General features: G+C 49.8%; 4 protein-coding genes and 1 non-coding gene across 7 annotated transcripts; 3 read left to right on the top strand and 2 right to left on the bottom strand.

Annotated features, from left to right (window-relative positions):
• Positions 1 to 65,891: 65,891 nt before the first annotated feature.
• On the bottom strand, positions 65,892 to 72,768 carry Ubxn10 (UBX domain protein 10). The gene is made up of 2 exons (XM_060379210.1): positions 72,655 to 72,768; positions 65,892 to 68,721 (listed from the first exon to the last, which is right to left on the bottom strand). The coding sequence occupies exon 2, from the start codon at positions 68,704 to 68,706 to the stop codon at positions 67,858 to 67,860; it is 849 nt and encodes a 282-aa protein (XP_060235193.1). The 5' UTR covers positions 68,707 to 68,721; positions 72,655 to 72,768; the 3' UTR covers positions 65,892 to 67,857.
• A 6,423-nt stretch (positions 72,769 to 79,191) lies between these two features.
• Positions 79,192 to 88,213, top strand: Pla2g2c (phospholipase A2 group IIC). Its single transcript, XM_021630741.2, has 3 exons — positions 79,192 to 79,330; positions 80,795 to 80,898; positions 87,275 to 88,213. Exons 1-3 carry the CDS (start codon positions 79,227 to 79,229, stop codon positions 87,436 to 87,438), a joined length of 372 nt encoding a protein of 123 aa, XP_021486416.2. The 5' UTR covers positions 79,192 to 79,226; the 3' UTR covers positions 87,439 to 88,213.
• A 6,484-nt stretch (positions 88,214 to 94,697) lies between these two features.
• Positions 94,698 to 101,423, bottom strand: Pla2g2f (phospholipase A2 group IIF). Its single transcript, XM_021630742.2, has 5 exons — positions 101,185 to 101,423; positions 100,529 to 100,581; positions 98,337 to 98,481; positions 97,403 to 97,512; positions 94,698 to 96,558 (listed from the first exon to the last, which is right to left on the bottom strand). The coding sequence occupies exons 1-5, from the start codon at positions 101,295 to 101,297 to the stop codon at positions 96,347 to 96,349; spliced, it is 633 nt and encodes a 210-aa protein (XP_021486417.1). The 5' UTR covers positions 101,298 to 101,423; the 3' UTR covers positions 94,698 to 96,346.
• Positions 101,424 to 112,736: 11,313 nt separating this feature from the next.
• On the top strand, positions 112,737 to 112,805 carry Trnaa-agc (transfer RNA alanine (anticodon AGC)). The gene has a single exon. It is a non-coding gene; the product is annotated as a tRNA-Ala (tRNA).
• A 3,717-nt stretch (positions 112,806 to 116,522) lies between these two features.
• Pla2g2d (phospholipase A2 group IID) lies at positions 116,523 to 128,064 on the top strand. Of its 3 annotated transcripts, XM_060379208.1 has the most exons (5): positions 116,523 to 116,641; positions 117,076 to 117,322; positions 125,063 to 125,207; positions 125,799 to 125,905; positions 126,590 to 128,064. In XM_060379208.1, the coding sequence occupies exons 3-5, from the start codon at positions 125,065 to 125,067 to the stop codon at positions 126,733 to 126,735; spliced, it is 396 nt and encodes a 131-aa protein (XP_060235191.1). In that variant the 5' UTR covers positions 116,523 to 116,641; positions 117,076 to 117,322; positions 125,063 to 125,064; the 3' UTR covers positions 126,736 to 128,064. The 3 variants fall into 3 exon arrangements, with proteins under 3 accessions (XP_060235191.1, XP_060235192.1, XP_021486418.1); XM_060379209.1 differs by lacking the exon at positions 116,523 to 116,641 and having other exon boundaries at positions 117,034 to 117,322; XM_021630743.2 differs by lacking the exons at positions 116,523 to 116,641; positions 117,076 to 117,322 and adding an exon at positions 122,065 to 122,180.
• Positions 128,065 to 130,045: the final 1,981 nt, after the last annotated feature.

The raw sequence follows: 130,045 nt of genomic DNA, 5'->3' as shown, positions 1-130,045 counted from the left end.
ACAGAGTCACAGGACCAGTTTAGAGTCAGGGCAAGATGGAGATGCGATTGACCTTGACCTTGCAGACCCTACCACGATGCACACCCCCAGGCTAAAGGAGCTTCTGAGGGAAAATGTAGTGAGCTCGAGAAATACAAATTTTCAGGCCCTTATGAAGTATTTGTAATGTGGGTATGGTGGTGCATGCCTGCAGCCTGAGCACTCAGGAGGCTGAGGTGAAACAAACATGAGCTCAGGGCCATCCTGAACTACATAGCACAGCCCTGTGGTATGCTGTTATTGGATCACCTCTGATGAACTGGGCACAGTTTTTGATTCCCTGAAGTGTACTGTGCCTGCCTGCTACATTGTCTTTGCTTGGTATGGTGACTGTCTTAATCCTCCATCTTTCTGTGCCTTGCCCATCACTCTCCAGACTTTCAGCCTCATGAAGGTGTGGGCTCTGTCCATTTTACATTTCTGGCTGCAGAGGCTGGCCAGGGCTTCATAAGCAACACGTATCAGATAGCTGATGCCCTTGAATGGACAGTAGAGACTTTCTGGGTTTATGGAACTAATGAATTCTTACCTATTTACTGAAAAGAATTCTCTAAGGATGCCTCTTAGGTAATGCTTCTTGGAAGTGCCCTGTGTGATTAAGTGGCTCTACATTCAGGGCTTGAAAAGTCACCGAGCGGAAGCTCTGAGATCTGGAGTCAGTCTCTGGGCCTCTTGGGGTCTTGACTCCTAAACAAGGCCTGGAAGTGGCCCTCAACATCTGTGTCCTGCTCCTTGTGGCATGGGCCATACGGATCATGGGGGCAGGCCCAGCCTCTGCTTGGGAAAGGAGTACTACATAGAAGCCTTGGGGGGCCAATGCCTGGGTTCAGAGGAAAATTGTAGAGCGCCTGCCCTGGGCACAGGCCAGGTCTCCATTGTGTTGAGAAGAGCCTCGAACCAACAGGCATGTATTATGGTCATTGTTTCAGGTGTATGTGTATGTGTGCATGTGTGTATGGGAGCACATGTGCATGTGTGCATGTGGGGGTCAGAGGTGAGCATAGGGTGTCTTTCTCAGTCCCTTTCCACTCTGTTAAGGCAGAGTCTCTTGACGAACATGGAGTTCTCTGATTCTGCTGCTGTAACTAACAGCTAGCCCAGGGATCCCGTCTCTGCCCTCTGAGTACTGAGACTGTAGAGGGCTGCCATACCTGCCGTCGCTGAGGATCTGAACTCTGATGGCAGGAATTTGTCCACCAAGCCACCTCTCTAGCTCCTACTTAATAATAATAATAATAACAATAGCAATAATAATAATGCAAAGCTACGCCTGGTGAGTCCATAAGCAAGCACTGATGATTCGCTCTCCAGACTCCCTTAAATCCATGCCCTTACACCCTTCCTGTCCTTGGCACATTGAGCCTGGTGCTTCCCGTCTTCCCTGGGCCCCGGCGCAGACTCCTTGCTGTTCTTCCCTTGAGCTTCCCACACTGAGCACTTCTCGCTCAGCAGCTGAGAAACATTCTAACAACATAAATTTAATCACTCCCCTGCTCTGTTAAAAACACTGGGGATTAAATGACGCCGAATAAAAGCCCTCCCCACGTTCCTGAAGGGCTTAACAGCCTCCCTCTCCAGCCTCCTCTCCTCCTTCTCCTTTCTTCTCCTCTCCTCCCTCCCTCTCCTTCTCTCTTTCTGACCTGGGGCCCAGCTACTTCCTCCTTGGTCCTTCAGGTCCAACGTATGAGGTCTCTCCCTGACCCTGTCTCCCCTTCTTGGAATGCTCTGCACCTCGCTTTTTGTGTGGGTGGCTCCTTAAGGCTTTAGCATAAACAGCCCTTCCTCGGGGACAGGGCTATGTCTCCACGGTTAAGAGCACTTGTTGCTACTGCTGACAACCTGAGTTTGGTTCCTAGCCCCCATACCGGGAGGCTCACAACTACTCCAGTGCCAGGGGAATCAAATACCCCTTTCTGGCCTCTGCAGGCACGGCATACATCTGGTACAATACAAATAAGCAAGTACACACACGTGTGTGCGCACACACACAGTGTTTGTATATGTGTGCATGTGTGTGTGTGTGTGTGTGTGTGTGTGTGTGTATGTCTATCACCTCCTCAGAAGGCCTGTCCTAGATCCCAGCCCTGGCATATCACAGAAGGGTAGCCAGTAGGTGCCACGTGGACAGATTCTTTTCCTCCACACTGCCCTAGCATGGCATCACATCACAGAAGGGTGAAAGACATGACTTGAACACCCTAAGCCTTCATCTTGGGGATCCCAGAGCTATAGTACCCTAACGTAGGGTCAAGCCTAGTTTGACACAAAAGCTGTATGTATCCCTGTGTAGGGAACCCACTGCTGTGCTGCTGTCCACATAACACAGGCTTGTTTGAAAGTGTTTCGGCTAACCCCCACCTACCCACCATGTGCTTCCAGAAATAAAGGGATGCTGTAGGCATCAAAAGCCCCTACCACCCACCTGTAGGGAGTCCAGGTCTCCGGAGCATGGGCATCAAGTTAACGATCTGTAAGTGGCTGATCAGCCTCACCATGACCCCTTGCTCTCAGTGGTAATCAAGTTGTTCCTACTTAGTAAACACATCTGCGTTCCTTCCACTCTTGCATCTGGAAGGAGATATAGGCTCAGCCTACACTTCTGACAGGGCCTACAGAAAGCCCTAGAATTTTCTTCTGGGGAATAGGCCATGAGCAGCAGCATATGCACGGTGATCTGGAAGCAGGGCCGTCACTGGCTGTTGGGGGCTGTGTCTGGCCTGTGCTGAGTCATCTTACTCACAATGCTTAGGGGCACGGGGTATCTGTTCATCTGGGTGCTGTCCTGGCACATTGTTTGGTCAAGGTCCCTAATAAGTGTTGAGGTCTTGGGGGAACCATGTAGGCCAGCTAAGATAGTTATTTAGGCAAAGGTGATCAAGCTGGAAGTACTTCTGCCTGAAGCTGTGACTTTCAGGCCAAGGGTGACTCACAGCGATCCTTGGTGGTGGGCGGGCGAGCAGCTTCAATAGCGCCTTCCTGGTTGATTTGGGGAGAATGTCTGACTCCACAGCCTTGCAGCCCAGGAAGTTATCCAAGCTCTCTGGCCCTTCTTATCCTGCCCTGGAAAGCGGTTGTGAAGAAGAGACAACTCCTGCCTCCACCCCTTGCAGAGTTGATGTGGAAACCCCACCTGTGCCAAGACCTAAGAGGCGGAATTGGGTAGAGTCCTTCTAGGGCATGTGAGCCACGCTTGTCAGTACCCAGAACGGCAAGGTTTGACAGCAGCCTTTTAAAGTCACTGGGCATGACGCTCTGGGGACGTTGCTGGCTCAATGGGAGACTTCACAGAGCATGTCACAGTCCATTTTCACAGCGTCCTGCTCACACCAGCAGCATCCAGGCCATGAAGACAGCCGCAGGCTCATGCTCTCTGTGCCCCAGGATGCTCACCGAAGTAACAGATCTGGGCCTCACAGTGGCCTGCCCGGCAAGAGTCTCGCTTTAGCCTTCTCTGTGTAAATGAGGACCCTGGACAGAGGCAGGTGGAAGGACATACCGGCCTGTCTCCATGACCAAACCTGCTGATGTCTGTCTCCCTGGTTTTTATCTTTGTGGAGGAGGGGAGCCTTTCTTGACCTATTCTAGTTCCACAGTGAGGAACCTCAGGGCCCTGAGCGATGTCTCTGTGAACAGGTGGATGGGTCCTCTGATGTCGGTGGCTCCCCTGGGCTCTGGCGGCAATCAGTGGTAATGTTTTCTCAGCAATTTAAAGGTGCATTTGCTCCCTCAAAGACTCATCATTCTAAACTCAGACCCTGGGCCAATTTCCAGAGAGCAGGGAAACCTGATTGGCTATCCCTGGGAGCCATTCTGGGCCTCCGAGGAACTGGCTGTTGCCATGGTGTCTGCCTTAGCTCCTCTGAGCCTGGACCCAGCCGGTATGGGCCAGATAAGCATCAGGTCATGCCTGGCTGCTGTTGACGTTGCCAGGGGATGCCAGCCCCCAAGAGGCTCTGGGGCTGTCAGTGGCGGGTGGGGGTGGGTAGGGACAAGGGTCTATAGTGACATTTCTGTTCTCAAGGCTGACCTCTGGTCCTGAAAGAGTCCCTGCCTGCCTCTTCCACAGTGTTGGAACAGCTGGCTTCGGCACATAACCCCCCATGGCCCCATCCATTCACTTGCCTGGTGCCTAGTGCCATAGTGACGTGGCTACGAAGGGAGAACAGGAAACACTGCAGGGCTCAGCATCATGGAGCTTCCACTTTGGTGGAACAGGGAACTGCTGACTAATGCCAGGCGAGCTACACAGGTGAGCTTCACGGTGCTTGCTAGCCACAGAAGTTGCCCTAACTGAGAAACCTATTAGAGCTGATAGCCCATGTGAGCTGATAGCTGATAGAGGAGGAGGAGGAGGAGCAGCTCCCAGCAGAGAGGAAAGTATATGCAAAGCTGTGCAAAGGCCCTGTGGTGAGTGACACATGGATGGGCAGTGTGGCTGGAGCAGAGAGAGCAAGAAACGGCCTGGACCATGCTGAGGAATCTGGCTTTAATATCAAGGGCCATCAGAAAGCTTTAAAATAGGAAGATGTGGTCTGATCTCTTTACATTCATCATGTGGCAGCCAGTTGAAGAGTTGGAGGGGTAGAAGGTGGGAGTTGGTGGAAGCAACCCTCAACAAACACTTGAAACCTGTCTTTTGAATCCACCCCTCTGTCCCCCCCCCCACTGTCCCTGCTTCCCCCAGGCCTCTGCATCTCGTTCACACAGCTCTGACTGGCCCCTAACCGGGCTTATGGTGTCTGTTCTTGCTTATCATCTACCGTGCCTGCGGCTGGCAGAGTTCCAGCTGAAAGCCTGGCTTTGATCAAGACCCATGGGGTACAGGCTGTGACTACCTTCTTACAGCGCAATGTGCAGACTGAATAGGTACAGTCTCCTCTCCATCCCCCAGCTTCCGGAGCACAGCATGACTTAGTTCCCAAGGGCTGCTTTTTGTCTGTGCCTCATCCTACAAGATTCAGGCGAGAGGAGAGTTCTGCCAAGCCCTCACTGAGGTCTCTCCTGTACTTTTGTCCAAATCAGGATTCACTTCCTGTTTCCTCTTTAGGGCAAAGGTCAAGTGACCTGGAGCATCTACCCAGACAAGGGTCTTGATTTAATTCTGGTTCGATAGTTAATACTGATTGTCAACTCACCAGGATCTTGAATTGCCTAGAAGACAAGCCTCCAGGTATGTCTGTGAGGGCATCGCCTAGATTTGGCTAATTAGATGAGCTAACCTACCGTAAGTGTGGAAACCTCACCCCACGGGCTAGACAAAGCGAGCCAAGCACGGACATCATCTCTCTCTGCTTCCTGAGTGCAGATGCAACAAGACCTGTTGTCTTAAGCTCCTGCCGACGTTCCTTCCCCGCCATGATGGACTGTGCACCCTCAAACTGTGATCCAGAGTAAACCCTTCCTTTTTCCGAGGTTATTGTTGTCAGGTATTTTGTAACAGTAAAAGAAGTAACTAGTCCACCTGGTGTATTGATTAATCAAGGTTCTCTGGGGGTCGGGGAGGGGGCAGAACCGATAGGATGAACATATATGGGGATTTCTTGAATCGATTTACACCATACAGCCGGAACAGTCCAACCATGGCTGCCTCACACCTGAGAACCTGACGGTTGCTCAGTCCGTGAAGCTGGACATCTCAACATTCCAATACAGTGCCAAAGACCCGGAATGCTGCTGGTCTTCAGTCCATGCTGGAAGCTGGGGGAGGCCGGTTCTGAAATCAGTGAAGGGATCAGCAGTGGCAGCAACAGAGTAGATGAGCTTCCCAGCCAGAGTGAAGGCCCAGAGAGCAAAGGGAGCTTTCCTTCTCCCGTGTCCACCGGTCTGGGTGGGGCCTGAAGGTGCTGTCCGAATTCACAGTGGATCTGCCCACACCAGTTAAGGCAATCACGATTCCCCACCTGATGTAGGCAACCCCTCATTGAGACTGTTTCCAGATGACTCAGGGTTGACAGTTAAAGCTACCATAACTACTGACAAAAAGCATCATACACGGAGCACAATGTCATTTCTATTATATAGATGAGGAAACCGAGGCTCGAGTTGACTCAGCAGGTAGCTGAGCTGGAGTCTCTACCATGATTTTCAGATACATGGTCACTTTGTCTTCCTGAGATGGTTGGATGCGGGTGCCATTTGGTCTCCTGGGTTCGTGAAGGGAGTGTATCAGGAAGCTACTGGAACGGATGGGCTAGAGAGCAGCAATGGGAGACCTCCAAGTACAGCTTACAGAGTCCAAGGCTTGGGATAAGGATTCCACTGGCCTTTTGTACCTGGGGTCCCAGCCTGGCCACCAATACCTCTGTCTCCTAGATAATCGGGGACACTGGTAGCATGTCTGTCTCATCCAGCTGCCACTTGTAAATTTGCAGCTGCAAGAATTGCGTGCGGGGGCTCGCTCATGATGGCAATGCCCCCCCAAAAGCTGCACTTCAGAGCCCCCACCCCTGGAGGCAAGGGTAGAGGCTTATCTTCTCTGTAGGAACTATGCCCTATGGTTAACTATGCCCTACAGTAGATTCTTAATAGATGTTGGCAGAAAGAGAAGGGGAGGGAGAAGAAAGGGGTTAGGAGTACAGAAGGCCGGAAGACAGAAGACAATAATAAAACTGGGCAGAAAAGAACAGCCTTGGTCACTGTTCATGCGACTTGAGGGCAAAGGGGGACATCCACAGGAAACCAGCCAAGGGACCGGAGGTCCCTCGTCTGTCTGTGTGCGATACATGGATTCCACCAATGTAATTTTTGCCTTTTTCTTGTTTTTAAGTTTGTTTACTGTGGGCTAATCTGTCCTGGAGATGAGTTCTGCTGGGTCAGAGAAGGTGGTCCCGGCTGCCCCTATAGGTACAGCCCCAGGTTGCTCAAGCTGGAGGCCCCAGCTGCTGGGTAGCCCATGCCTTTGTACACGGCTCTTTTCCACCCTCTCTGACTCCCTTTGCCCTTTGCTGATGGCAGAGACTCTGTCTGGCGGTCAGGCATCGCTGGGTGTTGCCATAGTGATGGCTATGATGTCATACAGGAGTAAATCAAATTTCAGAGCTCAAGAGTTGGGAAATGTCAAGAGCTGATGCAGGACTTGCCTGGTGCCAGCCTCCCCCTTCCGCTTTGCTTCTTCACCCAGATGAAGCTCATTCATTCACACTCATTCCAATGATTTCTTTTTGGAGCACCTACTATGTGCTACACACTAAGCTAGGTAAACATGGGTGATCCCAAGTGGCTGTGTAAAGTTTTTAGTCTTATACAAGAGACAGGGACACACAATTACATGACTACCATGACCGCCACAGTGATCTAGGCTCTGACAGAAACTACTAGAAAACTACAGAAAACTGCTAGCTTGATAGGGCCGCCGCCTCAAAGTGTCATAGACTGGAGGGCATTAACAACAAATGTGTGCAGGGCTGCCTTCTCTCCGATTGGCTTATAGATGGCCTCCTCCTCATGTCTTCATATGGCGTTCCCCGTGTTCTCTCTCCCTCCGCTTTCTGTGAGTTCCCCTTCTCTCCCTCATCTCTCTCTCTCTCTCTCTCTCTCTCTCTCTCTCTCTCTCTCTCTCTCTCTTTCTGATATCCATCTCTCTGTGTGCTCTTTCTGTGTGATTTTTCCCTCTCCTCTCTCTGTGCTCCCTCTCCCCCATCCCATGTGTGTGCTCTGTGTGCGTTCTTTTTCTGTCATCCCTCCTCTGTCCCCGCTTCTGTGTGTATGTGTGTGCCCTAACCACCTTTTCTTACATTCACCAGTCTTCCTGGATTTGAACTCTCCCTAATGACCTTATTTAATCTGACTGCTTTACGACTCTCCCCTCCAAACACAGTTTCATTCTGAGGAGGATTTGTGGGCATCATGGTCTAACCCACAATAGGGAAGATGAGCCACGGTTGTGGGTGAGAAAGGATCCGGGCAGCCTCCTGAAGGAATGATAGAGTTCCGAAGGATTAGATTTTTCCAGTGAGGAAGGATAAGGGTAGAGACAGAGTTTGCAGGAGGGACTGGGTGGATGGAGGCAGACATGAATGCAGAGAAACAAGTTCAAGGGCCAGAGCAGAGGAAGCCTCCTGGTAAACTCAGGTCAGTACAAGGGGACTGGTAAGGGGACTGGTACTTCGCAGAAGGAAGCCCTCTGCCCAGTAGGCCTCTGCCCAAGGCACCCCAGGTATTGGAGGTGGCATTTTTTACCTTCGGTTCTCCCCACTTCCTGACCCTTGCTATAGCTTCCTTTATAAGGGAGTATGTGCTTTCCAGACTCGCTTTAATGCTGCAGGGTCAACAGAAGTGACACAAGAAGAAGCTTCAGAAGCAGTGCAGGCTGGGAGAGCACTCTGTGGTTAGTGTAGCTGGGTATGCAAGAGGATTAGAGGGAGAAAGCTCTGTGATTAGTTTTTCTGGGTACGCAAGAGGATTAGAGTTCAAATCCCCAGCACCCAGAAAAATGCTGGGTGGGCGGACATGGTGGTTTGCCCATCATTTCAACCTCAAAAGGTAGAGACAGGATCTCTGAGCAAGTTGGCCAGTGAGAACAGCAGACTTAGTGAGCTCTGAGCTTGACTAAGAGACACTAGCTTAAAGAACAAGATGAAAGAGCCACTCAGGAAGGTCCCCAAGATCAAGTGTGTGCATGCGCACACCTGCAAACACAAACTCACTGAAACACACACACACACACACACACACACACACACACACACACAAGAAAAAATAGACAGGGAGAACAAAGGCATTTACATAGTTTAGTTGACACTTAAGAAGATCAGAACTCTCCCTGAAGTTTAAAGTTCTCGCCCAGACTGATCACAAACCCATCAGCAAGAAAAACACTTACTTATTGTGGCAACTCCCCTGGACCGAGAAGAAGCTTTGCTCGTCATATAGCATCATAATAGTCACAGCGGAGTCTTTACTAGTAAGAGAGCATGGCATGAGAAGGGAAGAAAGTCAATTCATCAACCAAGAGATTTATCCATCAAACGAGGGATTCCATCAAATTAAGATGTACGTGTCCATTTTGTATGTGTCCATTAGGGATCTGTCAAAGAGAGAGAGAGGGTAGTCCTGGTTGTTCAAACAGCATATATGTATCTCTCCCATAGTTTGGGGCTGGATGTCCAAGGTCAAGGAGCTAGTGGAGTTAGTTTTATGAGTTGCACCTTCTGTGTCCTGTCTTGGCCTCTCCCCTTGTGTACACTCTCACAACATTCCTTCCTCTTCTTGTGAGGACAGTCCTAGGGGATTGAGACCTGAACTACTGTATGGTTCTACCGTCTTCCCATATTGTTCCACTAGGGGATAGCACTGCAACATAGGAGTTTTGGGAACACAGTCTGTAGCCGGTGGCACCTCCTGGGTGGCGGGCACTGAATGTCAGAGCAAACACGGAGAGGGTTTTTTTTTGTTTTGTTTTGTTTTTTTGTTTTAAACAGAGAAAAAGAAAGTCTCACAGCACCATCCATGACCTTCATCAGTTGAGGCACGTGGGAGGGGGGACTGATTCCATCCCTTGGTGGTTGAGGGGTACGGAGGATGGGGGCACTGGGTACCCATCTTTGGAAGCAAACACCACAGGAGCTCCAAGGAGTAGGAACAGCACCTTCCAAACCCTCCCAGCCCTCTGCACCACCAGGGGATGGAGCAGCTGTTTGGGGACAGAACCACTTACAGACCAAGCCATCCTTGGGAAGCTTCCTCTCTCCTGGACTCCTGTCACCGAGAAACACACATGCTGGAGGCTTCCTCATCATCTGGATCTTAAAGGAAACCAGCATTGTTCCGATCGAGAAAAGGAAGGACCTTGCTGCCCTTCTAGTCTTCTGAGGTTGGCAACTTGAGGATCTGTGTTCTGTCTCCCAGTTCTTTTCCCTTCTTGTGATGACAACACAGTCCGGGTGTGCCTTATCTGACCCTCGTTCTGCCCCTGTGCTGGGGGCAGTTGTTGGTAGAGCTTGTCCATCAGGGGATCCTGGCTATCATCTGGGCAATGGATGGCATAGTCACAGGCTGGGAGAGACTGAGGGAGTGTTATTCATCCCAGGCCTGGATGCTTCCTGTCTGTTCTCCTTCCTGGATCCCAGATTCTTGTTCTTCCTATAGTCTGGCTCATTTCACTTTTTCCTTTGACCTGAAAGCTTCCCCGTATCCTCCCTAAGAGTTCTCTGCCTTTTGTTCATTCCTTATGTCACAAGTTCCCATTTTTTTATGATTAGCATATACCCACTGCATAAAATGGTAGGTTCCACCATGACATAACCATACAGGTATGTCACATACATTGGTCATACCCAACCCGCCCCCCCCCCTCCAGCATCCTCTCTTGTCCCCTAGGTCTTTCTGTTCATCCTCTTCCTCTCTCCAAATCATCTCACTTCTGCTTCCGTGCCCAGAGTCCACACAGGAAAGAAAGCATGTGACATTTGCCTGTCTGAGTCTGGCTTATTTTGTTTAACATGACAACCACCAGTCCTGAATACTTTCCAAAGACGACGCGATCTCATCCTTTCTTATGGATGACTCAGGCCCCTTTGTGTATATATTCAGGAACTGTAGAGCTGGATCAGGTGACAGTCCTATTTTTACTGTCTTTCATTTTCATACTGATTTCCATAGTGGCTGGATACTCTGACATCAGTGTATCAGGATTCCTCCCCCTGACCCTGGCGCCTTCACCAGCATCTGCTGTCTGTTTCCTTGATGCTAGCCTAGCCCTTCCAACTGGTTTGAGGTGGAATCTCACTATGGTTTTGATTTGCATTTCCCCAATGGATAAGGATGTGAACTTTGCATGTAGGTACTGGCCCCAAGTCTCTATTTTTGTTTAAATGACCCAGTGTGGATTCTGTTCTGTGCAACTGATGGTCTCTGACACTGTCCTAGCTGCAGGAATCTGATGCAGCATCTCATCTGGAGGCACGAAGAGGCTGTGACTTGGGAAAGCCTCTCTCCTCAGTGTCCTTTCCAGGAAGCAGGCAGCTTCGACCGTGATTTAGTGGGTAATGTGCCATGTGAGTGTGAAGACCTGAGTTGGATTCCTAGAACCTACACAAAAGGCCAAGTGTGGTGGTGTCTGCAGTTTCGGGGCCGGGCATAGGAGATGGCAGGGCAGATGGACAACTGGAGCTCACTGGCTCCAAGTCCCAGTGAGAGAGCCTGTTTCAACAAAACAGGGTGATGGCTCCTGAGAAAGGACACTGGAGGCTGATCCTGGTTTCTACATGTTTGCATGTACATATACGCGCACGCACACACACACACACACACACACTCCTTGAAGACACACATACATGCTCCTTGAAGACACATGGCAGGTACCATGTTGGTTTCTCCCCAGTATGTCTTGACTGTAGGGACAGGAGACAGATTGTCTAGTCATGTAGTCATCTCCTGGTTTCAATGCTACAGGGAGGAAGTTCCAAGACCGTGTATGATTATTTCACATGTGCAAGGAAACAGGACTGCCTGGCAGAGGGAAGACTCCATTCTTGCTCCTTTTTTTTTCTTTTTTTTTTCTTCACAAGATATCATTGTGTTTCCCAGGCTGGCCTCAAACTCTCCATCCTTCTGCCTTGGCCTCACAGACCTGTGCCATCACACATGGTTTGGGTAGTCCTTCTTGTGGTGACCATGGCATGATGCTCAGGTGGGGGGTCACCTAGGGTGAGCTACCTGGAATCTGCTTCTTTATTTGCCAAACTGAGAGTAATGCAGTCCTCCACTTGAAAGTTGCAGGATCCATTTCTTAACTAGTCTGAGGCAGAGTTTTCTGGAATTTGATGCACATATCACTGCCAGAATAAATAAATCTGATCGGAACGGTTGTGTTTATGTCTGTGGATGGCACCCCGAGTCACCGTGCACCACAGCTGTAAATTTCTGGCTATCATTCTTTTCAGATAAGGCCGCATTTTAATAGTCACCAGAGAGAAAAGGATCAGGCAAATAATGGGACAGATGCCAAAGAGCTGTGAGAAGATACTGGATGAAGCCTGGGCAAGGTCTGAAGAAGGTGGGCATGGGGAAGGGGGCACAGCTGGTGAGGTGGGGAGGGGACTGAAGGAGTTGAGCATGGGGGAGGGAGCATTGCTGGTGAGGGAGACAGAGTGTAAGGAGAGCAAGGCCTGGTGGGTCTGAGTTGGAATGTCCCTGGAATATTATGTCCCAGGCCACAGCAAGTGTGTGCCATGATCTCCCACACACCAGAGCCTTCTGGCAGGACTCCTGCCCATCCTCTGGGGCCACAAGGGCGGTGCTTGCTATGCCTCAAAAAGAGGCAGTCTTGTCTCCACCCCTGGGAACAGGTAGAGCTGTGTCTAAAGGGACAAGAGAGAGCAACTCCATCTGTTACATCCGTCCCCGGGACTTGGAAGCATTGATGTGGCAAGAAATCTGGGTTTGAGATCAAGCAGGGCTGGTTTTTACCCTGGTTCTGCCATCTACTGGTCCCAAGGCTCTAAATAAGTCCAATCATCCCTCGGTTGCTTCATCCATAAAGCAGGGCCGTACAAAATTTTGAAAAAAAAAGTATTCTTTACCTAACTCACAAAGACGGGGAATGTCAGCTAGAGGAGGGGTGGGCTGCAGGCCTAAAATGGTACCCACGACTCCTCTGGACCCACAGCTCTGCTTATTTGACTACGGGAGAGCAGAAGGAGCAGCCCCCCAACTGCCATTCTTCCCTGTGAATGTACAACCCCACCCAGATTGTTCTGGAAGCTCTCTGGGATCCATGTCTGTGGAATTCCCTTTTTGGGGCCCATCTTGTCCTGTTTTGAGCAAAAGGAGGTACAGGGTCAGTCTTAGGGGTCTTTTATCTCTGCCTTTTCCCTACCTGGTTCTGCTAAGAGCAGAGACATCCATGTTGGAATCCCAGCTGTCACTAGCTAGCCTGGTGGACCACACAAACACTTTGATCCCCGTATTTTTTACCTACTAAAAAATACTGGCTCCTTTGAGCCAGGGATGGCAGCCTGCCTGGGCTGCATACACAACGGTCTCAAACCAAAACACCCACACCCCAGCAAAGAACATGAAAATGAAACAAAATAAAACAAACAAGCAACCTCTCAAAAAATAAACTCCACAAATGATGGCTTCTTCTTTGACTTTTCAGTCCTATAATTGAAGATAGATTCCCCCCCTCACATAATAAATCCTAATTACGGATTCTCTTCCTTCTATTCCTCCCAGTTCCTCCCCACCCCATCCCCTTTCTGTCTCTCATTAGAAAACAAACAGGCTTCTAAGGGATAATAATAAAATAAGTTAAAACAAAAACTGACACATCAGAATTAGACAAAACAAACAAACAGAAGGAAAGAGCTCAAAAGAAGGCACAAGAAATACAGACCCACTCATTGCACACGTAGGAAGCCCCTTTTGAAACCCCTACACTGTGAGCCACAACATATATGCAAAGGACCTGTAGGGTGAAAGAGAGAAAAATACATTATATAAAGAATAGAAAAGAATCCTTAAAGGGGAGGGGTAGGATTTTGATAGAAAAGGAAGAGTACTCCAGGTTAAGGGACCCATAAGCAAGAACACAGAGGAAGAAAGGACTTGGGTACTTCTCCAGATACTATTGCAAGGTGATGCAAACACCAGTACCTAATACCAGTATCTCAGAGTGTAGCTTTGCTTAGGTCATCTGTCCTTGAAGATGTAATCAGTAAAACTGAGGTCCTACTGGGGTTTACGGGCCCCTAGACCAGCATGATAAGTGTCCTTATGGAAAGGTGGCAAGAGGTGCCCAAAGCGGGAAATGGTCTGTCTGTCACTCATGCTGCATTGTGGCTGCCCTGGCAAGCCCAGGCAGAGACTCTGGGGCAGGATGATCAAGGTTGAAGGCCCGGTGGGGCTAGATAGCAAAAGCCCATCTCAAAGGGAAATCAAAGGGAAAAAGAAAGAAAGAAGAAAAGGGAAAATGTGACCGGGCTAAGAGGCTTCCCAGTTGCTTAGAACAACACCCACACGAGGCTACAGCATGAGCTGAGTACGTCTAAGCACCCGTGCTGGCACCCAGAGCTTCCCTAGCCAACTGAGAAGGCTGTGGGAGGGAAAGTAGGCCATGAACCCCAAGGTGCCAATTCCTGCTGTGCAGGACTGTGCCAGGCACCCTGGTTTAATTTCAGACACTCCGCACTCCCAGGAGAAAGTACCCATGGATTCATTTCAGAGGAAGAAACTGAGGGTCAGAGAGCTCAGTGTACTTGGCCAAGGCCCCCAGCTAACACGGCAGACACCGGACCCCAGTGATCTAACTTCTGTCCCTTCTGCCTAGGGAGTATGTGCTGTGATGGGACAAGTGACCCAGGGCTGGGCCCTGAGTCTAGCATGGGAACAAGCCCAAGATGAGGAGGCTGGAGAACAAATCTGCCCACAGAATTCTTACCACTTGAGATAACAGCCCCCTTATTGTTCAAGATACTTTTAGATGGACCTTCTGTTGTTTGTAAGTGAGAGCAACTTAGTCCAATTGCAGCTTAAAATGAGCCAGGCCCTTGGGCGTGGGATCCAGCTCTCGGGTCTGTGACAGAAGCATGGACAATTAACCTGCCACCCAGGTACATTTTGGTCAACCGAGAAACAAGCCCAAGAGGAAGGCAGATGGAGCCCTGAACTGAGACAGACCTGCCAGAGGACAGGGTGGCTCTGTGTGCAGGGAAGTGGGTTGCCTTATGTTGGACTAGAATAGGCAGACCCGCCCACCATGTGTGGGCAGCGTTGGGCCATGGCAGGGACTGGAGGAGCCAAACAGAACTCAGTTCCCCGTGGGCAGCTCATTCCCAAGAGAGCCTGGAGATGAAGGGCTGCTGAAGCTCACTTCCTTCTCTCAGGCTTCCCTGTGATGGGAGATGGGTGTTCTGTACGGAGGACATAGAGAAGGTGCAGAGGCTTTGACAGCAGAGAGGTCAAAGTCACATGCAGGGATGGGGACAGGGGTTGGGGGGAAGGCTTGTCAGGAGCAGAGGGAAAAATGCTAGAAGAGTGGAAAGAAAACAAAGGGAAAATAAGAAGGAGGGAAAGAAAGAAAGAAAGAAAGAAAGAAGGAAGGAAGGAAGGAAGGAAGGAAGGAAGAAAGGAAGGAAGGAAAGGAAGGAAGGAAGAAAGAAAGAAGGGAAGAAAGAAAGAAAGAAAGAAAGAAAGAAAGAAAGAAAGAAAGAAGGGAAGGGAGGGGGAAAGGAGAAAGCCATTCTAGTTAGACAGTATGAACTCATTTCTGCTTAATAATGAGGAAAAGCTAGAGCCAGGCACCGGAGAGTCGGTGGCACGGCTGTCAGAAGGGTGAGCAGAGAGAGAAGAGGGAAGTGACGGCGAGGCCCATGCCCACCGCCAACTGCTTGTCCCATGGGAAGCTCTGTCCACCTTTGGGATCCCTCCTGCCACCTGCCACCAGTTACAGGGCTGGGTGAGGTGGATCTGGATGGTGAAGACAGTGTGGGAGGCACTTAAGAAGCCAAGTAGGGTTCACCGAGGGGACGGTGCATAATGAGAGGATGAGAGTGCTCCCCCAGAATTTCAGGCAGTTGGATCCTTACCCCGGGGAAATAGTGGAAGCACAGACCCTGCCCAGAGCCCCACCGAGGCAGAGGGATGTCTGTGGAATCAGAACCACTGTGAGCAATCGAGGTTAACTCCTATGAACCCCGGGCTCCTTGTGGGGAAGATGGAAGGGTCCTCTCAACACTGAGATATCAACACAGCTCTCCACACTGAGGTTCAGAGTTGAAAAGTCTGTGGGTCCTAGTTAGTGCCAATGTGTATCAAGGGCCTACCACCATTGTGTGGACCTCCTCAGGATATTGCCTCACTCTGGGCACTCCACGAGGTAAAGCCAGAGACCCTCCTATCTCTGCCTCCCATGTCACCTCTGCTGGGATTACAGGTGCCCGTCACCCCACACAGCTTTTTTATGTGAGCTCTGGAGTCCAGACTCAGGACTTTAGCAACTGACCCATCCCGCCACCCCCTCTGTCCCTGTGCTTCACGAGGCCATGTACACAGACCACCTGCGGTACTCTTGGGTGCACGTGGAGCACCCTTGGCTGGTGAACTCCATTCAGGTTCCCCGATGAGGAAAACTATGCGCTAAATCCAAGAAAAGGACAAACGGTATCTGGCTTTTATTACTGTGCTGTGGACTCCGAGGCCACCTCCTGCGGGACTTTATTTATGCCTCCCAGACCCTTTGAATGCCCATCTGCCTCCTAATTCCATCAGTCTGCCCAGGACTCATGCCCAGGAGCTGGTGGTCTGAGTTCCAGGAGCAACCTGGAACTGATTGATTGGCTGATATTTGTGGCTGAATGATTAGATGTTTTCAGAGCAGCTGCTGGCAGAGAGAATAGTCTAAGTGTAAAATATTATTATTAATTATCCCGATTGCTCATTTCGGCTGCAGGCGCTGCGTCTGCTCAGGAGGAAGAGATAAGGTATCCCTGCCAAAGTCAAAACAAGCCTGATTGGCGCTGATGGATTTTTGTCCTCTGGGAGAAGGTTGCGGAGAATTATCCTCTTCTTAATCACTTCCAGACTAGAATTTAAAGGAAAAGAAAACAGACTTAATACCTGGCTGTGCACAAGGCTGTGTGACCTCAGGTACATCATTTAACCTCTCTGTGCTTCAGAGTCTTCATCGCTTAAGTAAGTAACCCCTATGAGGTCCCTCTAACGGTTCCCTGGAAATTCCAGGTGGCACTGAGATACCTGTGTTCAGCCATCCTTTCTCCTACCAATGGAACATTCTTTCCGCCCCTTTCCCATTTTTCTTGAGTGTAGGATCTATGTGATGTGATGTGTGTGTGTGTGTGTGTGTGTGTGTGTGTCAGGCGCACTTGTGCACATGCGCATGTGGAGGCTGAAGCTGCTGGCTCACCCTCGATCCCTCTTCTCATTTATTCACTAAGGCAGGATCTCTCAATCAAAGCCAGAGCTCATCAACCTGCCCCAGTCTTGCTAGTCAGCTCGCTCTGGTGATCCCAAAACTTCCCTTCTGAGACTGGAATTATAGGGGAGCTGCAGTGCTACCCAGCATGTGTTCTCCTGCTTTAGAGGCAGACACTGTAACCACATAGACACCTCCCCAACCCTGGACTATATTTTCTTAAGATATATGTTTATTTTGTGTGTTTGCCTGAATGTATTTGTATCACATGCATGCAGTACCCACAGAGGCCAGAAGAGGGCGATGGCTCCCCATAACAGAACTACCACGTGGGTGCTGGGAACCAAAACCTGGGTCCTCTGCAGGTGTAGCCAGTGCTCTTAACCACCGAGCCACCTCTCCAGCCCCCAGAACAGTCTTAACTACCAGCGCATGCCTGCCTCCACGCCTCTGCAGAATGTGGCTTCAGTCTGCTCCTATCCCTTTTCTGTTGCTATGGATGATGGGACAAACCACGGACTGAGACAGAGTCCTTCTTCCTCCTCCCCAACTCCCATCTTCCCCTGCTTCTTTGAAAGGCCAGTAAGAGTGTGAACAAGGATGGCCCTAGCAAACAGCAGCTCCCACTGGCTAAAACTTGGCCTGGAACTTGGCAGCAGTTACTACTAGGCCTAGGTTATACATGGATGCAGTAAGCTTGGAGATGACCAATTACAGCAGGTGCATAAAATTTACATTTCTAGGCAGAGACCAGTGAGGGTGGGTGGGAATGAAGGACCAAGGTTGAAGACCCATAGCTTGGCCCTTTATCAGAAAAACCATCATTCTGCTAATAGGCCCCCAAATGAAATTCAACTTGAATTCATTTTGCAAAATGGCATTAAGTGGTGTGAAGATTTCCTGCTGGTCAGGAAGAATAGAAAGATGAGCAATATACAGCTTCTTTCCTATCATGGGGCACACTGCCCTGTGGAAGAGGTAGGTTCAAAAGAACCTTTACTGAACAACATGCACTTATCAGGAGGGCAGAGAGCACGGGCTGATGGAGGATGGTGGCCTACACATCCCAGAGAAGGTATTGTCTGGGTTCAGCATCACTTAAGTTGTTGGAGTTTCCATGTCAACAGAACAAGGAGAGGGCTTTCACAACCTGGACTCAAACACACTGTGAGCCTGGCTCTTGCGGTTATGTGACCCTGAATACTTTGCACCCATCCGTAACAAGCTCTATCTTCCTTCATCAGGATTGATCTTAAAGGATAACTAAGCATGTGCTGGATGAGCGGGGAGATGAACAGGGAGAGCCTGGTCCCCCCGTGTAGCTCTCAGCCTCAGTGCTTGGGTCTCGACACCCTGTGTGCCCAGCCACTCCAACATTTCCATAAGCCCCACCCCCCACTGCATCTCTGCACCCTCCTGCATGTTCCTCCCTTTTCCCTCTCTAAGATATGTCTCTCCAGGGGAAGTGACTCATCCTTGGCCAGCTGTTTAGAGGGCAAGAAAGGACATCATCTGAGCAGGCAGGAAGATGGATGTCAGTCTCAGCAGCCACAACCTGGCCCCATGGGACTCAGAAATAAGGGGAAGGGTGCAGCACTTTTTGAGTCCTGACCATATGTGAGAAGGCTCAATTCAGGGGACCCCCGCCAAGAGGGCCTGGGCGTCTGGAATCTGCAAGGATAGGTGATCTGCCCACACTTGCATGGCAACAAGTGACCTCAGGTCTGAGCTTTGCCCATTTGGTGATGGAGACCATGATCCTTGCGACAGGTCTTTGGGTGGCTTTCCTCATCCTGGTTCTCCCTTCTTCCTGACCCAGGGCCTGCCGTGTGGAGGTGGCACTCGTGGCTGTTTAAGATGAAAGGCTCCTGTCTTGAGTCTCCTTCCAGCTTTTTGCCCCGACCCTGAGCTGGCAGCCTTGGCTCTTGATCAGAGGGAGGTTAATTTGCAAGGACTTAGCACAGGACAAACAGGAACTTGTTCTTTAATGACAAACAGAAACCTTAACCCACACAGGGCAAACAGGATCTCATTCTTAACTGTCTTACCTGCAAACAGAACCCTTCCCCTGCAAGGCATATTGTTCCTGCTTTGTTCACATTAGCCATAAAACTTCTGGTGTCACTCTGATGTCCCCCGCCTTTCTACGTGAGACTTTGCCACAAAAATGTCCCCTTATCTACCTTGTTTGCTTATAAGTCATAAGACCTTATGCCAGGAAAGTTCCCACCCAAAACCAGGAAAGAAGAAATGCCATGAGGATGGAAGACTCTGGACAGGTCTGTTGGCTGGCCTCGGCCTGTCATCATTAGCTTTTCACCCAATCACATTCCTGGGTGTCCATGTTCCTTCACTAAACCCAAACATTTGAATAGACAGTTCATGCAGGCCTTTTGGTCTCTAGTCAGAATGCTCCCATGTTGTATAAAGCCACAGCCAAATAGATTGATTCTGTTTTCCTCTTGCTCTCCTGCTTTATCTTGTAGAGTGTTGCTATACCTATACAATGGGCAGGAAGGGTCCCTTTTCCCTGCCCTTACATTTGCCAGATCCTTAACAGAGAGGTCACAGAGACTCTGTCTGGGATTTTAATGCAAGTTCCCACCACTCTCTGGGTGGTGTGTATGAGTTTGATGGAGCTGCTCAAGTGAAATGCCCCAGACCTAGGGGTCTAATGACACAAATTTGGTTTCTCATCCTTGGGGAGGCTGGGAGTTCAAGGTCAAGGTGTCAGCAGAATTAGTCCTTCCCAGCAAGATGTAGAAGGATCCACTCCAGGCCTGCTTGTCTCCTTGGCTTAAAGATGGATGGCTTCTCCTTGTATCTGCACAGCTCCCATCACTACTGGTCATGTTCTAATTTCCTCTTCCCATGAGATTGAATGAGAGCCCACTCTAATAGCTTCATGTTAATTTAATTGCCTCAAATCAAAGCCACTATCTCCAAGTGCTAGCATCTTCTGAGGAACCGGGAGTTAGAACTTCAGTGTATGATGGGAGGGGGCGCCCAGTTCAGTCTTTCACAAGGCTGAGAAACAGGAAACAAGATTATTAGCCAGGAGGAAGACATGAGGAAGGACCCCAACGGTGCTCCAGAGGGATTGGACACAGCTTTCAAGGCTGTGTGATGGACCACAAACAAGCAAATTGTTGAGGAGTATTGCCCCAACAAGGGCTAGACAGCATGAGTAACTGGGCTGGAAGGGCTTTCCCTAACAGGGTGGGGTGGCCTCTCTGAAAAGGAGGCTTGAAAGCCAATAGCTGGGGATGGAGAGATGGCTCAGTTACTAAAAGCACATAATGAGGTTTGGACTTCAAGCCCTGCTCCTGTACCCACATAATGAACCAGGGGTGTTATGCAGATTTGCCCACACCTGTAATCCCAGCCCCGTGAGAGAATGTAGAGGCAGGAGGATTGCTGGGGTTTGCTATCTGACAGCCTAGCTAAAAAAAAAAAGAGAGAGAGAGAGAGAGAGAGAGAGCTCTGGGTTCAAGGGAGAGAGCCTGCTTCAAAGAATAAGGTGGAGAGCCATAGACACCAGGCGTTCTCCTCTGGCCTCTCACATATGCACAGCTGAGGGCACACAGGCACAAATATGTGTGCACACACCACACAGACATAACACGGCAGAGTTTGATTATTCCACTGAGGGTCACAGAGACATTCCTGGCAGAAAACGAATGGGTGAACACCTGGAAGAACTGAGGGCGATGATAAGAAGCAAACAAAGCTGACTTCATCCTGTTTCATCCCCATGAAGCCTGCATGATGTAGCAGGGTGTCTGTGTGTGGGAGACCATTGGTGATCCCACCCTGAGATCCACCCCCTTCCTCTGAATCACCACACCATCCCCACCTCTGCACCCGAACCCACCTATCCCACTCAGGCCAGCTTCAAGACCCAAAGGATTACTGCAGTAGAGCCAGGCTCATATCAAAGTATTAATCTGCATTTTAAATGTTGTCTCTGAGCCCGTGGGGGAAACTCAGTTCCATATGTTTGCAAGCATTCTGGGCCTGGCAGTGGTTGACTTTGAGTGCTTTCTAATGCAGGCTAAAGGTGATTCATAAGAAGGCGAGTACCTACGCAGCCGTGTGGAGGCGAAGCTGCCTTGGTAAATATTGACTTACACAGGCTCCCTTTGCCAGGGAAGGCAGCAGAGGCTGTTGGCTTGTACAGACCCCAGAGACCACCTTCTCCGATGAGCTCAGTCTCTTCCTGTCTTAAGATGTCTCTTCCCCCTTCTCCCCACTTTTCCAGAAATGTGCTGAGCTGACCACTCATATCTGTTTGCTATTGCTGCTGCAACAAATGTCTGCACACTTGTTCAACATGGATCTGCTGTTGGCTGTCGCTGAGCTATTAGTGGGGTTTTGTGGCAGCTGGCTGGAGTCTTTGTGAACAGCCTACCTCATTTTCATCCCTTGCTTCTGCTAGTTTGTATGTATGTGTACGCGTGTATGTATGTTAACGTATGTGTGATTAGAGGTCAGAGAATAGCCTGAGGGTCAGGCTTAGGTACCATCCTACTTTTTTGAGGTGGGGACAGGGTCTCTCACTGGCCTGGAGCTACTGAAGCAGACTAGGCTGGCTGACCAGCAAGCCCCAGGGAGTCACATGTCTCTGCCACTCAAACCACCATGATTTTTCTTGAGGTTTGGACTTCAAGCCTCAAGAAAAATCATGTAAAAAAAAAAGTCATGTAAAAAAAAAGGTTAAAAAAAGTTAGTTCTGGGGATTGAACTCAGGTCTCCATGTTTGCAGGGCAAGTGCCTTATTGTTGGAACCTTCTCCTGGTATGTTCCATTTCTAGATGCTTCCCACCCTCCTCAGGTATTGGCCCGCTCCTATCACTTTCAGAGCCACAGTGGCCCTCCAGGTCTTGCTCATGTTTTCCATACTACCTGGGATCCTCCTGCCTTACTCCTCCATTCACAAGTCCCTGTGATTTCATAAGGACATCCAAGGACCCCAGGGACACCTGATCCCCACCTCACTGCTCTAAGCTTAGTCACATCTATCCAGTCCTTATGCTGTGTGGATGGCCAGGCTCTAAGAATAATACCTGGCTATCTCTGGGGCCGTTGCAGAGTCTACCATGCCCTCTATGAGCTTCAGTTTCTCAGAGTCATACACTACCTAAGGCTCACCCACCTTATTCAGGGGTCGGAAACCTGATTCTCTGCCTTCTGTGCCAAAAGATCTCTCTCTGAGAGAGAAGATTAGAGACGTGTTGAGCAGCAGCACTGGCATTTTCTTGGAGCTTCCTAGCAGCCAGGGAAAGAAATGAAGCGTCTTGAGAAAGGAGGAAGGAAAGTGTAGCTGACACTGAATGAGCTCTGAGCTCTGTGCCAGCAATATCCTGAGCACTGTAAAGCTGTTGAGTCCACACTCTGTGAAAGAGCGGCTGCCATCCAAGTATTGCCGCAGCTGGCCTTTGAAAACCATGGTTTAATCGCTATTTCAGAGGAGTGAATACTTCAAGTAGGACTCTGTGCTATAATAGCAGGCCGAGAAGAAGAAACAAAGAAGGGAGCTACAAAGCATCAGGCAAGACTTTGTGAAAGGTGAGCATGAATGAGTGGGGCTCTTCATCTTTCTGGCTATGGAAGGTAGAGGGGTATGCCTGTGGGTGGGCATGGGCAGGAGGAGTGGAGCCCTGTGTTAGAGGAGGAAGAAGCAAGCATGAACAAACCCAGGCAGGAAGTGGCTTGGTGTTTTCTAGAAATTGAAAGTAATATAACAATATAATCTGCTTAGGTGGGTCAATGGTTGACCTTGAATGTCAACCTGATGGGATTTAGACTAGCCTAGGGGACACACCCTTGAATGTGTCTCATAGGATACCTTCAGAGAGAACTGTGAGGCCCTCAGCATGGGTAGCATCTTCCCAAGGGCAGTTCAGATGTAAAGAGGTCTGGGGAAGAGGCAGTGTGTGTCTGCCTGTCTTTCTCTCTTCCTGGGCCATTGCCTGCCTCTGCATCTTCCACGCCATTGGCCTCCAGCTTCTTTGGCTTTCCAGAGTGGATTCCATACCAGAGACTCTCCAGGAAACCCTAGACCTCCAGCACTGCCCTGTGAATACTGAGGCATGCAACTTCATAGCCCAAGAACCTACAGGGTTCTCAGCCTCTCCAGTGAGGAGGTGGCCATTGTTGGACTGCCTGGCGATGCCATGCAAGCCAGTCTAACACACCCTTTAACAACATACATATACTACACTGGTTCTGTTCCTCTGGAAGCACCCGGTGCAGATGGTGAGAGACAGCCCAGGAGAGGAGCTGGGCCTGCAGAGGGATGTGGAGATGCTCTCTCTGGGATGCTGAGGATTCTGGTGCTCATGCCTGGACTCTGAACAAGATCCTGAAACATGCAGGATGCCTGCCGAAGAACTTTAAAGGGAAGGTTTTCTTTTATCAAAAATAAATTTTCTCCCATGAAGAAGAAGTTCTGCAGATTCTGGCTGCTGAAGGCAAAGTTGACAAAGGAGAGTGTGTGGTTGGGAAACCAGTGATGTTGGGGCTCTGGTCCAGGGCACTCTGAACTCTGAATCTGGAAACTCAAAGGTCTCCCAATAACCTACAGAGGGGGTCTGAGTGCAATAGCAAGCTTGCTGTCTGAAGTTGAGAACAGGCTCTGCTTCAATAGGAGGGAGAAGAAAGCCAGACAGAAATGCATTTAATTCTCAACTCACTGCCCCTCCTCCAGGAATCTTGCCCTGCCTAACTCACTCAGAAGTCACTCGGCCCTCCCATGAATGCCTCCTACTAATGGCTATGCCACTCACATTCATTCAATCAGCAAGTGTTTATTGATAACCTGCTATGTGCTCAGTGCTGTTAGGCTGCTAAATAGAAAAGAGTGATCTTGACTTGCTGGTTATCCTGTGGGGCTTATTGTACAGTGGGAGAATAAAATGCAATACAAATGAGGTGATGTATTTTAAGTGGATTTAAGTGTGGTGAATCCCATGTGGAAGTTTGGGGTGGTTAGAGATGGTGCAACCCTAAACTTGCTGGTGGTAAATTACATCATCATCTCCAGTTCTGTTCCTTCTCTTGTTTTCTCAGTCTTGTCCCATGACTGTGAAGTTTTTTCTCTAACAACAAAGTACATTTCCACAGCCTCCGACTTTAGACTTGGCCTAGTTAAGGAACAACTCTAAATCTACATTTTAAGAGGTCTTGGTGTGTTTTTCTTGCCTTCTTGGGCCTCTGACATCACCTTCAGAATGCCCCTCAGTGGCTCTAATTAAAAGGAGCCTTGGGCCTAGGCTGGCTAAACTCTCAGTCCTTGAAGATGGTTGAGAGCATTTAGATGAGGTCAGCAGAATGACCTAACTGACCTCAACCCACATCAGCTGGCTTCTATCTCCCTTCACATCCATGTATAAAAACAAGCTGGGCACAGTTGTGCACATCTGTAATCTCAGTGCTCAGGGAAGCTGAGACGAGAGGATCCCTGGAGCTCTCTGACCAGCCCAGGCTAGCTGAATCAAGGAGTTCCAGGTTCAGTAAGAGATCTCATCTCAAAACATAAGGTGGAGAGCATAGAGATAGACACATCATGTCAACTGCCGACCTCCACCCATATGTATGTACATGTGCACATCCAGACACGCATGCTATGGTGTTCACTGCTGAGATGTCATGGGTCTCTGTTTTGCAGCATTCTTTGTTTACTCAGGCTGAACAGGAAATGGCAGGTTCCCTGGTGGGATAGCATGTTCATAAAGGTTAAGTCGAGCTGGTAAAGGAAGCCATGGGCAGCACTCCAAACTGACGGAACTTAAAGGTCAAAGGTCTCAAGGCAGGGAGGACGTGATTATTTGAGAATATGAACTAAACAAGGAGCTTCAGGGGTAACCATAGAGAGATTTGAGGATGGGAAGCCATGGGAGAGATCTGGCAAAGAGCTGGACCCCTTTACGCTTCCTTTATCTTATGTGGTGCTAAGCAGAACAAATACGCTGGGATGGGACACTGTGTGTGTGTTTTTATGTTTCTGTCTGTATCAGTTCCTACATGTTGCTGTGACAAAAAAAAATAACTCGACAAAAGCAACATAAAGTTTATCTTGCCTCACTGTTGGAGGGTACAGTCCATTGGGGTCGGGAAGGCATGGTGGAAAGGGCTTGTCTTGCTTCACTGTTGAAGGGTGTGTCCCATCATGGTGGAGAAGGCATGTCAGGAGTCTGAGGCGGCTGGTCAAATTGCATCTGCATGCTGTAGAGAGAGGCGGACACTGGAACTCAGCTTTCTTTCTCCCTTTTTATTCAGTCCAGAACCCAGACCCATGGAATGGTGCTGCCCACACTTGGGACGGCTTTTCCCTCCTCGGTTAACTTAATTTACAATCTCCATCCCAGGCATGCCCGGAGACCAACCCGTTCTAGATAATTTCTCACAGCCAGCCGGAGAGGCATGTCTGTGAGGTGAGTGTAGACCCTGTCAAGGTGACAATCCAGACTGACCTCATACCATTTATGTAGTAATCTCTGAGAAACGGCCAAAGGCTTTATCGACTTTATCTCCTCTCGTCTGGCTAAGATGACACCGTGTATCACCAAACATACCCATTAACTCCATGGGTGACGGGGGGCTCAGCCTGTGAGTGGTGCTGAAAGGACAGCTCCCTAAAACGCTTTGCGATTAAACTATGCAAGAGACACACTGGCATCGTTCATAAGATGGTTATTTGAGATGGGAACCCCTTTTCTTTCACCACATTACTCTAGCTTTTATGTTGAGACTGTTTATTCTTTGCTTTATGACTGCTTGAAGTTATATTTATACAGCTATTTGTTTTGGTGAAAGCAAACATCTCAGAAATCAAAGTAGGGGTTTATTTGTTCACTGGCTTTTTGTTTTTTTTTTTTTAAACAAAGTGAGGAAGTATAGGGAGAGTCTTCACCAGACAAATGTCGAGTAATAGCCATACCTCAGTTTTTCTTTTATGTTAAACAAAGACCTAACCCCTGATTTAGAAAAACGCCCTGTGGTCAGCAGAGAAGGAGAAATGGTAAAATATCCAGGTAGAGAGAAGCCTCTAAGAGAGGAGAGGGCAAATTTCCTAACAACCCCTTAAGAAGATCAAAAACACCGACTCGAGAATTGAATCGATATTGCCCTTTCCAGTAAGGTTTTTTACAGTGCAACCTTACATTTACATAATGTTTACATTATATGCCAAACATTGTTCTGGTATAAATGATTTACATCTAGGAATGCATTTAAGTCCCCTAAGTGATTCTTTCCCCTAACTAGCAGTTTCAAATTGTAATAAAAAGATCTGCTATGGAGGTTGCTCTTCGTAAGTTAGGGAGAATCCCTGCTCTGGCAAAAGTAACGCACCTAGAACGACCCTAGAGCTTGCCTGCGGAACGGAAGTGCAGGACTTAGGTTCCTACCCAGACCAGAATAGGCAGGACTCTTACGCAGGCGCAGTGCTGTAGTTAGGGCTGGGGTCCGCGCATGCGTAGAGTCGCCTGAGAGTTCTGTTGTCTTACGCTGTTCCTGGGCTTGCCTGGCTCGGTGCAGCTTAGCGGTCCTGACCTGAGAGGGGCGACAACTGAGCATAAAGAGGGTCTGCAGAGGGCAGAGTGACAAGAAGGGCGGGGCTGAGAGCAGGCCTAGAAATCCCTAATCCAAAGGGCCCTGGGACTCAGAGAACATGACAGGCACCCGACCTTTGAGAGAATCAGCCCGCTCACACACTTCTCAGTTAGGTAAACTGAGCCACCCTTCTTCCAGAGTCCTGGAGTGAGCTAGAGTTCCTTCTCTGAGCCAAGCTTTTTCATAGGTGAAATGAGATTACTGCTGGAACTTTGGTTGTCCCGTCAATTTATTGATTGCATTCTCAACAGGCCTGCATGGGTGCTTCTTGCTCCCAAGAATATGACAGTAAGCCCTTAGCATGCTTTTAAACATGTTATAAATGCGAGCTCTTAGGGAAGTGGAACTTCAGTTGTTTTTTATCGAAAAAGAGGTCAAGCTTTGCAGATTTCCAGCCTCGGGTCCCACCCATTCCCAAGGGCCAGATTTCTTGCAAATGGAAGAGTTGGAAATAGGACTGGCTCAGTGTGGACAGATGACCATGGTATTGCTCTCTGTATGCAGAGTGTCTTTAAGAGTCCTTCAGCGGGAGTGGAGTGAGCCTATAATTTGTAGCTGCTCTCTGCATTCTGGCAGGTTGAGGTTATATTTCAATTTACTAATTACTTTGGAAAATTGGAAATTGTTAATGTTGAAAATGGAACACTTGGCACCTGCTTCCCTCCCTGCACCTCCCAAGGGTGGGATGGAGCTTGGCATCCACATTGCTTCCTCTCTTCATTCACATTTGTTTGGTTTTTTGGGGGGGCAAATGTTACAGCATAATGTTTTCTTTTCTGGTAGCGTAAAACATATGGAATAATTAACATGGGTGAGACAATGTCCCAAGGCCCTGAGTCAAGAGAAATGACTGTGGGGTCCTTTGGTAGATGCTGTATCGTGGAGAGCCTGGAATCCTCTTCTCAAGGATCTTATAGCATTGAAAGAAGAATGTGGGGCAATGTGATACTTACTGGTAGAGTTAAATCAGGAGTAAATGAGGGTTTTGCAAATCATCTCCTTTATCCTATTAAAGCCAGTGGAATTTTATTGACGCGTAACCCATGCCTTGCCTTTTAGTGAATACCAAGACACATGCTTTGCCAGACCACTCAGCTGTCATGGGGAAGACCTTAAGAGCTTTGCCTCTTTCTGATGCAACATTCATTGCCACAGACGAGCCACATGAGACCCGTGTGACACTCAGGCTTTGGATTTGCTGCCCTGCCTCCCCACAGACGTACATTCTAAACTCTTAAATTCATTTTTATTTCAAGAACCAGCTAATTCTCCCTACTTCCTGACTACCTGGTCATTTTTATTGTCCATTGCTTTGTCACATTCACACTAGTTTTTTTTTTCCTTTACATTTAGATATGAGACACCCTAAATTTATCATGTCCGTGATAAGGCTGTGAGTTTTGAGGATGGCTGAATAGTGGTATGCATTAGCCGTTAAAGTTCAGATCTGTGAGGGTCACTGACTTGACTTTGATTTCTGATCTCAGTGCTTATTGCCTGCATGACTGAAATTTTGAGGATCTTAGTTTCTTTAGCTATCATATGTAAAGCTTTTCTTGGGAATTTTTTTTATTCATAATCATGAGCTAAGAATTTAATAAACAAGAATGTGAAGCAGCCTTCTGCTTCTCCCTTCAGACTTTTATAATTTCCCAGTCTTAAATAGTATTTGTGCTGGCATCTTCTGTATACTACTAGTTGAATGCCCTGGAACTTGCTCTGTAGACCAGGCTGGCCTTAAACTCACAGAAATCCATCTTTTTCTGCCTCTGAGTGCTGGGATAAAGGACTGTGTGACCACCACCCAGCATATTGTGTCTTTAAAGAAATGCACAAGGCATGCCTTCTCTTCCTGGGATGCAGAAGTTTCAACTTCCTTTCTGCCAACTTGATCCTAACAGCTCAGCCTCTTAAATTGGAATTCTTGAAGGTTGGTCCAGTTTATCATTCTGATTTATAGTCTCCTTGGTTAGACATTCACCCCCTGGCTTTAAATATTCTCTATGTGCCAGAGACTCCAAAATTTATATCTGAAGTCTAGACTTCCCAAACTTTAAGCCCATATATCTGCCACTGGATAAATGAATTTCCTCTACAATGTCTTTTCCACATCTGTAGTAAGCCTCCTCAAGCCTGCTCTACCACCTAGAATGCCTGTCTGCATGGAGTGTGTGAAATCAGAGACCCAAGACTCATTCTTGTCCCCTGTTTCTCATTCCCTGGATGAGCTGCTTACATCCGGAAAATCACTAGGTCATATGGTTGCAGCGACTCCTGGATCACATCCTCAAAGGCTGAGGTCTCAGGGAAATGAGGTCACTAGCTTTCCCAGATGCTCCAGTGACAATCCTGGAACCAAATCTGAGTGGATGGCATAGCTTGGCTTCCTTCATGCGCATGTCTTAGGACCTGTTTCCAGGAGGCCACAATAGGCCAAGTGATTAAGGCTGAGTTTAAAATCACCAGGCACCCTCCTAGCTAAGCATGGAGTCGGTCTCACTCAAACCACAGAGGATGGGGAAGTGGCTTTCCAAATGACAAGATTGTTGCTGGAATTATTGCAGAGGAGTTGGAGGCTGTGCCCCAGAGAAACAAATGCCTGTTGCAGTAAGATAGCCTGGCAGTGGATAGAATAGGTTGGAGCTGAGGGAGGCAACTGCTCGGGGCTGCCTGAGTCCTTCAATAGCTTGGAAGGATTTGGCTCCGCCACACAGTTCTTCGATACTATGAAAGCCTCTCTCAAAGTCCTCTGGCTATGCAGGGGTCTTGTCAACACAAGGAGATGTGTGAGAATCTAAGTCAACACTAGGGAGATGTGTGAGAATGGGAAGATGGGACCAAGATGGGTCAAAGTTCTGGGGTGCTCAGCTCTCATCTCATTGTCTATAAATTGGTCACATTTTGTTACCAAAGAGGAACCAACACAGCTTCATCTTAGCATCTCTCATCACAGAGTACTGGGGGACAGAGAGACTGCTAGCTAACCCAATCTAGGCTGGTGGTGATTTCATTGTTGTTTTGTTTTGTTTGTGCTAGAAAAACATGAGTTTTTAAAAAGACCCCATTCTGTTTTAGCTTTCTGGTTTATTTACTACACAAATCCTATCACAAGAACAGTGGAAGAGGAGGAGGAGGAGCAGAAGGAAGACAAGAACAGTAGAATGCTATAACTGTCTTATTAAAGAGACAGACAGTCCCTGGGAGATGTACAAATACTCTCTTCAATATTATCTTGTATCCTTTAAGTGTGTTCTTGTAAAAAAAAATCCTTCCTTCTGAAACAGCACAGACAGGTTCACTAACACAAGGGCTGCAATATAGCTTCACTGTGGAGCCCTCATTCTTAGAATCACGATCCAGGAGCTCTATAGATGGTGAGGGTAAGATAACAGAATCTATGTGAGATTTATTTCCTTTTTACTGTAGTCATTTTTTTTTTACTGTGGTGCGTGTGTGTGTGTGTGTGTGTGTGTGTGTGTGTGTGTGCACGTGCGTGCAGGTGCATGTTCTGTGCATGTGTGTGCAGGCCAGGGGGCAACCTCAGCTTCGGTGCTTCTCAGCAACCTTCCATCTTGTTTTTTGAGGCAGGTCTCTCACTGCAACCTGGGGCTCACCAATTTGGCTAGACTGGCTAGCCAGTGAGCCTTGGGTTGGCTGGTTAGTTGTTTTTTTGTCAGCTTAAGAGAAACTGGGTCATTTGGGATGAGAGAACTTCAACTGAGAAAGGGCCTCCTTCAGACTGGCTTGTAGTCGAGTCTGTAGGGCATTTTCTTTATTGATGATTGATGGTGGAGGGCCCAGTTCACTGTGGCTGGGGCCACTCCTGGGCAGGTGGTCCTGGGTTCTGTAAGAAAGCAGGCTGAGCAAGCCATGGCGAGCAAGCCAGTAAGCAGCACTCCCCCATGGCCTCTGCTTCAGCTTCTATCTCCAGATTCCTGCCTCAAGTTCCTGCCCTGACTTCCTTCATGATGGACTATGAGCTGTAAGCTGAAATAAACTCTTTCCTCCTCAAGCTGCTGTATAGAAAGCAAACTAGGACACTAGGGATCTGCCTGTCTCTGCTTTCCAGTACTGAGATTAGAAGAACGGGCCTCCATGCCTCACTTTTTAAAAACAAGGGTTTGGGGGGACTCAGTCTCAGTTCCTCATGCTTGCAAGGTGAGCACTTTTCTTACTGAGTTATCTCCTCAGCTCTGTTCTTCCACAAATGTAAAGTAAATGCAGCGTCTCAGCCATTCTCTTTCTAGCATAGAGTGCACAGTTCTCAGGGCCTGGCCCGGTCACTGAGCGTCTGAAAACCCCCATAGAAACTCAGAAGGCTTTTCAGCAAGGGTGACAAATTACTTTGTGGTGGCTTTGGCTGAGGGGGACTGGCTGGTGAGGGACCATTATCATCATGGTAAGATTACCATCTAATTGAGTGACCTACTTTGATCGGCCATTTCTTTTCTTCCTTTCTTTTTTTCACCTCCAGCGCTTTCAAGTCTTTTAAAGAATTCATGGCCCATCTATTAGTTTAATACGGTTGAGGCAGATGTTGAATGCTACCATCCTAAGACTGTAATTGAAAGAGCATTGCTTCCGTAGGTCCGTAGGGAAGACGAGTACACGGAGCCTCTGGCCATCAGCAGCATCTGACGATTACGTGGGTGGTAAATTGAATGAGCAGGATCCATCACCCGTAGGAGAGCGGCTTCTGTAAATAGGAAATTAATGTGGCCCCCGGTGAGTGGGATCTGAAATGATGGTGGTTCAACACTGTGGCCCTCCCACACAGGTATTTAAGGAGGAAGCCAGCCATTCTTAACCCCTTTTCAAAATGTGAGGCACTAGAAGATGACAGGTGGTGACCCCGAAGCGTTGTCTGCCCCCCTTGGCTCATTTGCATAACACACAGCCGCCAGGACAATCAGCGTTTATCAGCTCACGTCCTTGAAAACGAAAGGGGCTGGTTCATGAATGCTCATGCGCAGTTGTCTTTTTTTTCTGTTTCTCTGCCACAGAGCCTCCAGCTGGTGTAGTTCTTTCTCCGGCTCCCGTGAACACAGGGCCCTGCCTAGAACTGCAAGGGGAACCCCAGGGCTCCCCATCTGCCTCCTCCTCGGAGACCTGTTCACGCTACCCCTTGTCTCCCAAGCAAACCGCATTTTCTTCCTTAGAGAAGACAGAAAAGTCATCCAACACAGAAATTTTAACACCTTCCATTAATGATAGATAGATAGATAGATAGATAGATAGATAGATAGATAGATAGATAGATAGATAGATAGATAGATAGATAGATAGATAAAACTGTTTCACCTTATGGTGCTGTGCTGGTTAAATTTTTGTCAATTCAACACAAGCCAGGATCATCTGAGAAAAGGGAACTTCGTTAAAAAAAAAAAAATGCTTCCATCAGATTGTCCTGTAGGCAAGCCTCGTGGGGCGTTTCCTGATTAGCAATTGATGTGAGAGGCCCGGCTCACTATGGACAGTGCCACCCCTGGGCAGGTGATCATGGGTTGTATAAGAAAACAGGCTGAGCGAGCCATGAAAGGACAACCAGTAAGCAGCGCTGCTCAGTGACTTCACCTTCTGTTCCTGCTTCCACGTACCTGCCCTGAGCTCCCGCCCTGATTTTTCTCAGTGATGAACTACAAGTTGTGAGATGAAATCAACCCTTTCCTCCCCAGATTGCTTTTGATCGTGGCGTTTATCACAGCATCAGAAAGCACGTGAAGACAAATAATTGTCTGAACCATTCAAGCTCGTGACAGGTGGGACCAGAGGCAGGGAAACTGCAGCCCAGAGCCCTCCCCCACGCCCTCCTCAACCATCCCCTCTCTGGGTTTGTCACTGTTCTTCTGGGGTGAATGGCTCTAACTGTGTGGGAGGCATATCCTCCCTGCTCTGCCTTTTAGGGCCCCTGTCAACTCAGAGGTGAGTTTGACTCAGAAAGACCTGGCTTTGCATGCTGCTGCTGCGTTCCCTGGCTGTGTGAGGTAGCCATAGGATCAAGGCCACATGGGTGAAGGAGTCAGTGTTTGAACTGGAGTCTTCGGGGCCCCAAAAGCTCTGTGGTACCCACCCCAGGTGTGCACAGGCCTGGTGGCCAGAGAACTTAAACCTGAATGTGACTTTGTGGGAGCATATTAGGTTAAGGAAATGTGAGACCTGAGTAAGTTGGAACTGTCCCGGCTCACACGTGTGAGAGGTGAAGCCACAGGAACACACCTGTGTACGAATGTGTGCCTCTGAGAACGAGACTGTCCCTGGCTTTAGGGAGATAAAGTGTCCTCTGAGTTTTATTACCCGGCTCCGTAATGTTGAAGACTATCACCCCCATCCATAGGGGTGAGATGTGAGCCTGCCAGCTGACATGAAAGCCCTTCACGCTGAGCCTCGGCGTGTGGGTGCTTAATTCTGGTAGCTACGGCCATAGAGAGTTTGGATTTGGCCCTGTGAGATTTTTTTGTTTTTTAATCAAAGGTAATCAGCTAGACAAGGATCCCGCCCCTTCTGCTTTGTTAGCCAATCCTGTCAGATCCTGAAGTTGAGCGCCCACCAATGGGATGAGATGCAGTCACTACAAACAGCAGAGATAAAAGACCAAGGGCCTTTAGACTTCTCGTGCTTGCGAGGCTGACTCTAGTTGTGACGCACCCTCTTCACAACGGAGAGAAGACGCCCTTGCTTTAAATCCCAGCAGCTCAGTGAAGAGACTCCGCACCTCAGCGTCTCAATCTGAGACATACAATGGCGCCGAGCAATGCAACACTCATTAGATGGTGGTTCTCCTTGGACCCCTCCTCAGCTAGGCTGTGTCTGTTGCCTTAAACCTTGCTTCTTCAAGTGCCCCTGTCCCCAACACCAACATATCCTTCGGAGGGTATGAATGGGGACAAGGCTGGATTTGAGCTTGGTGGTGAGCATATAAGATTTTGGACGTATCGGGGCTGGTTTGTATTCCTACTGCTGAGGGTGTTGGTGGCTGATGGCTGCCAGCGAGTCCCTTCAATGCCCCTTCATCTCAGTGCGGTGTAACTTCAAGGCCATCCCACCTCCAGGCTGCTGGTAGGGTCGATTGAGGCATTCAGCGTGCCTGCATCGCAGCGCGGTCTCTCCCGTGCATTGGGTGGCTCCTCTCTCCTGCAGCTACAATCAAGGGCGTGCTGTTCACTGAAGTCCACACAAATCAGCCTCAGGGACTCCAACCTTGGAGGAAGTGCCATACCCCATATGTGCTCTGGCATCCCAGCCCTTGATGTAGGAGCATGATTCCTACTCACAGGAGATGGCAGAGAATGGCCCGGAAAGCCACGTGGCCTAGATCAGAATCCTGCGCTGTGTCATTTACAGTGATGTGGCCTTTCCGAGTGATCTTGGAATCCCAGGTTCCTTATTTGGAGTACAAGCATAATACTGTAGACTACGTTGACCGTGGTGACTTTCATCATGTCCTGGGGTAGACTCTGGTTGTAACAGGTAGTAATGCTTGTGGGTCAGGAGTAGCAGCTGCTGAACGCTTCTCCATTTCCAAATTTTCTGTGAAATCACACTCTCTCCATTTACCCACTTTTCTCAACACTTACTGCTTTTCTGGTTCCTCTTCCTTCTCCATCCCCTAAATTTAGACCTTCTCCAGACTGCACTTTTCTCTCTTCACTGCCCCCAACACCCTCTTCAGGTCCTCTACACTGCTAGCCAGCAGCCAATCTGTCCCCCACCCCACCCCCGGGGCAGTAGGCATCCCTGGATGTGTATGGGAGAAGTGATGCAGCTCCCGAGACAGGTGGGCCGACTTTGTCACTTTCATAAATACCCATAGCATTTCCCTTTTGGGCTGCTGCAAAAGCCAGCCTATCAAAGCGTTGAGAGTGTGTTAGCAATCTATTTTGCAACCCTTGCCCTTGAGTAGGGCACCTGCCAGCCACTGATCAGTGCTGTTGTCAAGGCTGATAATGCAGGGAAGCTAAGAGGAGGCAGAAAGGTGGCAACCACTGTCAGAGCCTCTGTGACAAGAAGCAGGGGAAGAGATTGTGAAAACATCCCAGGACAACGAGCAGAGAGTGTTATTGTGATCAGGGCTTTGTGCTGAGTCTGCTAAAGATCTTAAATGTCAGGTGTTGACATCTGCACTCTAAGACAGCCAGGAATGCATAGGATCTGTGGACATGATGGGAGGAAATTATTCCGCGCCTGTTTCTGTAACAGAATACCTGAAATAATCAATAAAGAAAGGTTTGTTTTGTCTCCTGGTTTCAGAGGTGTCAGCCTGTGGTCATGTGATCTCATTTCTTCGGGTCTGTTGTGGCACAATACATCACAATGAAACACTTGGCTTGAAGAGGCCTGTTCACCTATGGGAAGTTGGGAAGCAGAGCGAGGCTAGGCTGGGAGCTCCGAGATCCCTTTAACTGCTCTCCACGATCTGTGACCTAGCTTCCTTCCAGAAGGGCCCATCTATCAAAGGTTCCACCATTGCTACAAGCTAGGGCAAGGACCAAATCTTTTTTTTTTTTTTTTTTTTTTTTTAAGGCAGGGTCTCATGTACCCTGGTCAGCCTCCGATTCAATATGTAGAAGAAGAGGATGACCTTGAACTTCTGAACCTCTTGCCTTTACCACCTAAGTGCCTGTACAAGAGACAAACAGCCTGCCTGCTCAGCCACATCCCTAGCCTAGGACCAAGCTTTCAAAATAAAGATCTTTAGGTGGTGTTGAAGATCCAAACCGCAGATAAGAAATTCTAACGGGATCACAACCACAGCTAAATAGGGCTGAGTTGTGGTACTCTGTAGCACAGGAGGGTGGGCTCTCTATAATTAACAGTAATTTACTGCATTTCTCAAAATATCTAGAAGAGGAACTTTGACTGTTTACAATGCAAAAAAATGATGTATGTTTGAGATGAGAGATGTGCCAATTAGCCTGATTTGGTCATCACACATTGCATAATTGTATGGGGACACTACAGTGCACCTCATAAAGAGATATGAATATTATATATTCATTTCTAAAAATAATTCTACTGTGGTTTGGATTGAGTTGATATGCAAGGAAACCCATGGGGGGTAAAGGATTTGCTCTTCAGAGGTTAAAGTTAAACACTCAATTGAAGGAAAAAAGGGAAAGGGAGGGGGAAGGAAAAGATGCTTCAGGAAATAGAACTGAGAAGAGGGAGGGGAAGGGGTGAAAGGAGGCAGCAGAAAAGAGAGGAAAGGGGGAAAGAAAAGGGGAGGGGAGAGGAGAGGAGGGGAGAGGAGAGTGGAGGAGAAAGGAAAGAAAGGAAGGGAAGAAAAGAGACAAGGAGAAGGGAGGGGACAGAAAAGGAGGGGAGGGGAAGGAGAGGAGGAGAAAAGGGAAAGGAGAGGAGGGGAAAAGGGAAAGGAGAGGAGGGGAAAAGGGAAAGGAGAGGAGGGGGAAAGGGAAAGGAGAGGAGGGGAAAAGGGAAAGGAGAGGAGGGGAAAAGGGAAAGGAGAGGAGGAGAAAAGGGAAAGGAGAGGAGGGGACTGCTATCTGTTAGTCGTTGCTGATGTCCTAGCACTTGTCAAACGTTTCCTCTTTAGCAGTCACGAGACCTCCGCAAAGACAGACTTGACTACAGTTTTACAGAGAAGCGCACAGTCTTTCCTAGATCTTACTCAGGAGGGTCTGCCCCAGAGCTTGTGGTCTTCACTCCACCCCATCCTGCTGGAGGATCTAGGTGGTAGAGCGACAGGACACTCTAGTGCCATGAAAGATTTCAAATTATCTTTTGGGAATTAGGCATTTGCAGTCATGGTGCCCACGTGGGAGTAAGAGGACAACTTTGGGGGTCTGCTCTGTCCTTCAGCCATGTAGACTTCAGAAACACTGCCTGGAGGCTAGGGCCTTCCCCTCCACCCAGCCCTGATGTCTAAACTTTTAGGATAATCTGTAACCAACTTAACATTTCTACTCTCATATGGTGCAACTAACAAGGTGTGCCAAGTAGTCGTGTTGATTTATTTACAACACAAACTGATAAAAATATTATAATGAGTTCACATCCTACCCCGTCTAATTATTAACCCCAACACACAGAGAGAGAGAGAGAGTTCTCTTAGTTTGGATAACCTTATTTTTACAACTATATTTTCATACTGTCCATGGCCCAATCCATCACGGCAAATGGACCTCTCTGGTTTTCAGTTTACTTGGGGAGGCCTAGAAAATTCTGGAGGTGGGGTGAGGTTCTAATACTCTAATGCTAAGGTAAGGCCTTGGATTGGTTGGCCAATGGACTCCTTTCATCTCATGAGCATTAACATTCTGTCCTACATACAAAGCCACACCATGTGACTCCTTATTTGATACCCTGTTGCAGCTGTTGCAAAGACAGGAAAAGGAGAAAAAAAACCTTTAAATTATTGTATTTATTTAATTGTATATGTATATGAGTGTATTGTGTGTGCGTATACCATGGCAAATATATGTGGAGGCTGTTGCAACCTGCTTAAACTCTATGACCCCTCTGTTGAGACCCGCTTTAGTTCCTAGCATAACTGTGGCTCCTATGTTAACACCTGTCGTCACCTTTAGCATATCAGAAGCCATTTTGCTTCCAAGTCTCCATTTTGATCATAAGGCGAAATAGAGTTCAGGTTCTCAGGCCCTACACTCAGTAGTTCAATAACTGCTGCTTAGAATAAGACAACTGATGATAAGTGCATGTTCTGCTACAGTTAAGACCACAACTTCCTGCTATGTTCCTTTCTCATGGAACAATGGGGAACTAGAAAGTCCCCAAGCCTATATATCCTAGTCAGTCAGCTTAAAATGCTTTGTTCAGCTACCTAGATACAATACACTTGAAACAAAATCGATTATGTTTAGCTAGTCGAAAATGATGTAATGCTGGATGTCCCTCCCCTCACTTCCTACACCTGGTTACCTGGTTGTTACCTGGTTACGGTTTATTGTATAAAAAGTCTACTCAGAAACAGGTCAGCATCACAGTCTGATTCCCAAATTGAGGCTGTATCCCTGACGGGTTAGTTACCATTCAATAAACTTCCATCAATCTGAGTCTGGTGTTCGAGGTGGTCAGTGTGTGGCTGACTGTTCCTGAACCCATCACAGAGGCCAGAGGACAGCTTCTTGGGGGTCAGAGGAGTCAGTTCTCTTTTCCTTATGTGGATTCTAGAGATTGAACTCGTGTTGTCAAGCTTGGCAGCAAGTGCCTTTACCCAACCAGCCATCTCATCGAACCAGGAGAAAGTGCTTTGGAAGAAGTGTTTAGGCTTTCCTGTCCTCCCTGCTTGGCTATCAACAGTCTTAGCAACTGAAGCTACAGGCCTGAGGTCAGAACAGATGAAAGCCCCAAGGCTCTGTGAGGATCCCTGGTTGAGCCGCCACGCCCAGTGTGTCAGCTTGGGGTCATAAGGCTTCAGCTTGGAGGTTGATGTGACCAGTAGCTGAGGAAGCAGCAGCAGCAGCAGCATACCCCCAAAGCGAGTCAGGGGCTCTGGAAGCTGAGTGTGGGGTAGCATCAGCACCCCCTTCTCTCTGGTCTGCAAGGAATGCTGCCAGGCTTCAGTGAACCTTAGGTCTGAGAGAACTTTCCGGGATTCTTCTTGATTGCCTGGAATCCAAGGGTTTCATTAGGTCAAAGAATGCCATCCTAGAGTGCCTATGAGGCAGATGGAGCCCAGAGCATCCATTTGGCTTTCTCCCTTTATTCTCATATGCTAACTATGTTCCAATTACTTTTCTGGATTGTTCTTTGCACCCCCCTTGCCCAGGCTTTGTAAGTAAGGGGTCAAGACATTTTCTTCAGAGACAACCTGTTCGAAAGCCTTCTTCTCTGTGGAAACCCACTATCGAGAAAAAAGTCCGAATCCTGCCCACAGCTAAGAAACACGTTTAAATGTCTTGCAAGGGAACCTCAGACCTTTCCACCCCGCTGGCACCTTCACTTCCCGGTTCACACCCTTCTCAGGTTCTGATGGTAAAACACTTAATTAGGGTGTTAATTAGAACGCAATCAGGTTGCTAATGCAGCAGCTGACAGCCTAGATCAATTGAAAGAGAGAAAGAGCCTCGGTGGCCTTTTGTTTGTGCCTTGGATGGGAGATGACATTTCCTTTCTAATTGCTCTGAAACAGGCTTTGCTGAACAAATCAGAGGCTGTCACTCACACTCAGTTCCTGGTCACATTGCCTGTGCCGATCTGCAACAGAGGGATGCTTTCTCCCCTCTCTGTCCCTGCTATGCTTGGTGCTTGTTAAGGGGATTGCCCAAGCCGCTGATCCCAATTCAGGAGCATCAAGCAGGGCGTTAACAGCCTATAACTGCTGCCCGGGATGAATTATTTAACTGGCATATTTCCGTGTGTGTGTGTGTGTGTGTGTGTGTGTGTGTGTGTGTGTGACCATTGAATCCATATGCTTATCTGGAATGTTGTCTCCCCAACCCCCCCTTTTTTTCTGTTCACCTGGGTGCTGAACACTAGACAGAACCTTAGAGTTGAAATTCTTATTTTTTTTTGTATTGATGACAGTAGTGGGAATATCCTTCCACAGCAAAAATCATTCACTAGAACACGAAGTTGCTTTCCAGAGTGGGACAAGTGTGAGGGTCATGGTGGCAACAGACTTGCTTACAGGTAGAAGAGAAGGGCCTTCCAGGAGCCAAATCATGAAATGAGGGAAGGAGGAGAAGGGTGTCAGTGGGGCTGGATCTGAGGGCAGGGAGTGCCTGTTGGGGCTGAAAGTGGTAACCTAAGGAGCATTTAACATGTATCAAGCCACCATTGTGCTCTGGCATGGGCTGTACTCAGGGAAGAAGGACAGGCAATCAGCAAATGACTGCAAAATTTATTTCTGTGCAAACTTCATATTCTTGAGCTCTGCAGCACATCCTAACAGACGCTGCAGACTTCCCCAAGGAACAAAGTCAAAGCTAAGAGGTGACGGTCAGATTAGATATGATTTGGACAGCTGGGGCTGTAGCTCAGTGCTAGAGGGCCTGGCTAGCATGCATGAGGCCCAAGATTCGCTATCCAGCACTGTGGCAGGGCGAGCGAGGAGCAAGCCCTTCCTTTGAAGTTGCCTTGACAATATTTAGCTTGGAGTATAGAGTCCAGTAGTCGAGTAATTGCTCAGCGTGTGTTTAACTACCAGGTCCGGTAAGAGCAAAACAAAACAAAACAACAAAAAAAACGGCTTAGCATAGGGGACAGAAGTGGCCTGGCACATGGGATATGGTGGGAGGGAGTGGGTATGGTGCCCATAAGAAGGCGCAGAGAGGAGAGAGGGATTGCCTGAGCTGTAGCTGGAGAGGGTGCTCAGTCCTTCACAGCTTTTCAAGCTGCTCAGGGCACTTGAAGTTGTCAGCGGTAGTGAGACCCTCTGGAAGGTTTTGAGGGAGGTGTTCTCAACATCACGTCTGTGCTCCTGAGCTGTACCCGCCATGGCGTGGAGACATGTTATTAGGGATGCAAATGGGAGGCAGAATTAAGATTCTGGTGGTGAGGAGGCAGAGATGACGTGGTGGGTTCCAGAGAGCTATTGAAGACAGGGAGAATGGGTGGCTGATGGCGTGTTGGGAGGGTGAGGGGGGAGAAGTCTGGAGATGCTTCCAAAACTGCAGCTTTAGGAGTTTACAGTGGCATGATTTCTGGAGTGGCAGTGACAGAGAGGAGAGCAGCTGGGGCGACTGTCACGAGCCAAAGCTCAGTCACATGTATTTAGTTTCAAGCGTCAAGTGGTGGTATGCAGAGGTTAGATCTGCAGCACGGGAGCCAGAGAAGCAGAGGCTAACAGGTAGGCTGTGAACCCAAGGCTCCACCAACTACCCCTGAGGAGACATTAGCCTGCCAGGAGGCTTAAACCGAGAGCCTGGAGTAATCCCAGCCTTAATGGTGTCTTGGAAGAGGTGGAACCAGGGATTAACCCAGGGAACCAAGAAGCTGCTGCCGTGACAAGACAAGCCACCTGGAGGGGACTGTTTCTTTGAAAGTCTTGTGTCCCTGGCTTTCTTGTGAGGAAATTGCCGTGAACATCCAAGCTACTTTGGGACACAATCGTTAAAGCAACAAACCTCCAGGGATGTCACTCAAAAAAAAAAAAAATAGGGCAGTTAGGGTGAGACCCTGTCTCCCTTCACTGTCCTATTTCTGGCTGGCCAGAATCCCACTCCCACTTCTGACTTCCAAAGTGCCAAGGAAGGGCATAGAAACAGCCCTGCCCACTTGGAGAAGCCCACTTGGCCTGCTGAATTTAGCACAACTCACAGCAGAAGGATCCTGGAGGCTGTTCAAAGGCTACAGCCCACACTGCCCACATACCAGGGAATCCAGCGTTCTTTGCTTTGAGAGAGTGGACTGAAAGTCGGTGTCTAGATCACTTTAGGTTGGCGAGTGTCAGGGAAGCACCAACACTGTTTCCCTACTTCCTTCCATTCCTAGCTTTGACATTTGCATGCCTACCCAGGAACACCTTAAACACATTAGTGGCGACAGTCATACTGAAACTGCTCAGACGATCTGTTCCTGTGCCCTTCTCCCCAACTCTTCAAATCTCAATGCCAGAATCACGCCTGGCCCAGTGTTCACTTTAGAGAAACGTTTGCCCAGCTGGCTTAAAGGATGGATGCAGACTGGGACCGGTCCTTAGCGTGTCTACGGTCCTTCCTTTTTGCACACGGAGGTGAAGAAACACCCTAGCTTATGATCAGAAGAGTTTGTTTGGGGAATCCATAGTCCTGATTTCCAGTCCACGTTCATCAGCTGCAGTTCTCAAATGCTCCCCGAAAAGGGCTCACAGCACTGGATAAATATGCAAGTGCTGCAGAAGGCTCCCTCCCCTGCAAGCTGGAGGTGGCTCTCGCTGGTTTAAATGGTACCATCTCAGCATCACCCACCAGGCCCACAGCATCAAATAACTTTCTTCGGAGCCCTTTCTCAAAAGCAGCAGTACAACAGCCTCTCCCCCACATCGTTGCCACCTGTCACGGTTCGGGCCCCTTCACAGATTCCTCCTTACTTTCAATTCCCAGCATCCCAAAAGGGGCTGCTTCTCACTTTTCTGAGTGCAAAATGCTTTGTTTGTTTTTAATCTCTTGCAAGCTTTTGGCTCAAGGATAGCTCCAACCTAAAGGCTCCGGAGCTTTCCCTGAGCAGAGGATTAGGAACCTCTCTTATGAAGGAGTGGTGAAATTGGCCTTTGGAGACAGAACGATGTGTGTGTGAGGGGGTGTGCATATAGGTACACACACTTGCACACACATGTCTAATTGAAGAGAGGCTCTGAAACAAGCTCCACAAGGCTTCTCAGTATACATACAGGGAGCCAGGGGAAGGCAAGATGTGTCTGCTTTTCCTGCCTCGTGCTTACCAGTTAGCTACGTCAAATTGTCTCCTCTAGCTCTTCTCTTAAACAACAGCATTTCCCACCTTGGGACCAAAGGCTATTATTGGCTTTCCAGGTTAGCTGAGGCCTTAGAGAAGGTGGTAGAAAGGGCAAGAGGCCCCTGGCTTGATCCTGTGCTTACACCCTGGCTCTAAGTGCAAGCTCTCCTTGGTACCATTTCCTGTAAAATGGCGCTAATGATGCCTCCCTTACAGGACAGTTATGAAGGTTGGTAAAAATGTCTTCGAAGCCCCAGTAGAAGACAGCATCCATGCCTTCACCCCTCGAATGTTTGTTATTAATAAACCAGGGTTTTTAAATTTAATTTTAAAAAATTTTAGAAGAGTTCCTTGCAATCTTAGAAGAGCTCATATGCAATGTTTTGGTCCTGATTAAACAGCTGAAACCGTATGATTGATCTACGCAGCCACTGTTTTCACAAAAGAAGTGTCTGGCTCAATAAACACTTTGCCACTCTAATTACTGCGGCTGTCAACATTGCTATTGTGATGTTTATTGATGGGATGGTCTCCCTGGAAAATAGAGTCCTGTGTGATGAGTAGTTACGGGTAGCTGGCTGCATCGAAAGAATGAAGGTTGGATGGCTTTATGTCCCTTTCCGTTTTGTGTTTGAAAAATATGTATTCATCTGTCAAAATAGAAAGCAAAAACGTTTAACCAATGAGGGCCCTTAGACTAATGGAGTCCAGGTTCTGTAGCTACTCAAGGTCTCCTTGGCAACTGTTTGGGCGAGAGCTGAGCTCCCAAGAGCTTTGCTTGCAGCTAGAGGACATAGAAAGGTTAGACTTTCAAAGCCCTTTGTGTCTGTCAGCTAGTGTCTGTAGGCAATATGTGCTCTTTAGAGAGCCTTTTGAATTACAAGGAAGGTGTGGGTGGCCAGATACCTTCCTTGAATAGCATATTACACTTTTTAAACTAGTGCCTGGTCTTGATGAAACAGCTCTCTGGTTAAGTGGTGACAGAGAACAGTGTCTTAACCCTAGCTTGAGAATGGGCAGCCTCAAGAGCCTCTCCTCGTGCTGTTCACTGGAAGCCATCACTTCCCTGCTCACAGCCCTCCCCCGGAGCTCTGCTACCCAGAGAGGCTGTCAGTCACATCAGCTGCAATGATACAAGGACTAGATCCTTTTCGTCTTTTATGCAGAAGCAAGTATCTCACAGATTGACCGTTGCTTTTAGCACTGACTGGTTGCATATGAGAGTCCAGCCTTAAGAGACAGCCACAAGCCCCAGCAAAAGCTGGAAGTGTCCGTCAGTGAGGATGCAGTTAGAATCGGAGTGCTTTGTAAAGTAGAAGTTTCATACAGCCATGAAAAATTATGTTTGTAGGGTTGTGTGTGTGGGGGGGGGAACTCGGTAGGTGAAGTGCTTGCCACACAAGCATGAGATGGTGAGTCTGAATCCCCATAAAAGAACAACGCGACAGCACGCTTCTGTACTCCTCACGCTCCTAGAAGAGATGGAGGAGGAGGCTCCCAGTAAAGTCACAGGCAGCCTGGGGTTGGCAGTAATGAACACACACACACACACACACACACACACACGCACGCACGCACACACGCCACATACAAATACATCCGTGAGCATATTTTAATGGCTGGTGCAGGAAAACATTCCTGATACAATGGCAAAGTGGTGCATAGAATTGTGAGCGGAGCCTGATTTTGATGAAAATTTTTAAAAATACTGGTTTACAAAAAGGGGGGTGGGGAAGGAAAATGAGTATGCCGATGATCGTATCAAAGTTGTCCCTGGGGCATGGGATTAGGGGTTTGATTTTATTCTTTGTAGTTCTTCGTGTTTTCTAATTCTATACAGTACACATAAATTACTTCACTTTAGGCACAAGTGTTATTTAGCAAAAAAGCAAATCTCGTAGGTTTGGAAGGTGATACAGGTAGCTGTGCTAAATTGGAAATCTGTGGTTTGAGTGGCAGCTGTTGGATATTAATGTTTGGCCTTATGTAACACGTTGTGGGAGGCTCCTGAGGCATTTTATAGCACCTGAACTCATTTTCATACCTTCCCTATGTGGTAGGCAGCAGAACTGTAATGATTTTATATGTTAAGGGGGGGAAGGGGCCCAGAGTGCAGACAGACTGCACTCTGCCTCAGGATGCTTCCAGGCTGTGACATCCTCCCACGTGAGGGTGTCAGGGTGGCATCCACACTCTTCAGAGCACTCTGCAGGACTTTGGAAACAGTGTGACCCCCACTGACCTGTGAAGAGGAGACGGAGGCCAACCACGTATTACCCTGCTATTTGAAAAGTCATTTCCCAAGCTTTGTTGTTTAAGATGGAGGATATTCAGGAGGAGAGTTTTGACTAACTGTGGTCTTCCTGGGAGGACCTTCAAGACAGAAAGAAGAGACCGGAGATTACTACACCTTAGAGTAGAGCCATTAGGTGGGAAGGTTGATGGCACCCAGAGGCGGCAGGCCCAAGTGTTTCCTTGTTGTTCAACCAGAGCGTCCGTGTTTCCAGCTCTCTTCTTTACTTCTTGTGACAGACTACCCAGTCTGTCTATCTTCTGTCTATCCCTTGCCTCTTGGGGTCTCTGTCACACCAGCCTATCTCATATCATTCTGGTTTTGTTTTCAGGGTTTATGTTCCTTCTGGTGACATAATCAGCAACCTCTCTTTATCTCAGTTTTCTGATTTGTTTGTTTGTTTGTTTTTCTCCTGAAGGAGGCCACAGTCCAGCTAGAGACAGGAGGTAAATACACGCATGCCCCAATTTACCGTCGCTGATATAAAAAGGTGAAGACTTTACATGCCATGAAGGGAAACCAAGTACGTATCACGTCAGCATTTTAATCAGTACCCAGCAGAAGTTGAATTTTTTTCACAGCACCTGAGGGTTGGCTAAGATTCAAGGAAAGTATTCATGGATAATGTTGCAAGCATCACTAAACAGATAGGACATTCTCCCTGCAGCTGCTTGACCTTCGTGTCTTCAAGCAGGAACAAAGCATTAAGAATGACATTAGAATAGGGGTGGTAGTCATGTTTGCTGGCATAACAAGTATAGCTGCTCATCACAGCTTTTTACAGAAGTAATTGCTTGGCTCATATAAAGTTCTATGTGCAGGGGCTAGAGAGATGGCTCAGGGGTTGATAATGAGTGCTGTTCTTGCAGAGGACCCAAGTTCGATTCCCAGCACCCATAGAGGGTGGTTCACAATCGATTGTGATTCCAACTCCAGGAGATCACCTGAACACATAATAATAATAATGATAATGATAAAATAATAATAATAGTCCTAGGTACATCATCTGGGCTCTCTTCCTCCAGTGATCGTAGGATGCAGGAGTCTGCCAGTAAATATCATTGCCATCTCTCTCATAACATCTAGGGCCACAGAGGTGGGGAAGAAAGTGCTTAAAAGGGTCACACAGGGGCTCTGAAATGATTTATCCAGAAATAATACCATCACCTCCACCTATCATGTCATTGATTCAAGCCAACCATGTAGCTTTTCCTAACTTCAATGGGATTGTAAATTTAGGAGGCACATGTACTACCAGGTAACCCCTAAATGTCTCTGACACATTATAACATTGTGTACATGATAGCTGTGTATATACTTCTCCCAACGCTTGGCAGACCCTTATGGACTCATTACCAGTCTCCACAATATAGGTGACAAACAGAACCAGGTCGGGTTACTTGCCAGCATCTCACAGCTCATCGATGATGGGACCAGGTTGGAAGCTGAATAGTTTTACCGGAGTTCCCAACCTCTGGCCCTATTGCCTCCATAGTGACCCTCTCCTGGAGGAATTTCTGTAAAATTATAGGCAACGTAAGTAACACACCCGACAGGCAGTCTGACACACACCACTTACTCACGAAGAGCAGCTATTTCTATTCTTCTTCTTGTTGGCTCCCTCGAAGCCTGAGTCAAGGCAGAGTATAAATAGTTGATGATGTGATAAAGATTTATTAAGAGGGAACTCTTTTGTCCTGGCATCTGGGGTTGCATGGAATGCTTCAATAGAACCTTGCTGAGAAGAAGCGAGTAATTACCCTCCTACCAAAGTATTTCAGCAAGCCATGCCCATTCTTACCCTGGAATGGCATGAAAGCAAAGTCTACATGTTAATTACTGGCCTGCCATGTCTCATTACTGGTATCTGTGAGGCTGCTGTGAGCAAAGTCTAAGGACCCAACAGCATTTATTTTGTGTTTGTTTTAATTAAACATTAGCACCGGGTGTTGACTGGTTCCGTAAGGTAGTTTAAAAAGAACTACCATGCTGGAAAGTGGTTTATGGATTTTGTGTAGGTAAAACCATTTCGGGCCTCACAGTGGCTCGCCTGTCCCTCTGCCATCGTGAGGTGAGCGCTTGTTTCCCTGCTTCTTAGAGGGCTTGGTAGCCTGAGGAGTGGGTCAAGAGGAGTCAGTGCCAATCCAAGGACAGGAGCTGCCTTGGAATCTTACCAAGGGCACAGATCAATGAAGGGTGTCACTGAGCTTAGAGAAGGATTGGGAGAGCTAATGGTGCGCACAGACCTGTGTAATTATCGTGGGCAGCCATTTCTTCTTGCTGTGCAGGAGATGGAAGACAACATTTTGGCACTTAGGAAATATTTATCTTCTCTGAAAAGTTGAGAACTGAGTTGGTTTTTTTTTTTAGTTCTTAAAAAAAAAGTTTTATATCCTCTCTTTCCCTCCTCTTCCCCTCCCTCCCCCATCTCTGGATGTGTGTAGGTGCATGTGGGTGACCAAGGAGGCAGAAGAGGACATCAGATCCCCCAGAGTTCCAGGTTACTGTGAGCTGCTCACTGTGGGTGATGGAAACTGAGCTAGCGGGGCTCTTAACCACTGAGCCATCTCTTCAGTGACCCTTTTCAATATCTTACCTGTTTTCAAAGAGATGAATCCTCCCCCCTTCCTCCTTCCCTCCCTCACTTCCTCCCTCTTCCTTCTCTTCTCCTTCCCTGCCATGTTAGGTATGGAACCTAGGGCCTCACACATGTCAGGCAAGCACTCTACCACTGAGTTAGACCACAGTCCCAAAAGCTCGAGTGGCAGCCCACTGTCTCTGACACAAGAGGACTCTCTCACTTCCTAACCTGCCCAGCAGAGTTGTGCTCAGGGGTGAGTTAGGATAGGAGGGCAAAGGACACTGTCCCACCCCCTCCACACAGACAGCAAACAAGAGTCTGTGTGAGTTGGAGCTTTGAAAGTGTTAAACAGAGGTGCCCAGAGGAGTTTGGAAGAAAAAATTAGCAGAGAGCCAGTGAATCATGGGTGGGAGCTTTGCAGTACAATTGGACCAGTCAGGACCTGTAGATGTTTGCTGTTTCCGAGTGTGAAGCAGGTCATAGGAGGGAATGTCAGAACTCAGTACTGCTATAGCTCTTAATGATGGAGGGTCTTTGATACAATTTTAGCAGGTCTTTAACAACAACAAAAGTATTCGGAAAGGTAACACTTTACCATTATAATTATGTAATTTATGTAAGGCTAGTATTGAGATGGAAATATGCAAAGTAGCTATTTTATAGTAGTAAGATTATAAATTAATCTTTATGATGTTTTTCCACATGCATTGCCTCTAATTTGAATAGACAAGAAGAACAAACAATCAATTAGCTGTCAGGTTTATTTTCCTGTTGCTATGATTAAATACCCCAATAAAAGCAAGTTAAGGGGAAAAGGGTTTATTTGGTTCAGAGTTAAAGGTTACAGCCCATTACTGTGAGGAAGTTAGGGGAACAAGAACTTGAAGTAACCAGTCACATCACATTCACAGTCAAGAGCAGAGAGCAACGGATCAGTCCACACACACTAGTGTTCAGCCTGCTTTCTCCGTTAGCATACAGTTCAGGGTCTTCTGCCTAGGGAATGGTGCCACCCACAGCGGGCAGCTCTTCTCATCTTAATTAACACAATCAAGGGAATCCCCATAGACTGGCCTAACCTAGAGGATTCTTCAGAGAGACTCCCTTGGCAGATGATCCTAGACTGTATCAGGTTGACAATTAAAACCATTGCAATAAACATCCCAGATGTCCCTCAACCGAAGAATGGATAAAGACAGTGTGATACATTTACACAGTGGAATACTACTCAGTCATTAAAAACAAGGAAATCATGAAGTGTGCAAGGCAAACAGATGGAAACTAGAACAAAACAACTCTAAGTTCAAAAAGGAAAGTTCACCATTGAGTACACAAATGCTACAACCCAAGCTATCTTATACTTGTTTCTCACACCTGAGTATTTTCCCACGTATACCCACACCCAATATAATGTAGTCTTAGTTATATTTTACTGGATATGTTCATTCCCCCCAACACCACTGTGAGAATTTTAGAACAGTTATTTCAGTTATGCAAAGAAGGGCTTACAGACACACAGACCTGCAATTCTGGAACACTTTACAGGTGTGCACTACTGACCTTCTCATTTTAAAATTACGTGGTATTGAGAGTCCAGGGAGATGGCTCAGTTGGTGGCGTTGGAAGCTCAGTTGCCAAGCAAGTGTGAGGAACTGAGTTTTATCCCTAGAACCCGAATTAAAAGGCCAGCAAGGAGCATGTGCTTCCAATTCCAGTGCCAGGAGGTGCAGGCGAGACCCCTGAGGCTGGGAAGACAGACAGCCCAGCCTGCTCAGTGAGGTACTATTCTCACCAAGCAAGATGGCGTCTCCTGAGGAATGATGCTTGAGGTTGTCCTCCGCTTGCATCTGCACATATGTGCACAGATCTGTGTGCACAACACACAGAGGCATACAGAGACATGTGTGTACACACAAGCACAGACCTGTCCACACATGCATGCGCATACACACACACACACACACATGCATGTGCACGCGCACAAAAATGAGATTAGAGCTTAGAGGAAGGCAATGCCAGTGTTGTTGTGATGTGAACCTGAGCAGAGATGAGGAGATGGTCACAGGTGACTTGGACTGCCCTTTGAGGACACGGCGCAGAGACTCTGAAACAGAGACATTTCATAACCTTTGGTTCTTCGAGGCTGGTCTCTGGAAGAGCCAGCCCAGCTTGGACCAGACTCCTCTGTGATCTTGTTCTAGCGACACCGTACCTATATGCCAGTAAAGCTGTGGGTTTTTTTAATCTAGGGCTTGATTTAGACACAAAATGCCCTTCGAAAATCAAATGGATTTGTGAGATTCAAGTTCTTGATCGTTTCCTGTTATGTCCTGATTCTGCCTGCAGAGCGCAGTTGCACCCTCTTGACCTGGTCCTGGGAGTGCAGCAACCTGGCACCCGCCTCCCCCTTAGCCAACTGGAACCGGTGAACACAGCCTGGTCTGCTCCGGGCCTGGGCAGCTGCAGTTAGAGGCACAGTGCCATCTAGTGGATAGGACAGCCTCTGCATGCTCTGATATTCATGGGGGTTTTGTTGTCACTGTTTGTTTTTAACTAGTGGAGAATCTTGGTGAAACAGACTGAGTGATTCGTCATCATTTGATTCCCCGGGAACACCTAGAGACAGAAATGGGTTTCTTGAATTCCATGAAGCCATCCAGTGTGTACGCTGACTTACAGAGGCTCCTGCTCTGGGCCTTGGTTCAGTGTTCTTGGGACTATGCCACAGAAAGCAGGTGAAAAATATTTCTGGCTTTTGTTGAGTGAGTGGCAGTTCTGACTTCCACTGATGGCCGTGCACTGGGGTTGGTCACTGGAGAACCTCTATGATTTTAAAGAATACCGTGGCTTAGCTCTGGACAATGGGTGCAAGGTTGGGGCAAGTCAGTTGTTTAAATACTTCTGCCAATCCCAATTGCCCTGAGACTCAGCCGTGAGAGGAACATAAGCGGAGCTGGGGTGGGGATGGGGTGGAGGACACCAAATGCTACAGAGGGCCCTTTGTGCCTGAGGGCAGAGGAGAAGAGGGTCCAGCATTCCCCCACCCCTTCCTGCCTAGGCTTACCTCCAGCCTCTGGTCTCCCTTCTGCTTCCTTTTCCTATTTAAAATCTCATGCAGCTGTGGGGTTCTGGTCCCCAAGTGCAGAGCTGTTGAGGTCCCTGGCAACAGGTGGAGACATCACCCTTTCTTTCTGCTTTCTGGGAAGTACCATGAGAAACTGCACAGCCCTGGGGCTTCTCAGCCAATCTGTGTCTACAAGGCATGGACTCTGAGCAAAGTACCACCCCTCTCCCCAGCCACCTGAAGGGAGAGGCAAGCTGATGTTAAGCTTTCCTTCAAAGGAAAATTCCAAAATATTGGATTGAAATGTACGGTCATGCTTTGGTATGACATAACCCACTGAAGGCAACAAAATGCTTTCTTTGTCTTCTCCTTCAGTGGTTGGGCATTCCCAGCACTTTTGGACCATGGTCCCAGCAAGATGGATGAATCCATCTTGCCTGAAGGTTCACAGTCTGCAAGTCAGAATATGGGTACAAAAGTAGCTGAGAGCCGTTCAACATCTTTACTTTTTCCTTCCTTTCTTCCTTCCTTCTTTCCTTCCTTCCGTCCTTCCTTCCTTCCTTCCTTCCTTCTTTCCTTCCTTCCTTCTTTCATTCTTTCCTCTTACCCTCCCTCCCTGTCTTGATCCTTAATTCTTTATTTCCTTTCTTCCTTGTTCCCAGCTAATTTGAGTTTGGGGAACTTTCCATGCTCTTTGATTATTCTATCTCAAATAATCTGACTCTAAGACCTTTGCTGTCTGGAATGTTCTGAACTTGCCAAGACTAGCCAAAACCTTTAGTGTCAAGGCTGAGTCACTGTGTAGGATCTTATGGCCCAGCTTGCCCTGAGAAGAACATTCTCTAAGTTCTCCAAACAGCTGAACCCACTGCCAGGCGACCCCCAAATGAAAGCCTGCCCCCAGCTGGCCTCTGTCCCACCTGCTTCTCTAGCTACCCACAGTCCCTGGCCTGCTCTCCAACATGCATTCTACCCCAGCTCACACAGTCAAAACCAGGCTTGGCTGTAGCATCCAGAGGTCCATTGCAATGCAAGCACATGGTCGGTACTGTCTTCCAACCCAACAAACATGTCCTGGCAGAGCAGCTGTAAAGACCATGTCATATTTCCCCACATGCTGCAGATCATGCTTCCCTACGGGAGCATTGTTATCACTGGGATTGTATCCAGCCAGTGGCCAGACACCAACTGTGTCACAGCCATCTCCAGCAGCAAGTCACAAAAGCCGACGTGTCACCAAATGCCTGCGACCGCTGCCCTCTGCTTCTCGTTCCAGCAAGGCTTTCAGCTCGTTATTCAGGGTTCTGAGTTGAGCTGTCCCTCATCTGCCACACTCACCGGAGCCCCTCCTGCCCTCTCCTGGGCTTCATCTTGGGGCTCTTGGCTTCATAATGGCTTTTCTCCTTCTCATGCCAAATTCCTTACAATCCCATTTCCTGCCCTCCTGCAAGCCCTACCCCTGTGTTGCCATAATTCACATTGTGATGTGAACAGCGCCCTTTCCTACACTGGAAACCCTGTCTGATTAGTAGATAAAGAGAACCCTACTGAACACTTGCAGGCCAGAACTCTGAAAACATCCCACTATACCCCAATTGCACTCAGAGGGAAAGGGGAACTGAGATAGGGTGTCATCTCTTGATGAGCTATTTATGGAGATCTTGCCCACTCTGGAGGAACTCTGGCCGAAGCCATCTATGCAATGAGCCCCCATTGGCAGGGGGCTCAAAAGTCTGAAGACACTTCCATTAATCATCCAATCACTGTTCCTCTCTGATCTAGTCTGCCCGTCTGGATAATAATAATAAAAAGCCACAGGGCTAGGTCACAGGGAAGGACTCCTAGCTGCCAAGCAAAGTGCTTATACTCTAGACTCTGGCTTCTTGACCCACAGCAGAGTGCCCCTACCTCTCCGTAAGTGAAAACTTCAAGCCAGCTTCCCTTTCTGCCCTCACCATTCTTCCCTGCCTTGATTGTTTTTGGGTCTTGAGGAAGAAGGAAGAGACTCATCAGGCTGCAGTGCCCACCCTTCCCCCTAACTCCCTTTGTTGTCATCTGTCTCCATTTCTCATCGTTCGAAACCCTTCTCTCACAAAAGCCAGGTGACTCTTTCTCAGGATGGTTTTGTGAGGGGAATGCCTCCTTGGGGTCTTTGTGAGGCCCTTAAGGGTCATCAGCTCCCTCAAGGATCACAAGAGAGAGTTCGGCACAGTTGGTACAACAGAACCACTGGAAACCAATTAACAGGCTGAAAACCCAGGGAAAGGATGCTGGCCAGAGAGCAAGCGCCCTGTGGCAGACAATTACCAGTGTGGGCAGGGACAGCAATGTAGGTCAGCTCCCAGCCAGCAAATAGTTTTACAAGTGCAAAATGTGACTCCCTTCTGGAAGCAAAATCTGGGGAAAGGTTTTCTTTCTATATTTGGGCTCTTGACCACCACCAGGTCACTCTGCAAACCCCCCCCCCCTTGTTTTCTGAGGCAGCTGGTCCTGGCATCTTCTGTTGTACCAAAAGAAAATAGCTCAGGGCCCTTCTAACTATGCCCTTCTGGTTTATGGCAACGAGGGAAGGCCAGTTCCTGCTTTAGGGGCTCGGGCTGGATGCCGGAGAGTGTGCTGGTATTATGTGCTCACATTTCGAGGACATTTTGATAATTTTTAGCACAAGTATTCGACATCCTTTTTTTAAAAAAAAAAAGTTTGATTGTTTTTATTTTTAAAAGGTTTCATTTTTATTTTTAATTTTGGGGTGATGGTGCATGTGAGTAATGCCCGCAGAGGCAAGATGATGGCGCCAGATCCCCTGGAGCTGGCATTGCAGGAGGGGTGAGTGCTGAGAGCTGAACTGGAGTCCTTCGGAAGAACAGTTAGCCCTCTCACACACCCATCCCTCTCTCTAGTCGGTTGACTAGTTTTGGACAGCACATCTCTCAGCATCTGTTGGACATAATGAAGATTTTTACCGGTTTAGGACAGGCATCTAGGACCATGAAATTAAGGTGCACTTCTAGGCTTTCAGGACTCTTCTGGCAGGGAGCTGGTCCAAAAGAGTCGGGAGATGTGGAAGTTCAGGTATGGGTAGTTAAGAAACGCAACCCCACAAGTCTCATAAATGCTCACGTTGGGGGTGCGGGTCAGTAAGAGCCAGTTGACCTTGAGACTACACTTGGCACCGGACAGTCTCTTATGTGGCTCCTCCTTTATTCTCTCCCTTTGCTCCTCGGAACCTTTTGGGCAGGTGGGCAGGGCAGGTGTCCATCTTTGCCTACACCATGGTGCATCTGAGTTGCTTGTTGCTTCTCTCGGAACCTTGGTCAGGCGGGGCAGGTGTCCTCATGAAAACATGTTTCAGATGTCTAGTTTGTTAACCCTATTCTGGGCTCAGATGGTAACTCTGAGGAGCCCCAGTTCTCTACCAGGTAGAGCTGTTTGTATACATTTTCCTTTGTAGTTCTAATCTAACTACCCATGGCTCCCCGGGAAAGCCTTTTCAGGGCCTCTGCTCTCTGGTCCCCACCTGGCTGCCCGGACCAAAGATTGTTTTCGTTATTGACACATTTTGGCCACTGGGTTATACCAGCATGATGGTTAAAGCCCCAGATTATTTTCCCAAGCTTGAAACCCTAGCAGCCATGACACTTCCTGCTCGACTCTTTTGTAAAGGAACAAAGATCTGTCGTCTTCAACTTAGCAAGATGGACCTCTGTCCGAAGGAAACACCTGCTCCTGACTAATGAAACAGCAGTTTCTTAAAATGGTCCATGAGAAAGTTTTGCAGGTGTGTTTTTGGATCCTTCTGGCCTTGGCCGCCTTTGCAGCTGATGTGTCTTCCTGAGTGAATAACAGAAAACCCAGTTCTGACTCACATTTTTAGCTAGCTGTAGCACCCCTCAGCACACCCCCAAATATTGTTCTATGTTCGGCAAGGAATGGCTTCCAAGGCATTCTCCAGGCCTCATTACAGAAGGGTAAATGCTAGGGGTGAAGAGATTCATTGTGTGCCCGTGGGAGCCTGATGGCTTTTTTAAACCAGGAACTCAGAAGTGTGACTAATGAGCACTCTGTGAGAGCCGCGGACCACCTCATTAAATATTAGAGCCGTGTCCCAGGCTAAGTAGAAATGAAACTCTTCCAAGAAAGGCCATCTCATCAATTAATGAGGACCTTAAAAAAAAAAAAAGCCCACCAACTACCTGGCTTGTTGATGTGCTTTGGTGGACAAGAGGTTGATGAGGGAAGGGTTTGTACACAGTGAATTCTGGGATTGAAGAGCAGCTGGCTAGGGATGTCAAGGCCGCAGTTCTTCTTGGCCATTTTCTCGTGTCCTGGAAGGACCTCTGTCTCAGGTTTAAGGAATTCACTGTCCCCTGTGCTGCATCACTGCTGGGAGTGAAGTCCCCCTTTTATAAGTAGGGACACAGAGACAGGGGACAGGGGGAGACGATGACGCTGGCCACTGTGGAAGGCCCCATTTACTCTGGATCTTAACCTTTCACGGGCCAACCTTACCTGGGTGATAATGTTGGAGGAAACCCAAGCCGCATGTTGGTGGGCCATGGGTCAAAGACCGGGAAATTCAGCTGTGCCTTCCCCTATGCACAGGCAGACTGGGTTCACAGCTGAGAACACGGAAGCTCGGGCTGTCCTAGGAATGTTAGCATTGCCTACAGGCTTTGGCCGGGGCTATCCCGGCAGCACAGCGGCTTCTCATCAGCATGTGTGTGGTTGTTTCCTCAAGGCTGGGTGTGACCATCCCTGTCTCAAGTAGGGAAGCTGTGGTCACCTGCACCAGAGATTCATGGGATTGGGGCTGCTCTCTCGTGGAAGCTGTGAGCTGCTGAACATTCCCTCGTTGAGGCTTAGGTACTCAGTGATGCTTCAACAGGCCCTCCCATGGCTCCTCCCCTTCCTGAAGATATGTAAAAGAGAATCAGTTGACTGGCTGGGTGGGGAATCTTAGTACAGCTGCCTGGAAGTTGCCTCGGGTCTTTTCCGCTGGGCAGTTTTTCCTGAGCCAGCCTTGTGCTGGGTGGGCCTCCTCAGGGATGCAGCTGACAGTCAGCTTCCCAAAGGGCTTCCTGGTGTTTTAGCTGCCTCCAGTCACTTATGGTCCTGGAAATAATTCCAGTAACCTCTTTGGTTCGCCAAAGCTGGATTTGGACAGAGCCCTCCTTTGGTTGTTGGTGCCCTTTCTTTCTGGAGTAAATACACGTTTCTTCAATTCTCCTCGGGAAAGGTTATGCAATATCCCTCTAAATCTGGCTCCCTGCCAAGCTGGTCTTACCCTCACTGATTCTCCGTGGAGTTCTGGGAGATACCCTTCTCAGACAGGCTTCTGGTTCTGGCTAGGATGCAATGGTCTACAAAACCCATGCTGGCTCCCCTCCCCTTACAGGGTCATATCCATATACCTTGATGCAGCATTTGGGGTCCTGTGCCATCACACCTACCTCTCCAGGAAGGACATGCTCTCTCTATTCTGCGCTCACTGGTTCCTGGCAAGGCAGGCCAGACTTCTCCTGCCTCAAGCTCATCACACGCTCCTCCCTGCCTTAAAGGTCCCCTCTCACCTTCATCACCAGGACTCAGCCCATGACACCCCTTCATGTTGAAACCTGTCACAGCACCTTTACACACCCCAACAATCTCTCCTTCTCCTGGAGAGGGCCTCATAACCCAGCCTGGGGCCTGATACAGAATAAACACATAGGGAAAATGGAGCGTGTCTCTATGTGATTGCATAATTGATGATTAGGAGGTGATAAACACCATTAAATTGTCTCATTATTCTTGTAATAACCAAAGGGATACACATTAGGACTTAGAATTGAAGTGTCCGCTGAGCTCTTCAGCAGGGCGCTCAGCTCGAGGTGGAGCCAGAGATTTCTGAGCCACCTGAAGGATCTTCCTCACACAGATTGGTGGCTGATACTGATGACTCTCTGGTCTTGCCCTTTGCCACTCCGAGCATACTGAGCCACTGCTCAGGACTTGGCGTTAGGCATTGGGTATGCATCCCAGCTCCCTACTACTGGCCATGTGACCTTGGCCCCATGGCCACTAGCTTTCCCTCTGAATCTGCATGTCCTCATCTATAAAAGGGAAATGAGATGTTTGCCTCTAGGGAATGCCCTAAAAATTAAATAAGATCCTCTTTATAGAGTTCCTATTAGATTCTCAAACTTGTCGGTCTTATTCATCCTCGCCCTTTGTAGGTCCATCTAGGAATCTATCCCAGGTTCCACAGAAGGAGCCATTCCCACAGCTGGCCACTAGGTCTGTGAGCATCTCGCAACTAAGATGCAGGATCAAAGCAGCAGCCTGGCCCTCTCCTCTTTCTACTGCCCGTTCAAAGCTCGAACCACAGATGCTACGTGGTGAGGGGTTCAAAGGTTGTACTTCCTGTCTGAGGGCCAGTGGCTGTTTGCAGGGGTGGGGCTTTTGCAGCACTATGTCCAGCTGCTTAGCACACATTTCTACTGTTTACCCTCGGTGTGTAGACGGGCTGGTGAGTGCCGGCGTAGCATCCAGGAAGACCACCAGGTGGCGCTTATAGTGATTGGCCCCAGGAAGGAGGGGCCAAGAAGGGCGCCGGGTGAGAACCAAAGCCAAGAGCTTTGACACCTCCTGGCTGTGGACAAGTCCTTAGTGACTCACCAAGCCCAGAAGTGCCCTCTCATGCCACGGTTACCTCTCACCACATCGTAAGCGTGCCTCTGTTTTTTAAAAATGGGCCTAAAAGCCTCCGTTGCGGAGTTGTTGACAGGACGGGTGACCATGGTGCTCAGTGTGTATTGCTGACGCTCTGTAGCTCCATGTAGTCATCCACTTAGCTTCCCCAGCCCTGGGAGACAAAAAGGTGAAATAACTGGTTTCAGGAGGTGTGGGCACCAGATAGGGAACCTGAGACCGACGGAGCCTTAGGGAGTTAGACCCGGGGATTAGGACGCCACCCACCCCCATTCATACCCCACAAACAACAGGTCTGGAAAGTGACTGTGGCTCAGGCTGCCCTCCTGTGATTCAGGTCAAGTCTGTAGCACCAACTCAAAAGAAAGAACTTCCAGGAACCCGGGGCTCTCACCAGCTTTCTGCAGCCCGCTTTTTAGGCTACCTTTTCCTAATAGCAGAAACCAGCGTTGGGATAGAGTACTTGGCTCAGTGGGTAGAGCACTTGCTCCCGCCCCTGCCCCCCCAAAGTTCGAGGACCCAGAAGCCGTGTGAAGCTAGATGCGGCGGTGTGTGTGTCTGTAATCCTGGCACTCCCATAGCAAGATGGAGATGAAGACAGGAGAATCCCTGGAAGATCTCCAGCCAACTACCGGGTGCACAGTGGTGAACAAGAGACCTTGTGTCAAACAAGGTAGAAGTCAAGGACTGACACCCAAGGCTGTCCTCCAGCCTCCACGTGTGTACCTCAGCATGTATACACACATACACACACACACACACACACACACACACACGCATACATATATACATGCAAATATAAGAAAAAAAACCCACACTGCACTTGGGGTGTGTTTGTGCCGCTGAAGCCTACATGTGTAGATAAGATCACTTGAGGTGAGACCAAAAAATAATCAGAGTCAGGGGGAGTGGGATATGGACAAAGCTCTGGTTGGAAGCAGTTAAGAGGTGTGTTGGGGGGGGTGAGCAAGCTGGTGCCAGGAATCAGATCACTTGGTGTGAATTTTCTTCTGGACATTTCCCAAATCTGTGCTCTTCTCCAGGCAGAGAGAAAGTCCTTTGGCTTGCACAGGGACCTCTACACCCACCCACTTGCACCCTTCTGCATTCCTCCCCCCCATCGTGACATGCCCTCATTTTGAGTGTCGGCAAAGCATGAAACGAGGGAAGACATGTTCTTCAAATGCCAGCGGTTCTTCTGGAGCTTGCTTAGACTGGCTGTGAGCCTTGCCGGCACCCCAGGCCCCTTGTGTAAAGAGCACAGATACCAAAATCTAGGCAGGTGGAGTAGCTGGCCAGGTCACAGGGCTCTGCCACCGTGGAGGATGGCCAGAGCTGGACATTGCAGAGAGAAGCTCACTCGTGCTGACAGCATTGCAGCAGCCCCTGCCTTTAGAAAAAAATTAAATCAGCTAGAGGCAGTGAGGACTCAGCGCCTGATGGGCTATGATATCATGGAATGGAAGCGGTCCTGCGAGGTCAACAGATTCTGCCTTCCTCCTAACAGATTCATGGACGGAGCCCCCAGAAATACCTCCGTCATGCATTTACTAGTGTTCGCTGGCTTCCCACTCTGCCCCAGCCCTGGTCCCTGAACCAGGCTCTTAGAGTTTTGTTTAGACATGTGAAAGGACCCCAGGGGCCACTGATTACTCATGTATTACTGATACGGTCTCACCTGTGTGCTGGGTTTCTGTTCTTGTAGAATATGAAGTACCTGGAGAAGAGGAGCCTGCCTGCCTGGCTCCTTGCCGCGAAGACCATGCTGTCTTTATTAGGGTAATGAGAGGCCTGTTCTGAAACACGCAGATGAGGATCACAGCAGATGGGCTGAGTTGTGTGCGTGTGCCAGCTCTCCACAGGAAGCTCTGCGATCGAGCCAAGCTCTTTGGGGATGGCAGCATTGTGAATCGCATCACTGTGAGCTGGCTGAAGGGCTTGGCTGACCCAAATAACCCGTTAGCTTGAAGCCTATGATTCCGAGCTGGTTTTCCATCTAAAGTTCTGGGCTCTTTCAATGGTTTCATTTCGGGGAGGCTGGCACTGACCATGTGCAGCGACGTGACAAGGCACCAGAAAGATGTAATAATGGCATTGTCACAAGCTGGCATTCAAAGGCCTTGCAGCCTTGGGGAAGAGGCCAGCTGGGTCTTGGTTCTCAGATTTCACTGTTTTTCTGGCTGGTTCACTCCATGTCCTCTAAACCTCCGCTCCCACGTTAGATTAAAAACCTTTCCATCTTTGAATCTGTGAGTCCACATACCCTTCAATGCACCCACGCATTCCGCAGACACTCCTGGGCACCTGCTATGTGCCCGGCACTGTTTGCTACTGGACATGCACCAATAAGAAAAATGGATGGTTATCTAATCCATGGTGAGGATGGCAGCTTCCAGTCCTCTCTATCCGCCCCCAGTGGGCAGGGTGGTCCTAGAGGGCAGTGAACCCGCCTTCATTTCTGGGCCAGTTCCTGGCTCGTTAAGTAGGTGGGGGAACAGGTGAAGAAACAATGACAGTATAGGACGGTTACTAAAATAAAAATTAGCATTTGTACACACTTCTTACAGGTGTCAAAACATCCTCCGTATAAATGACTTCATGCGATTCCTCACAAAGCCCCAGGTGAGGCAGTCGCTTCTGCATGTGACTGGGAATGATGCCGAGGCTTGGAGAGCTATTGGCCCGCCCAGATGTAGAACATGTGACTTTTCGGTCTTCATTCTACATGCTTTCTCTACCACACAGGAGTTTCCTTTTGTAAGAGGATATTTTATGCACATGGGTGTTTTTCCTCCATGTATAACGAGTGGAGCTTGTGTGAGCAGTATCCACAGAAGTCAGAAAGTGCTAGGTCCCCTGGAACCAGAGTTATGTATGTTTTTTATCTGCCATGTGGGTGCTGGACGTCAGACCCAGGTCCTCTATGCAGCACAGCATGAGCTTTTAACTGCTGATCTGTCTCTTCAGCCCCAGGGGTGTTATTCTTATTATTATTAAAAAAAAAAAAATTGGAAGAGCTAATGAACTGGCGGAGCCCCAGGAAGGGAGAGAGCACCATGGAGGCTGAAGCTGAACCTACACGTAACTCTTAACTTTCTCATTACTGTGATAAAACATGCTGAGGAGAACAACAACAAAACAAAACAGCCCAAGGGAGAAAGGTTTTATTTGGACTTACAGTTCCAGTGGGATGCTGTGCATCATGGCTGGGAAGGTAGTAGGAAAGGAAGGAGCAGGAGGCTGGGTGGCCACAGGAAGCAGGAAGTGAACAGGAAGTAGGGTTGGACTCCAAAGCCTCAGCACTCATCTCTGGTGGCCTACTTCTCCCACAGGGTCCTCCAACCCCCTTCCCAAACAGTGCCACCAGCTGAGGACTAAGTGTTCAAATGCACGAGCCTATGAGGGAGGTTTCACGGCTAAACCACAGCAGGGACCTCCTGACAGGGGAATGCCACACGACCCACGAGCAGGAAGCCCTGGGCAGGTCTGGAGGCAGGTCACTGGTCTGACCTGGTGAGTTAGAGTCATGCCACAGACTCGAAAGGATCCAGACTAGCCCAGAGGTTCTTGACCTGGTTCATCCTTGCTCTTCCCTGGCTCTCCCTCAGAGATCAACATTTTTAGAAGCTCCCAGAACATCTCCTCAGTGGCTCCTTCCCAGTGTAAGTGGCATTGAAAGGCAAATGCTCTCTGTAGAGAAGACTGACTTTCAGGATCCCATGCTGGCCTTTGCCTCCATCTGCCTCTCACTTGCCCTCTCCTTCCTTGAGAGGCGTGGGCTGAAAGGCATTCGAAGCCAGCAGCTTAGTAGCCTGGCCCTTGGCCTGCGTGTCGATGGCTTTGTCCTGCCCCCCTGTGAAGGGAGCATTCAGACAGTTCTGCTGGAGGCATCGCAGACGCCCAGGGATATTTTCTGCCGCAACTAGTGCCTGGTTGGTTTCTGATTCTCACCAAGTGAAATGGAGTATGCTTGGCAAATGTGCCAGTGTGTCCTTCACGTGGCTTTCCTCACTTGACTGAAAATTCCTCGAGAACAGAGTCAGTCTGATTCACAGTGGTGGTGTGTGCCTGGTGTGGTGTGTATTTGGTCATCTTATTGGCCCAGTGAAAACACACAAGATTTGACTTATTAGAACCCAGGCTCAAAGCCCAGCATCGTGGCACATACCTGAAATCTCAGAACTGGAGAGGCTGGGCTGGGAGTTGAGTCAAGGAGTTCAAGACCAGCCTACGCAATATAATGAGACCCTGTCTTAACAATTATGAATCAGTTAAACAAGAGCTAGTATTCATATAGTTTAATGCCATATATTTTTTGCAAAGTATAATGCATTACACAAATACAAACAGAAAGGACACAGCAATTTCTTCCTCATCAATTGTTGCTACTCTCCTTACTGTTCACCAGACAGAATATATTTTATTTTATTTTTTTTTAAAAACTTGGTTTTAAGTTTGTTTGTTTCTTTTTTAGGCAGTGTCTCACTATGTAGCCCTGGCTGTCCTGGAACTCACTCTGTAGACCAGACTGACCTGGAACTCATAGATCCACCTACCTCTGCCTTCCAAGTACTGGGACAAAAGGTGTGCACCAGAACACTCAGAAAAAAAAAAAAAATCATTTTTTATGTGTCTCAGTATTTTGCTTGCATGTATGTATGTATGTAATGTATGTGGGTATGTATGCGAACACGCTGTGTGCAGTGCCCTTGGAGGGCAGAGGAGGCCCTAGAACTAGATACGGACAGTTGCGAGTTGCAATGTAGGTTCTAGGCGCTGAACCCGGGTTCTCCACATGAACAGCAAGTACTCTTTTTAAATTAAATTTTATTTATTTTTGTGTGAATGGTGCTTTGCCTGCATGTGTGTCTGTGCACCACATGCATGCCTGGCATCATCAGAGGTCAGGCGATCTCCTGGAATTGGAATTACAGTTGTGAGAGATCACGTGTGTTCTGGGACTCGAACCCTGATCCTCTAGAACAGAAGCAAGTATTCCTGACCATTAAGCCATCTCTGCAGTCCTAACTGCTGAACTCTTGCCGAGCTTCCATTTTAGTTTTAAAAGTGCATTCTCTGGACTTTTTGCACTGTTTGCGGTGTAAGTCTGAAGGCTTGGGTTCCATCCTAGAACCAAACGTGGACACATGCACACACACACACACACCACATGTGTAATTGAAAGACACAGAAAATGTTAATAATCAGTAGTAACCGGTGATATCCAAAATTAAAGAAAAATGTTTAGTTTCTATTTTCAATTTAAAAATGGGAAATTATTAAAAGCAATAGCTAGGCTGTACTCCTGTTTGCTCTTCTCTGTAGCCACTTGAAAAGCAAAAGGCCTCTGCGCCTGGAGGCTGGGGTCTTTAATCCTGTCTCCTTCAGTCTGAGGCAGGGAGTGCAAAAGCTCAAAGCCTCTCTGGGCCACAGGGATACAGAGAAAAACAAAAGTAAAATCCTTGAGTGTCTTTCTGGATATTTATCCTAAAAAAATAATGTAAGAAATAATGAAAAAAAGCTACATAAATGAATTTTAGCTTTCACTTCTATGGTTAACAACAAAACTGGGAGTGTGTGAACGCTTCATAAAAAGGAAATAATTCAATGATGATAAGACAACAACAGGCTGAGTATTACTCACTCTTAACATAGTTGAGTCCATAGAAACTTGGGATGGGAACATGCAAGCTTTCGCTCGGAACAGAAATGTTAAAAAATATTTGTGTCTATTGGCAAGAAAGGAACATGCAACATCAATTTAATCTCTGAGAATAAAAAAAATAGATGCTGAGACATTAACAATGGCAGTCTTTGACTAGAGGGCTTTGGATGATTTTCTTTCCCCTGTCAGCCTTCTCTATACTTCCCAGTTTTCACATCACCAAAACAGCTTACCTGTTGTTTGAAGGGCAGGCTATAATTGAGTCTATGAACGAGCCCCTACCACCTCTCTTTTGCCTGGAAAAATAATGTATAATAAAGATGATGCATCGACTTTAATAATATTTTGATAATAAAATTATTGTTTTTGGAAAAAAAATAAGCAGAGTCTGGAGACGTGGCTCAGTGGGCATAGTGCTCACCTGGCATATGCCAAGCCCTGGGTTTGACGCTCAGCACTGCATAAACTGGGTGTGGTGGCACACACACCTATAATGCCAGCATGTGGGAGATAGAGACAGACAAATCAGACATCCTCAGCTATGTGTCAAGTTCAAGGCTACTGGAACTAATATGAAGGGGACAGGAGGAGGAAGGAAGGAAGGAAGGAAGGAAGGAAGGAAGGAAGGAAGGAAGGAAGGAAGGAAGGAAGGAAAATTGGCTGGAGTCCCAGAAGCTAGCTACTTACCATGAGTTGTGTAGCCATCCACCCCGGCCCTTGGTTTGGATTCTACTGGTGGCCTTTCTTTGTCTTCTATTCTTCCTTCTACAGTTCTGTGTCATGTATTATGGCTTTCACTTACTTCCTGTCTCCCCTCTACCAAATGTAACTTCCTTAAGTATGAGATTAGAGCCTGTTCTGTTCCCTGATAGGTCTCATATGCTTGGTATATATGTACCTAATATATATTGAATGATGTATTATGTCTATATATATATGTATTATGTTGAATTAATGTATTATGGATTTGAATACAATGGAGGCATGTTGGGAACTCTGTTGAGAGGAAATGAATGAGCAAGGGCAGAGGTCTGGATGCAGGAAATCCCTATAGAGCATCAGTGTTCAGACCCTGGGACCCAGGGATATGGTATATTTGAGTCTGGTCAGAATGGACATCACAGCATCCCCTAATTGGATTTAGAGGTGGGGTGTGGATAACAGTTTCTAGACTGTACTTCCCTACCAGGAGCAGAGCTGCTGCCATTTCTTCAGGTTTCTCCTTAAATGTTAGGATTGTTCCTAACGGGGCTAGAGCTCAACCAGACCCAAGCTATCTGCTTGGAGGTGCTCATGAACCAGAGGACACTTCTCCTGTCACAAGGGACAGATATCAGAAAAGTGAGTTTTCAGCTGGCCATCAAAGGACCAGGACCCAAAGCCCTGGAACCCTCATTGTCAACAGACAGGTGTGAACGTTATAAAATTAAGATGCTTGTTAATTACGTTCACTGGACCCTCTTGAGATGACACGCACACTCAGGATTTAGATAAATGAAATGAAGGGCATCGAGGGAGGGAGAAATAGAAGAGCCAGGGGAATCCACATGATCCTCCCGGGAACACGTGTCTTCCAAAGCAACCTTGGTCAGGAATCACACTCTGGATGGAGGTGGTAATTCGTGTGAACTTGGACCTGAACATTGGGTGAGCCAGGGATCACTGAGAGTGCACTTCTCCTTAACGAATAAGGTTAATGGACTTATTTCTCTGCACATACTTCGTCCATAAACAATTTGTGTCTTTCCCCTCATACGTGTGCCGCAGACGCTCAGGGCCATCCTCCTGCCTGCAGTGAGTTTTAGTGCTCTTGTGTTTGTCTTTGCAAGAACCCCACACTGGAGATAATAGTCAGACCAACTCAAGGAAATCCCAGCCTGTCAACTATACCCTTTTCCTTCTCTTTCCAAAGTGAAGAGATTGTATACCCTGGATCTGGCCACCCCCCAGGAGCCTAAGCCACCACCCACATCCCTTGCCTGGTGACTCTACCTCCAGGAGTTGATCTCCCATTGGCTACCTCTGCCCCCCTAACCCCCAGTCGGCTCAGCCAGCAGCTAGAGTGGCCCTCCAGCCAGAGCAGGCTGAATAAGCAGGGGCTGGATTTCACCCACCAGTGTTTGTCACAGCGGATGCTGAGCCCTTTAGGATAGAATTGAAGTGTCCAGAAATACCTTGGTTTGCTCTTCTGCATTGACTATTCAGGAGAGTGGATGCTTCCTGGATGCCTGAGTGTACAGGAAGACAGAAGGACGTCAGAATGGGCTGGGAGGGACATCCCTAAGCAGGGAAGGAAAGCAGCACGTCACCAGTGGGGACAGAGAGAAAAACATCTGATTTTATTTTTATAGTGAGAACTACTGGCTTGCATGTTGGTAACTGACTCACCAAACGTCCGTTCTGCTTCCATTGCCCAGGAAGACTCACTAGAGTCTAACCCACCATGGTGTGACTTGGCCAGTTTTGGTGTGGTGTTTAAGTAGGACTACAGGCTTTATCTGCCACCACACCATTGTGATGTATGACTGTGGGTGAAGGAAACAGATAGCCCTGATGTCAAGATGATGTCAAACCAGAAGCCTATCCAGGGAATCCTCTTAGAAGGCAAAGGAATGGATCCCACCACATGAAAGGTTCATTCAAATGACACCTCAAACACCAAGAAACTGAGCACTCCCTTATCCCAGCTTTACTGTGAAGAAGAAACCAACAAACGAACAAGCAAAAAACCATAAGGAGAAACTTCTTGGGCCTTTGACACGGGTCCCATTTAAGATAGCAATAAGACATGAAAGCTCAGTTCCCCAGCATCTACCTGTGGGAGGCTGGGGCTCTGCCCTCCTCAGTCACCCAGAATAACCCAGTCTTGTTCCCAGGCTGTCTCTTTGACAGGACCACTTTGGCCTGGCTGTTGGCCACATCCCCAGGTGCAGTCAGGGTAAGGGCTATGTCAGAGCCACCTGCCATCTGTTAGTGTAAATTTTTTGGCTATGAGGTAGGTGTTGAGTCACTTTCTTCTCCCGCTGTTCCTGCTGCCGCCCATACTGATGAACCTATTGGCTTTGTCGGACGATATGCTGAAATCACTTGCGAAGCTTTACCCTCAGCTAAGTCCGTGTCCCCACAATGAGCCATCTTCCCAGTAGCGCCACTGGAAAGGTGGAGATGACGTGTTTGGAAACGGGAGGAAGAAGACACAGCAGGACGAAGTGTGACCCTTCCCTCAACTCTGGGCCTGTCACAGACACACTGAGCCACCGACTCAGGGGAATTGGGTTGAGCATCCAGTTGTGGGTTTGAATTCTCTTGCTTACAGTCTTTTGGGGGTTACCCACGACAACCATGACCCTGTCCCTGGAGAGATCTCTCAGTTGATTGTTGGTCCGGTGAATGACTCCGGTGTGGGACCACAAACCGGGTGAGGACAGCCTACCAAAGGCCACGAAGATGGATGTTCTGACCCAGCAGGGCCCATTGGACCACAGTGTCCCTGATGCCACAGGGGTTTCTGAGGGGACTCTTCCCGGCGTCCGTGGTGGGAGTCTGAGTGTGTGAGGGGGAGCCTCGGCTGCAAAGGCAGGATAGGTGATTTTCCAGGGCGACACCTGAAGGTGAGATTCACGTGCCGCTCTGTGCACTCCTGTCTGGTGGCTCAAGTCTTGGGCCAAAACATAAGACGGACTCCTCCACACAGTGTTTCACACAAATCAGCTTTTATTGTTCATATCATTATCTTTTATTCAAAAAGAAAAAAAAGGAGATTATTATGATGGCTCAAATCTAGTTTTAAGCCTGTCTCCTAAAATATTCCTATATTTCATGTTTCCCCCTTTTCTCCCATCACCCCCAAATTCTAAGACAAATAGCAGCAGCAAAACCCTAAATGCAGGAGTTTTCTCTCTCCATCAAGCATGTTACATTTCTCACTGGAGCATTCTACAGCTTGGAATCACCAAGCTGCAGGTGGGTGGGATTTTATTCTTACCAAAGAGTAGGTGTGATTTTTATAGGCTCCTAGATCAGGGGCAGAACTGTGCGCTCAGTGGGAAGCGGAATACATGTACTGGGGGATGGGACCCAAACTCAAGCCACCAACAACTTCTGCCACAGTCACTGACCAGAGGAGGGGGCCAGCTGCATGGGCCTGCCCGCATCAAGAGGCCAGTCCCAGCTGACCTTTCCCATTGAAGGAACCGCAGGATGGGAAAGCTTGCAAGTGTTCAGCCATCCCCTAGACTAGAGTGAGAGGTGTGACTGGGGTAGGAGGAGCCCGTCCAGAGTAACTGTTGCTTTCAGCAAGGGGCACCATGCTAGGAGGGACACCTGTACCTGCTGTCCGTGCACAGGGTGCCCCTGCGGCTGAGGTAGCAATAGCGACACTTGGGGATGCTCTGAGAGCTCCTCTATGGCACCTTGTCTGTGAACTGAGGGTGTGGCGGCGTGCCAGTCAGTACCCAGGCCATTTGGCTCCTGTGCTCTGAGGGGGACAAGGTGCCCAGGGCATCTCAGTGTTCCTGACTCCAACTGGGGATTTGGCCGTAAAGAGATGCAGATGAGTTGTGGGTGTCTGGCTGAACCTGCAATACAAGAGAACTTTGGCAAATGATCTGTGTCCCCAGGGAAAACAAGACTCTACAATCCTTGCGACAGCTCTGGCTAAGGCATACAGGGGCACTCCACACCAGACAGGTAGCTGCTCAGCATGGTCTCAACAGGAGCACAGGAAAGAGCCACATTCCTTCTCCTATGGAGGACCTGACACCAGGATGCACTGATGTTGGACCAAAGACCTTCCATGTTTGACTTGGGTGAGACACTGAGACCAGGAAAATAAAACAATTTACCTATGCCCAGGTAGGCCAAGGGGCTGCCAGTGCAAACTTGTACAGATGTGTAGCAGTGTGTATCTTAAAAACGAGCGAGGACTGCACATTACACTTCATTGTTGGAAGAATTCTGCCCATAGACAGGCTCTACCAAGAAGCACTATTTGTCAGACCATTCAGAAGTAGCCCTGGCTTGTCCATGACCATAGAGGCAATTTATCCTGGCTAGCTCTAAGACATTTCAGAAATGTGGGTGTGGCGGGGGACTTGTGACAACAGAAGATAGTTCTCCCTTCTGCTGTCACCTCACACCAGCAAGCCTCCCCAGGGATATCTGCTCCTGCAGCTCAGAAGAAAGGCTGCTTCCAAACACAGGATCATCAGCCTCTTCCTTACGATGTTGCAAGAAATGCCAATGTCAGCGCCATAATTCCCAAACCCTGGTTATTTACTAGACTAGAATCCTCTCTGGGAAGGGTTTATCCCAGAAAGGCAAGGTGTTGGCTTTCAGAGACCCAGAGTTCACTGTGCCGGCAGCCGGTGCTCCAGGAAGAACCAGTTCTGGAAGGAGGCAGCTGTGGAAGAGAGAAGTCTTGGCCAAAGCCATGTCTAGGAAAAGCTGTAGAACTTCCCTGTGGTGGCCGGAAAGAATGTGGGGCTAGAGAGGAGTTTCCCAGGGGGCTCAGCCAGTTTGCAGATGAGTCCCTGCCTCCAAAGACATGCTATACAGACAAGGCCCTAGGGTCTTAGTTGCACTGGGCTCATGTGGCACTTGAAACCAGGCTGTGTTGGAGGCTTTGGCCCGCCCAACATGCTCTTTGCTCAAAGACCCGGGGCCCCAGCCTAGTGCTGGGGGCTCAGGGCAACCCTTCCCCCTCTTCCTGGGAGATGCCCAGCACAGACTTATGGAGGATGCCACACTCCTGCAGGGACTTGGTGAGGTCAGAGAAACGTCTCCTGGGCACATCCATCGTTTCGATGCTGCAGTTTTGGTAGGTGGCTTTGTTTTTCTGCTCAGCCACCGTGAGGACAGTCTGTAGGTCATCGCTGGGCCTGAAGTAGCGCACAAACCTTTGGCCTGAGGGTGACCTGACAGCCAGCAGCAGTCTTGGCTCTTGGTCTGATGGTTCCTCCAAGTTTGAGGCCCTGGCGGAACTCTGCCTCTTGGTTCGGGTGATGAATTTCTTCTCTAAGGCACAGACTTGGGCTCTGGAGTCTTTCTGGCTCGACTTTAGAGTGGTGCAGGCCTCCTCTTGGTAAAGGGCCTGGACGTTGCCCAGCTGCAGAGAACTGGCCTTGCTGGCCACTGTGTCCACAGCCTCCTCCTCCAGGTTCCTTCTGTTGATGGATGGGAGGACTGGGTACCTATTGAGAGATGAGGCAGTCCCGATGGGTGCCTGCTGCAGCAGCTCTGGCATCTCATCAGGGGCTCCCTGAGACAAAGAGGCAGCTGCAGAGGCTCCTGGCTTCTGGCTGCTTGGCGACCCAGAGGAGCATGGCGGAGGCGAAGAGGACAGTACTCGAGGAGAGCTATCTCCCACGCCTTGTGGTCTGCGCAGATTCGTCCGCTTCCGGCCCTTGGCAGACTTGGGCCTGATGACGTGCATCCTGAGTGAGCTGGGCTGCCAGACAAAGCTGTCAGCTGAGGTGCTGGCCGCAGTGCTGCGTTTGAGTCCTGCTAGCTTCACAGGGGCTTCTGTGGCCATTGCTTCTCAGGACCCCTATGGGAGCAGGCAGAGAGAGGAAAGGCCATGGGTTAAGCTTCCTGAGACACTGGGACTTACTCTTTTGCCATTCACTGCCATTCACTGGGAGAGTAAGCACCAAAGGGCCAGGGAATGGGACCTGTCTCTGGGTTTCTGACATGGAGGAGCAGCTGGGACTCATTCACTCATTACAGGCACTTGGAACCCATCAGTGAACCAAAGTCCTGGGAACTTGGATTCTTAAAGGTGGGAAGAGAAATGGGTGAAAGCCACAGGTCTGCAGATATTCTCAAGGAGTGATGAGCGCTATGAAGAAAAGAAGGCATGACACAGAATGACTAATTCTCGCAGAAAGGCCACTCTGAGAAGGAATGAGCCATGTGACAGGCCAGAGCTGGGGTCGAACGACTTTTTCCACAGATGCATTTGTTTGTTCTGTCTGCTAGGCTGGGGCAAAACCAGCCTGGCCACACACTCAACAGAGTGCACTATGCTCTCGTGAAATTTGATTGGGCCCAAGCTAAAAAAGTGCCCAGAGGACAGTACTGAGCTCCAGAGCCCTCACTGGCTCCCAGGATGAGAAGCTCCCTCAGGTAGTGGCCTACATAGACCTCAGACGAAGAGGTGGCAGTGTTGGGGCAGCCGCCTTTGTTCAAAGGGGGGAGAATAACCCTGTTAAGACACTGCAGGGCAACCAGGCTTGATTCCACACGACAGGGTCACTTCTCCAGACAAGGGACCCGTCTGCCTTGGCACCCTTCACTATGGATATGCCATTCTCTAGAATTCCCACTCTCCCTCTGCCACAGGCCTTCCTCTGCCCTCCTTCCCTCACTGCCCACATTTTGCCAGTTACTTTGTTTTCATCCTCATCTTGCCAGGTAGCTCCACACAAATCACACGGAACGTGGCTCCCTGGTTTGGTCAGTGGCAGCTACGTAGCTTTGGTCAGTGGTGGGAGGAATTCTAGCTGCCCTTATCTCCAGCTAGAATTCACGAGGGATGCTCAGGTTCTGGAGAAGGGGTTGGCAAGCCTACATATAAAGACCTACAGAGCGGCTGTTTTGACTTTTCAGTCTGTACTGTCTGTAGACCCCAGGCAGCTCTGCCTGCACCAGACAGTCCTGGGCAGAACCAAATGGATGGGTATGACTCCATGTTGGTTGTATGCCTGTCTTGTGCGTCCATTCTAGGTCAACACTGTACCTGTTGCTCATCAACAGGACTGTTCAACTTTTGACACTGCAATATGACATTATCTACAATTATGTTAGGCCACATTTGTAACTAGCCTGGGACATGTGAGACCCATGGATTCACTTACCTGCTTTAGAGAATTTCCCTAAGGTGTTGGCTATGGCTCTCCTCAGTGCTAAACAGCCGGGAAATCCAGGCCTCCAAATCTACCCTGTCCACTGCAAAGAATGGCCAGGAGGCCGACGTCAGAGAGATTCCCCCCACACAGTTGCCTCAAAACTATGCTTCTTGGGTTGGTCATTTCCTCCCAACTGCACACTTTCACTCACCTCAGAATTTACTTCCTCCAAGCTCCTCCGTCACTCAGTCCTCAACAGCGCTAGTCCAAGTGTGTGGGCTTTTGTGTGACCCCTGCTGCTCTAGACGTGTTCTCCTCTTTGCCAGACCACCAGGAGCCAAACCACAAGGAACCAAAATATACTACCTCTTTGTATTCCCACTGTTCAAAATCTCAGACAAAGTTCCCTTCCCGTTCATAAGTTACTCCTTTTTCCGTTTGTTATGTTTGTGTATGTGTCTTGTACATTTGTGGGCACATGTGTAGTCAGGTAAACCTGCGCATAGGCCCAAGGTTGATGTCGCTGGCAATTACTCTCCATTGTCCTTATGCCTTATTTACTGAGGCAGGATCTCTCAGTCAAACCCAAAGCTCACGCATTTGGCTACCCTTGCTAGATTGCTATGGGAAGCCTGTCTCTGCCTTCCAGGGCTGGAATTACAGGTGAGCTAACACACCCACCAGGCATTCACGTGGGGTGTGGGGACACAAACTCTAGTCCTCTGGCTCGGGGACCATCCCACTCTATCCACAACCCAAACCCCCCTCCACTCCCCTCTTCCATTCTCCATGCTCAATCTGGCTGCGGGCAGTTCAGAAACTTCTTCCTGAGCAGTTTTGGCACCAGAAACACCTGCCTTGTTCTAATCAACTAGAAAGACTCTTTCGTCCCATGAGTTTCTTGTTCTGAGTGGCAGCAGAGAGCCGTAGCCGTCCGGCTGAGCCGAAGATGAGCTCCCAGCTGAGCTTCTGCCCTCCTCACTTGGGAATGGCTATTAATTTGCCACAGCTTCTACAGAATTATCACAAGCTTGGCTTCCAACACCCACACATGCCTGGGGAAGGTTCGACTGTCAGGAAGTTTGGTAACTTAGAAACCTCTCCCTAACAACTTTGATGAGGAAAGTCATGTGTTCTGGCAGGCGCTCTCTATGCTGGGTTATTTTTAACAGTCAAACTTGAGTGTGTGCGTGTAGTTGCTATACCTTTTGGTACTCTGTATAATTAGCCATGTTCAGGGGGTGTCATATTCAAGAAACCCTGGTCATAAGATAACATGACTGCAAGCTATCTCAAGAGAAGAACCTCAATTATGACTAATTCTCATGAGCCCACTCATGGCTATTTAGAGACTAACACCTCCTTCAGGTAAAACCGTCACATCCAACCTGCTTTTATAACCCGCTGCCTCCTCCCCAGTGTAGAGACCATCTGTTACACGGAGGGAACACCAGCTCCCATCCCCATCCAGAACAGGGCCAGGATGCTTCGGGAAACAGGTGTTTGGAGGAGCGCACTCACGGCGCCTCTGTAGTCACACCCTGGGTCTCAAGCTCTGCCTGTGCCCTCAGTCCAGGCTTCTGCGACAGCATAATCCCTGCTTGGCTCATTTCACCACCTCTGAGCCTGGCAGACACTCAACCACAAAGTGATTTGACAAGATCTAGGCGTGGGCATCCATCAAGCTGCCAGCACAAGAGACAAGAGGCAAGTGGCCTGTTTACTTCAACACAATAGCTAGGAGGCAGAGGCCTGCTAGGAAGCAGGAAACAAAACACTGGGCACCAGCTCTAAGAGGGTGCCAGAAGGGCAGGTACCCGTTCCTTAGGATTATCACCGCACGAACAGGAAGGGCACGGGGTAGAAATTAAAGCAAGATTCCCATTGTTTTCCAACGGTGCCCACAAGCCACCACGGGGTCAGACTGCGGTACTTCACAGCCCAAATCTAAACCTGCAGCTAGAGCAGTAAAATGTAACCACCTACGAACCATCTGCTTGCATCTACCGGGACACACACACATGCACTGGTCTTTTAAAATTGTTTATCAGTTACTACCACCCCCCTGCCGCCATTCCCTAGTCCCCAGCTTGGCTTACAAAATTAAACTACTTAAAGGAACCGGCCCGGGGGAATGGACAGAGAGGAGTGACACCGTTCCCGGTGCTACCCTCAACCAGAGATTAGAATGCGGGAAACCACAAGCCACCAAGCGAGCTAGGCTTTGCCGAGGGAACTGGGGTTGATTCCAGAATAGAAGGGCAGGTGAGGGGGTGGGGGAGAGGCCTCTATTATTTCCTCGGTCTGGCAGGCCTGGAAGCAAAACTTAAAGTGCGGAAGGAGGAGTGTCGGGGAATGGCACGGAAGGCTGGAATGTGAGGGCAGGCTTGACGAAAGGGCACGGAGCTGTGGCGCTGTGGAGGCTCCCTGCAGCTCCTGCGCCTGCACAAGACCCAGACTCCCTGTCTCTCTTCGGATCGGATCCGAGTCCAGGGAATGGTTTGTATGTGCCCCTCCCAGGAGGCCCCTTGGTTGCTGCAGGCTCAGGCTCCGGCCAGGTTGGATCTGCCCCTGGGAAAAGGCCGCTCAAAAGGTCTGGCTCTGTTTCTGGGGACCCACAGCGGGCCTCTCACCTCGCAGCTCAGGTCCATCCGCCTCCTGTGCCTGGCTGCGACCAGCTGGTAAACAGCCCCGTCTCCCTGGCAACCGCCGAGAGGTGGGGGCCACGTGCTTCCGGTGTGACCGGAACCTGCCTGGCCTGCACTGGCCCACCGCAAGCTGGTTTGGACAAACCTGGGCACAGAGGGCGGGTTCCAGGCGCAGGACTAGCCTGTGGCCCTGCCCAATGGAGGCCACAGGACTCTGGGCCTGGGCCCCTGCCACCTCCTCTTCTCTTTCTGACCTGGCCTGACTCTCTCTCCTGGGAAGGGTGCGTTCAGGAGACAGGGAGCCCTGCCTTGGAGTGGGGGTTGAGGACCAGCATCAAAACCCTGTCTACCTTTGAGGCCTGACCCTGCCCGTGGGACTCATTCCTGAGACCCTTAGAATCCGAGTGCCCTTTTCTTTTTTCAAGGTTATATTGTCATGGGGGAGTAAGAGAGATCGCACTCCCGCTTGGGGCCACCCTCTAAGCCTAACGATACAGTCAGCAGCAGCTCCAGCCACTTCGTCGTGTTTTCCAAAAGCTTTGAGATTTGGAGTCCCACAGCCCGGCAGCTTTCTCTCCACTACTTCAACCCTTCAGTTGGTAAGAGTCCTCCCGGCATTACTATCATCCCAGCTGTGCGATGGAGCCGTAGCTGGAATGTGTCTACCCACACCAAGCAGTGAAGGTAAACATGGCAAGTCACACACCTGGATGTAAGGGCACATGTTGTCCCTAGCATCCATCAGACCCCCAGCCCTCCCTGGCCAGCCTTCTGCTGGCTCTCCTCAGGTTTCTGCCCTCTCCAATGGCTATTCCAAACCGCATCTTTCCTCCAAAAACCTCCTACTTGCTGCCTTCCCTTCTCCCTATGGGAGGATAATCTTCTGCCCTCTGCAGAGACAGATAGAACTCGTGGACTGGTCCTTGCTTCCTTGTCACTGTTCTGTTGGAATGGAAAGAGGCTGTCTTCAGATACTGTCCCCTGTTAGGTGCCTCTGTGGTGCTCCACCAGTTCCCAACTGTGGCCGCATGTCTAGGCACCCTCCCAAGACTCAGCACCTTTGCTTCTGTTGAACCCTTGGCTTGAAGATTCTTTCTCAGCCTCTCTTGTCCCTTCCTTCGCCTAATTTCTCCCTGTCTTTGTTCCATCTAATGAAGTCTTCCTTCCAAGCCGGCATTAAGATGACATTAAAGGTAGGCAGTGGTGGCACACTCTTTTTAATCCCAGCACTTGGGAGGCAGAGACAGGTGGATCTCCGAGTTTGAGGCCAGCCTTCTCTACAGAGTGAGTTCTAGGACAGTCAGGACTGCATAGATCTTGTCTCAGAAAACAAACATTGCTTTCAAAGGAGTCCCAGTTGGGCTCTGCTCTAGACCCTTAGAATAATATAGTGATTGAACCCATAGAAGTTACTAAAAGACAACTAAACCACAGATTCGTTACCTAACATTATGACCCCATATTTGTTACCTGCTTTGTCCTGAGTGTGTAAGGACGGGATTCTGATATTGAGCACAGCTTTAAACCCCTGTCAGCACACCACAGTTGGGTCAGAAAGACACACTGTTCAGTGGTACAGTTATAAATAATACTGTTTTCAGTATAGTTGGAGCCAAAGGTAGGAGCGCAGGCATGGGCTGGATGTGATCACCTAGGATGTGTTTGGTACCAATGGCACATTCTTTGGGAGCTGGCATGAAGGGGTTCATTTCAGTGATGGGGTACTAGCCCATCTCAGAGAAGAAGCTGCTGACCCTGTGAAAGCACCTGGCCTTGGATGGGGGCCTGGCTAGGCTGGAAATTCTGTCTCTGGATAGCCAGGAGGCATCCATGGCCCCAGGAGGGTCTGGCTGGTACTTTTAGAAGCTGGCTGTTTTGCGTTGCAGTGTTGCTGCTGGCTTACATCTTGTTAATGATTCTGTCAGAAGTCTCCAGGCGATGCTCTTCAGCCCTTCGGCGCCCACTCAGAAAAGATTAAAGTAGATCCTTCATCAGCTATTTTAGCACCACCTAAGAATTATGCAATCCTTTGAGAATCGCATCCGTTTCAATCCTTGTTCCCCCACTGTGTGAGAGTGGCGTGTGTGCCCTCGCTGGAGCATGGCGGAAGGCTGGTTATGCCTGTGGTCCATTTCATGTTCAGCGGAGCCACGAGTCTTTGTTCTCTGGCATGGTGTGGTGCAGCTCCCTCCCCCCCTGCCGGGGGAAGAAGAGGCAGCCAGCTAATCCCTGCCTTTATCTCCTGACCTGTACCACCGAGAGTGTCTTCAAAGCATGTTCCCCCGATGCCCTCGCTGAACATTCACACACACTCACTAGATCCTCAGGAAATGGCTGGAGGCTACTCTCCTGTCTGCTTGTTCGTGGACTCACCTTCCTTTGAACCATGCCTCTGCTCCCCAGCTCTCTCCTGGGCTCTAGCCAGCTTATTCTCCAAATGGGCCCTTGGCGTTTACATCTCCAGTGTCCTGGTTCACATCTGTCCCACCTTCTCCCTCTCCAAGGTGAATCCAAACTGCTTGATCCTTCAAGGCCCTTGTCTTAAAAGTCACCTGTCCTGTGAAGGCCTTTCCTGAGCAACTGTGTCCCCTGGTGACCTCAGTGCTCTATTTTAGGTTCCTTCTGGTCTATGATGCCCAAAGATGGCACCATGTACCTTTCCCAGGTCAGCGCCTTGGGTATCTGTAAATCTGTTGCACAGAGACACCATTCATTGGGCTTCTTTGCCTTTAAAGACAACTGTGTTCAGGGAGCCATTTTGGAGCTTTTAACCAGCTGGTCCCAAAGCCCACCCCCACTCCTAGACTCCCGAGTGCCACTTCATCAGAACCTCCCTGCTAAGCTGGCCACAGGACTCATAGGCACGGGCGCTGGCATCTAAGCATCTGTTTCAGTCTTTGCTCCACCCATGGGGACACCTTGGCCATGTAATTAAATTCTTCACTAGACGAGTTTGCACATCTATCGACATTTTAAGATTGATGGCTATGAGAATGAATTAGATAATCCATTAAAGGTCTTGGCATGATGCCTGGCCCACGGAAGTACTTTGTTTTCATCTTACCCTGACACACTCCTTCTGTAGGTGGTAAGTTGCCCAGGGGACTGTCAATCTCACCCTTAGCCCACACAATGCCTGTTTGGGGTAGATGCCCAGGAAATGAGAAACTGCTGATGACAGTGGTGAAGCTGATTCTAATGAAAGACCCACAAGCCACTAGTTGGCACCCCAAGGCTAACAAGCTTGGGCTGGAAATGGCCTCCCTTGGGGCTGGCTGAAGGCAGGTGGTTTAGTCGTGGCCTCTCGCCTTGTTCCCAGAGAGTCTGACTCTTTTTGAACTAGTGATTTCTAGATTTCAGAGTGTGTAGCCAGTGTTGACTTTGCTAGATTGAGAGCGCAGGTAACATTTAAGCAGAAAGTACATAATGTAGTAACAAGGCCATCAGGCTGCATGGCCATGCATAATGGCTCCTTAGAAATCAGCTTCTCCAGAGAAGGTCAACAGAGAAGTTTCTGGATAATAAAATGGGGCCAATGCAGTGTTCCATTGTTTCCTGCATGCCACTGGAACACATCCAAATGAGTCTTGACACTTCCTGTCTTGTTAAGAGGAATATACCAAACTGTCACTCACCTTGGCCCCATGTTGACCAAGTGCTTTCACACCAGGAGCCTCTAGAATCTTGCTGGCACCACAGAAGACAAAGGCGACTGACTCCACTTCACAGACAGGAAGCTTGGGGTCCTGGAGCTTGGGTCCATTGACTCAGAGTTCATTGCTGCCTGCTGTTGCTGCCTCCTGCACAATGCCAAAGTCAGCAGCTGTGCTTGGGTGCAATGCTGTTGGGCTCCTGGTCTGTGCCTAGCCTCTGTTTATCTGTAGTCAGCTCCGAAGCCTTCAGACCTTCCTTGGGATCTTCTCATTAGCTGAGCACACAGTTGGGACTTCAGTCGGATTTCATTACCAGGAACGCACTCCAGGCTCCTTTATATCTGAAGTCGCATCACCTGCTGGTTCAAAAGACACGAGTCCATTTTTTGTATCCCAAACCTGGACATGGTTTTGTCAGGTTCCCATGGAGACAGAACGTAATTAGAAAAACTTGTATAGGCATCTGCTTAGGTGTGGTGGTGCATGCCTTTAAACCAGCACTGAGGAAGTAGAGGAAATGATAATTGGCCAGGGCCAGCCTGGTCAGGGGGCCCCAGCCTCTCAGCATCCAGCAACGCTGCCCTCCCCCCAAAAAAGGTAAAGTGGCTGGGACACCAGGTGAGCTCTCCCAGAGTTCTTGCCGTGGGACTGACATTTTGAAGTTTTCCAGTTCACCACAGAGTAAAAAAAAAAACCTTGGACCTGCCAAATTCCTAAGGTTCCGATAAGCTATTTTTCTCTTTCCCATGACCTAGGCAGTCACATGTAGCATGATGTGTCATGAGGCTGGTGGAGAACACTTGAACTGCAAGCAAGCTGTGTGCTGATGGTGGGGCCACTCCGTGGAGGGGCAGATGCCCACATTCTCCTCCATTGCTCCATGGAAGCGTGTCTTACAGAGTTCCCCTCGTTACAGTTCAGTGTGAACACAGCATCGTGTGATTTTGGTTTTAGTCATGAACATCTTATTCCAGCCGGTCCCACCACAGGTCCATGGGAGTGGTCATCTTTAAGATTTTTTTTTTTTCGTTTTCTGTGTGCCTGTTATCTCTAGCCAGCCAGCCAGCCATCTATCTGTTTTTGTTGTTGTTTGTTTGTTTGTTTTTTAGATAGAATCCCATGGATCACAGGCTGTTGAATCCAGGGCCTTGGGGTGCTAGGCAAGCACTTGAGCTGAGCCACATTCCCAGCCTTATCCCATCTCCTAAGTGGAGACTGAGAAACTCTGAAGCTGATGTGAGGGTCTCTCCATGTAATGACTTTGAGCTTTGGCATTATTCACAGAGGTTTTGCTCTCATGTGCCAGCAAGAGAAACCAAGCTTCGGTCAGTGAGGGAGGGGTGAGCTTGCAGACCAGGAGATCAAAGGAGAAGCACCGCAAATGGCAGAGGATGCTAATAAACTCAGTTTTCCGGAACCACACTTCCATGATGGAAACCGTATATGCCATTTTAACCTGGGAACCCAGGACCTGCCAACTCCTCCAAAGAGGAGAAAAAAAAAAAAAAAAAAAAAAAAAAAAACCAGGCAGAGTGAAAGTGTTGCCAGAGAAAGACCCCCTTAGCACTTGCCATTTTCAAACAGTTGAGCCCTTCTTACATTTTACGTCTGGGCCAAAGTGTCAGAAAGGGGCCCTATTCAGACATCATTAGTTCTGGCAAAGGTCTCTTGGAGCCTATGCTTAGGGCACCCAAAGGCCTGCGCTGTATTGGCAGTTTGAACCCAAATGGCCCCTTCCCTTCCTCCCTCCCCAAACAGGAGCTGAACTGGCAGATGAAGGTGAGACCCTGGCACCCTGGACCTCCTGGCCTCTTCGGGAATGAAGGGCATTGCTGTTTTCATTGTCTTCATTTTCTGCTGTAAGTGAAGCCACCTGGGAGAGTGGAGGGGCCGTCTTTATGGCTGTGTCACAGGGGTGGTCCCTCCTGGGTAGCGCTGGGTGAAGAGAGGATACCCAGGTCCTGGTTGTGCTCTCTGCTTGGGCTGATCACAGTGCCAGGCCCTCAGAAGAATGCCTGGGAATCCAGGGACGCCGGCCACGCACCGGAAAATGACATTCGGCTGTGGTGTCAGCACCTCCGGCTTGGGAGGCTTTCTTGTTGCCTTTATTTAAAGCTATGTGTAATGCAGTGCAAACTGGTAGGCATGATTCTAGCAAGCTAGAGTAATTCTTTCAGGGAAGGCATCCTAGTGATGGCTAGTGGATCACTCAGTAAAACTGAGCCACTGCAGAGTGAAGGGCTTCCAGGGAGCCATCTGAGGTCTTTTCAAAACAAGCAGACAAAAACAAACAAACAAAACCTCAGTTGAGTGCCTAGGTTAGCTGTTTGTCCAAAACCAGTTTCCTACTGGCTTCAGCAATGCCACAGTAACTTGGGGGTTCTGTAAGTCAGATATACCAAAATTTAGGTCTCTCTCTTTCCCCAAGTTGCTAGTGAACTTTGCAGTTTTCAAATCATGCCAAGTGTGGTGGCACATGCCTGTAATCTTGGCACTTGGGAAGTGGAGGCAGGAGGACTGAGAGTTCAGGTCAAGGCAGCTAACTCAGAACTGAGGCGGGAGCGAGCTTGATTGTTTTCCTTCTTTGAGTTTCTGCTTTTGCTGTATTTTTATCGCAAACCAAATATAAGCTTGTAATTAAAAAATCAAATGCAGGGCTGAGGACATAGCTCATCTGATAGAGTGCCGGGGAGCCTGGGCCCCATCCTGGTTAGCGAGACACTTCTGGGTAATGGAGTTGCGCTTTCCTGTGAAGAAAGCTGATGCCTCCAGGGAGGACTCTGGCCTAACTGCCAACTGCCCGGCACTCTGGTAGGCCTCTGGGCCCTCAGGCTCTTCTTGTTGGTTGTTTTCTCCTTGGCAGGGACAACCTCCACCCTCAGCAGCTTCTGGCAGTTCCAGAGGATGGTCAAACACGTCACCGGGCGCAGCGCCTTCTTCTCCTATTATGGCTACGGCTGCTACTGTGGGCTTGGGGGCAGAGGGATCCCTGTGGACGCCACAGACAGGTGAGGCAGAAGGTCTGGACTAGCGCCCTATTGCATTTGCACTGAAGCCCAGGCTTACAGCCAGGGCAGAGGGGATTAGAAGTCCTGAAGAAGCAATTACAAGGCAGCATGGGACTGAAAGGAGTTGCAGGGCCAGCCTCGAGGAAGCCAGAACTGAGCCACCTTCCCCTGCATGACCCTCGACACTGCCCAGGGCTCTGTGGAATAGCTTGTATGCTGTTACCATCTTGAGACAGGGTCTTACCTCCTAACTCACATTGGCCTCTAACTTACTCCATAGTCTAGGTTGGACTTGAACTTTGGATCCTCCTGCCTCAGCCTCCCAAGTGTTCACATCCTAGACACACACCACCACGTACAGTTCAAACTTAGAACCCTGTCCCTGCTGGACAGCCATACTACTGAGATACACCCCAAGCCCCACCCTGATAGGCTCAATCAAAGGCCCCAGTGTTACAGTCTGTCCTGCCCAGAGCTCTTCCCATTCACCTGGCAAAGGAGATCGTTGCTCAGATGCTCCAATTTTAGGATTATGGGCCAGCGAGACTGCCCTGCCTTCTCCCAACCTCATTCCATATTTTAGGAGACTGAAGCCAAGTGGCCCAGTTCGAAAAAGTTGTCCATCTGGAGGCAGTCACACCATACAAAGTTGGCTTCTAGGACAGCTCTGAGGGTTTGAGGGTGGGTGGTGTGGGATGCTAGAAAAAAAAAAAAAGAGTGGAAGTTAGTGTAATCTGGGGAGGGCACAGTGGGGAGACGATAATGTGTGTCTTTTCCCATTTGAAGAAATAAGAAGGGAAGTGTCTCTTGGCATGTCCTTAGAGGCGGGACCAGCACAGTGATTCTCAACCTTGATGACGTGACCCTTTAATGCAGTTCCTCATGTTGTGATGACCCCCATCCATAAAATTATGTCATTGCTACTTCAGAACTGTGATGTTGCTACCGTAAATATCAGAGATGGAGGTTACCTGATACGCAACCTCCACAGGGGTCACCACCCACAGGTTGAGAAGCACTGGCCTCGTAATGAATGCGAATGCGGGAGGCAGCATCCCCACTGCAACCCACCCCACAGCTGAGGAGAGATCCCAGACTAAGGGCCGCTCGGCCACCCACCCCCTGGGAAAGCAGCAGAGCCTGGCCTGCAACACAGACGTACCCATTTCTAAGTCCACCTCCTGCCATTGCCCACCTCCTGTACCTTGCCTGTTGGAGGCCAAGGTAGATTCAGTACTGCAGACCATCAGCCCAGGGCCAGCAAGGGCTGAGAGCCCATTTAGACATGGGGACATCCAGGAAAGGACAGCTGTATCAGTAACTCACCTCCCAACTCCAGCCACGTCGGGCCCAAAGAAGGGAACAGGTCAAGTCCCTCCCAGGTCTTGCCCAGTGTCCTCTCGCTGACTCCCCGGGGACACCACACATAGCCACAATTCCTCACTGCCCTCTCCCCACTACCAGGTGCTGCTGGGCTCACGACTGCTGCTACCACAAGCTTAAGGAGAATGGCTGCCAGCCCATCTTGCACAGCTATCAATTCAGCATTGTCAACGGGACTGTGGCCTGTGAGTAGTGAGCCCTCCCTGTGATAAACAGTGTGATCTGGGCTGATCCTTAATGGCCGCCTCCTTATTGGCCCACTGGTTGTCCCGTGTTAGGGAATAGGACTCTAAGGTGCTTTGAGACAAAAACAGCGGCGTGGGGTAGGGTTGTGGTCTGAGAGTCAGAGCTTCTTGGAGAGTCCTTGCTTGGTTTCTCCTGGTCTCTTCTGCCCAACACTGACTTTCAGCCCACCAGGAAATATTGGTACATTATGGACCAATATTGAGAGCATTCCTTGTTGTTGTTGTTGTTGTTGTTGAGACAGGGCTTCTCTGGGTAGTCCTAGCTATCCTGGAACTTGCCCAGAGACCCTCCTGCCTGTGCCTACAAAGTGCTGGGATCAAAGGTGTGCACCACTATGCCTGGCTCATGTAGGTATGTTTGCAGATGGAGGCTTGAGGATGAGGTTAGGGCCTGTTGATTCAGTGAAGCAGAATCTCAGTCAAACCCTCAGCCGGCCGACGACGTGGCAAGCTCACTGTGCGGATCCTTCAAGGGCTGGGATTATCGGCAGGCCACCGCCACCACCCAGCAATGGGTGTCCGGGTGTCTGAACGTCAGTGCTTCAGCCACTGAGTTACCAACCCAGCCCCAGCCGTGTTCTTTTTGCATTTGCTGTCACGTGTTAACAAGGCATTTGGGCTGCCTTTCGGTTGAACAAATATTTGTTAAGGGCGACTGCATGCTGTGCACCGTGACCAAGATGGGTAGGGACAGAAAAGTCACTAGGAGTGGGCGCTGCCCAGAGGGGAAGAGGGAGGGATGTGGAAGGGTGGGTGCACAGAATGTCCACCCAAGAGGAGTATCACGGGGCTGGGGGTGTGGGCACGTGGATGGAGAGTCTGGCCTAAAAAGCTTGAAGGCTGTGGGCATGAGCCTTTGTGCAGCCTTGTATTCCAGCCCAGTGGGTGGCTTCTTTTTCCTCAGAGGGCATAGCTCAACTTCTGACAGGCCTTAGGGCATAGAGAGCCACTTCCTCCCAGGTGTATGCACAGCTGTGTTTCTGGGCATACACCTGCCTCCTCCTGGGTCAGAGAGCTACCACTTGGGACTCATATCCCAGGATAGGGGACGTATGACTCCACACTGGGTGCCCAGTACCCTGCCCAGAGCTGTAGTACAGCACATAGGAAGACACAGACTCAGGACTCTGATTTCTCCCTGGCATCCACTATGGGATTGGAAATGTGGCAGGCTAGAGGCTCAGACCAGCACGATAGGAGATTGTGTTTTGGTTCAGTCTGTCTAATATACAGCTCTGCACAGCTGGCAGAGGGCCCTAGTTCATAAAGAGAACCTTTGCTGCTGAGGCCTAGGCCAAGACCCTGTCCCCACATGTAGCCCAGGGCTCTTGAGAATGTCACCCTCCAGGGGTCCTAGAACTACATGGCCTGGGGGTTCTGATGCTGAGCCTGCTGCGGCTGCTGTGGACTGACAAGCAAGCACATCCACCCATGTACTCTTGGTTGGCTGGGCACCCGCTGCCACTGTCACCCCAAAGCCAGACACAGAGTGAGGGAGGCCCAGACCCCGTCTTCCCAAGATCAGCAGCTTAGGAAAACTCCAGAGTAGAAAATGCCCTTGGAGATCATCCCAGCCAGCCCCTCACTGATGCTGTGGGAGGGCTGAGGCCCGTAGGGGGCTTCTCCAGCTGAGGGACAGGGACGATGGAGACTTGCCCGCTGAGCCTTTCCTGGGCTCTGGAACTTCCTGTCCAGCTTGAGATGCCTTGGTTTGGAGGCCCTCGGTTTTCTCACCCGCGAAATGAGGGCAGCAGCTACCTCTGTTTAAAGCTGATGATAACTGCTTTGTGCACCTCTCCTTGGCTCCCCAGGAGAGACCTCTGAGGTGGGCACCTTTCTCCCCTTGACTACACAGGTTATCAAGGCTCAGAGAGGTTCATTGGGATGTCCAAGTTCACACAGCCAGGGAAAGGATGGAGCTTTGGGCCCAGGTGGTTCTCCCCGCTATCCTGCCTAAAGGGAAGGCATCTACCTGGGGGGAGGGTTGTTGTCCGCATGCAAGTCTCGTAGCCTCAGGCAACCAGTGAGATGCTCTGTCCTGGTGGGGAAGCACAGGGAATGACCTTGGCTAGCCCAATACCCCAGATCTTTTTCACTCGCTCCTGCGATGAGGCCTCAGCTTTCCAGTCCAGCCTCGCCCTCCCAGCCAAGCCTTAGTCTCCCCATCTGTGGAAAGGGGTGACATCACACACATCACTGAGTGATGGACAAGTATAACCCCTCTTATGAGACCCTGGAGAGGCCGGCCCACTGCAGGGGTTTAGTGGGGATATCTGCTTTGGCCTAGTCATGCTCTTTACTTTGTGTGTGTGTGGGGGGGGGGGGGAGTTTTTTAGTTTATTTTATGTTTTAATTTTATGTGTAGAAGCGTCTTGCCTACATGTATATCTGTGCACCATGTGCATGCAGTGTCGGCAGAAGCCAAAAGGGGGCGACACATCCCCTGAAACTGGAGTTACAGACAGTTGTGAGCTGCCACGCAGGTGTTAGAAACGGAACCCAGGTCCTCCCGAAGAGCAGCAGGTGCTCATAACCGCTGAGCCTTCTCTCCAGCCCACCCTCCCCTCATTGTCTTCATTACAGTTCCTTTGAAGCCTGCCCTGTACTTGCCTCCTGCACCCTCATGGAATTAAGCCTCCCACCCCACCCCAGCCCAGCCTAGGCCACACAGCAAGCCGTTGAAAGGGCTGCCCCGGGGAAGAGTTAATGCCTCCAGCAGTTGTGAAATCCTGCATCCAAACTGGTCCCGAGTTGCCTAGCAACCAGTGTCAGGGAGGACTGTAGGGAGGGTGTGGTGTGGTAGGTGAGGGCTGGGGAGAGAGAGCTTGGTGTCCACAGCTTGAAAGGCCGCCCAGAGATTAGTACTCAGCAAGGTCCTGGACGGAGCCCAGGGCCAGTTTTCTTGAAGAAGAAAACAGCCCTAACATGGCTGACAGAGGTGGCCGCTCCCCTGAGGAGGAGGTTTATCTAAGCACCTGGCATTCACAAGGGGCTTTAAGAAGAGTGCAGTGACACCCCTCGCACCCACACATGCATGCATATGTGTAGGGTGGAGCCTGCCTGTGTGGGGTAGAGACAGGTTCCGGCCACCTGTACCTGTGTCATTTGCCTCTGGAGGCCTCGGACTCCCCGCCCCTGGGAGATGAGGGTGCAGAAGCGGCAAGTTCTGGAAGTTTAGTTTGTAAAGACGTTTCTCACCACTCTGTGCATTCTTCACACCAGCCTCTACGGCCTGGTACACACCCCTTCTCTCCCAGCACTCATCTCCCCTGGACCCTCCCCCCAGCTTGAATGTACGTTCTCTGAGAGCCGTACTGTGTTCACTACTTTACCGATGGCCGTGACAGAACACCCGACGTTTCCCACTTGACTTAACTTGACTCACAGTTGCTGGGAGTTCAGCCATTAGTTGGCCCCATGCCTCTGAGCAGAAGACATGCAGAGGGCAACCCACAGCCCCCAAAGTCTTGGCTAACAGGAAGCTCTTTCCTTCAGCTAGACCTGCCCCCAGCTAAAGCCTCCATCACTTTCCGGAATGGCACTGCCAGCCAAGGACCCGGACCTTCAACACAGGCCTATAGGGACGTTTCATACCCAGCCCGCAGCACCGTGCCTCTGCCCTCAAGGCCTCCTGCTCATCTTATGTTGTAAAATGCGTTTAGTTCATCTCCAAAAGCCCTTAAGCTGGTTCTCTGTGTTAATCGGCTTTTTCCATTGGTATGGCCCAAGAGAGCAACTTAGAAGCTCGCAAGGATTGGTTTGGGGCTCACAGTTTCGCAGGTCTGAGTCCATCATCCTTGACTCTGTTGTTTGTGGGCCGGTGGTGACGTGGGTCGTTGTGATGAGAAACGGTGGCAGAGAATTCATCTCAGAGCAGATGTCCTGGCCGTGGAGGAAGGCCAGGACAAAAATGGCACTTCCAAAATCACCCTCCAGGGACCTGCCCTCCCCTTCCTGAAGTTTCCACTGCTTCCCCCAGACAGCACCACCTTCTGGGGACCTGTGGGGGATTATTCATTATAGGGGCACTCAGTCTCAGGATCCTTATGGAGTGCTGCTCTTGGGTACAGTCTGGACGAGTGCTTGCTCCTGTCTGTACCCCCAGTTTCTAGACAAAGGCAACTTGTGTGCCAGTAGCTTGATGCCTGTTTGTTGAATGAGTGACTGGGCGAAGACTCCCATTCAGTGGGCAATGCCCGAGTGTTTATCCCATTTAAAAGCGGAGGAGACAAGCTTTGGGAGAAGCAGCATCTTGCCTAAGATCATGAAGTGTGTGAGTTACACACTTGCGTCCAGAACTTGGCTTCCGGGGTCATAGGATGAGCACCAGAGGCCCGAATTCAGGCAGCTCATGCCCCCTGTGGCCATGGCAGCACAGAGATATGCCGTGGACAGGGTGGATGGGGAGCATGCCTGGGGTTGAGAGGTGGGAAGAGCCATAGGGGGGCTGGGACTTGATGGATCTGAGCAGACCTTCACAGATGGAGAAGGGTATGTGAGAGGGCCAAAGGGTGCAGGCGTGAGGAAGAGTAGGAGTGGTGTGAACATCCTTGGCACCTTCCCGAGGGTGTGTGGTGAGGGGCAGCTGAGGCGTGGGGCGGCGGTGCCTGCCCTGAGAAATCGAGGCTGCAGATAGTGGGAGGACAGCTCCGGTGGGAATACAGGCTGTGGAGAGGGAGGGCAGCAGAGAAATAGCCTTCGCTGGTCCACGACAGGGGCTTGCTTCTTTTGTGTATGTAGAGGCCAAGGGTCCAAGGCACACACCCTGTGAACAGCAGCCAAGGTGACCAGCATCCTACAAGGGTCCTTATTATGCTGATTATTTTTTTACTATAGTCAACGTCAGTTTTTCCAGGGAGATTAACCAGCTGCATAACACAAACAGCCTCCTTCCTCACTTGGAGAGCAGATCTGGGGAGTTCTGTAGAAAGGGGCTGTACCTCCAGTTACCCTAGTTATAGGCTCACGTGTGCACATGTATGTGCACACACATAAACCATTAGGCCTGGGACTACTCAACAGAAGGCTCCCATCTGCTTGCCCTTCAGCTTATGGGTCTCTACCAGATCCCAAAGTCCCCAGGGCTTTATATGCTGTTCTGCAACAGTATTCTGGGACTCCCATGGGCCGGCCTCTGTTCTGCATGGTGGAGACGCTATGGTAACCCAGAGTCCCCGCCTCTTGGAGCCTCATACAGGACAGAGGAGGGCACAGCAAGTCAGTATGCAAATGAAATCAGCAAGAGGACCTGGGAGGGAGAGGTTGGGGAGAGCTTTAGACCAGGTGGCTTGGATAACCCTCTCTGAAGGCCTCAGATTCCATCAAGACCCAAATGGCCTATGGATCTCACCACTGAGAGATGCTAGAGAGATGGGCTCATGAGAACAGCATGTCCAGAGGCCCTGGGACAAGGCAGAATGTGATACTTGAACTCCCAGAGGCCCCTGTGCCTGGAGCAGACTGGGGGTGGGAGAGTGGCAGTTCTGTGAAGAAGGGGAGGCTGGCACAGTCATGCTGTGGCAGGTAGGCCGTGGACTGCCAAAAAGGGACGGGTCACCTCTTTGGCAGAGACCAGGAAACCACAGCAAGTCTTTAAACAGGAGTGTGAATGTGATTGGGGTGACATTTTGAGACTACCTGTTAATTTCCTCTGGTGGTGGTGACAGGGGTGTGGAGAGGGGCAAGAGTGTGGGTAGAGGCCAGGGTGACAGACAAAAGAGGGCCAAGCATGAAGTGGTTTAAATGCAGGGGCATCCAAGGGACTTGCCAACAGATGGGAAACAGGAAGGGAAAGGAGAGGAGGCCCCCTAGAGAGATGCTGGGGTCAGTCAGGGCCATTTCTAAGGTTGGAGAGGTGTCAGGCTCAGTGGTCGTGGTACAAATGGGCAGGGTAGCTTTGAACATCTGCAGTTGGAGACAAGACAAGACAAGCCATTGTCTGGATAGGAGATTGCCAGTGGGGTGGGGCGGGGCGAGTCCTGCCTGTCATCTTAGCTGGTATGTCAAGTCAGTGTCTGGATAGGAAATGGGGGGTGGGGGGAGTTGAGTCCTACCTGTCATCTTGGCCAATGTGCTGCCTGGGTGTAGTAACGCACCCCGCAACATGCAGCCCCTCCTCTGCACCCCGTTTACCTCCTTCTAGGTGTCTGTTATTGGGGGAGGGCTGCGGGCGAAGTAAAAGCACTTCTGCTTCCCTTCTTGCTGTCCGCCCCCAGCCCACCCCTGTAGCTCCCCCTGGGCCCCCTGCCCTTCCCCCACCTTAGAGCCCAGCTTTGGAGGGGGCAGGGAGCCCCAGTGACTCTGTGTGTCTCCACAGGTGGAAGCACCCTGGGGAGCAGCTGCTTCTGCGGGCAGAAGGCCTGTGAGTGTGACAGGCAGTCTGTGTACTGCTTCAAGGAGCACCTGGACACCTACGAGAAAGCCTTCAAACAGCTCTTCCTCAGCAGGCCCCAGTGCGGTAGGCACAAACTCAGGTGCTAGGGAGACCACCATCCCCCTGTCACAGGGCGCCTGCTCTGGTCCTAGTCCTTCTGGAAAGCTGTCTCTGACATCTCCCAGCAGCCCTCAGGCTCCTGCAGCTCAGCATTGTTGTCCAGGGAGTCTTCTCACTCAGTATGGGCACTGGAGGTGAGAAATGGAAACAGACCAAGCATGGGTATCTGGCAATTAAGTGAGACATTCCAACAGAAGTGCTAGGAAGCAAAAAAGCAAGGGAGCAGGGGTGTGAGGCCTCCCATAATTCCAGCATTTGAGAGGTGGAGGCAGGAGAGGCAAGGAGTTCAGGGGCAGCCTCCACTACATGATGAGTTCAAGACTAGCCTGGGCTACCTGAGATTCTGCCTCAAAGAAATTTTTAAAAACTTTGAAAAGGAAAAGAAAACACACAGAGGGATGGAGTTGAAAGGTGGTCCCAAACTCTTGTCCCAGGAAGAGAAGAGAGCCCCAGGATGTAGCCTAAACTCTCCCATACCCCGAGTCCAAGTCAGGATATATCTGACTGGGGAACCAAGTCCTCTACACAGAGCTGGCTGGAAACAAAGCAGGTGTCACACAGAAAGCACAGCCCCAAGAAAGAGCCTCACCAGGTCTGCCCTCTGTAAATCCTCCAGCAGGAAGCAGCCTGTTCTCCTGGCTCAGGAGGCGGGGCACAGTTAGAACCATGGTGTGCAGCATTACCACAAGGATGTCATGGTTCAGATGACATCGAGAAGTGGAGAACAGATCTGGGACAGTGGATCCAAGGCGTCTCAACCCCCCCCCCCCCATTTAGAAGCCTCTGGTCCCGTGGGACTTAAGTCTAGTAAACAATAGGGACGGAGTCTGAAGTCCGTGGTGTCAGAGGAACGGAGGATGGCAGACACGGCCGTGGCCATGCTTGCCTCCCTGCGTGGTGGCACCAGCTTTCTACGCTCTAGCACGGAAGGGAGGGGTCTCCTTTCCATCCCTTGAATCTGGGACTCTGCTCAGCAATGGAGCTAAACTGAAGGTCTGAAGTGCAGGCATTGGCCTCCGAGGTCCAGGACAGGTCCAGGACACCTACATCCACCAGGGAGAAGCCTGGACTCCACCTCCTGGATGTTGAGAGCTTGCTGGGTCAGCATGAGCAGATCGCTGGGCTCAGCAGAGACTTCGGAAGCATGGACGAGCCCAGCGGAGCCCAGGCCGAGGTGCAGCACACGGGCCCATGAGCTTCATACAGGAAGGCCTGGGTGTGGCTGGCTGCACAGCGGTACCTAGCAGATGCTGCTGGTATTTATTCACTAATACTGCCAGGTTCTCTGCACTCGGGCCAGACTCGGAGGCCATGGCAATGTGGTCACTTACCCCCATCCCCTCCCCAGGAGGCATTGTGGGAGACAGTTAGATTTGTACAGTGGTAGAGAACACACGTGGGGCTGCCTTCACCCAACATACATGTATTAAGCCCATACCATGTGCGTAGCTGAGCAGCAGGGGTTCAGAGATTTGAAAAAACACACACAGACTCAGGCCTAAGAAAATTCCAGGGAAAGTTCCAGGAGCTGTAGCAGCGTCTAGCAACGCCAGAGGTTAAAACCTGGATTGAGAAAGCGGAGCACAGAAAGGCAGAAGGGTCAGCAGAGGGCCTGGGAAGCAGGCCTCTGAGTTCTTCCCCAGCCCACCTAGTCTTTCCTTCCCCAGCCCGTGCATGTGCAGAAAGTAGACATAGTGGGTGGCAGAGACTGGGGGCATCTGAGGCCTGGGAACATCAGGGAGGGGGCAGGCGAATCAGTGTGGCTGGGCTAAGCTAGAGTCCATCACCTTCGGGAGGGTCCTGTCAGCTCAGAGACTGCTTCCAACCTGGAAAGATGTCTTAATGACAGCTGTGGTGGGAGAGGGGCCAGGCCAACACTCAGCACGGAGGACCAGGCTGCTATGTGGTATCCTAATCTCTCGCCTATGGGGCCAGCTTCTATATTGGAGGTGGATAAGTTACAGAGGGCCGAGTGAGTCCCAGTCAGCGTTGTGTCCAGAATCAGAGCAGAGAGCGTTGGGGCCGTAAAAGGGTGTTGCTGGGGCTTGCAGGAAATACCGTTCTCTTGGAAGGGTGCTCATTCATCGACATTAGGGACTGACAATTTCAGGCCTGTCATGAGGGTAGAGAAGTAGAAATTCTGTCCACTCCAAGAAGCTGTTGGCATGGGGGAAGGACACAAGAACCAAATAGCTTGGGAGGTGCTGAGACAGTTGTCTGTTTGGATAGCAGTGGCCACCGTTTGGGAAGAAGGCTCCTTTAAGGAATGCCGGGGACAGGGCCTGACATCTTGTCTGAGACCCTAAAAAGGAGAGGAGTTGGGATGGCTGAGTGTGGGGTGTGGAGGTGCCCCTCTCCTGGGGACACGGATTGAGGATAGTACAGGGGTCAGACTCTTCTCAAATCCATTCCCCACCTCAAGCTGCTGGCATGACCTCGCCATGACATCGAGATTATAAAATACTTCAGTGGAATGATTACATGCAAATAAAATACAAGAGGAAAAATCCAGACTCGGCCTCCTGCTTTGGGCAGAGGTGACCACACCGGCTCCTCCTCAGGGCCGTCTTCGCATCTTCCCATGCAGCAGCTAGTCAACAGGAAGTGGAGCCGCCCTTTCCCCACCTTCCAGTGGTTCCTCTTCAGCCCATGTCTGTAATGTGCTACCTAACTACACTGCCCAGACCCCGGCTCCCCTCCAGCATTTTCTCCTTTTTCAGATGCACCGTGCCCATCCTTGTGTATAGTCTTTGCCCCCATTAGAATAGAAGTTCATGGCAGCAACGAGTCTGTTCCCCTTGCCATCACTAATATGTATGTAAAGTTGGGTGGAGGGAAGAGGGCATGTGATGGGGAGAGGTTGGAGAGATGCCAATGGGTTAAGAGCACTTGTTGCTTTGAGGGGACCTGGCTCTGTTCCCAGCGTTCACCTGGAGTGGTGGTTTGAATAGATGTGCCCCCTTATAGACTCCTTGGACCATAGGGAGTTGGCACTATTAGGAGGCGTGGCCTTGTTGGAGGAGGTGTGGCCTTCTTAGGGACATATGATCACTGTGGAGGCAGGCTTTGAGGTCTCATACATGCTCATATAGACATAGGCCTGCTGCCCGGAGTTCAGCTCCTTCTCCAGCACCATGTCTGCCTGCACCCTGCCATGCCTCCCGCCATGATGATAATGGACTAAACCTCTGAAACTGTAAGTCAGCCCCAGTTAAATGTTTTATTTTATAGGAGTTGCCGCGGTCATGGTGTCTCTTCATGGTAATAAAGCCCAAACTAAGACACATGGCAATTCACAGTCATCAGTGGCTCCAGTTTCAGTAGCTCCAGATCCCCCTCCTTTGCCCTTGGGCATCAGGGAATTATGTGGTACATATATGCAGACAAAACACTCATACACATAACCTTTTAATTTAAAGAGGCCATGTGGAATGTAAAAGTTTGCAAGTAGCTCTGAGGGGGAAACAGAAAAAGGTGGAATTTGGAGTCTGTAATAGAGAGCATTATCAGATCAAATCCAGGAGAGCTTGGGGTCTGTGAAAAGTCTGATTTTGGTCCTAGGAGCTGAATGGCTGAGATGTTGGGAGCTCCCATTCCCTCAACCCGGGTGACCCTGGGCCGACCAACTTCCTAGGGTTCTGGGTTACTCTTGAGCAAAGTGGGCAGCTGGAACCATGAGGACATTGGTGCCCCATGGAAGAGGTGCAATGGGGACCCCATGCTGGCACAGATGTTAGCTCACAGGGAGATTCCAGGCACAGATGGAGTTTCACAGTTCTGGTGTAGGAAGCTGCATTTCTCGAGGTTTGCTTGAAGCCATCCTGTGTCAAGGTGGTAGAGGAGGGTGCGAACCCTGGGGACGGGCTGTCTCTCTTTGAGGTCTGATTGTGTGCATGGGAGCTGAGGCCAAATTGCTACTGTCCTATTCCTAGCCCCACTCCAGGGTGTCTGAGAAGCTGGGGAGGAAGTGGCACAGGAAGTGACCATGTGGGCCGTAGGTCAAGCAGGGGAACAGGCAGCTGGAGAGGAATGGATGGCTGGGACTCTGGATCCCTGCACTTGCTGGTGGCTCAAATGACAGAGGATGTGACTCGGCCCCTCAAGAGCATAGTGCAGGAACAAGAGAGTCAGGACATGACTCCAGGCCCTGCTGCTGGGACAGGTAGCATTCTCCCCTGTCCTTCTCTGTCTTCCTTCTTTCTCCCCCCTCCTCCCTCACTCTAGGCCAATATAATTAGCTGCCACAAGCTCTGGCTCACATGCCTTCTCTGGACTGTGAACTCTCAAACTGAGAGCCCAAACAAAGCCTTCCTTCCTTCCTTCCTTCCTTCCTTCCTTCCTTCCTTCCTTCCTTCCTTCCTTCCTTCCTTCCTTCCTTCCTTCTGTAGCTTTTGCCAGGAACTTTGTCACAGCAAAATTAACCAAGACACTTCTCATCTCCCCTTATAGGAGAGGGATATTGGACCAGGAAGCTTTCTGAAGTTAAGGCTCAATGGAGTCAGCAATTCAATTCCTGGCAGACAATGAATAATTTGTGTGGCCTCTCTCAGCCTTAGCCTCCTCATTTTATAAAGAAAATGATGGAGAGTGTCCAGATCAGGTGGCTGGCTGGCAGGAGAGAGAAGGCAGCTTGGGGTACAACGTGCATACAGTAGGTGCTCAATTAATCCTTGACTGACATCCTGGAACTTAACCTCTGCTCCAGTAGGCTGTTCTTGCATGGTGGCCCTTACAGGGAGATCTGGTTTGGTTTTACCAGGACCCCTGGCTCCTGATTCTAGGAACCCTCGGTATTTCTGTCCGGAACCTTGCTCGTCACAGTTAGCAGCATCAGCTGCTTGTTAGGAAGCCACAGCTGGGGAGCCTGACAACTGGTGTCACTGTGCCATCCTCTGGGGAGGAGGGGCTGTGCTCACAGCCAATCTGAGTAAATAGCCATGCTCCAGCCCAGCCCAGCCCAGCGCCGCTCAACTCGGGGTCAGGCATGGACCAGGAAGGGGCCTGTAGGCTTGGGAAATAAGTGTCCTCAGATTCCTCCATTTTGCCTCCTCTCTCCCACCTCCTTCAGCTCCATCCATGAACTCCCCAACTTTTTGTGCAAGGGAACAGACTGGCTTGCAGCCACAGCTTTGGCTCTCTCAGGCCTCTGTGGGAAAGGTCAAAGGCAATCCACTTCCGTGAACTGCTTCCCCTTGTGCTCCTGTTTGCATATCTGGCTTGAGGACCTTCTGATTAACACCCATGCCAGGGCTTCCAGACCTCTGCTCTGCACTCACCAGCCACAGGGTGCAGACCCAGAGGGCAAGGTGACTTGCCCAGGGCCATGTGCCAGCTCTTGGACTGCTAGGACTACCACCTAGCCCATGGTCTTTGCCCGGAGGTCTGGTGTTAGTGAGAGGTATTGGTGACCAAGACAAGATGGTTGAGGAGATGCTGGTAATATGTGCTTTTGCTCCAGGGGAACATTGGCTCCTGGGGTGAGATCTGTGCATGGGGTAGGGACTCCTCTGTGGTTCCATAGCAGAGGAGCTGGCGACATACTGAGTAGCACCAGATGTAAGCCGTACTGTCCACCAGGTGTCGCCCAAGTTCTAGAAAACAGTCTTAAAAAAAAAAAACTGAGTGAGGGTCCCAATGCTGGAGACTAGGGCAAGTGACAGGAGCTAGCTCAAGAAAGGTTCAGTAAAGGAGCAAGGACAGCACCCTCCTCAAGCCTTAGTCCGCCCCAGGGCCTGGAAAGACTGAGCAGGAGTCACAGAGAAGACACAGACTGTGGGAGCTAGGGGCCCTTCTCAAGTTCATGGCTTCCCTGCTCTTCCGTTCACCCCAGCTCGACCCTAATGACCTCTGGGGCACACCTGGGAATGTTCTCTTCTGTATTGGCCATGCCACAGGGCACCATGTGTGAAGACTATGGTCCCACATGCCTTCCTTCCCTCACAGGTCTTGGCTCTTGGGGAACAGAGGCCACCCTTGGGGACACAGACGGTACAATCTCTGTCTTCTTCCAGACTCGTGATGAGCCAGGTCTGCAATGCGGAAAGGCTGCTTCACTGAGGACAGAGCACACATGGGTCAGCCTCGCCTCCCTTGGGAACTTCTTCCCCCAACGCTCTCAGGGACTCTGGGCTCCTTAGTTTTGTGCACTTTACACGTGCTACGTTTGGGAAGAGGGCGCCTCAGCTAAGACATTGCCTCCTTCAGATTGACCTGTAGCTGTGTCTAGGAGCCATTTCCTTGACTGATTGATGTGGGAGGGTCCAGCCCACTGTGGGTGGTGCCATGCCTAGGGTTGTATAAGAAAGCAAGCTGAGCAAGCTGTAGGGAGCAGCCCAGTGAGCTGCGTTCTTCTATGTTCCCTGCCTCTGGTCCTGCTTAAGGCCCTCCCCTGACTCCCTCAGTGGTCAGATGTGAAAGGGATGTGTAAAGACAAATAAACCTGTCCTGCCAAGTTGCTTGTTGGTCATGGCGTGTATCTCGGCAATAGAAATCAAACCAGGACAAGCACCCGTGGCTCTGGACATTGTGCACATGAGGAAACAGACATGAATCCATGAAGGAACCTGGATGGGGCAAAGGGTGGGGGCCTGGGACCCAGACGGGTTGCTCCATGGCTTCCTATGGCTTCCCCACTCTCTCTATCTGAGGCATCTGGCCTCAGAACTAGTAGCCAGGAAGACCCTGCTCTCCTGCCTCTCTCTCACCCTGCCACCTAAGTCAGCTGCTGTTTCCCTGGCAGTCCTATCAAGTTGTGACCTTTAGGCCAGAGTTTCTATCGCAGAAGGGACAACACTGAACGAAGAAGGTACCCAGACCTCAGCCACTTCTTCTTGCTGTACCCCCATGTGAGGGCACAAGGAGGGGTGGTTGAATGGTGTTCTCATGATTCAGAGCACAGCTTGTGGCTTTGGACCCTTTGGGATGGTTGCCGTCCTTCTCTGGACCTCAGCACATCATTACAAAAGGGAAGGTTGGTGCCTGGAACATGCTGGGCCCACACTGTATCCCATTGTTGCATGGTGGGTCCCTGTGCCCTCGCCCATGGCCTGGGCATTACTTATCCTATTGTCTCAGCCTGTGCCTTTAGCTTCACAGGACTACAGCTCCCCCTAAGCAGGGGGTGAGGGAAAGGGTGGAGCCGTGCCAGCTGTGGGATGTCAAGGAACCTGCCTTCCCCAGAGCTGGGGGCCTAGGAATGTATCCCTGTGTTCACCCTGACCTTGGCTATGAAGGACCCAGCAGTGGCAACCAAGACTAGAGGATTTTTATTAGTCTGCGGAGGGGATGTTGCATCCTGTGGAGACTGGAGCGGGTGGAGGAGGGGGACTGAGGTAGGGGTGAGCCAGATCCCACAAAAGTAGAGTCTCATTAGCCCAGCCTTTTCTCTAGGAAGATACCGAGGAGGAGCCTGCAAGCCTGAGGTCAAAACTCAGCAGGATGCTCTCTGGGCACCCATCCCAGCTCCGCCCCTGGCCAGTGGGGAAGGGAATGGGAAGGAGGAGGGAGGCTTGTTGGCTGAGCTCCTGAGAGGGCAGATGACGAAGATCACAAGGCCAAGGCAAGTTGGGTCAGTGCACATAGGTGACCACCGTGTCACATGACAACCAGCACGAGGCAAGCTTCAGAAGGGTTCGTCTTGCACGCGGTGACCCCTTAGTCTCAATGTCGTCCTTCTAGACACCGCCATCTGCCTAAACATCTTTTCCTGCTTGGCTCTCTCTCCTCAGTGACAATGTCCTAAGTAGCCACACAAGCTGAGCTTCAGGCTTCAGTGTCCAGATGAGGTTGGCATCCGTGGGCCCTCAGAGTTAACATTGGATGAAGGCAGAAGACAGATGTGAGTCAGGGCTAGATACTGCTGACCCTGAGATAGAAGGTGAGGCTGGGGACAGGGGCAGATACACCTGAAGAAACACAAGGCTGGGGACAGTGGTGAAGGTGACCTGCTGGCAGGAGCCCTCACCTCTGCCCAAGATTCCCCAGCCTCCTCAGTTACACTACCCTGTCACAATCCTTTCTCCTGCTGTTCCCATCTATATGTCTGGCAACCGGCCTGGCCCCATATATCTTGCTCCCATCTCCCCACTACTTCTTCACAATCTTGATTCCTCCCTAGCTGTGTTTTCCTCTCAGCCTCCTGCTTTGACCTTTATCCCACGTTTCAACCTGAACCTCAGTGTCTTTCCCACTTTCCCAGCCACAGTCCGAACTGGCCTCACTCTGCATAGGGAGAGAGAGAGAGCTCCAGGTACCCCTAGCTTGCCACTCTGGGTTTGGGTGGGATAAAGGTGCAGTGGGGCACTTGCTACTTCTGTGCAGCAGTCAGAGAGGCAAGAACTGTGGACCTGTGGCCACCCCAGCCAGTCTCTGTGCACGGGGTCCCTGAGCCCTTGGAGCCTGCCCAGAGGCACTCTGGGTAACAGAGGTCAGGCTTTGGGCCTATCCTGTTAGCTGAGAACTGGATGGGGTCACCCGCTCTGTGAGTGGGACTCTAGAGAGTCACAGGTCCTCACAGAAGAGATGACGCATGACAGCCATGAGTCATTTTGTGGGACTCCAAGGGCCCCCAGAACCCAAGCCTCAACCTAGCACCCTGCCTGTTGTGGAGTGTAGTCCAGGCCTGTGAGGGGTCCCAAAAGCTTCTTGGAGTTTCCTTCCATATCCAGGAGAGACCCCAGCAAGTCCTGTGTTTTCCATAAGACCCTGACACTTAGCGTGAGGATGACAGAGTAATGGCCACGGACAAGCTCGGCCTTCCAGAGGCTTCTAGTACTGAGCTCACTACAGGACTGGGAGGCAGCCCCGGGACAGCTTTTGGACCTCTCTGGCCCCACACACCAAATGTAGACCCCAGCCAGGCTCTCCCACCCTCTCTTCTCTCAGACCTCAGTCGGGCTAGGTTGAGACAGTGGTCACTTGGAAGCCATGTCCACAGGTGACTTCCTCTGGGTAGGGGTCGTAGATGCTGCAGTTGGGCGTGGGGCCCTGGCAGTAGACGTTGAGGTAGCCTCGGTACTTGTCCCTGTATGTCTGCTCCTTGAGGCACAGCGTCAAGGTCTTATCACACTCACACGTCTGCTTGTCACACTCCGTCTCATTGAGTTCACCTGTCGTGGAAAGGAGGTATGGGTTATGGGTGATGCCAAGACCAGAGGGGAAGGGAGGGGGACAGACTCTGAGAAGCCAGTGGCCTTGGAGCTAGGATTGAACGTCAGTAGGCCTTGTGCCAGCCTGGCCTTTAGGGTGGCCTGCTCTGGGCTGGGACCCACAGCCTTTTGAGTGACTCTAGCACAGGGGAAAGTCTAACATGGACATTGTATAGTTGGGACAGCTGAAGCTAAAAGGGAGGTGGGGGGAAGCTGGAGAGATGGCCCAGCAGTTAAGAGTACTGGCTACTCTCCCAGAGGACCCAGGTTCGGTTCTCAGTGTCCACATCAAGTGACTCGCAACTGCTTGTAACCCTGATGACGGGATCCAACACCCTCTTCTGGCCTCAGTGGGTACATGCACACACATGGTGCCCATATAGGCAAGCAGACACACACACACACACACACACACACACACACACACACACACACACAAAAGAGGGATAGGTTTACCCACCCCTACAGTTGCCTCCTATTCTCCCAGACTTCTTTCATTGGAAAAGCCAGGCAAGCCCCCACTTCCCTAGGGAGTGGTTGGTAAGGGCCAAGTAACAAAAGGTAGCTATTATCCAAATTCATGCTGCTTATTCCAATTCTTCATTTTATGCTAATACCGATTTGAAACCAACAGTTATCTTGTGTCAGTGTGTATCGTTTGGGATTGGGATATTCTTACCCCCCCGAATGTTTTTCATTGCTTGTCTGAAATCCAGACTTAATGGGGCATTCTGGATTGACCTTTGGATCCCAACCCTCACCCCGAGGCCCCATCCCAAGCCAGGGTGTCAGGGTCAGGACTCACTGCAGACAATCATGGTGTCGTTCTCGATTCTGTGGTCATAGTGGTCCACGTAGGGGCGGCAGCCCTGGTCAAAGACTTTCTGATAGCAGCAGTCGTGGGCGTGACAGCACCTGAGGGCGGCAGAGGTGACCAGACAGGTGTGGGCCGCTGACCCAGCCCCACCAGCCCCAGCAGAGACCTCAGATCATCAGTTTCGTTCCCTCATGATCAGTCCTTCGGACTGCTGTCCAGAGAGGGGGGAGTTACACGCCCAAGGTCACAAAGTAAAGCAGAACAGGCACTGGGACCCCGGATTCTTGCCTTTGATCTTCCTCTTTGTCCTATTGTCAGCGCTCTGGGCTCCCTCCCTGCTTTGGAGCCCAGAGTGGAGCAGCAGGAGTCAGGTGTCCCAGTAACCCAGTCATGAGGGAGGGAGGGAAGGAAGCCGTGGCCTTAAAACCTGCACGAAGTAGCTCAGACTCCATGCAGAGGCTCTGCCTGATTGTGCTGGGTGGCCAGAGAGGAAACAGGATCTGGGGGTCAGCAGGCAGTGCGGGGATGAAGGATGGCAAGCAACTGCAGAGAGCAGTCCTTTGCTCCTCTGCTTAAAGAGTGAAGCTTCTAAGAGTGAACGCTGCCAGCCTTGGTGCTCATGGCTGCCGCCGGGAAAGTGGGAACAGAAGGCATGGCTTCCAGAGTCTCTCAGTCTGAGGGAGGGGGCATGGTCTAATTGGGTGGGTGGCCTAGCCTTTGCCATTGTGGCACAGCAGCCATGGGACTGGCACCTCCTTGTCTGTCTGTAGGAGGACATGAAAGGCCATTCTTTCCTAGAGCGAGGAGCTGAAATGTGGTAGAAAGCATCTGAGACGTCAGAGCTGGAGCTCCTGGCCCTTCCTCCCCAGCCTGTCCGTCAGCTGCCCCCATCCATCCCCACAGGAGGCCTCCCAGAACCTACCAGTCTACTTCATCCATGGGATGGCCGCGTCCCCCCAGTCCGCAGTAGCAGCCGTAGCCCACGAAGGACAGGATGGCGTTTTTGTGTGTGACAGCCTCCACCATGAACTTCAGGTTGAGCAGGCTGCTGTGGACGGTGGATACAGCTGCAAGAGAGCTGGGAGTGTAAGTCTAGCCTGGTCTCTCCCTAGAGCCAAGACCCTGGGAGTGAGATGGGGAAAGGTAGGAGGGAGGAAAGGATGAGAGGGTGGGGATGGGAGGGAAAGAAAGACACAAATCCTGTAGACTGAGGTGATGCCCACTCCAGCCCTACAGCTGGAGGACCAAATATGGTTCATATTAGCTTCAGGCCAGACGGCATCCTAAGTAACTCACTGGGTATTCACTGCAACTGCTGACGTTTTGTTATCGCGTTTTTACAGATAGGCAAATTGAGGCTGGAGCCCTGAGTAACTGGCCTAGGTTCACACTGTCACATGGTGTTGGAGAACCCAGGCAGGGAGGGGTACTTCAGCCACACCCTCTACCTCAGATGCAAGGCTTCTGACGTGGCCGCGTCCTGATAAACTCAGAGTAACTTGAAAATACTGAAAGTCAGAATTACGTTTCGGCGGTGTCTGGCGGTGCACATCACAGATACTCAGGAAACAGTCTGAGGCAGAAGGATTGAACATGCAAGGGCTGCCTGGGCTACAGGCTGGGTTCAAGGCCAGCCTGGGCAACTTAACGAGATCAGAGACCACTCCCCCAAGAGGTCATCCTGAGTGTCGGAGAGGGTTTCCCAAATGCCACATACTGTCATAAATTTGATTCTACGTCTTTGCTCTCCCTTTCTGACCTTTGGCTGGTGTCTCTGTGGCTCAAGCGGAGCCAGGGTCCCTGCTAGCATTCGAGAGTGCACATCCAGAAGCAATGCAAAGGCCCTTCTGTCACCAGCAAAAATCATCTCCCTAGCAGTGGCCAGGCCTTCCAGCCCTTCATCCTTCCTTATGTGAACTGGTCCCCTGTAGGGTGCCGGGCTCACTGAGCCATCTCTGCTAACTCAGTGCTGTGAGTCTGGGGCCACTCACCCACCCGCCAGCAGGAGGGATGTTTTATCCTCATTTGCAGGATGAGAAAACAAAGGCTCAGAAGGTAAAGGCCTTTGCCCAGATGGCACAGGCTGGGAGCTGCAGAGGTCAGGCAGGAACCTGCTCTGTTGTCGTGGATTCGAAGGCAGACAGCGTAGAGCCTGTGCGCATGCCGCCTCCGCTCTGGCCTGCTCCGGTTGCACCTGGAGTTAGGTACCCAGCTCAGTACCAGTACATGCCCCTTGCCCTCCTCACATCCTCCAACCTCCTCCCTACATGGACAAGGAAATGTTCTAAGAGGCAGAAAGTTGGGATGGGAAAGCTGGAAGATGGATGGACCCCAAAGGGCCTTGAAGACCTGGTTGCTGCTGTGAGGCCCTGGCTGCCTCCTTGACTGGCTTGGAAGCTCCATCTCCTACTCTAGCCACAGGCATTTTACCCTGGGGGTAGGATATAGGTAGCACCAGGCTCCCGGCCCCCAACTGTCAGCTCTCACAGGGTGAAAGTAAGAAACATGATTATGATTATGTTATATACATGATTATGCACAGGATAGACACACACTCCCTTACACTCTCCACTTTCTCTCTCTCTCTCTCTCTCTCTCTCTCTCACACACACACACACACACACACACAGGGCTATGCCCCCTACGATCACTCACACACTGTGGACACACACATCACAATGAACACAGACGAACACCCAGGTGCCAGCCATGAGCCATATTTTACTGAACTGTGGGGCGTACAGACATCTTGTGTGCTCAGACACACCTACACTCATGCACAGACATGCATCTCGCTGCACACAAACTCATTAATTGCTGCCAGCACGGAAAGTCACTAATGCATATGTTCAGGCCCACAAAAATGATGGCAAACACTGCCAGTTTACGAGGCTTGCTCAGCTCTCCACACCTGCCCAGCAGAGCTCGTTAAACAAGGCTCTTGGCTTGTTTACAGGTGTCCAGAACTAAACAGCCCCAGAGGAGAGGATGGAGCCTGACAGGGAAGTGGAGGTCCAGAGAGAGGAAGAAGCAGCCTGCCAGCGGAGCAACACATTTCTAGGGGAAGGCTGGGGGAACGGGTAATCAGAAAGGTCTCCTGGGAGTCCTGCTCACCACTGCCGGCCAGGACTGCGAGGGCAAAGAATTTCTTCATATTCAGGCTGGACCTGAGAGAGACGGAAAAGCCAGTTTGCACTCTCCTCTCCAGCTGCCCGTAGCCAGTCTCACCTGAGCCACCCACCACCCATGCTCCTCTCCAGCTGCCTGTGGTCGGGTCCCAGGCAAGGCGTCACCCATGCTTTCTCTTGCCCTACTTGCTGTCACCCAGCCCTGTGGTCGGCACCTCCCCACCTGGCCTGCATCCTGGGAGGACCACACCCTGGGGTGGCAGAGCCACCAGAACCAATTTCTCCCCAACTCTCAGCTCCAAGATGGGAAGCCATTGTCCCACACCAGAGACAGCTCTCTCAAATCCATACTCCAAGGAGTCCCAGGACCCGAGTCATTGGGTCATTGGTTTCTAGTTTCAGCTCTGCAAATGCTGAGTGAGCACAGGCAGATCTCTCAGCCTCTCTGAGCTTCAAGAACAGGATGAAGTTGAATAAATGGCCCCAAAGGTTCTTCTTGCACTAGAATGCAGGCGACACACCTCTGCTCAGCATTCAGAAACTCAGAGCTCTCCTTCCAGGAGAACTGACTCTAGGGGTAGATCCCTTACCCTCCCTGCCCCTCTCCATGGAATGGTCCATTCCAGGGCAGCAAGCACCTACCTGGAGATTTTGGAAGAAGAGGCCCCGAGGCTTGGGCTCTTCCGTCTAGTGGAGGGTTTAACCAGCACCTTCTTCCTGAACCCTTTGGGGTTGGCCTGCTCCCCATCTGCCATGCTTTGGATTTTGGAAGGCCAACGACATAGAGCTTGAGAGGTCCTTGATGTACCCGGTAGTGTCTGGGGAGCAGGCCCCAGCTTCACGCTGCCACGCTCACTAGCAGGGTAGTGCTGGGGCAATGCCCCTGGGCAGGAGGCAGGTGGCAGATGTCCTAGAAAAAAGCTGGCTCCGCCTCTTCCCTCCCACTGCCCTTCCCACACCTGGCTGGTAAAGTCCCCACCCCATGTCAGCCTGCCCACCCCCTTGGGCTTGGGAGTGGGGTGCAGCCACCAAGAATTAGCCCCGCCCCCTGCACCTGCAGCCTCACCTGTGCTGAAGCTCTCTCCACCCCCAGCTGGAAGATGTTAAGGAAAATGCCCACCCAGCAACACTGCTGGCAAAGGAAAGCAACAGGCCCTTTCTTCAAGGGACCTTCCCACACCAGGGCCTTGCCCTGAGCAAGAGAGGTTGGACTCCCTTCCATATACAAGGCCAAGAAGGCTAAGTTCCCAGAGGGCACAAGGGTCTGGATTCAGCCACAGCAGGAACCCAGGTGTGGTGGCACACGCCTGTGAAATCCTGGCGCTTGGGCGATGGAGGCGGGAGGAGCAGGAGTTCAAATCCCTCCTTAGCTACATAGCAAGACAGGGCCAACATAAGACCCTGTCTCAAAAGAGAATGAGAAAGAATGGGGGTGGAGTGTTGCCTCAGTGGTGAAGAGCACTTGGTGCTCTTGCAGAGGACCTGGGTTCAGTTCCCAGAATGCACATTGCAGCCTGTAACTCCAGTGTCATGGGATCCGGTACCTTATTCTGCTTCCTCAGGCACCAGGCATGCAAGTGGTACATACACACAGACAAAGCAGTCATAAAATAAAAATAAATGGAAGCTGGATAGATGGCTTAGCAGTAAAAAGTACTTATTGTCCTTGCAAAGGACACAGGCTCAGTTTCCAGCACCCACATGGTGGCTCACAAGCATATGTAACTCCAGTTTGGGGATCCAATGGCTCTTCTGACCTTTGCAGGCTCCTGCAAGCATGCAACACACCTACATGCACTCAGCAACATACACATAAAATAAAAATATAATATTTTAAAAATCAAAATACCCCCCCACACACACAAAAGCAAGGCATGGTAGTGTATGCCTTTAATCCCAGCACTCTAGAGGCAGAGGCAGGTGGATCTCTGAGTCTGAGGCCAGCCTGGCCTACAAAGTGAGTTCCAGGACAGCCAGGGCTACACAGAGAAACCCTGTCTTTAAAAAAAAAAAATCAAATAAAGTATTATTTAAAAAGAAAATGAAGTCAATAATACCAGGTGGGGAAAAGGTGAGTGAACTCAAAATTGGGAGGACCCGGTAAGGGTGGAGGTTCCAGCTAAACTGACTAGACAGCTTTTTCTGAAGAAATCGAGGTAATCAGGTATTACCCCAGGGTATGGCAGAGGCTGAAGAGCTTCTCAGAGAAGGGAGCTGCCAGAGAGGAGTGACAGAGATTCCAGCTGAACCATCCTAACAGGCCTGTAGCTAGAAGTGGACACTGCGGATACCCACAAAGAAGCCCAAGTCTGGCCCGGGGAAGGAGATTCTTGTTGGGGAAAGGGCTTTTGTGGACACGTACCTGTCCCCTGTCCAGATGGACAGAACTCCTGCTCACATCTGAAGGGGGCTTCAGTCATCCGTAAACATGTTGGTGGCCATTTCCCCCAGACTGAGACCGGAGGGGCGCAGGCACTTGCATCTGTCAGAAAGGCCCCAGCTCACTCACCTGCTCTGTCCTAGTGGATAGAGACCACATTCAATGAGGCTGGCTATACACCCCAGGGTTTCAAACAGCACCCCTGGCCCCTGCAACAGCCCTCTTTCCTGAATTGTCACCCCCCCCAAATGTCTTTGAAAATCACCATCGATGCCCTGAATGCCACCATTGCCTCTGGTGGAGGGCCTGTGAGGGTGGATGTTGGCATCACTTGCTTGTTTTTAGGGTGTGTGGTGTGTGTGGCTGGTTCTGTCACTACTGTGTACTGTGTGGGGTCAGGAAAGTAGGGAGGGGCTGAGATCTGGGAGCTGCCTGAGCAGACTGAGCAGGGGCCAGTTCTCCATCTCCAGGCTGAGACCTTGGCCAGCCAGCTTCCTTCCCTGCTTTGTGCCATCCCCCTCCCCCTGTCCCTCAGATGTGGAGTCGGAGTACCAAGGCCCTTCTTCTAGGAATAAGGATTATAATTGCCAAGGTCAAGTGTTCGTGCTATGAAGCGTGCACAGGACTCTGTTTTAAAGACTTAGGCAGTGTCCACTTCTAGCTACAGGCCTGTTAAGATGGTTCAGCTGGAATCTCTGTTACTCCTCTCTGGCAGCTCCCATCTCTGAGAAGCTCCTCAGCCTCTGCCATCCCCTGGGGTAATGCCCGATTACCCCAATTTCTTCAGAAAAAGCTAGTCAGTTTAGCCAGAACCCCTGCCCTTACTGGGTCCTCCTGATTTCGTGTTTACTCAACTTCTCTCCGCCTGGATTGTGACAAGGTTCTGGAGTGAATTGGGATGGGGTGTAGGGGTTGGGGATGATGAAGAAAATGTCCTGTTGGAAACTGGTACTCCAGATGATTCCCTCATCTCTCCTCAGCCAGTGTTTCCAATCCTGTTGACAAGGGTCCCCTGAAGCCTTTCTTCCTCCTCAGGGCTTTCAGACTTCTTCTGCCTGTCCCAAGCCAATGGGCATGTACTGGGTGTCATTCATTGTCCCCTACCCCTCTTGTATCCAGTTTCCTGTCTGTGGAGAGGTCCCTCCCCTCCCCAGGAAGTTCCTCCTCACAGCCTCCAGTCACAGGCTCTAGTGTGTGTTTCCTCTGCAGGGACCTGTATGCTTTGGCTTGTGGATCTTGACACAGATAGGGGATTTTGGAAAGCATGGTCCCTTGTTTTCTCAGGGTTTCCTTGTGTGACAACGGCTCGCTCCACCACCTCAGTCTGGCAGTGGCAAGGCCAGTATTGCTGTCATGTGTCTGCAGGGAGCTGGGTTCTAATTCTACTTCCATATTTGCATCCAGGAGATGACTAAGCTTCAGAAAAGATGCAGCTCCCAGCCTTCAGAAGCTGGGACCCCAGAAAGCCACCTTGTGCCTCGCAGTTCCGGTGGAGGTGCAAGTCAGGCAGGTCTTCAGACAGGCGCGATCCTCCCAGGGAATGTCAGGCTCCTCCACTCCCACCTTCTCCTTCCAAGAGCTCAATAATGAATAAGAAACTGGTCGGCCCAGAAATTCCACTTGTGGGATAGCAACCCCAGATACAGACCTAAGCTGCTTCCAAAGATGGATGCAATGAGACACCGTGGGGGTGACTTTAGGCCTTTTGTTTTTAAGAACAATCTAGTAGGTTAGGGTCGACTCTCGTTTTAATTTAATCTCCCCTGTGAAGGCACTCTGTGGAAATACAGACACATTCTGAGGCCCTAGGATTAGCTCAAGAGACTTCACCATGAGAGTTTTGAGGGAACACAGTTCTGCCCAGAATAAAGACTAAAAGGAGTTCCTGCATGAGGAAATGCTGAATTTACCCCCGGAGCCATATCTGTTCTAATACCAAAGGCTGTAACCCCACCACTGGAAAGGAAGAGTAGAGCCCAGTGACCCTCCTGAACATAGACATGGAACCTCTTAGCAAAATGCTGCTAGACAGATTTTATAATAAACAAGAAGATAAGGATATAAATAAGAAAGTAAACCATAACCAAGTTGGCTCTATTACAGGAATGAGAGGTTGATTTTTACACTAAGAATTCAACCCACATGTATTACAGCACATTAACAAATTTTAAAAGAAAAAAGTGTAATATATCTCAGATGTAATCAAACCAACCAGGAAAAACCATTCAGATTCATTCTTGGCAAATCAATCAATCAATCACTCAACTAGAAATTTGAGACCTAAGCTCAACTTGAACTATAAACCACAGTCACTGTCATGCCTGAGGCTGAAAAACTGGATGCCCTTGCTGGTGTTACGCACAGATCTCAGTATCCCCAAAGACCACCAGGAGACTGACCACATATGCGAGAACAAAGAGCCTTTATTAGGGGCCTAAGCTCAGACTCCCCGCCATCCACTGCAGTGAATTAGGGAGGGGAGCCCCGAGTAGTTGCAGAGCCAGGTTTTTATTGTGGTTTGAGCGAGGAATGGGACTTTCAGCTACCTGATTGGTTTGTGTTCAGCAGAAGCAAGATTGTCACAAACTGGTTGGTTGGTGCTGATCAAGGGGATAGGGAGAAGCTTCGTGGAGTGTCCAAGTAACAGGGTGAGCCCAGGTAACAAAGAGTGCTAACAGAAAGTGCCCAGGTATTGGTCAAGTGCTTGGGGACTTTTTCATTACTAGACTATTGTTTCTGATTTTCAGGGAGGTTATTGAGTTATTGTATCTTGTTTCCATGGACTGGAGTTTCATGTTCTGAGAAGTAAAAACCTGATCTAAGCAACTGTGGGAACTTTACCAGGAAAGAGAAATTCAGGCCTAAGGTATCTCATGAAGCCTGTCATGGCAGCACAGCTGCTTGGGCCCTTCACTGGGAAGAAGGAAAAGATGTCCGCCCACTGGGTCTGTTGAGCACTGCTCTACACTGGGGAGGATGGGGGTGCATTTGGTACAGTAAGGCAAAAAAGAAGAAGAGAGTCACAAAAAGACATAGAACACACCAAACACACTAAGACCACACAGCACACCACTGTCCACTGACCTGGTGACTCATATGCCCTATCCCAGCACTCAGGAGGCAGAAGCAGGCAGAACTCCCATGAGTATGAGGCCAACCTGGGCTTCACAGAAAGACACCGACTCAGCAAATAAGCAACCACCAACAATGAAAGGATGCTCCGTTAGCATCAGTGGAATAGTCCACGGGAGGACTCCCGCCTGACCATTGCCACTGCCAGTCATGTGCTTGCAGTCCTGCCCTGTCACAATAGTGTCTTCACTTGGCTGAAATTGATGTCTGGTGACAGGAAGGAACAGGGTTATAAACTGGCTAAGAAGGGCCTTGTTCCTTCCTCAACCAGTGTGACCTCCAGGGACTCACAGGACATGGCACAGTATGCATTGTATAAAGCTAAAGGAGCCTGGGTCCAGCCAGGTATGGCGAGTGGTATCTCTGCCTGAAGTTCCAACACTCAGGAGGCAGAGACAGGAAGATCACAGGTTCAAGGTCAGTCAGAGCTATGAACTGAGACAGGATCTCAAAAAACAAAAAGTATTCCCGAGTCCAAGGAACTCCTGGCATTACGATGAAGGTGCGAAGTTCAGGATGGTTCTGATCAGGGGATGAACGCATCATCCATTGACCCAGTATCGCTTGAGCCCTCCCCCATCCTCAGGAAGATGAGTCACCTCCAGCTTTGTCCCAGTTGTACAAACTGGTAGCTCTGTGCTCAGGCACGACGAAACCATTGTTTAACATTTTAAAAGAAGTGGTGTCTCACACTGTCACATCAGCACTTAGGAGGGGGAGGCAGGAGGAAGTCCGGGTGTTCAGGGCCAGCCTGGACTGGTGCTGAGTTCCCAAACAGCCGGAGAATGTGAGACCCTGTCTCAGAAAAACCAAACAACCCAAACAACAAAACCCCGTAGAAAGCTACACATATTGAATTTATATACTGAATTTAGCCAGACTGCAGAATAGAACATGAAAATTCAAAATGGTAACAGTTGTTATTTCTAGATACTGCAAATGAATGTTTAGAAACTAAAAACCTAAAACCACTTTTATTAAAAAAAAAAAAAAAAACAAAACAAAACCCAAACATCTGTGGATGAAACTGGTAAAGAAATGGAAAATGTGTACACTGAAATCTAAAATAATGTTCAGAGGAATTGAAGAAGACTAAATTAACCTCAGATACCCCAAGAGGTAGTCCATGGTGGTGGGTCAGGAGCACAGTGTCACTGAGAGGCCAGCTCCTTCCCGGGCTTAGTGGAGAGTCAGTGTCAGTTACTTTCAACCAAAACTTGAGCAGGCTTTTCTTATAGGGTTTGGCAAGCGCCTCCTAAAATTCATACAGAAATTACAAGGACCGAGAACATTCCTGCCAATTATGAAAAGGAAAATAAAGGAAAGAAAGAGTAAAAACAGAAAAAGAATTTTAATCTTTACCTCTCACCATATACTGAATTTAGATAGAACGGGAGAGGCGGTTTAATTCAGTCGCTAGAGTGCTTGCTGAGTATGTGGAAAGGCCTGGGTTTGAGTCTCAGCATCACATAAAACTGGTATATGACATATACTCATAACCCCAGCACTCTGGAGGTGTAAGATCAGAAGTTCAAGGTCATGCTCAGCTACATATTGAATTTGAAGCAAACCTGGGCTATATCAGACCCTGTCTCAAAAAATAGGATTACAGAAGGGATAATAATTCAACAAGGATGTTAGTACAATAAATAGAGAAAAAAGGGTACTCTTTTTCAACGAGTGTGGAGGAGATAGTTGGATATCTACATTAAGAAAAAGGAGGCTGAACCCCTTCATTATGCCACACAAAAGTTAGCTCAAAGTGGGGGCTGCAGAGATGGCTCAGGAGTAAAGAGTGCTTGAGGCTCTTACAAAGGAGCCTAAGTTTGATTCTCAGCACCTGATTCTATTAGGTAGTTAACTAGGGCTGGCAGGAGCCAGTGTGTGGCAGAGAAGATCAGTGAGTGCCTGTTATTGGTAGGGTTTCATTTGGGGTGTGTAAAATTAGATCATGATCATAGTTACATAGAAGTGAATCTTTAGGACTTGAAGCTGGGCTTGGTAGCATGCACCTACTGTTTCAAATACTTGGGAGGTAGAGGTGGGAGGATCAGTGGTTTGAGGCCCTGCGCAGAAAACAAAAGGAAAACTGGGTTAAGGGCTGGAGACATAGCTTGGCTGTGTTGCTAGTATTTGGCCAGCACGCATGAAACTCTGAGTTCTAGTCTGCCACACAAATGGAAGATGGCGGCACACAGCTGCAGTCTTGATACTTGAGCGGTGCAGCGTAACTCCAGCTCCGGAGCATCAGGCGCCCTCTTCTGGCGTCTGAGGGCACTGAATTTATGTGTACATACCCACACACAGGTAACCACACATACACATAATTGAAAGCAAAATAAATCTGGTTAGCTCAACTTGAATCAGAACCCTAAACGTAAAACCTTTTCTAAGACCTTAGAAGATAACCAGATATGGTGGTGTATGGTTGTAATCCAGGCATTGGGGAACCAAAGGCAGGAGTGTCACAAATGAGTGGAGGCCAGCCCGGGCTACCTAGCAAGGCTCTGCCCCAAACAAGCAAACAAAACTAGAAAAAAAACTCCTAGAAGAAAGTGTGGGAGTAAATCTCTGTGGTTTTGGGTTAGGCAGTGGTTTCCTAAATAGTGTAACGAGACATAGAAACAAACCTGAATTTTCATCATAATTTAAAACTCTCTGCTGCAAACTATACCGCAAAAAAAAAAATAAAATAAAATAAAATAAAAAATAAAAAATTAACCCACAGAATGGAAGAAAGTCACATAAGGGATACACCCTGAACATACAAAGGACTCTCATAGGTAAACAGTAAAGAGATAACAACCCCACTTCAAAATGACAAAGAGCTTGAACAGTAATTCTCCAGACAAGATAAACCATGACCAATAAGCACACGGAAAGGTATTTAACACCATTAGTCACTATGGATCTACAAACCAAAGCCGCCATGAGAAGACACCTCACACCCACTAAGATGACTGTAATGAAAAAGGGAGGCGAGAGAACTGGGACAGCCCCGGGAAGCCTCGCGTGGCTTTGAAAAATAATCCAGCCCTTCCTCGAAGCATTAGGAGTCTTCCATATGGAACGGGAGTTCAGAGTCACACTGTGCAATGGAACGCAGGGTGGTGGAGAAAAGCTCACTGCGGGACCAGCGGGCAGATGAAACGTGGACCCGCCATGGTAGGATGTAGCATCTGATCACTGAAAGCTGGGCAGATGCTGCCATCCTAGGGCTCTGCAGTAGATGCTTTCCACACAAGCAGGAAGGCCCGAGCGAGGTCCTGGCGCAGCGGTGCATCCCTGTAACTCCAGAGCTGAGAGGCGGAGCCAGGAAGACCCATGGGCCTCCCTGAGCAGTGAGTCTAGCTATGCTCTGGGGTCATCTTGAGACCTTCTCTTGAAAAGGAAGTGGAGAGAGGATGAGGAGGACATAACATTGACCTCTAGCCTACACACATACCTGCATACATACACATACAGGCACACACATTCATACACATGTGTAAACATACACACATATGCATATATGCACATATGTACACTCTCACTCATACACATGTGTGAACATACACTTGCATACATACACACATGCAAACACACACTCACAAACATGTACACATACATGCAAGAACACAGACACAGACACACCAAACAAAAACAGGAATCCAGTGTCAGGAAATGACACAGTGTGGGTGAAAGACATGTCAGGTAGAGAAGCAACCGCCAAGGGCCCTTGTCCTTCACTGCACGCCGCTGTGTGCTTCACTCAAACACAGATCTGAAACAGGCAGCAGAGACAGAAAATGGGTCAGCTGACTAAAGTTGAGGGGAGGGCAGGGCAGATCAGGGAGTGGCTGTTATCGGTTGAGTTTCGTTGAAGGTGTTAAAAATTAGATCATGGTTCTGGTTACATAAACATGACTGCAAAGGGAAAAAAAAAATTGAAGCTGGGCATGGTGGCACACATCTGTATTCCCCAAATACTTGGGAAGTAGAGGTAAGAGGATCAAGGGTTTGAGTCCAGCCTGGGCTTACACAAGGCCCTGCTTAGAAAACAAAAAGAAAATTGAGCTAAGGGCAGGCAGTGTAGCTGAGTTGGTAGAGTACTTGTCCAGCATGCGCGGAGCCCCGGGTTCAGTTCCCGGAAGGCAAGGACGGTGGCACCAAATACAGTCTTGGTACTTGAGAGGTGGAAACAGAAGGGGCAGAACTTCAGGGTCATCCTCTCCTACATCTTGAGTTTGAGGCCAGTGTGGGCCATTTGAGAGCTTATCTCAAAAAAAAAAAAATCCTATAAATTATATATATACTTGAAAGAACATTATATATACTCAGCAAGCTGCCTTTGAAGATGGGTCATTTTGTCTGGCCTCAAGGAAGGAAGTCCCAACACATCTCACAACGTGAACAAACACAAGGGCCTTAATCTCATAATGAAACACTCGAGCTGTCAATCATAGAGACAAACACCGCACAGTCCGGCTTCCATGGGGTTCAAATCCACAGGCTCTGAGGTTCTGTGAGGTTCTGAGAGTGTTCAGATTCACGGAAGCGGAAGAGGAGAGTGGTGTTCTGCAGGGGCTGGGAGGGGAGTGCTGCTCACTGGAAACAGTTTCAGTTTTGCAAGATGGAAAGTTCTGTGGGAGGATGCGGGGACAGTTGAGCAACACTGAATATGCTGGTGGCCTAGTGCTGCACAGATGGAATGTTATGACTGGAGATTTGATGCTGGATGCATTTTATATACATTCAAGAATTTTTTTTTAAATGGTGTGTGGGCCTACGTGTAAGATTTGACCTTAGGGGATTTCTAAAGGAAAACAGGGGCTGGGCATGGCGATGCACACCTGTAATCTCAGTGCTTGGGAGTTGGAGGATCGAGGATCAAGAGCTCAAGGCCAGCCTGAGCTACAGGACACTCTACAGTACTGAGCTACACCCTGTCTCAAAAGGAAACAAAACAAAAAATAAGGGGCGGGGGGCACTAGAGAGATGGCTCAGCAGTTAAGAGCAGTGGTTGCTCTTGCAGAGGACCCGGGTTCCATTCCCAGCACTCATATGGCAGCTCACAACCATCTGTAACTCCAGCCCCAGGGCATTGGATCCATCGAAGCCTGGATTCAATCTCCACCGTGTAGAAAGAACAAGAGGGGAAGGGAAGATGGGATCCAGGGAGGGAGGGGACAGAGAATACCACTAAAAATGAACAAAATATTTGAACAAGCACTTCACCAAAGTATATCAATAGGAAATTAGCACATGGGGACGGTACTGAGGATTGTTTGATACTCCTTCCTTCTCCACCTTCTCCTCCTCTTCAGCTTCATCTTTTTCTGCTCAGTTTTTCTAGAGGCCTCACACATGCAAGATGCTTGTAAGTCACATCCTCAGCCTGGATATTTTCTTGAAACAGCTATAACCCAGCTAGTCTGTTCCTAGACACTTTCCCAGGAGAGATGAAAACATTTGTCCAGATAATCCAATGTCTAGAGACTGGTAAATGGACAAGAAATCCCATATATCTGCACCGTGGAATATTACTCATCGGTGAAAAGTAGCATGCAGCAGCAAAGATGAGTCTCCGGATAATTATGTAGAGTAAAACCAGACAAAACATGTAAATGCTGTGTGATTCTATTTCCGTGCAATTTCCCAGAAAATGCAAATCATCCAGTTGCCTGGAAGCCAAGGGAGGGAGTGTGGAAACGTTCCTCATCGCCTTGGGGATGGAGATGTTCACGGTCTTCATTGTGATGGTCATCTGACAGGTGCATGCAGACATCACTTAGTAAATTACACTGAAAAAAATTTCTTTTGCACTATGTGTATACGTGTGTGGGTGGCGGGTGCATGTAAGTGCAACGCTCACAGAGGCCAGAAGAGGATCCCCTGGAGCTGGGTTACAGGCTGTGGTGAGCCACCCCTGACAGGGATGCTCTCCAAGAGCCGAAAGTACTCTTAACCCCTGAGCCACCCCTCTAGCCCTGTCTTAAATACAGCCAGGCTCTGATATCCTTGTGGGGATTGGGACAAGACCCATTGCTAACACCCAAACCTGTAGATACTCCAGTCCGCTTCCCTTACATAGTGGCTTAGTGTTTGCATACAATCTGCACCCATCTGCCCATCTTCTTCAACTCCCTTTAAATCCTCTGCAGAAGCTGGGCGTGGTGGTGCGCGTCTACAGTCCTCGAACTTGGGAGGCAGGGGCAGGAAGATCACAGCCAGTTCAAAACTCCAAAAATAAATAAATCGCTTCATTAATTACCTTTCTATCGCACATAATGTAAATAGCTGTCATGCATATATATGTATGTATACATATATACACACATGTGTGTATAATTGTTCTTGTCTGTGCAGGTAGAAGCCAGAGATTGGTCAGGGCTCTGTTTCTCAGTCAAGCTCCATCTAATTCCTGAGACAAGGCCCCTCGCTGAACCTGGAGATTGCTGTGCTGGCAAGGCTGCCCAACCAGTGAGGCTCCGGGGCCTGCCTGTGTCATCCTCACCAATAGCACTGGGGCTGCGGGGCTGCAGGCCTGTCGGCCGCACCTGGCTTTTGTGGGGGTACTAGGGATCTGAAGTCAGGTCCCCAAGCTTGTCCAGCCAGCACTTTAGCCCCTGGGATCTCCCACCTGACCCATAAATAGTTATTTTAGGAACTAATAACAGGGAAAGAAAATCTGTTGACTGGAGGTGTAGCTCAGTGGTAGAGTGCTTGCCTAGCATGCATGAGGCCCTGGGTTCAATCCCCAGCATAGCCAAGAAGAAAAAAAAAAAAAAAGAAAAAAGAGGGGGAAAGTATAAAATGAGAATATTTCTCTGTGTTCAGTGCACACACAAAATTTCCCCGAAGTATTTTTTTTGTTTTATTTTTTTAATTATAGGTATATGTGTGTGTTTGTGTGGGTATGTACACATGAGTGCAGTTGCCCATGGAGGCCAGAAGAGGGCATTGGATCTCCTGGAGCTGGATTAACCAACAGTTGTGAGCTGCTTGGCATGGGTGCTGGGAACTGAACTCAGCTCCTCTGGAAGAACCCTCCATGCTCTTAACTCCTGAGCCTTCTCTCTAGCCCAGCCCCAAATATTCCTGATCTGTGGTTGGCTGAAGCCATGGGAGTAAAACTCACAATATGGGGAGCTGACGATCTATGCGATTTATTTTATCTCAGTTTTTTTCAATGATGCTATAATGAGGAAAGGAGGAAGGGAGGGAGAGAGAGAAGGAAGGGGGCTTCTGTAGCATGTTTGAGGCTTAGGAAGACTGGCACATCCTGGTGAGGACGTCAGACACCTGGAATGCACACTTGCAGAGGGAATGAAAATTGAGCAGCCTTTGAAGATGGTGTGGCAATTTCCTATAAAGGTAAACACATACTCACCATAAAACATAGTCATCCTTCTTCCTGGTGCTTACACAGAGAGCAGAGCGTACACACACACACACACACACACACATACACACACACACACACACACACACACACACGCTCACAGAGCTTATCAGAGCTCAGCGATTTGGGTAAACCAGCTGGCCAGCAAGCCCTGTCTTGCCCCACACCTCCTGGATCTGCCTGTCTCGGCCTCATCACACTGGGGTTATAGATACACTTCGAGAACTTTACAAAATAACTCATCCATAAACATGGGATGGGTTAGTGGTTGTCTTGGACTGGAAGAGGTCATGAAACCAACTTTTCACGGACATAAGTGTGTCTTTGGCAGGGATGTGCTGGGGAGTAGGGGTGGAGAATTGAGGGGGGGCAGACAAAGGAAGGAATGGGCGTGGAAAAGAGTTCATGAAAATGTTAATGACTAAGGGGGTTATCCAGGTGTGTGTCTTCACCTGAATTAGCCAAACTACCATTGGATACATTTTAGCTTATACAAATTATACTTGCCTTGCAAAGGCTCTGAATTCAACACCCAGCATGACAGGAAACCAGGTATGGTGGTGCATTCCTGTAACCCCGGAGCTTAGGAGGTGGAGGCAGGAGGATCAGAAGTTCAAGGTCGTTGTCGGCTATTTACAAGTTTGAGGTCAAGCAGGAATAAATAAAAGCCCATCTCAAAAACATCTTTTAGAAGAATGAATGAAAGGAAATTACACCTCAATAAAACTGATTTTCAGGAACCACTTTGTATTTCTATAACCGACTAAAGGATTTCTAGTCGTTAACTCCGGAGGAAGGCAGTCTCAAATGTCGTCACTCCCGTTTGTTGGGGTAGAAACCGAGGCAGTGAGCGCTGTATACATCTCCGCCCAGCACAGGCAGCTTCCTTGGTCCCTGCTGCTCTGCAGGGACCGTGTTGTGCCTTGTGATGGGGTCAGATGAAAATGGACAACCATCTACCAGTGCCAAACTCTTCCACGAAGACCCCTGTACATTTACACTGTTTTCTTGGGGTTTCCCAAGGCCTGTACGAGTTTTCTAGGGCTACTATTATAACATACTATGGGACTAAACAGGAAGAAAGAAAGAACACATATGTGTGAGCACACACATGCATGTGTGCTCATGCAGAGACCAGAGGTTGCCCTTCTTTTAGTTTTTGAAATAGGGTCTCTCACTGAGCCCTGGAGTCCACCACTTCCACTAGCCCGTGTGGCCAGCAAGCCCCTGGGATCCTCGCTGGCCCCTCTCCCGCCCCGTGCTGGAGTTACGTGTGTGCCACCATGACAGCTTTTTTATGTGGGTCCTGGGGATCCAAACACAGGCTCTCTCTCGGGGGCTTCCTCAGCAAGCACTTAGCTGAGCATCGCCCCAAGCCTAGGGATTTCTTTTTTCACAGTTGTGCAAGCTGGAAGTCTGAGCTAAAAGGAAGGTGGGCATTGGTTCCTTCTGATGTCTCTCCCAGCGCTTGCTTCTTTCCTGGATCCTTGCATGTTTATCCTTCTGCGTCCTTTCGGGTGTTTTGTTTTGAGGAAGGGTCTAGCTACCGGCCTGGAACCTGTTAAGTAGACCAGGTTAGCCTCCTGCTTCAGCGTGTCAGGTGCTAGGATCACAGGCTCACACCAACATCCTCACCTCCTATCAACCTCTCTTCTAGAAGGACACAGCCACCAGGCCAACCTTCCTGAGACTTCCTGTGAGTGATGCCGGTACCCAGAGAAGCCCAAGAAAGTAATAAAAGCACAGATGAGCTTCCTGGAGGAAGGGGAAGTTTGCGCGTGCCAAAGGGCTGTCATTTCCTATAGACTTAATAGCATGTCTGCATGAACCTTGCCTCTGGGTCAAGGGTCACTGTGAGGTTTGATTAATGATTTTAAACTATTGCCTCTGCCTTCTTGTCCTTAGTAAGTTGGTACCCTCTCTGCATCCTGAGAATAAATAAACAAAACCATCCTTGTCATTATTTCTCTAAGGAGCCACCAGCTGTCTGCACACAGCACAGGGCCTAGTTTGACAGTCTGGTCACTGTGGGACACTGTAAAGCCCCAGCAGAGACTCTCCCTGCTCTTTCCCCCTCTGCTTCCCGTACACAGTAGACGCTTGGAAAGTATCTGCTGAACGGATTCATTTGCTTGGCTCCTGTGAAATTTCTTGAAACTATTCTTTTTGCTTCCCACAGGCTGAGACTGACAACCACGTTAGCAGCTAGCAACTCTGACTATCTGCCATTTGCTTCAGGCCAGGCTTGTTGACCCCTGTCCTCAGTCCATGGTCTGGAATCCTCAGAATGGCTTCCCCAGCTGGCTGTGATCATTTCCCCTTGCCCCCACCACACACACACACACACACACACACACACACACACACACGAGCAGGCAGAAAGGAGTCAGGGCTGTGGCTGTGAAGGTCACGCCAAGGTCACCCAGGGACATCCTGCTGAAGGTCAGACCCAGAGGGAGGCATCAGGGGCTGCAGAAAAGCAAGAACCTCCCAGCGAGGACCACTTTGCAGCTTCCGGCTATGGGGAGTGCTAGGAATTTTGAAAGAGCGTGTCGCTTTGTCTTGTTTGGTTTGGTTTTCATTGATACCTGTGTGGGGGATGGGCACACACGAGCCACCCCATGCATGTGATGATCCAGTTTTCACCTCCACATCCTTGAGGCAGGATCTCTCTCCTTGTTTCTTCTGTTGCTCACTGGCCTGCAAGCTTCAGACTGAATTCTCCTGTCTCCATCTCCCATCTCACTGTGAGAGTGCTGGGGTTACAGCTGAGTTCCACTGAGTCTGGCTTTTTACGTGGTTTCTGGGAACCCAATTAGGTTATCAGCTTTGCATAGCTAGAAATTTCACCCACTGAGCCACCCCTCCCCCCAAAAAAAACACCTAGGGTCACCCTGGATGAACTGTGAAGTTCCAGTGGAAATCCCCTCCCATGTGACCAACTCTCTGAGGATCTCTGAGCCTGGGTGTCACAGCCCTCTCCACGGGTCAGTTCCAAGCCTCGTTCCTGGAAGGTAGGGTCACCAGGTGTCACTCACTAATTTAGCAACTACTGTGTGTCTGTCATTCCGCCTGTAACCTTCCCTACAGAGCCCCACTGGGCCCCCCTTTTCACACGGGAAGTTTGAGGCTCTGGGAAACGAAGCAACATCATCAAGATGGCTGTGCTACAAGCCTGCCTGATGGTGGAGAAGCAGCTGTTGGTAAGCTCGGGTATCTGGCCATCTGGAAGATTCCCTGAGGTCCTTCCTACTAAGTTTGAGCCTCTTGCTTCTGTGTGTGTGTGTGTGTGTGTGTGTGTGTGTGTGTGTGTGTGTTCGCGCACATGTGTGTGTGCACACTCGCATTCATGCGGAAGCTCACCCATTAGGCTAGGTTGGCTGTCCAGTGAGCTCCAGGGATCTATCTGCCTTCCTCACCCTGAGATAACAGATGCAGACACCTCACTCGTTTTCCCAGATGCAGGTGCTGGGAACCCCAACTCAGGCCCTGTGTTTGTAGAAGAACTGCTGATGAGCCATCTTCCTCCCCAGCTACCCGCCCTCACTTGTTCTCAGTCATTGTTATTATCCAGCTGCACAGGAGACACGTGCACGGGGAAGAGCACCAATCATGCCTGTTTTATGGATTTTGACAGCGTGAACACCCACATAACCAAGCACTAGACACCTGCAGCACCTCCAAGCACCTGTGGCCACGCTTGGGAGGTCACCACACCTACCTGCGGTCACTGTCATCCTGATTCGTGCAAGTGCGGATTACCTGGACAGTTCCGGAATACCACATAGCTGGAGCCTCTCCCCCGAGCCTCCCTCTTTCCTGCCCTTACGTTCGGGAGGCTCAGCCGGTCCAAGTGTGTCATGGTTTGCTGACCTGGTATCTCGGTGAGTGGTGGGGCTGACACACGGCTACGCATTGTGCAGCGACAGCCGTGAGACTGGCTCCTGTGGGTTGATCCACTTCTTGGATTCGGCTTGTGGGGGGGTGGATGATGCTAGCACACTCCCACCAAAGGCAAACTCGGCCTCCTTCATCTGAGCTCTGCCACACCCCAGGGAGCCCAGCTGCAGTGTCCTCTGCGATGCTCGCACCTGCTGTTTCTAAGTGGCACCCACCCACGGGAGGGATCTTAGGAGAAGGTCCCCTTGTGCTGCTGACATGGATGGAGATAGCACCATCTAGGCTCTGCTGGCTCTTCTTGTTTCCTGTGCCCTGTGCATGCTGGGAGGGTCAGAAAGCTTCTCCCGGCCTTGACACTGCCCGCTTGCGTCACACTCCTGTGAGACACGTTGAACCATGCTCTACACGGATGGTCAGAGGGCTGTAGCAGTCTGTGATAACCCCTGACTCTGCCATGTACTTTCTGGGTGGTTGTGCCATGCCCCTAATGTCTCTGCGCCTCAGTTTCCCTGTTTGTGAATGGGAATAAGAGTCTCTCTTTCTTGGTGCAATTGTGAGAGCTGAATCAGGTAATACAGTGTTTGGTGAAAGGGAAGCCTGGGCAATGGTAACTTTTTTCTATTCCTTTTTTTTTTTCCTCCCTGTTTTGTATATGCATGTGTGTGTGCATACGTGTTCCTGTTTGTGCGCGCATGCGTGTGCGTGTTTGTGGAAGCCAGAGTTTGACATCAGTGCCTGCCTTAATCCCTCTACTCTTTCATTTGAGCCAGCATCCCTTACTGAACCTGGGCTTCTTTGTTTTGTGCTGGATTGTCTGGCCGATAAGCCCAGGGGCCCTCCTGGCTCCGTGTCCCCAGTGCAGGCAGCAAAGATGCACCCCCATGTCTGGCTTTTTCTTGTGGGCGTTTGGGGTTAAAAACGAAAATCCCGGTGCTTGCATGACAAGCCCCCAGTGGAGACTATTCTAGCAGAATCTTCTCTCTAAGATTCTCTCTTGAATCTTCATCCAAGCCCCTTCTTCTTCCCTTCCTCTATCCAGCTGGGCTGAAGTCTAACATTCTTAGCAAGAGTCTTCCTGGGTGTTACCAGGGAAGCAAGCTATGGCCTTTCTGACAGTGTCAAGAAACATCCAAGGGCACTTCAGCTGGAGCAGAAGCGGTGGGAAGCAAGGGTTGCTAAAACCACACAGATTTTCATTGAAACCTTGTACCTTCTGATTCTACCAGCTCACTTCTAAAAATCTACTCTTTAGAAACCATTGAACAACAGAAAAAAAGCCACTGAAACAATCCAGATGGTAGGATTGAAGTTTATAACTAAACCCTGATTGCTTCTAAAGATAAAAGAAAGCTTAAACATGGTGAAAAACATAGATGGAATAAAAAAAAAATAGACCCAGATCAATTTATATAGAGAGAAAAATATATGGAACTAAGACATCAGATAAGATTAACAGCAGATTAGGCAATGCAGAAGAGACAGTTAGCTTTTACTCTGGGTACCATAAGCAGTGAGGATGAAGAAACTGATACAGTTAAGGGGGATAACCTCAGCTAACGTTTATTTACCTTTAGCTATGAACAAAAAGCCTGTTCATGTAACTAGATTAGTTTATCTGTTGTGACTGTAATGAAAGACCGGAGGCTGGACCCTTTATAAAGAAAAAAGGTGAATGTTGCTTGCACTTCAGAAGACTGAAAGTACAAGACTGGATTCTATTATGGTAGAGGCCTTCTTGGCTGAGTCACACCTCAGTGATTGATGCCAGGAAGGATCGTGGAGGAGTGCCTGTGAGGGGGAGCAATAACTCGGCAAGATAGGTGGCCAGAAAAAACAGGGAGGCGTAACAATGACCTCCCACTAAGCTTCACCTTTTTTTGTTTTGTTTTTGAAATAGTTCCTGCTATATAGCCCGTTCTAGCCTAGATCCTATTATATAGACTAGACTGGCCTCAAACTGACATTTGCTTATCTAGTACTGAGGTTACAGGGGTCCCACCCCTTAGAAGCCCCATCATTTCTCAACAACTCCATAGAGAGGACCAAACATGAGCTGACGGGGTGTGCTCAAATGCTTCCCAGAGTCTGACATACACACATGGTCTCCAAGCCTGATGACACATATTCTGTGGATATGACCCTCAAACTGTCCCACACAGGAGCAATGGAAGGGACGGCTTAGTCAGCCTGCTCCAGGTTGAACTGCTGGCAGCATGGGAGCCTGCGTTTGAATCAATCCCACTTCCCGAGCCCGCTCCCGCCCCGTGTAGCTCTGCACCCATGTGTGGCTTTCTGCCTAGGCACCCTTCACCGCGGGCCAAGGTGGTATCAGCTCACCCCAGAGTCACCCAGCAGTCATAACAGGGAGAAACCCTTGGCCCTTGGTTTGCAAATGAGGACACCAAGCCTCATGGCGGCAAAATTTTTCCCAGGGCCCCAGAGCTGATAGAAGAAAGAGGTAGAGAGCCAGGTCTCTCTGCCAGTGTTTCCCGACTCTGCTAAATGTGGGGGTGGGGCACCAATGAAGCAGGCAGTTTGACGGTCTGTTTGTGGCCTCCTGGAACCGACGGAGAGCTGCTGGGCCCAGCTACTGTGCCTCCTGCCCAAGACGGGTCAGATAGGGGAGGTGGCCCCTATCAAGAACCCCGATCTAGAAGGCTGCTTTCGGCTGAAGAGGCATGTGGGCAGGAACACAGGCCTAGCATGTGGAGAGCCGCCAAGAGCCAGCTAGTCCCAGGAAATGCTGGAGGCCATGGCATGTCAGCGGCCTCCTCAGGGGTGATGGTTTCACAGGAGGGCTCATCCCCACACCCACCAAGTTTCTTGCAATTTATTCAATGTCAGTCACCCCTCCGATAACTAAGAATACGCCAGGCTCCCCTAGTGTGTCTCCTGTTGAATATGCTTATCCCTTTTAAAAGTCGTTACGAAGGGGAGGGCATTTTTATTTTCCTTTGTTCTGCTCTTGAGGTAAGGTTTGCTAGCCCAGCGGCCTTGAGCTATCTCTGCGGCTCAGACCGGCTTTGACCTTGCAGCCACCCTCCTGCCTCAGCCGCCTGTGTACTTCTGTGTACGCCTGTTGAACTGTGCGAGCCACCGTGGCTGGCTAATTACTTTGCACATACATGGCTTTCTCACAGATGAGTATTAATTGGTTGACTGGGTCAAGAAACAGAGGGCAGGAGCCCAAGTGGTTTGTAACCCGAGCATTGGTGAGGTCACGGCTGCTTGAAACCAGACTGGGCCAGAGTGGGACTCTGTCTAAAACAAAGGAAGGAAAGAAGAAGAGAGAGTCAGGGAGGGAGGGAGAGAAATAGGGAAGGAGGAAGGGAGAGAAGGAGGGAGGGAGCAACAGTAATGACACAAGTGACTCCTCCTGGCACACTTTTTGGATGAACTGATTGGCTTGGGGCAAGGAGGACCATCAGCATCCTGTTCCCAGCAGTCACCTACAAGCACGGAAGAGCCCCATCTCTGCTGCTGATGGACAAGGTCCCCGGGCGTGTTCCACAGGCAACAGCTCCACCCTCATTGGCCTGATCCCAGCCATTTGTCACATTGGGACTCTCTCAAGTAAACTGGGACAGATCATCTCCAGGCTAAGTTGTCAACACAGGCCAATTACCTTCTAATCGTAGGTGTTCCTTGAGTCAGCAAGCCCGCATGAGGCAACAGTTGGGCGTGAACTGGGATATCCGGACATCTCTTTCATTGAACCTGAATGGTAAAAAAGAAAAAAGAGAAAAAGGTCAGCAACCTGTGAGTCCATCCGCAAGGGATTCATTATACAAACAGTGTGGTGGTAAAGTAGGCTGCGAAGCTGCTTTTCAAAACCGCTGCTGAAGAACACTTAATTAATAGAAATACGCTCAATAAGCAGAGAAAAGTCTAAGGCTGGGATGGGTCTCTGTCGGTAAAGTGCCAGCCTCGTGTGCGGGAGGGCCTGGGTGCCAAGCCTGGCACCTCACAAACTGGACATGATGGCACACAGCTGTAATTCTGGAACCTGAGAGGTGGAGGAGGACTGAAAGTGCAAGGTCATGTTTGAGGGCAGCCTGGGCTACATGAGACCTTGTCTGGGGTGGGATGGGGGACCAACTATAAAGTACTGCATGTAACATTGGTAAAGTGAAAATACAGAGGCAGAAAGATAAAAGGCCTATACATAAGCACGCAGTGGACTGATAGTAAGTAAGCAGATAGAATGAGAGATGATAGATTAGAAAGATGAGGGACAATAGATTAATAGATAACTGAATGGCTAGCAAATGATTGATGATAGATCACTGGTAATAGATATTTATGATATTATATAGATAATAGATTATTGGTGATAGATTGATAGATTATACATACCTAGATAGATAAAAATAGTACCATAAAGGCATAAACCAAAATGCTAATCATGTTTCCTGTCTTAGCAGATGATCCTAAATTTCAAATTGCATGTTTTTCAAAAGTCTTCTGCTGTGGGGCTGGGGTTGTGGCTCAATGATAAAGTGCTTGCCTGGCTTGTCAGAGGCCTTGGGTTTCATTCCCTAGACTTTGAAGGTGCTTGCCAAATCTCCCACTCTAGACATACTTTTTTCTTTTAATCAAAAATTGGAGAGATGGGGCCAATACTTAAAAATAATAATAACCAGAATCCTAGAAAAGAGGAAGCAGGAGGCACGTGAGCCACTTCTGCAGGGGCTGGGGAGGGCTGGGAAGGATGGGTAGGATGGGTGGGGGACCTAATATAAGGGGCTGTCTGTGTGACAGGGAACTTCTAATAGCTGCCTGCCTTGCTCCGCGCTGGAACCATGAGACTTGCCCTGCTTTGCGCGCTGCTGCTGCTGGCTGGTGAGTGGGAACAGATGTGAGGCGGGGGAGGAAGTGGGGTTGAAAGTAGATCCTGACTTTTCCACTCTCAACTGGGCTGCTGCTATCCTGAGGACACTAGAATTCTAGACCCCAACACTTCCACCACCAGCAAGGAGTCATCTGTGGCTGCCAGGCACCCAGGACACTGATTTCTGGCTTCAGTCAGAGACTGCGGGAAGGTTAGACCATGTGGCATTCCAGGACAAGGATCCCTCTCCCATTGGCAGGAAGGGGATCTGGGGACAGTTTCTGCGAATTCTTCAGAAGATCAGCTGTAAGATCATGGCGGCTTGCAAATTGGCTTTCATTTTCTTAATCCACCTCATAATATATGATTTTAGGAAGATCTTTTATTCTTTAAAGGTGATTTTATAGCTGGGCAGTGGTGACGTATGCCTTTAATCCCAGCACTCCAGAGGCAGAGACAGGCAGATCTCTGAGTTTGATGCCAGCCTGGTTTACAAAGTGAGTTCCAGACAACCAAGGGTACACAGAGAAACCCTGTCTCGAAGAAGAGGAGGAGGAGGAGGAGGAGGAGGAGGAGGAGGAGGAGGAGGAGGAGGAGGAGGAGGAGGAGGAGAAGGAGAAGGAGAAGAAGGAGAAGAAGGAGAAGAAGGAGAAGAAGGAGAAGAAGGAGAAGAAGGAGAAGAAGGAGAAGAAGAAGAAACATGACTCCCACACCCTTGAGAGGGATACTTCCCTGCATTACAGTGAAGCCAATTAGCAAACCTGCAATGGAGCTACAGAAATTCACCCTTCAACATAGAGGCAACGTAATGCAGAGGCACTCTTCTTCGACACATCTGCACCACCTCCAGGCAGCACACCCTAGGCCAAGCCATGCAACCTAGGCAGGCCGTGTCCTCACCTGCTCAGTGGACCACAGCACCCTCTCTGCACCACTGAAGAACCCCTAGTTAGAAGAGCTACCCAGTGTTACATGAGAGCTGAGCATCAAAATGGCAGCTGTGTCTCTCCTGGCCATTCACTCCCCACCCCTGGGCATGGAGAGATGGGGGGGGGGTTCCAAGGTTGGGAAGAGCTATTGAGATAGGAGTCGCTGAGGGGCTTTGATATACACCGCTTGTCCTTGTTTCCTCAGGCTGTTTGCCTCACTACCTACCACATGATGAGCAGAGACCACACAGAGCATACAGAATCTAAACTGAGTGCCTTTCTTGCCTGCCAGGCCAGCCAGAGCTGCCCTCTTCAGGAGGGAGTTGAGTGGCTAGCTTTGAAGCAAAGAAATAGAGAGCGAGCCGGGTGTGGTGGCTCACAACTGTAATCCCAGCACTTAGGAGGCTGAGACAGAATAGCCATGAGTTCAAAGCTAGCTGGCATTACAGAAGGAAAAAATTGCCCAGGGTGGGAACCATGGAGAGACAGGCATAGAGGCCAAGAAAGACAAGTTTCTGAACTCAGATCTCCAGTTGGTGCCCAAGGGGGATTCTGTCTTTGCAGTTAATTGCTTTGGGGTTCTTCATGGAATCCAACATATTCTTGATCTCTGGGAGAGGGGGGCTGGGGTCACTTAGCACAGTCAAGGATTAGCAAGACCTCCATTTAACATCCCTCAGCCAGGAGCACTGTGCCAGGCAGGAGTACGCACACAGACTCTCACACAGAGGAGACACCTTTCTCCACACAACAGCCAGTCACTTCTAACTGCAGCCCAAAGTCACCTGATTATAACCACCTCTTTGTCCACTCACTAATGCCTTCCAGTATCCCATTTCTCACACCCCAATCCTCCAACATGGGCCTCTCCTCTCCTTAATAGTTACCATGTGTGCCTGGAGGAACTCACTGGGATGGCAGGGCAGGAACCACTGCCTAGGCCCATCTTCCCTAAGCCTCATGGCTGCGCTCGACCTGTGCTCCCTGCACTCTTGACCAGCTTGTCCTCATCTTGTCTGTTTCTCCCAGCGTTCCCCTGAATTCATTGATCCCACAGATTTTACTTCTCCTAATTTAACGTAATGTGTTCCTCTCTCCCAAGATCAATTCTAGCCAGCAGCTACGAGGCCTGAATTGGCACAGGGCTGATTTCTAAATCACATTGCCTCCCTGGATACCTACTGGGCTGCTACAAAGCTTCTTTAGAGAGGGAGGGTAGGCTGTGGGAGGGAGGGTGAGTCGGGCCTCCTCTTCTCATTCCTGGTGAGAAGTCAGAGACAGAGCAAAACCAGAAGGCATCGCTTTGGAGTCTGGCTCAATTTTCATCCTTCTGTGACCTTGAGTAAGTCAGGGAGCCTCGGTTTGCAAGTGCGAGAACCTGCGTTTGAGCCTCAGGAGTCGAGTGGAGAATGCCAGGATGTGGTGGCATGTGATTGTTACCCAGAGACAGGCGGATGGCTGGGCTCACTGGCTAGCCAGTCTACCATAATTGCTGAGCTTCCCGGCTAGTGACAGACCTTGTCTCTGAAGGCACCTGCACTCATGTGCATGTGTGTGCATGTGTGTGTGTGGGCACACACACACATACACTCACAAACACACAATTGAAAAAAATCTTTTAAAAGGAATGGAATCCAGAAATTAATACATAAAAGACCTGTACTAAGGACTCAGTTCTGGTCACTGAGTTGTATATTTTACCTTCTTGGTTCTGGGCACAGAACTCAGGGCTGACATATGTTAAGCATGTACTCTGTCACTAAGCTGCACACATTAAGTATGTACTCTAGCATCACCCAAGCCAACACTTTTTTTAAAAAATAGCAGGAGCAATTGTCGCTACTTGATAGCGCCATTATTTCAAGTTCCTTGCTTGGCCCAGCACAGTTGCGTCCCATCATGGAACCCTGTGACCCCCCCCCCAGAGCCTTCATCCCTTTCCTCCTTGTTTGGCTGCTTGGCAGGTATGAGTCCGGCCCAGGGAGGGCTCCTGAATCTGAGCAAGATGGTCACACTTACAACTGGGAAGATAGCCTTCCTCAACTACTGGCCCTATGGCTGTCACTGTGGACTTGGTGGCAAAGGAGAACCCAAGGATGCCACAGACTGGTAAACGCCCCTCCCTGCCCTACTTGGGACTCTCCTTCCTTTTATGTTGACTGATTCATTTAGAAAGTGCATTTTAGTGAACAAGTACTACGCACTAGGGACTCTGCTAAGTGCTAATACAGTCCCAATCCTCTTGGAGCTGGTCTTCTAGAAGGTTCCCCAGGAGACCTGCAGGCCTGATGGCTTCCTAACGGAGCTCTCATATCCTGTATTCCTTGTTACCATTACACATGTACCCTGAAGCCCAAACTCTTTGCCTGTTCTCATTTGATTTTCACAACCATTTTGAGAGTTGGCCAGAGAAGTCACGTGACCTTGGCCAAGCGTCTCAAACCCCAGGATTTTGTTTATTCAGCTGTGAAATGGAGATGATGCCAGCACCTCCATCACTGGGTGGTCATGGGGATTAAAGAGGGTATGTGGCCAGAACAGCTATCTGCTGTGTGGAAGCCCTTGACCAACGACCCTCACGACCCCAAGGGAACGCAAACATCTTTGATCATTCCTGGTGGGTATGTGAGGGGAGCAGGCAGAGACCAGAATTGACTAGTGACTCCTGTAGCTGTGTGCCCTCCCTGCCTCTCCCTGTAGGTGCTGTCAAAAACATGATTGCTGCTATAAGCACCTGAAGACCAATGGATGCAAGATCCTGACAGACAATTACAAATACAGCATTTCCCAGGATGGTATCCAGTGCTGTGAGTGCTCAGGGCTATTAGCCAAGGGCTGGACCTGGGAAGTTTTGGCCATCTCTGCCTCTATAGACCCAGTGTGGTATTACATGAAGCACTTGACATCTGAAGCTTTTCCTCTCCCATGGGCAGTGGGAAACAAGCAGGAATGGGGTTTGGGGGTGTGAAGAGGACCAAGGGCATCACCCCACCCTTTTGGTATCCAGAAGGCAGACCCATCACTGACCAGCTGTGTGCTCAACACTGTCTAACCTCTCTGAAATCCCATGCCCTCCTTGGCAATTTGTCAAAACAAGCCAACAGGAAGAACTTCAACGGAGGCTAACCAACCCCATTCTCATGGGGAAAAGCATGGGTATTCCCAATATGACCTTTTCTTTTGCCACAGTCGGTGCCCATGACACCTTACCTTAAGGTCAGTGGACCTGTGGAAGCTAACACAGATACTCACCTTTTGGGAGCACTCGATTGCTACCCCAGCTTTCACTAGGAGCTGTGATCTGAGCTGGGATGGCTCCTTGGCACGCCTTGTCCTCCTGCAGGCCTGTATCTCCCATCAAAGAGGCTTTTGGCGGGGAGGGTTGACTGCAAAGATCAGCAGAGACTGTGTTGCTTTCAGGGACCCTCTCTGTACCCCTCAGGCAGTCTCCGGGACAGATACTGAGCCAGCCCTGTGTCTTTCGCCCACAGCTGACAAGGGGAGCTGGTGTGAGAAGCAGTTATGTGTTTGTGACAAGGAGGTGGCCTTGTGCCTGAGACAAAACCTGGGCAGCTACAACAAGCGCCTGCGTTACTACTGGCGGCCCCACTGCAAAGGCCAGACTCCCTCATGCTAGGAGAGTCTGCTCCGTCTGTCCCCGGATTCCACCCTGTTCCAGGGCATCAAAGTCCTGCAGGATCGCTGCCTCCTGCCCAGTCTAGTGTCCTGGACTAGCTGGCTTTTAAAGTCCTCCTTGGCAACTTTCCCTTGGTGTTTTTCTGCTGCAAAGGACCTTTCTTGATCTTTTTACCCATGGCTGTCCTCACCCTTCAAACTCTGGTCTTTCTGGGCCTAGGCTAAAACCTCACATATGTGTCCCAAGCCCAGCCCCTTCTCTCTGTGTCCTGCTCCCCAACAAAGCTGCAAGGTCCTTCAGGTTGAGCCCAGCCCTATCCTGGATTAGGCCGGCACCCTGGTGTCCAGGTAGCCTTTTAGAGCCAAGCCCAGCAGGGGCTCCACCAACAGGACTCAAGGGATGGGGGGGGGGAGCGGCCTGCAGTCTTATGGCTCCAGACGCCGGAGCTTAGCCTGCTGTTTCTTGTCTGCCAGGCTTTCTCTTAGGTCTTTTGCTACAATGCAGGCTTGGGGGGGGGTGTCCTTTGGAAACCTCTCCTGGTGTGTCTTTCCCCCCAGCTCTAAGGTCTTCTTTGTGCTGGACTGTCTGGGTGGCATAACGCCCCACATTTCATCCGAGACCAGGGTGGTGAGATGTCCTAGAGGCTTGTCTCATCCCAGGCCCGGTTTCAAGAATCCCTGACTCAGGCTCCACCTCTAGGGAAACACATTGTGGTAACATTTACAAATTCTGTGATCTTCCTCCCTCCCAGAACCAGGGACCTTACAATACCCGGTTGCTGATGCTGCAGCCAAGGAAAGTGTGTTCATTAGTAGAATCAGGAGACAGACTCCTTGGAAGATCCACTTCCCATATGAACAAGGATGGTGGCCCTTTTAAAAGGAAGTGGGGCTAGGGTTTGAGGGGTGGCTCATTGGTATCCTTTTTGACTCAAACTGACTCAGCCTACCTTTATCCCTGCATCTATTGGGATTGGAGGGACTCTAGCCAGCCTGGGCCGGCAAACGTGGCTCTGTCATGCCTTGCCCTTCTCCGCCATTCCCTCTGCCTTGCTAAAAAATATCAGATTACATCCTAAAGCTAGCCCCCAAGGTCTCTTATTTGGCCACTTCCTCCTCTTGAGGCCAACTACCAAGGTCCAGCTATCAAAAGCCCCCTTTGGTTCACATAATTAGCATGCCCCAAACAAAATATACCACCGAATCCTAGCCCGTTCTAACACAGACCACCCCATTTTTTCATCAGCTGCCGTTACCTGCCTGAGTCAGAAAGTAGCCACTTTCTTATTGTTCTTGCTCCCCTGCTTAATAAAAGATCTCTCTATTAAAACGGGGGTTCGGTTGTGATTTGTGCCTAACCCCTACTGTGAGGGGGTCTCCTCCAGGGATCACAGGGCCCCCGCGGTAAGAGACCCCCGTGGTTGGCTGAGCCGGCATAGTGTTTGAACCAGGACACACCCTGGCAGAAGGGGTTGTCGCAGCTGGTATTTGGCTGGTAACAGCTGTTTCAGAGAACATCTGTCACTCTCTTGTGACTAGCTGTGTTTCCAGCCACGGGGCTGAGCATCTAGAACCACCCACACCTACAGCCTGTGACACACAGCAGCAATGACAGAGCAGAGTACAAAGAATCCCCAGCTCTGGGCTCTGGGTTCAGATTCTCACTGTTGAAATGCCCCTGCTAGTGGGAGGACTGTGAAAGCAGGAAGCTGTGTATGCGGGGACAGAGACTACAATGAACTTAAAGCTGCCACTTTATCAACAAAGTGAAAAGGAATTTCAGGCTGGGAGTGATGTTATCTAAGGCTGAGAGACAAGGGATCTCCTGTTCCGTGTGTCTGTGTGTGTGTGTGTGTGTGTGTGTGTGTGTGTGTGTGTCTGTGTCTGTGTGTGTGTAAAAGGTAGAGACAGAAACAGGAAGGCGATATTACTCAGTGTGAGTTCAGGAGAGTTGGCATCCAAGCAACTCTGAGCACAGCGCTTGACAGCATGTGAAAACCCCTGGGTTCTGGCCCCAGCACAACAACAGCAAACCAGTGAGACAGTGCTTGCCTAGAACCCCAGCACTCAGTGGGTGGAAGCATAAAGGTCAGAAATTTAAAGTCATCCTCAGCTACATCAAGCCAGGTCTGTGCTATGTGATAACTTGTCTGAAAAAAAAGAAAGGAAAGAAATGAGGGAAAGAAGTAAAGACATAGGAGGAGGCTGGAAATTGGAGGTGCCGTGGAGGTGGGTTAAAGGGAACTTGGCTCCCAGCTTGGCTTTTTGGTGGACTGAAGATGTCTTCAGAGCCTGGCTTCTTTTCTGCCTCTGGCTGGGCTATCACTCAGTGTGCCAGTTTTCCTCCTGACCAGGTCCCCCATGGCTCCAATTGCAACCGTGGTTCCCCAGACCTCAAGACAGAACAGTGATATTGTCTCTACCACCTCGAAACCAACTACCCCCAGGGACTAGCCACCCCGAGCCTGAGCTAGCTTAGGAGAGCAGGGGTGCCTGGTCGGTCTAGATGAGCAGGAATTTAGTTGTTCCTGAAAAGATGTGTGTTTTGGGCTTGTGACCTGCATCCCGCAGTTTGCAGCTTTGAGGATGGTTTTGTGTCCAGTACTCTGTGTTACAGTGTAGCAGCTCCCTCTACTTTGAGCCAATGCTGAGGCAGGATGGCAGAATCTTACTGTGCACACAGACATAGTCCCCTGTTCAGCTAGACCCACAAGGCACAGAATGACAAACACATGAAGGGGTACTGCATACAAACTACGAGATAAATCAGAAAGGGGTGAGACATCAGCATATTAACATCGGGGCTGGGGATGTGGCTCAGACAGTACAGTGCTTGTATGAAGCTCTGGGTTCAACCCTCACCAACAAACAAAATGGGGTATGGTGGTGCATGCCTATACTTCCAGCACTTGGGAGGTATAGACAGGAGGACCAGAAGTTCAAGGTTGCCTGGGGTGGGAGTGGTGGTGGTGCACACCTTTATCCCTAGCACCTGGGAGGCAGAGGCAGGTTCGAGGCCAGTCTCATCTACAGAGTGAGTTCTAGAACAGCCAGGGATATACAGAGAAACCATATCTTGAAAAGGAGGAGGAGGAGGAGGAGGAGGAGGAGGAGGAGGAGGAGGAGGAGGAGGAGGAGGAGTTGTTGTAGAAACTCAAAGGGGGGAAAAAAGAGAAAAAAAAGAAAAGAAAAACCCAGGCCCATGAGCTTATAGAACACACCAGACCTAGAAAGTATCAAACTATAATGCCCTCCCCTGGACCTCACAGGAGGGCCACCTAATACTGAAGCCCTTATCTGGCCACCCTAGT

Source organism: Meriones unguiculatus, chromosome 3 (assembly GCF_030254825.1).
Source record: "Meriones unguiculatus strain TT.TT164.6M chromosome 3, Bangor_MerUng_6.1, whole genome shotgun sequence".
Classification (NCBI taxonomy): domain Eukaryota; kingdom Metazoa; phylum Chordata; class Mammalia; order Rodentia; family Muridae; genus Meriones; species Meriones unguiculatus.
Note: the sequence above shows the minus strand (reverse complement) of the source record. Positions and strands in the feature narration are given on the sequence as shown.

What these genes read in the sequence shown, in the direction of transcription:
- Pla2g2d (XM_021630743.2), top strand. Translation starts at nt 122,141, where the DNA reads ATGAGACTTGCCCTGCTTTGCGCGCTGCTGCTGCTGGCTG. An exon ending in CGCGCTGCTGCTGCTGGCTG is followed by an intron (nt 122,181 to 125,062) that starts GTGAGTGGGAAC and finishes GCTGCTTGGCAG; the next exon opens with GTATGAGTCCGGCCCAGGGA. An exon ending in CCAGGATGGTATCCAGTGCT is followed by an intron (nt 125,906 to 126,589) that starts GTGAGTGCTCAG and finishes TTTCGCCCACAG; the next exon opens with CTGACAAGGGGAGCTGGTGT.
- Ubxn10 (XM_060379210.1), bottom strand. Translation starts at nt 68,706, where the DNA reads ATGGCCACAGAAGCCCCTGTGAAGCTAGCAGGACTCAAACGCAGCACT.
- Pla2g2c (XM_021630741.2), top strand. Translation starts at nt 79,227, where the DNA reads ATGGTCAAACACGTCACCGGGCGCAGCGCCTTCTTCTCCTATTATGGC. An exon ending in CCTGTGGACGCCACAGACAG is followed by an intron (nt 79,331 to 80,794) that starts GTGAGGCAGAAG and finishes CCCCACTACCAG; the next exon opens with GTGCTGCTGGGCTCACGACT. An exon ending in TGTCAACGGGACTGTGGCCT is followed by an intron (nt 80,899 to 87,274) that starts GTGAGTAGTGAG and finishes GTGTCTCCACAG; the next exon opens with GTGGAAGCACCCTGGGGAGC.
- Pla2g2f (XM_021630742.2), bottom strand. Translation starts at nt 101,297, where the DNA reads ATGGCAGATGGGGAGCAGGCCAACCCCAAAGGGTTCAGGAAGAAGGTG. An exon ending in CGCAGTCCTGGCCGGCAGTG is followed by an intron (nt 98,482 to 100,528) that starts GTGAGCAGGACT and finishes GCTCTCTTGCAG; the next exon opens with CTGTATCCACCGTCCACAGC. An exon ending in CGACACCATGATTGTCTGCA is followed by an intron (nt 96,559 to 97,402) that starts GTGAGTCCTGAC and finishes TTTCCACGACAG; the next exon opens with GTGAACTCAATGAGACGGAG.